Below are 130,721 nucleotides of genomic sequence, written 5' to 3'. Positions count from 1 at the left end.
AACTAAATTGAAGAAAGAGTTATTATTAAATTTATTATTTAAAGAGAGAAGATAGATAGGCATAGGCATAGGCATAGGCATGATGAACTGCTTCGCTCTGTGAAATTGGGAAATGGGGATCAGTGATGATCACATGAATGGCCGGCAACGGCACCGCCGTGTGGATGCGATGATGACAGGGCAGAGCAGAGCAGAGCCTGCCTTTATGATGCCCACCCAACAAAGACCTACTCCTCCTCCTCCTCCGCATTGAACTCTTAATAATAATAATTAAATAATAAGCCTTTGGCTGGAATGCAATGCAATATTGATACATATATGATCACCTTATTAATTTAACGGTGACATGTTTAATGAATCGCCGGTGACGTGATGCATGGTGTCATTCTCTCCTAACCATGTTCAAAAAAAATCAGTGTATTGTAAAAATTGGCCAAATCAAACCGAATCAAATCGAATCGATCGATTTTTTTTTTATGGTCGAAAATAGTTTGAATTCTATCCAAACCGTGCAGTTTGCGGTTTGGACAGTTGACGGTTCCGTTTTAAACCGAATTGTCCAAGAAAATAATAAAAAAAATTATAAAAAAATTATTATTATAAAAATCTAATAATTGGCAGTCCCATCCTATTTATTTTTTACACTATTTTGTCTTTATTTTTTGTTCCTATTTATTTACATGTAATTATCTTTATTTATCAATATTTGTATCTTTATTTATCATTTTTAAATATATTTTTTAGTGATTTTAAGTAGCATTTCAAACCGCGGTAAACTGCACCAAATCAGACCGCAGTCTAGTTTAGTTGAAAAACCGCACTAGCGATTTGGCGTGTTGAAAATGATTCAGACCGGCCAAACCACACCGCGAACACCCCTATTCTCTCCTACACTAGACTAGACTAGAGCCCTTGCTCTACTGAATCATCTGACGAGTGCAATTTTGTACAACTTCGTTTAATGGGACTAAATACTTACCCGTTTCTCTTCAATGAGAGAGAAAAAAAAGTTATTTTTGAAAGGTTCCGCTTCTTAAAATACTTATCCGTTTCTCTCTCTCTCTTATTCATTTTCTTTTGTTGCCTTTCTCTCATTGGCACTTTACTTTGCTATTACATCTTCGTTGTCTCGTCTCTTCGTTGTTGCATCCTCATTGATCGTCATTGCATCATCTCTCTCTGTAATAGTCGACGAGAATGCAACGATGATCGACATGCGAAAAACAATGAGGTGAAACGAGATGGCAAGAGGGTTGTTAGAGAAAAAAAGAAAAGAAGAGAGAGGACAAAAGATAAAGAGGATGGAGACTTCACAAAATCGACAAAAAGTTGGTGCACAAAATCACACTCCATCTACTACCTTTCCAGTACTACCAATTGTGACTCAGCCAGATGGTCGCTAGCTGTGGTGGATAAATATTTTTTTGAATTATATATACATATATATTATTAATTCTATTACACAAAATAATTTTTATTAGAAAGTGTGACGTGTTTGATTTGATTTTTGATATTATTATTCTAGATAGAACTATATAAATGTGGTAAAATACATATTTTAATTTTTAAACTTGCATATTTTTTATTTAGACATTTAATTTTATTATTATTTTAATTATATCTTAGAGCTATATAATTTCGAGTTAATTACACTCATGAACTTTTTGTTATTTCAATTACACTCCTAAACTATACTTAAATTCATTGCTGACAAAATACATATTTTTAATATCTATACTTGCACATTTTTTTTTTATTTAGAGACTCGAAACTTTTGTTATTTCAATTACATCTCTAAATTCATTATTCTCAACAAACTTGTTGAGGTGTGTAATTAACTTGAAATTACATAATTCATAGGTGTAACTGAAATAATAAAAAGTTTGAGTGTTTAAATAAAAAAATGTACAAGTACAAGAGCTAAAATATGTATTTAGTCGTTCATTGTTTTTAATAAATTTGTCGAAGTGTGTAATTGACTCGAAATTACATACTTAGAGATTTTAATTAAAATAATAAAAAGTTTAAGTATCTAAATAAAAAATATATAAATACAAAAATTAAAATATATATTTTGTCATATAAATGTTAATTTCTCAAGAAAGTATATATACAGGTTGGTATGCCCATATTCTCGATTATTAATTTGGCCAATTACTTATTTTTTAAATGTTGAGCAGTAACTTAATTGTGAGAAGTCCATTTGAAAATTAACCTTAACTAACCAATGAATGGAGATCACGAACAGAACAATATTACTGATCATATATATATATATATATATATATATAAACGAAACGATGCATGACCATGACCACCTGCCGCCGGTCTCATTGCCAAGGCCAAGTGAACTCCCAACCAAACCATTAACCGCAACAGATCGATGAACAGAACAGAAGAGCAGCAAGTCCACGCGGTGGTCTGTATGGCTGGCTGTTCTGTATATATATATATATATGGCTATGGCTGACAAATTGTTAGGAGAAGCTGTACCATGGCCCATGGGGCAGAGAAAGATGACGACGGTTAGGAGTAGATCTATCTATCTGGGTCAAGGGACGTGACAGAGAGAGAGAGAGAGAGAGAGAGTCGTCCATGTACTATTCATTAATGAGCACAGCTACGCGGTGTCAACCCAACCCAACCCTACCCTACACACTGGATTTGGGCTGACCAAGCATCCATAATTAGAAAGCTGAAAAACGTTGGAAATACGGAATTAATTGTCTCACCTCCTGCTCCTCGTCTCTTCCATCTCCTCATTCATTCATTGTCGCCTCCAACTTCCTTCGTCATCGTTGCCTCCATTACCATTATCGTCCGCTTCATCTCCGTCACAATTGTCGTCGCCTCTCGTTGCCTTCATCTCCACCTCCGTCTTTGCCTCCATTGTAGCTTACATCGCAACTGTTTCCTCCATCGCCTTGCCCTTCTCTATATCACACACACACACACATATATATATATTTATATATTTAATATTTTTATAAATTAAATATAAAGTATTATATTAATATATTTTTAAATAATTATATATAATTTATCAACATATAATATATCAGTTAAACATTAATTTATAATTTAGTTTTATTAAAAATTAATATTTTTATAAATTTATTTATATTATTTATTAATATGTCCATTTTAATCTTTTGTTAAGTTATGATAATTTATTAATTTTTTTAAATCAAATATATTACTATATAAATGATAATTTAAAATATATTTATTTAAACACATTTAAACGTTACATAATTTTTAAATTTTATATAATTTATAAGTAGAAAAGTGATAAGCTCTTAAAAAAAAAATAAAGTAAGCAGAACAGCCTCTTAATCATGATGGCTAAGAAGGTGATGTTAAATCATGATTTTGCTCAAAAAGGTAAGTGGTGTAAGCACAGTAACAACATTTAGGGTGGCTAAGGCTGAGTCCAACAGGTTGCTAAATTCATCCCTAAATCCAAATTTGAAGAACAAATCCCAATTCTAATAGCCTTTGCCATCGTCAAATTAATTTGCTAAATTTATAGTAAAATTCATTTGGCTTGTTGTCAAATATGACGATTGATTTCTTCAAGAATATCTGTCTCTCGTTCTCTTTTTTCATTGGCCATTAATGTTAGGAAATGACTACATCGCCAAAGAAGAGAGATACAAACGCGACGAAAGACAAATCAATTGCTAGATTTGATGATTGCGGCGACCAACGGAAAATGCAGCAACTCTATAATCGATTACGACGAGAACACATAGAACAAATAAATGATTTGTGATTTTTTTTAAAAAAAAATATTTATTATTTTGTGTACGTGTGTATCTAATTTATTATTTATAAAATTTATTAATAAATAAATAAAAAAGAGACACACAAACAAAAAAAAAAGAGATTGTTGCTGGTACAACTAAATAAGAAATAAATTATTTATATTATAAGGAGGAGCGATACAGGAAGGGGCTATTGGAGTCGGCCTAAGTCTGAATATATGCACAATTACTGGCCACTGCACCCACCCACCGACCCTCCCTCCATTCCCATCTATGAAGCCCTGACATTACAATTACTCCACGACCAATGTAAGGAAGTTAATACCCTCCTACTACTATTACTCCGCTAACAAAGAAAGAAAGAAAGAAAGAAAGAAAGAAGATAGCAACCATCTTACAGACAGAGAGAGAGAGAGAGAGAAAGAGATGGAGGGGATTGAGCACAGGACGGTGACAGTCAACGGCATCAACATGCACGTCGCGGAGAAAGGGCAAGGCCCCCTCCTGCTCTTCCTCCACGGCTTCCCGGAGATCTGGTACACCTGGCGCCACCAGATCCTGGCCTTCGCAGCCCTCGGCTACCGCGCAGTCGCCCCTGACCTCCGCGGCTACGGAGACTCCGACGCTCCGGCTTCCCCTTCCGCCTACACCTGCTTCCACGCCGTGGGCGACCTCGTGGCACTCATCGACTCCCTTGAAGCCAGCGAGGCGTTCGTCGTGGGACACGACTGGGGCGCCATGATCGGCTGGTACCTCTGCTTGTTCCGGCCGGACAAGGTGAAGGCCTTCGTCAGCCTCGCCGTGCCGTTCCGCCCGAGGCATCCCAAGATGAAGCCCGTCGAGACCATGCGAGCTTTCTTCGGAGATGAATACTACATGTGCAGATTTCAGGTATGTATATAATTCATTTTGGATTTCAAGTGCTTTATAGACCGACCGTGATGGTGCCCCATGCCATGCAAGCAGGAACCAGGAGAGATGGAAGCAGAGATTGCAAGATATGGCACTGCCGAAGTACTCAGGAAAATTCTAACTGATCGGAGGCCAGGCCCCCCTCGTCTCCCCAAAGATAACCCATTTGGCATCTCTGCTGACGCTGCGTTGCAGCTGCAGCCCCAGCTCCAGCTCCAGCTCCAGCTCCCCTCTTGGTTTCAGGACGAAGATCTTAAATACTACACCTCCAAATTTGACCAAAAGGGCTTCACCGGAGGGCTCAACTATTACCGTGTCTTGGATCTGTAATTCAATACGATCACACTTTTATATATATATATATATGGTAATTGTTATTAATGAAGATTTTGATTGTTTGGTGGGGGCAGAAACTGGGAGCTGACAGCGCCATGGACGGGCATGCAAGTGAAAGTGCCAGTGAAATTTATTGTGGGGGACCTAGACATGACTTACACCACGCCTGGGATCAAGGAGTACGTTCACAGTGGGGGGTTGAAGAGGGATGTGCCGCTGCTGGAGGACACGGTTGTCTTGGAAGGAGTCGGCCACTTCCTCAACCAGGAGAGACCTGACCAAGTCAACAAACTCGTTTATAGCTTTATCAATAAGTTCTGATTGATTTTTTGTTTCACCTCCTCTTGTCTTTGTACTTCCACCTAGTATCTTCACGTTAAGCAACTCAATCTATAATAATACATATATTGGATGTGTGTAGGGTTTGTTAAAGAGTGTACCCTGTTGTTAAGTATTGATTATTCCAGTAATTTATTATGCTGTTTACTAGGCATATCTGAGGTTTTCTATGTATGATTTTTGCACGTTCAAATGGGGTAAAACATAATTAAAGCACCATGACAGATTTTGTGATATTTACGGCTGTGCAAAGCTGAATCAATGCAGATGCCAACTAATTCAGTGATCAGGGCAAACATGAAAAAAGATTTGTTGTCCTCACCTATAAGGTGCTAGTGTTCGAACCCTGATTTTTGCAATTCCTAAATTTATCTCTTTTGCTAGTATTGTGAAGCATAGCAACGAAGATATCCGTGATGGACCATTATTTAAGAATAAAAATTAAAAAAAAACTGACAGACAGAGAGAATACGCTAGAGCCTAGACCAATTGCATTTAGAGTGCGTTTGATTAAAAGTTAAAAAGTGGGATGAAATTTCAATTCTATAGAATTCCAATTCCTTGATTTCAAGAAAAATCTTCACTTTTTGAACTAAAATAAAATTCAAATTCCATTAAAAATAAAACTTGTTTGATAAAATTTCATAAAATTTGGATAGAAAATGAATTTCGTCCTATTTTCCATCACTATCAAACGCCTTAGTGAAATTACATTTTCCAATGTTGTAAAAGTCCACCAATAGTGCAGCCACAAACAAAGGATTGGATCTATTTCTTGGGTCCAAACCCAAATGCTTCCAACAATTACGTAATCAAATAACAAAATTTCAAATTTCAAATTTCAAATTCCAAATGACAATAAGTGATCCTTATCCAAATATATTGGAAGAACGAAGTACAGAAGTAGAAGCTGCCCAGCAATCTCACAAGGTGTACCAAATGCATGGTTCATCAATCAGACATGAAGTGCTCCATGCTCAGCTAATCAAAATGGTAAATTTATCAACTTAAATTCAGTCTAGAAGAAGCCTGTCATTCTGAAATATACGGTTGATGTCATAACAATCTGAATTTAAGATAAGGAGAGGGAGGCCTAATAGAAACTTCTCACAGATACAAACCATTAGCAAATACAACCATCATCTATTCAAAAAGCCTAGGAAGCCGTAAAATGGCTGAATGACATCTCTTCACCGCAGCAGCACTAACCAGACTAAACCCTGCAACAAAACATGTGCACATTAGAGATCATGCTCGACAACACTTTCATATACAATATTTAGCACTCCCACAACCACCAAGAGTTGGCAGTAGTCCCAAAATATTACAGCATGACAAACATGCAAGCAATTACCTGAACGAAAAGAAAATACAAGTTATCCTCCATTTTGTCTGTTACAAAACTCACTTTAGTACATCAATGAAATGAAACTAGAACATTCTTCTCCCCTGCCCAATTCTCCTACCTCTTCTCTCTCTCACCATCTTACACTTTCTTCTTCTTCTTCTACACTCCCTTCTTCATTCCATGCCAGTTTGTCTCAGTGTTAAGCTGTTTCAGGGCTTAAAGTTATTGTGTAGAAAATGAACTCATCCCAATAGTCAAGGTTAGCAATATTTGGTTCTTAGCAAAAAGAAAAAAAAAAAAAAAAAGATTTCCTCTACGTCTCTTCAATTAGAGCATTTTGAATTTGGATTATATACACACCAAGAGAATGTTGCCATCTTGGAAATAACAATATGTTTCGAATGGCAGCAAAACTGGCTTTTTAGTACTCCCTAATAAATTATTTCACTACCAGCTTTAACAGATCAGGAGCTCAGAACCAGCAAAAAAATAAAAATCAAAATTCGGGAATGAGTTTAGGAACAACCTACAAGCCTGGGACAAAGGAGGCTCAGCTTTTAAGTCTGTCTTATGGGAGTTCAACAGCTTTGGAAAGATAATCAGATTCTGACAGCTTTGGAGATTTAAGATGGAATAGGAACACTCATGGAAAATGGAGATTTAACGTAAACATGGTTTAGAAGATGAATTTCGAGAGACCAAATACTACCAAGAATTTGGATTTATTGAAGGGGATCAGCTCAAATGGGAAAAACCAGCTGGGCCAAGGAATTGTCAGGTCCTCATATCTGACAAGGTCAATTCTCTGCTACTTGAGAGAATTGGGGCAGAACTTAGGGCAAAATGAGAGGAAGATTTGGAGAAAGAGAGGAAAACAGAAGTAGGCAAGAGAGAAAGGAAGATCGAAAGAGAAACAGAGAATTTCTGGAAAAATGCTTCAATAATCTTTCATTCAGCTGGATTAGGTTTTATACTAATCCAGGTGGTTATGTTTGGCGCCAATAAAGCTGCGAATACAAAGTACAACTTTGAACAGCTTGTTACAGTACAACTGCTGTAACTACCATGCCAAAAATACCAAGAAACCTATACAAACATTAGGTTCCTGATTCTCCACATGAGATTTTTTATGCTGGTCTAGATAGGTAATCTCAAGTTCTCAACTCTTTCCCCATGGAAGACTATTTCATAATGAAGGGCTCCTACTAAGATAGCGTCTTTCATTGGTCAACATCTCCAGATTTCATTCCCCCTTAGGTGACATGGGTATCTTCCAAGCTGCTGTTCCATGCATTGAAGAGCCATGGAATCTAATTCCAATTTCCTTCATTGTGATGTACTGTGTATTTTGTTTATTGTTTTGCCCCTGTAGCTGTGATATGGCATATCTAGAGATAAGAAATTTTATTGGTCAATAAACAAAATCCATTTTCTTGCGAGCAGCAGTGAGTGGTTGTTTCTTCATCAAACCACCTAAAAAAAATATTAGGAACCTTTGAAATTTAAAAATTAAAATAGCAACCATGCTAGTACCAAACATCTAGACCTAAAACCAAGTTGTAGCCGCTCTTCCTCCTAGTTGAATCAAAGAATAAGCTAGTAACCACAGATAAGAGTATTAAAGTGTATCATTACAAACATATAGAAGGAGCTGAAATTAGTGGTAACAGCAATCATCAGCAATGGCTTAATTAGCATATTCTTCATAAACCCAAGGAGGTCAATTGATTCATATCAAATCTCAAAAAGGCAACCATAAAAATCGAAAGGCAAACAATAAAGAAAGCTTATGACAATAGGTTCTACATGGACACTTGGATTGAACGGGAAAATAAGTTACATGTAATGCCCCAACCATTGTGCCACAATTACTTAATACTGGCCGCAACAAACTCAAAACAGAAAGCAAACCAAAAACAAATTGGGAAATATTACCTTTGACTATGAAAACTCAAAGTCAAATTCAATCAACTAAATGGCAAATTATTGCACAAAATAAATAGCATATCTTCATCAATTTAGTAAAATTAGGGCAAATAATATTTCATCTAGAGCATATATAATGTTTACAACCCAGGACACACATGGTCTGTTCAGTTCAGAATCGTTTCAGACCTAGAAACAAATCAATGTACATCCGTTTCATTAGTTTGGACCCAGAAACAAACACTACAGATAGTTTTTCTTTGCTGACTTCTTACATTTTGCATGGTCAATTTAATTCTAGTTATACTAGGGCCTTGATATACACTATTCTCATATTTTAATTTCGGACAAAAAGCTGACTCAAAATTTTCATATTACTTCTATTTCTTGTCAAATGAGTGGCCTTTCATCTAGAAATCCTACCAATTGTTGGCAATATATTCAAAAAACTCATTGTTATTACTCAAATAAGCATCTTGGTACCTTGCATATTTGTTCATAGGTCAAATAAGCAATTGTTGATGACTCAAATGATGGATATGCAAGCAAGATAACTTTTATGTTATTTTACATCTCCATGAATCTAAGAACTTTTTCCCACTCTATCTAAGAGTTATCGATATTTATCAAATCTCTTTATACGTAAAGACATCCTATTGGACCAAACAACAAAGATATTGTTAAGAAAAGAATCGTCGTTAGGTCGGTGGAATTACAGATTGGAAGCATAATTATCCAGGCAACAATGATAATGTCTTGTACTTGACTACTGACTCATTTTTTAAGGAATGCAAAAGAGAACTTAAGCATGCGACTGTAAGATGAAGATGGCCAAATAGATTCTGTAATCTGTGTGACTTAGCAATTCTTCACACCTCTAACCTTATCCATGATTCAATGAAGAGACAATATATGTTTCTTATACCGTTCATAACTTGTTTAGGAATAAGTTGAATAACCAATCCATTGGGCAGTTGGAATATCACCCAAAAAAATATGCAACAAATCTTGGTATTTGGATTTGGGTAGGTGTGATCAGGGCACATATTGACGTTTTTACTTGTGCTTCTTCATACTTGTCCAACATGCAGTAAATTGGGGTTTAAAAATATTTTTTGATGAAGGTGCAGGAAAGATTTTGGCTCATTTTCTCAATGAGCAAGGATACAAAATCAAATGTATTATGTTTCCTTCTCCCTCTATTCAATGTCTTGAAAGTTGAATTATGTATCTATAAACAGACTGATTGTTTTAGTGTTTGTTTAAAGATAAAGCTAATATTATTTAACATCTTGAGTTAGCCACAAGGAAAATAAACATAGTTTGCACTTCCCACAAAATATTATCAAAATCACATATACAGTTCATTCTACAATGATTTACAATAAATTATAAATAATAAACATTGACATGTACGAAAAAGGGCCACAAGACGGTAGCATAGTAAAGCAAAAGAGGTTTGTCGAAGCACATCTTTAGCGTGTTGATGTTTTGCCCGAGTTAAGTGTGCTGGAAGCTTAGAAGAAATCAGAGGAGTCAATAATGATGATCAAGTGGCAATTAGTGTGCAGAATGTTTCTGTAATTAACTAAATATACCAAGGGTAGTTTAGACTTCATAGAGTTGGTTATATCCCTACCTTGGTCCACCCCATAGTTTATAAATATGAGGGCAGGGGATCAATTGTCATCATCAATCATAAATCATTTCATTCTCTTGTTCGAGTGCAATGATAAAGAGAGAGGGCTGTGAAAAGAATAGTTCTTGGAGTCTTTTGAGAGAATTATACTCGGGTTGTAAGAGAGAGCAAGTGATTCATTGTACTAATTTCTTTCATTCTTAGTGGATTGTTCTCTCAGTAGAGTTGCTGGATCTAGTGCCATTTCCGTGACATGAACCAGGCCCTAGGGTAAAACCAACGTGCAAGACTTGTGGTTTGATCTTCCTTTCTCTATTTCAATTCTATCTTTCTTTTACTTCCTAATTTTGTGTATGTATTGTGGTTGATGCAGTGAGCATTTGAGTGAGTTATTGGATATCGACAGTGCTTCGATTTTAACAATTTGGTATTAGAGCCGGATCACTTAATCAAGAACCACCAAGAAACCTATAGAATATTTTGTTTGCCATGGCTTCTGCGGCCCCTGCTGCCTGATATGATATTAAAAAGTTTGATGGCATTAATGATTTTGGACTTTGGAGGATAAAGATGAAAGCCTTGATGGGAAACCTAGGGTTTAAAAAAGCCTTAGAACACCAAAAACCATTGCTTGAAACAGCTACTAACAACAACACAATATATCTAGCCTTTATCCCACTATATAGGGTCGGCTACATGAATTCTAGATTTCCATGTATTTCTATATTTTGTTATATCTTCATTTAGGTTCATACACTTCATATCAAACTTTAATGTCTTTCCCAAAGTCTTATCGTGTCTGCCTCTATCTTTTTTTTTTTTTTTTTTTACTAATTGTTCCATTTCATCAACTCTTCTCACATGAGCGTCTATTGGTCTTCTTCTCACATGACCAAACCATCTTAGTCTAGTCTTTCTCATCTTCTCCTCGATTGACACTACTCCTACCTTATTACGAATAACCTCATTTCTAATTTTATCTTTTCTTGTATGGCCGCACATCCATCTTAGCATGCTTATCTCCGCTACGCTCGTCTTTTACTCATACTGGTATTTGACTGTGACGCAACGTGTAGCGCGTGTGTGAAAAAACACACCAAAATAAACTCTTGAAAGAGCAAACTTCAATGGCCAAAGCTTGATTTTCAAAAAGACGCAAAAACAAGACTATTTTGCTAAGAAAACCCAAATAGGTTGCTGAAATTTGATTGATTAAAACTTGATTACAAACTCTAGATCCTATGCATATTTATAGTATTTGGCTAATCCAAATCCATCTAATATTTGGAAAACAAAATCCAACTAGAATCGTAATAGAAATAAATCCTAATCAAACATGAAATAGAATCCTAAATCAAGTAAAAACATGAAATAAAATCCTAAATCAAGTAGAATTTTAAAAACTTAAGAAATATTAAAATATTATTCCGACATGGTCGGGTCGGCTTTGGGCTGGGTCTTGATTGGTGACCGTATCATTCACCTTCACTTTAGAAGAATTCGTCCTCGAATTATGATCTGGGTATGACAACTCAACGTCTGGCAAATACAAAGAAAGATCAGCAACATTGAATGTTTTGGAAATACCCATATGATTTGGCAAATCCACAACATAAGTATTATCATTGATCTTCTTTGTAATCTTGTAAGGACCATATTTCTTTGGCTTGAGCTTGTTCTGTTGTCCTGTAGGAATCCGTTCCTTCTTCAAGAATATCATGACTTCATCTCCAACTGCAAATACCTTGTGCTTCCTATACTTGTCAGCTACTGCCTTGTACTTCTTATTCGCCTCATGCAACTTTTGCTTGACATCTTCCTGAACTGCTTGAACGTGTTCAGCTAAGTCACTAGCTACAACACTGAAACATGGTGCCTTTGGCAATTTTACCAAATCCAATGCATGATTAGGAACTTTCATGTATATGATAGAGAATGGTGATCTTCCTGTTGAGCTATGCACGACGTTGTTGTAGGCAAATTTCGCTTGAGCTATGACCAGGTCCCATTGTCTTGGCTTGTCTTTGCAAACAATGCGAATCAGATTTCCTAAGGTACGATTCACCACCTTTGTCTGTCCATCAATCTGGGGATGTGCTGTGCTACTGAAATTCAAAGATGAATCGAACATTCTCCACAAGGTAATTCAGAAGTGACTCAAAAACGTTGTATCACGATCCGAAGTAATAGTTTTAGGGACTCCATGTAGTCTAACAATCTAATTAAAAAACAGTTTAGTTGTAGCTACTGCATCTGTCGTCTTCTTGCATGGGAGAAAGTGCGCCATTTTGGAAAACCTGTCAACCACTACAAAACAGAATCCATACCTCGTTGGGTTTCGCGGTAGACCCAACACGAAGTCCATAGACAAATCTTCCCAAATAGCATTGGGAACAGACAATGGCATGTAGAGACCGACATTAGAAGAGTGCCCCTTAGCTGTTTGACATATATAACACCTCGCCACAATAATAGAAACATTTCTCTTTGCTCTTGGCCAATAATACCTTCCCATAACAGCTTCAATAGTCTTGTCTCTGCCAAGATGCCCTGCTAAGCCACCACTATGCAAATCCCGAATAATTTTCTCACGAAGAGATGTGCAAGGGATGCACAACTGAGTCATGTACATAGAAATCTCCTGATGGTTGCTGAGTAATGCATTGTTCCCACATATGTTTGAAATCCTTGTCTGTCGCATATAATTCTTTCAAGCACTCAAATCCAACAATCTCAACACTAAGGGTCTTGATCAAATTCACACGCCTACTCAAAGCATCCGCCACTCAATTATGCTGTCCCGACTTATGTACAATTTTATATGGAAATTTATTAATAAAAGCAGACCATCTAGCATGCATATCACTCCTCAATTGCCTTTGGCTACTCAAGTACTTAAGAGCTTGGTGATCCGTGTAAAGAACAAATTCTTTGGCAATCAAGTAATGTTCCCATGTCTTAAGAGCCCTCACTACTACATAAAACTCCTTATCATAAGTAGACCACTTTCTTCTGGCTTCATACAACTTCTCACTGAAAAATGCAATTGGTCTCCTCTTGGGACAACACATCACCTATACCCACTCCACTTGTATCACACTCAACCTCAAACAATTTGTCAAAGCTTAGCAAAACTAAGACAGGAGCAGTACATAATTTCTCTTTTATCAAGGTGAAACTTTGCTCTTGTTCTTCACCCCAATGGAACTTTCCTTTCTTTAAACACTCAGTAATTGGAGCCACAATACTACTAAAGTGTTTGATAAACCGCCTATAGAAAGTTGCTAACCCATAGAAACTTCGCACATCACTGACATTTTTAGGGGTTGGCCACTCTCTAATAGCTCGGACTTTTTCCTCATCTACCTTTACGCCCTCTTTGCTTATAACAAAGCCCAAGAACAACAAGCTCTCACTCATAAAAGTACACTTCTTCAAATTAGCATAAAGTTTGTTTTCCCTCAACACACTCAACACCTCCCGAATATGCCCATCATGCTCATTAATAGACTTACTGTATATCAAAATATCATCAAAATACACCACAACGAATTTACCAATGAAAGGGCGTAATACTTGGTTCATTAGTCTCATGAAAGTGCTTGGTGCATTGGTTAGTCCAAAGGGCATGACTAACCACTCAAACAACCCATCTCTCGTCTTGAAAGCTGTCTTCCACTCATTTCCAGGTCGAATTCTGATTTGATGATAACCACTTCTAAGATCAATTTTGATAAAAATCACAGCCCCATCAAGTTGATCAAGCATGTCGTCGAGCCTAGGAATTGAAAATTTATACTCAATAGTAATTTTGTTGATGGCTCTACTGTCAACACACATCCTCCAACTCCCATCTTTCTTTGGTGTCAATAATGCTGGCACTGCACATGGACTCATGCTAGTCTGAATGTACCCTTTTCTCAACAATTCCTCTACCTATCCACGCAAAATCTCATTCTCCCTAGGACTCATCCTGTAGTGTGGTAGGTTAGGCAAGCTAGCACCAGGAACCAAGTCAATGTGGTGTTGAATATCTCTCATAGGAGGTAGCTCATTAGGTAACACATCAGGAACCACATCATGAAATTCCTCCAACAATCCCTGCACCTCCACTGGAATTTAATTCACCTTCAGTGGCTCACTCACACTCTCTCCCTTGATAACCAATAAGTGAACCTCTCGAGTATCCTTACACTCTCTCACAAACTCAGTGTGTTTATGTGTAATGGTAAGAAAATTTCGCCCCTCCACTTTAGAAGCTTTGGTTTGATTCTTTTCCACTATGGGTAACAAAGTAGTTAACGCACACCTTCTTTCTCAAGCTGATATGTGTTCTTCCTACCCGAGTGCTTAGCATCCACATCAAATTGCCAAGGCCTCCCAAATAAAATATGGCAAGCATCCATATCAACAATATCACAATAGACTTCGTTGGAGTACTTACCAATAGAAAAAGGCACCCTGCAACGTTCATCCACATGTATGCCACCAACTTCTTTGATCCATCCAATCATGTAAGGGCTTGGATGTTTTTCAGGAGTTAACTGCATCTTTGCCACCACGTCTCTTCCTATGATGTTCTCCTGACTTCCAATATCAATAATCAACTCAAAGATTTTTCCTTTCACCGTACATCTCGTGCGAAAAAGCTTATGCCGTTGAGTAGTATCTTCATTCTTTTGAGATAGCATTAACTTCCTCACTACACAGGTATATTGCCCATGTCCATAATCTTCTTCGTCATCCTCCCCATCAGGCCCGCAATATACTTCCTCTTCAGCAACATCTTCCTCTTCCTTTTCTACAATGTTAACTGTTTTCCTCCTTGGACAATCACTAGATCGATGCCCAACCTCATTGCACTTGAAACATTTTAAAAGAATAGGCTTTGCATAAGAATTAGGGGATTTTGGAAGATTAGAAGTAGTAGCTCGAATGTTTCCCCCCGTTGTAGCCTTATTAGAGTTGACTGTATGGGGTGGATTGGAGGGTTGCGCTCCTTGAACCGACTTGCCTTTATCAAAAGCTGGTTGTTTATTTTCATTCCCACTATACCGACAATAGTTGTCATTACAAGATCTCTCACTCAACATTAACTCAGCCTTTAAAGCTAAGTTCCTTGCTTCTTGCACACTCAGAACCATCTGAACCCCAATTTTATCACGAATAGCAGGCTTCAATTCATTCAAGTAACGAGCTACTTGTTGATTGTCACTTTCTAACAATTGGTTTCTCTCCACCAATCGCAGAAACTCAGAGGTATATTCATTTACACTCTTCATTCCCTGTGCACATCTTTGATAAGCTTCAAACATATATTGTTCATAGTCGGGGGGCAAAAACCTACCTCTTAACAGTTGCTTCATTCATCTCCATGTCTGAACTGACAGTCGGCCTTCCCTCAATCTCGTTTCTCTTAATCACTCCCACCAAACAGATGCACCGCCTTTCAACCTGTAAGCCACTAACTTTACTTGTCGTTCATCTGGGATCTCCATGTATTTGAAAAAACGGTCAACCTTAGTGATCCAATCCAAGAACCCCTCAATATCAAGATCTCCACTAAAGGTAGGAATATCAACTTTTAGTTTATACTCATCGTTGCCCCAGTGGTTGTGCTGATACGCATTCCTCCTAACCCCTCTACCACTAGGATTAGCTATTGCTCGACCAAAATCATCCTCTTCATCGCTATCTTCAATCACTGGTCTTCTAGGATTAACAAGGACATGATTAATGGGTGGTCTCCCCGCTCCGGCTTGATTCACCCCATTATTCAGGTTCCTATCATCATCAACTCGTAGTAAGGTGCCCAATTGGTTGCTATGTTGCTCCAATCGCTGCTGGATAGTACGAGTTACTTCCCGTTGTTCTTCGATTTCTCTCCAAACTGCGGACAACCCCTGATCACCGTCACGAGGCTGGTTGCTACCGTTACCTTCAAGATTGGCCATCGGATTGGTTGATTAATCGCTCTAATACCACATGACGCAGCGTGTAGCGCGTGTGTGAAAAAACACACCAAAATAAACCCTTGAAAGAGCAAACTTCAATGGCCGAATCTTGACTTTCAAAAAGATGCAAAAACAAAACTGTTTTGCTAAGAAAACCCAAATAGGTTGCTGAAATTTGATTGATTAAAACTTGATTACAAACTCTAGATCCTAGGCATATTTATAGTATTTGGCTAATCCAAATCCATCTAATATTTGAAAAACAAAATCCAACTAGAATCCTAATAGAAATAAATCCTAATCAAACATAAAGTAGAATCCTATATCAAGTAGAAACATGAAATAAAATCCTAAATCAAGTAGAATTTTAAAAACTTAAGAAATAGTAAAATATTGTTCCGGCATGGTCGGGTCGACTTTGGGCCAAGTCTTGATTGGTGACCGCATCAGACTGTCCAACATTTTAAGCCATACAACAAAACTAGTCTTATAGTTGTCTTATAGAATTTTTCTTTCAGTTTTAATAGGATTTTACCATCACATAACACCCCCGATGCATTTCTCCATTTTAACCAACCAATTCTATGCGTGACATCCTCGTGAATTTCTCCATCTTTTTGAATCACTGATCCCAAATATCGAAAATGATTTTTTCTTTGTATGACTTAGTCTTCTAATTTTATTATAATATCCTCCACTCTTGCATTCTTACTAAATTTACATTCCATATATTCTGTTTTCCTTCTACTTAATTTAAATCCCTTAAATTCTAAATTGTTTCTCCACAACTCAAGCTTAGCATTCACTCCCTCTTTTGTTTCATCCACCAACACACACTATGTCATCTGCAAATAGCATACACCATAACACCTCTGTCTGAATGTGTTTAGTGAGTTTATCTATTACTAGAGCAAATAAGTATGGACTTAGTGTAGAACCTTGATGTAATTTCATTGTAATTTTAAACGGTTCAATATCTCCTCTGCATGTTCTGACCCGTGTCTCTGCACCGTAATACATGTCCTTAAGGGCATGTATATAGGCTATTTGAACTCTTTTCTTCTCTAAAACCCTCCATAATACTTCTCTAGGAACTCTATCACAAATTCTTTCTAGATCTATAAATACCATATGCAGGTCTTTCTGATGATCCCGATACTTTTCCATTAGACACCTCAATAGGTATATAGCTTCCATTGTTGACCTATCAGGCATTAAACCAAATTGATTTTCTGAAACGTCTGTTTTCTTTCTGAGCCTCTGCTCTATTACTCTCTCCCAGAGTTTCATAGTATGGCTCATTAACTTAATTCCTCTGTAATTTTCATAATTTTGAACATCTCCTTTGTTCTTGTATATAAGAACCAAAGTACTATTCTTCCACTCATCTGGCATCTGTTTTTATTTAAGGATCGGGTTAAATAATTTCGTTAGCTAGGAGATGTCCTCTTCTCCCATGCATTTCCATGTTTCTATTGGTATATTATCTAGTCCCACCGCCTTATGATTTTTCATCTTTTTTAATGCTTGTCTTATTTCTTTTGAACTTATTCGTTGATAAAATGTATAACTCACGTTCCCTTCAAAGTTACTAAGATGTCCAAACCTAACTCTTGTGTCCCCACCATCATTGAATAATTTTGTGAAATACTCCTTTCATCTCTCCTTAATCGCTCCCTCATTCACTAATAAATTTTGGTTTTCATCTTTTATGCATTTCACTTGGTTTAGATCCCTTATTTTTCTTTCTCTTGCTTTAGCTAATTTATATATATCCCTTTCTCCATCTTTTGTATCAAGTCGTTTATATAGATTCTCATATGCTTTTGACCTTGCTTCACTAACAGCTCTTTTTGCTGCCTTTTTCGCTTCTTTATAATTTTTTAGGTTTTCTTCATTGCTACACTGATATACAGCCTTATAGCAAGCTTTCTTATTTCTAATTTTCAATTGTACCTCTTGATTCCACCACCAAGACTCCTTAAGGTTAGGGAATGTACCATTTGTCTCTCCAAAGACTGCTTTTGCCGTGTTTCTCAGGGTAGTAGCAATTTCCCTCCACATTTGGTTTGCCTGAAACAGCTACTAACGAACAAAAATTAGAAGGGCAAGAAATATGTGAAAATGCCTTTAATACCCTAATCTTGAGTCTAGGGGACAAAATCCTAAGGGAAGTGTCCAAGATGGAAACTACTTAGGCATTGTGGTCTAACTTAGAAAGTTTATATATGACTAAGTCTCTCTCGAGTAGGTTATATTTGAAAGCTAAGTTCCTTACTTTCAAAATGCAAGAAGGGCAAAAGCTCCAAAACCATATTGATGATTTTAACAAATTATGCCTTGATTTGGAAAACCTAAATATATCATATGAAGAGGAGGATAAGGCCCTAATTCTGTTGCATTAATTACCTAAGTCATATGAGCATTTTGTGGACATTCTAAAGCATGGTAAGGACACCATATCCTTAGAGGATGTTATACGTGCTCTTAACTCTAAAAAGCTATAGCAAAAATTAGAGATGAAGAAATCTGCTGGGGATGCCCTTACAACTAGATATAGATCTGAAAAGAGAGAGCCTAAGGCAAAGGGGAAGGCTTGATAAAAGTTAAGAATTGGTAGGAAAAACTTTAGATGTTTTCACTACTATGAGGAAGGGCATAAAAAGAAAAATTGCCCCAAAGAAAAAGCAAGATTTTTCAGATAAAGGCAAACTAGAATTCTCAAGCTCTATATGAGTTTGACTATGATAGCTCAGATGCACTTGTGGTATCAAGTCATTTGGATAGAGAGGTGTAGGTATTAGATTTAAGTTGTTCTTTCCATGTGTCACCCCATATAGAATGGTTCTTGAGTTATAGAGACATTGGTGGGGGAAGGTTCTGTTAGGGAATAACCAAGAGTGTAACATAAAGGGAATTGAGGACATTAAGCTTAAGATATTTGATGGGTCAGTCAAGGACCCTGTCATCAGTAAGATATGTCTCAGACTTAAAAAGAGGAACCTGATTTCCTTAGGGGAGCTAGCTAAGAGTGCTATAGTTACAGTGGTCATGGTGATGTTCTCAAGGTAGCTAAGGGATCACTTGTATGTATGAAGGCAGTCCTGAAAAATGGGATATTTGTTATGATAGCTTCCACATTATGTGGGGATGTGGCTGAAGGTGAAAATAAGACCTATGAGTACACAAAGGTATGGCATTTTAGGATGGCTCATATGAGTGTCCAAGGGCTTAGAGAACTAGTTAGTAAAGGGATTTTAGGCTTCTGTAAGGTAACAAATTTAGACACATACGAATCATGTATCTATGGAAAATCTGCAAAGGTAAACTTTCCTAAGAAGGCACTCCATACCTCTAAAAACCCACTTGAATATGTCCATTCGAACTTATGGGACCCTAGTCAAACCCTAACTCATGGTGGAGCTAGGCATTTCCTTTCTATAATAGATGACTATAAAATGGTTTGAGTCTTTATTTTGAAATCCAAAGATAATACATTTGATGCATTTAAGACTTGGAAAACTATGATTGAAAATCAAAGGGGTATAAAATTGAAGGTCATTAGGACTGATAATGGTCTAGAATTTTGTAATAAGGAATTCACCTAATTATCTAAAGAGAGTGGCATTCTAAGACACCTTACTGCCCCCGATAATCCTAAGCAAAATGAGTTAGCTGAGCGCATGAACATGACCCTCCTAGAGAGGGTGAGATGTATGTTGTTTCATGCTAAGCTTCCAAAAGCATTTTGGGGAGAGACTGTCGCTACAACAACCTATGTGATAAACCGGTCACCTTCATCAGCCATAGGTTTTTAAGACACCTTATGAAATGTGGAATAATCATAAGTCAAACCTAGATCATCTTAGGGTGTTTGGGTGTACAGCTTATGCCCATATAAAACAAGGTAAATTAAAACCTAGGGCTAAGAAGTGTGTGTTTATTGGTTATCCATCAGAGGTTAAAGGGTATAAGTTGTGGAACTTAGAAGAAGAAATGCCTAGAACCATGGTAAGTAGAGATGTAATTTTTTATGAGAATTCATTTATTAATCAAGACAAGGAAAATAGGGATATGAAAAGGAAGGCAAAAGTTGTAAATTTTGAACAATAACAACAGGATGATGTTGTTGCATATGATATTCCCTTAGATCCTATTCAGGACTAGCCAAGTGCTGGTGAAGGATCCTCAAGCCGAAATAGCCTTGACAGATCTATAGATGTGAGGGATTCATCGAGTTATGATGAAGACTAGCACATGGATAGTGCTGGTTCATCAAGTACAATAGGAGATTTAATTGAAGAAACGTAAAATGTAGGCTGAGATAGGCAAAGAAGAGTTAGTGGGCCACCAATGAGATATGGTTTCTCTGATTTAGTGGCATACGCACTGCTAAGTGTGAATGAGATGGCTGGAGAAGAGCCTCAGTCCTATGAAGATGCTATAAACTCAAAGGAATCTCAGAAATGGCAGGTTGCCATGGAAGCTAAGATGGAATCCTTGAAAAAGAATGAGACTTGGGTGTTGGTAGATAGACTCTTGGGAAAAACAATAGTAGGTTGTAGGTGGTTATTTAAGGTGAAAAAAGGAGCTAGAGTTAGCCTTAAGCCTAGGTATAAAGCTAAGCTACTAGCAAAGGGTTTTACCGAAGTAGCAATGGTAGATTTCAACGAAGTGTTTTCTCCGATTGTGAGACACACTCTTATAAGAACCTTGCTAGCTATGACAGCCCATCTAGACCTTTGCCTAGAGCAAATGGATGTTACCACTGCATTCCTCCATGGCAAGTTAGAAGAAGAAATTCTAATGGATCAACCTAGAGGATTTGAAATTAGGGGAAAAGAGGACAAGGTTTACTTGTTGAAGAAATCCTTATATGGACTACAACAGTCTCCTAGGTAGTGGTACAAGAAATTTGACTCATTTATGCTAAGTCAAGGGTTTATAAGAAGCTCATTTGATTGTTACGTCTACCTTAGGCATGTTTCCTCTAAAGTAGCAATTTACCTCCTGTTATACGTAGATGACATGCTTATTGCAAGTCATTCACTAGCTGAAATCCAAAGTTTAAAACTGAAACTTAGGTCAGCCTTTGAGATGAAAGAATTAGGTGAAACTAAAAATATTTTAGGGATAGAAATTACTAGGGATAGACATAACCGAACCCTCCAGCTATCCCAGAAAGCCTATCTACAAAAAATCATAAAGAAATTTCATATGTTGGATGCAAAAGTGGTAAATGTACCCTTTGCACAACATTTCAAGTTATTGCATGCCCAATCTCCAACGGATGAAGAGAGCCTAAGAGATATGAAAAGAATTCCCTATTCTAATACTGTTGGCATCCTTATATATGCTATGATGTGTTCTAGGTCGGATTTAGCCCATGCCATGAGTGTGATAAGTAGATTCGTGGCTAATCCAGGGAATGAACATTGGACAACTGTAAAGTGGGTGTTCAGATACCTAAAGGGGTCAATTAATAAGGTCCTAGTCTATGGTGGAGCTAAGGAATCAGAAGAACCGAATATTATAGGCTATACAGATGCAGATTATGCATCAGACCTAGATAGGAAGTCTTCCACTGGCTATGTGTTTTAATTATGGAACTCAACAATTAGTTGGAAGACTAATCTTTAGCTGGTTGTGGCATTTTCAACCACCGAATCAGAGTATATAGCAGTGACCAAGGCTGTTAAAGAGCCATTGTGGTTGAAAGGTTTGGTCAGTGAGCTCCTAGGAAATAATGTGAAGGTTATTCTAAAGTGTGACAACCAAAATACTATACACTTAACTAAAAATCAAAGCCACCATGACAGAACTAAACATATTGACATTAGATAACATTTTATAAGAGAAATTCTTGAGAAGAAAGAAATTGATCTTATTAAAGTTGCAGGTAATGATAATGGAGCTGACATGTTCACTAAAGTTGTTCCCATGTCTAAACTGCATCATTATTTAAGGTTGTTACAGTTTTATGTTGTTTGATTGATTACTTTTTAGGTTTTCAGAGAGAGCAGAACAAAAATGATAAAGTTTCAGGTTTTACTTGAGGCAAAATGGTGGAAATTTGTTGATGTTTCGCCCAAGTTAAGTGTGTTGAAAGCTTAGAAGAAATCAGAGGAGTCAATGATGATGATCGAGTGGCAAATAATGTGCAGGATGTTTCTATAATTAACTAAATATACTAGGAGTAGTTTAGACTTTGTAGAGTCAGTTATATCTCTATCTTGGTCTGCCCCATAGTTTATAAATATGAGGGCAAGGGATCAGTTGTCATCATCAATCAGAAATCATTTCCTCTCTTGTTCGAGTGCAGTGATAAAGAGAGAGAGCTGTGAGAAGAATAGTTCTTGGAGTCTTTCGAGAGGATTGTACTTGGGTTAAGAGAGAGCGAGTTACTCATTGTACTGATTTCTTTCATTCTTAGTGGATTGTTCTCTCGGTGGAATTGCGGGATGTAGTGCCATTTTCGTGACATGAACCAGGGTAAAATCGGCGTGCAAGACTTCTGGTTTGATCTTCCTTTTTCTATTTCAATTATGTCTTTCTTTTACTTTCTGATTTTGTGTATGTATTGTGGTTGATTCGGTGAGCATTTGAGTGAGTTATTGGGTACTGGCAGTGCTTCGGTTTTAACATAGTGTATATTTAATCTATTAATAAATAAAAATAATATTTCCTTAAATAGCTTTTATTGAATTATGATTCTGTTCCTCATAGTCCTTGTCGATTTTCGACTAGAACAATTAAGCACTTACAGAATAGAACTAAGTCAAGATCACAAGCAACAGCGGAAATGGGAACTTGAAAAACATTTAAGGATATCTTTTTCAAGAATGTTTCTTTTTTGTTACTCAATTTTCAATGGGCATAAAAAATATTCATTCATTGAAAATAATTAACAACAGCCTGGTTAACCATATAACTCAGTAACAAAAACATAAACAACATAAAGCCTGAAGGTTGAGGTATTGTAGAAAGTTCTCGCATCTAACAAGTAGAATCACGATAAAGAATATGCATAAAATAGAGATCAAGTTCAAGCACACAAATTGAAAGACATTTTCAATATCTAATTCTTTTCCTTCTCGATAAAAACATATAAATGCTAAATTTCCTTTTAAAAGAAGATACAACATACCAGATCACTACTGCTGCTGATTCTGCTGCTGTTGTTGAGGGTTTGGCGGAGGCGGCATCCCTGGGCGAGGCGGGCCATAGACCGGAACAGCACCACCGGGCGGAGGCGGCATCCCGGGTCGAGGAGGCGGCGGGGCTGGCATTCCTGGCCGAGGTGGGGGCGGAGGTCCTCTCATCATCTGCGGAGGCGGACCCATGGGTCTCTGTCCAAACTGCGGCGGCGGAACCTGGAACTGAGGGGGCGGAGCCGACCCCGGCCTTGGAGCAAACTGCGGTGGCATTGGGGGCGGCGGACCGCGAGCCATCTGCTGCGGCGGCTGCCCCGGGTAACCCGGCATCTGCCCCGGCGGCCGAATCACTGGAGGAGAAGCGGCCGGGTAAGTCATCGGCGGGGCGGACACCTGGGGAACAGGGGGCCGGGAGATCTGGGGCTGCATCATGCCCGGCGCCGGGCCACCAACGCCGCGAACGGGGCCGGCTAGGCCGGGCTGCGCCTGCACCAGCGGCGCAGTGGGAATTCCACGACCAGCGGCGCGGCCAATTCCGGGACCAGCCAATGCGGCGGCGCCAGCAGCCTTGGCTCGGGACTCCTCGGGAGGAGGAGGCCCCTCGACCGTCATCGATATAACCTCCTCGCCCCTTAGAAGAACCAATCCCAGAGTTCTACGCTCTTCGCGTTCTTCGTTCTTCTTGCCCTTGGCGGGAGGCAACTTGCGGAACTCCTCGCAGTCGCCGAGGACGAGATTCATATGCCTATCGAAGGCCATGAACTTGCCGACCAGTTGCCTGCCGTCCTGGATCGTTACACGCATCCTATAGTTGATGAACTGAAGCATCTTCGAGCTCTTGGACATCGACATCTTGAACCTTTTGGAGTGCCAACTCCGACGAGGAAGCTTGAAAAGGCAGTAGACCGAAGAAGAAGAAGAAGAAGAAGAAGAAGAAATAGGGTTTTAAGCGAAACCAATTTTCCTAGGGTTTTGAGGAAATTCTGAAGCAGCGGGAAGAGGTGTCTATTACTATTTCCAGGGCAGCATTTGCTGTTACTACTTTACTTACAAGTACTAGCATACTAAAGCATTTATCAATTTTATATTATTATTATTTCCACTCCTCGGCTATTATTATTATTATTATTATTATTATTGTCAACCTAATAATAAAAATATTTATCCCAAGGCCAAGCCCAAATCCGTATACAGACCAAAGCCTAAAGCTATTGCTCTTACCCGTATACATAAAAGCATTGTTTTAAAAATCGGACCGGATCGATCGATTGGACCGAAAAAATCAGAAACCGATGGCCTATCTGGTCGAATTTGACATAAAAAATCAAATCTTCATCAACCCGGTCGAACCGGGAACCGGATTGACCCCGATTTTTTTCACCCTCACACTTATTTTTAAATTTTTAATTCTTAATTAATTTTTTAACAACATATATAACAATTATATATAAAATATTAGTTATATATTAGTTAATAATAGCATTTCTCACACTTATTTTTAAATTTTTAATTCTTAATTAATTTTTTAACAACATATATAACAATTATATATAAAATATTAGTTGTGTATTAGTAAATAATAACATTTCTCATAATAATATATAGAATATTAGTATTTCAAATATATATATTATTTAATTATAAAATATATATATGACATCATCCGGTCGGACCACTCCGATCTAACCGGTCGGACTAACTGACTCGTGACCCAATTAATAGATCGGTTCGCTCTCCGATCCGATTTTTAAAACATTGCATAAAAGGACTAAGCTACTTGTTGAGAAGCGTTTACCGAAAGTTTTATTTTATTTTTAATTTATTTTTTCATCTTTTATCTTTTCAAAAGCCCACCCATTTTCTCTCTCCCCCATTTTTGCTCTCTCACTCTCCCTCTCCCTTCTTTCACTGTCTCTCCCACACTCTCTCTCTCAAACTCACTACTGCAAAGAGCATCGGTCATTGCCCCTTTCGGCTTGCCCTGCCACCGCCGAAAGCACCTTCCGCCATCGCGCCCCCCATCACCGCGAGCACTTTTCATTGTCGCCCCTCCCTCCACCGTAGCCCCCCTAAACGGTCATGCCCCCCATCACGCGCGCACCGTCCACTGTCGCCCCCCCGGTCACGAGGACTGGCGTCCCCCCCGGTTTGCCACCTCTGCGAGCACAATCGTTTCGCCTCCCATCGCTGCGAGCATCTTCCGCCGTCGCCCCCCCTTCTCTATAGCTTAATCCCCATATGGATTGGTTGCAATACATGGCGCTACCATCTGCCAGTGGGTGTGGGCTGGTGCCATTCTTTGCTTTCTTCGGGTGATTTTGGCTTTTCGTTTCCTTTTTAAATTTCTCATCTCTTCCAAGTCACATAGCATCCATCCCTCCATCTCTCTCTCACGCGCGCGCGCGCCAAGCTTCGTCAAACATATTTAAAAACAGGGGAAGTGTGGGTTCATGTTGGCGTAGTGGTATGGGTTCCGACAGCAGGCCATCATATGCAACTACATTTCCCAAGTTCTCCCCATCTAGATGAGTGTCACCAGGTTCTTTGGCTTTGCTAATGGTGGAATCTATAATCATTTCCCAAGTTGTAAGTGGGCTTCTTTCTTCGTTTTCTTTTTCTTCTTTTTTTGTTGCTCTCAGTGCTTGAGTTAGTGATTGTGCTTTGCTTGTGCTTGTTTTACAAGTTTAGACTTGAAATTTGAGTTCTCACCGGGAGGGGGGGGGAGTTGAGATGGTTTTATGTTACCCAAGCTGTAAATGGATTTTTGTTGTGTTACTAGTCATGTTAATGACTTGTGCTTTGAATTATGCTTGCTGACTTGTGCTTGAAATGTTGTTTGCTTTAGGGGTTTATACTTGAAAGTTGATTTCTTTTTAGTTGGGTTATGATTTCCATCTTGAAATTTGGAATGGATTTTATGTTGTGGAAATTTGTATAATTTACTAGGTCATTTGAAGATGTGGCATTATTTGCTTGAGAAACTGTAGATGAACTGGAATTGATCTTATTATTTTTTGACTGTTACAGATATTTTATTTAATAAGTTGTGATCTTGGTTTGTATAGATGTTTGTTTACTGGACTTGAAACTTGTTCCAACTAAGTACCTATTGATTTGTTTTTAGTATTTGAGATCTGTCAAGTGAATTAAATATGTTATTGTTTCTCAATTTCTGAATGTAATATTTGAGTTTGGTTCGGGTTATAGTTTTTAAGATGGCTTATTTTCATAATCGTGTTAGAAATGGTGTTTTGTTGTTCTATGCAATTTCCTGTGATTTCTAGATTTATTTGAGAACATTTTTTGTTTTAGCTTATCAATCTTGACATTTGAATGCTTTCATACTAATGGGATTGCTTCTTCACAATTTGAATAAAGGCTCATATAGGAAGACCCTTTTAAGATGGGTTTATGTTTGTTCAACTTAATCATGAGTATTTTACTTGTCTTCTTAAATGGTTTAAGTTTTATCATTCTCTAAATCTAGCAGTGAATTGTGTCTTGATACCCTTGGCTTATTTTCAACTCACTTCCCTCCAACAAAATTATCACTTGGCTATAGATATTTCAAAGGGGAATGTTGACCTGAATTTTCTTTTTGTTTTTCCTTGATTGGTTTTAGTTATAGGATTCAATCTTCAGGCCTTTCATTGTAAGAGTGAGATGGATCCAGAACCAAGGAAGTGTAGAAGAACTAACGGGAAGAAGTGGAGATGCAACAGGGATCTTGTTCTCAATCAGAAATATTGTGAGAGGCACATGCATAGAGGGTGCTAGCGTTCAAAAAAGCATGTGACAGCTTCTGTCATTGCTTCACAACCTGGTACATCCATTGATGCCAGCAAAACCACATCTTACCCTCTTTCAATTTCAGGTCCTGTAGATTTTGAACTTCCTACCCTCTCTTCAAATCGGCACCAACAGTTCTGCTACCACATCTCCCACCACCAACTCTGTTAGTGATATCAAGAAAGCATATGTGATAGTATTGTTTGAGAGTTAGGATATTATCCTCCTGTAGCAGTAAGGTTGCTCCACAGCAACCTAAGTATTACTGTCGTTGCATATGTATTTGTACAAAATTTATGACTTTCTAGATGTCGAGGTATTATTGTATTTTTTTAATTTCGTGATGTTTAAGCTATTATTGAGATTGCAATTATTAAACCTACTTTCTTTTTCTTCATTTGTTGCTTGTTCCCCTTAATTACATTATTTTTAATATGGGAATTTCTTGGACCAATTGGGACTGCTTGTTCAAGACAACTAGATTTGTGCGAGTGTGTGCATTTTGTTCATCCAAATGAACTTTTTCTCCCATGTAGCCTCGCTTGATTGGTCAATTCAAACATATTATCAGCTGATTCATAAATTAACCTTTAGTAAATCTGTCTGCAAAATTTATAGCTAACAATGCTTCTGCTGAATTTATTTACACTATATAATAATATACAGGAAGGAGTGAAGCACAAACTAGAAGGCAAGGATAGTCAACTCATTACACATGATGTCTAAATGCAGAAACAAATTTTTCTAACTCAGCTTAATAGTATAATAAAACCTGTACAAATTTAACCACTCATATTAGTTGCCATCATAAATCATAATATATACTTACAATATGTGTGTTTTTGGCATTAGTTGCCAATAGAGCAATCATCATATAAAAAAGATAGAAATTTTCTGGCAATAGAACAAAATCCAATTCCAAAATGTAAGAAGATAAAATGGACATCAGCAAGCATTTAAATGCTCCAACCATCATTTACATGAATAAAAGTTTTACACAAGCAAGTTAAATATTGTTACAATAAAATTGAACCAATTTGCCAAAAGTCTCATAAATATGTTTTAAGAAATTAAATTCTTAATAAAAATTAGTATGATTACTGAGTACATAACTTCCAAAATCAAAAGTACAATAATAAAATTTTCAAGGTGACTAAAATGTTAGATCTTTCACTTCACACTTGGTTTAACGATGAGATTTATAAAACTCATGCTCTCGGCCGTCCTTGCATGTATTCATTAACATACTGTACTGCATTACCTGCATATAAGAAAAAAAAAATTTAATGAACAACCTCCGGGACAATCCGACTCTCATCTACTAATATTTCTTCATTGCATGTATCATGATTTTCTGTGCCTAGCAATTCGTCATGGATTTCGAAACATTCATCTTCAAAACTATGAACTACGTTTCCTGGATAGGATGATAAAAAAATTAAAAAACAATTCTGCAACTTGTTAAACAAAGTAAAAGAAATCAAAATCCTATTAATCCCACAAAACTGCTACATATTGCAAATCCAATAGTTTTATCCAAGTCAACTTTTTAACTTTCATCCATCTATTCTTGTTAATGTATCTTAAACCTTTGTTTATGTTCTTATTCTTATGTAGTGCATTTCCGTATTAATTTAATAAATCTTTTGCTAAAATTAATTTGCCATGAAAAGGGAAACTAAATCTCCCCAAAACACCAAAATCACAACTTAATGCATTCTGAAAGTAATCAAAATGATTCTGAAAGTAATGAAAATGATTCACAAATGAAATTACCAATGTTTGTCACATCCAGCTTGCTCAAATCCGGCTCCATCAACGCTTTTTGAGACATCTTTGACAATTCACACGGGATTACTTGCTCCAATACAAGGAAATTCTGATCCAAAAAACCTTAGTTGTGAATTTAAAAAAATTTACAACCTGCAAACATGTCCAATATATCAGTTGGCAACAAAGGTTCATTGTCAACAGCACACATATAAATACAGCAACAAAATCATTAGCAGAGAGTACAATTAAAAAAAAAAAAAAAGAGATCACTGGTACAGATACAAAGAGGGAAGAAGATCAAATACAACAATAACATCCAATAAACGAGTACATATCAAAATATATACACATACATTTGCACAAATAGATGCGTGGTACAGAAAGAAAAAAGACACTTGGAGAACGGAATCGCGATAAATGAAGTGCAATTGCATTAAGAACTTTCGCAGCTCCCAAGCAAAAGAAATGATTTGGCTGTCTTTACAAACCCTAGCTCCTTATTATGCGTGGTGCAAGCAGTGGTGGGTGGGGATAAATGGCAGTGGGGGGGGGGGGGGAGGGCAATTTACGGGTCGCGGTGGTTGGTCAGAGGGGCCAGCAGGTGGGGGAGACCGAAGGCGGTGTGAACGGCTAGGGGCTGGGGGGTGGGCACGACCGTCTAGGGGGGCGACGGTAGAGGGAGGGGCGACAACGAAAGGTGCTCACGGCGATGGGGGGCGCGACGGCGGAAGGTGCTCACGGTGGTGGCGGGGCAAGCTGGGAGGGGCGATGGCCGATGCTCTTTGCAGCAATGAATTTGAGAGGGAAAATGTGGGAGAGACAGTGAAATAGGGAGAGGGAGAGGGAGAAAATGGGCGGGCTTCTGAAAAGATAAAAGCTGAAAAAATAAATTAAAAATTTCGGTAAAATTTTCGGTAGACGCTTTTCTACTAGTAGGTTAATCCTAAAAATGTTATTTAGCCTGTAGCCCAAGGCCTAAGCCTCTGCTAGCCGCTTGTTTCGTCGCCAAACCACAGCCACTCACTCAATTTCACCACCTACTCAAATTCACCACCCACTCACTCAAATTCACCACTCAAATTCACCCATCTGCTCAAAATCTGTACACCTTCCAAATCCCAACCAAGCAAGCCTCCATCCATGGCCGCTAGCTTGAGCTTCATCGTTGGGATTATAGGTTAATTATCAAATTAGTTGTTAACTCTCTCGGATGAACCCTTAAACATTCAACAATGATGTTACTGAATATTTATATCTTCTGAATGCAGGCAATGTAATCTCTATTCTGGTTTTCCTATCTCCCATGTAAGTATGTATATGCGTGTAGATATAGGTTCTGAGAAGAGGTATTTATTAATTTATTAATTGAATTTTATTTGTGTGGTGAATTAAGAGGGACATTCCGGCGAGTGGTGAAGAAGAAATCGACCGAGAATTACAAAGGGCTTCCCTACATCGCCACCCTACTGAGCACAAGCCTGTGGTCTTTCTACGGGCTTCTGAAGCCAGATGGCTTTCTTGTCGTTACTGTCAACGCCGCCGGTACTGTCCTGCAGTTCATCTATGTCGCCCTCTTTCTCATCTATGCTCCAAAGAAGACAAAAGTAATTAACGCAAAATCTATGTGTGTGTATATATATATATATGTATATGTATGTATGATGATGATACGTAGATTGAATTGATCATTGATTACTGGGCGCAGGTTCAACATGTGAAGTTGGTGGCAGCGCTGGACATTGGGTTTCTGGGGGGAGTGATAGTGGTGGCTCTGCTAGCAATCCATGGAAGCCTCAGGCTTACATTTGTGGGGGTTGTGTGTTCAGCTTTCTCTCTAGGGATGTATGCTGCACCTCTATCAGCCATGGTAACTTGATTTTATTCTATATTGGCTTGTTTTCCTGTCATTGGAAACTCAAAACAAAAACCTTTGATTGATTAATTTTAACAGAAATTGAGGTTTAATTTATTATGGGTTTGACAGAGGATGGTGATAAAGAGCAAGAGCGTGGAGTTCATGCCGTTTTTCCTCTCGTTTTTCCTCTTCCTCAACGGAGGTGTTTGGTCCCTCTACTCTGTGCTGGTCAAGGACTATTACATCGCTGTGAGCTTAGCATTCTCCATCTCTCTTAACTTTCTTCATCACTTCTATTTGCAATGCAATAGTCAAATTCCTTGGGCAAAATTTCTACTGGGTTAGGTCAAGGCCCCGGTTGACAGACTTGGGTCTTATCAACTGGGCGTCCAACTTACATGAAAACAATTCATTTAGCTAGGCTCTTAAGTGAACAAAAGGGGGTTGTTCCAAAAAGATTAAAACCATAACATCCTAAAGCCTACCTAAATGAGTGTTTTTTTTATATTGGTACAAGAATTGGAGTGTTTGTTTATGGACCCATAATGAGTGATCAGGTACCAAATGTAATTGGGTTGGGACTGGGCACGGCCCAACTGGTGGTCTACACCATCTACAAGAACAAGTCAATCTTGAAGGAAGAACAAGAAGAAGGCTCGGCCCACCTTGTCAAAGCCGCCGACATTGAGATGCAAGGACTTGACGAAGACGAAGACGGCGGCATGAAGAAGAATGGAAACCGCAGCCTCAACAAGGGATGGAGCCTTCCGAAGCCGCCGCTTTCACAGCATTTCAGCGTCAACAAGTTCATCAAAGCACTCTCTTGGGGACCCTATGAGCTCCGTTCTGCTTCGGCCCTTGAGAGTGACGATGACAATGGCATCACCGCCAAACATCACCGTTGATTCCAAACCAATCCACCCCACCCAAGCCATCGCCATCTATTAAGAGGTTGTTTGGCATATCCTGTTTTTTTAAAGAGTTTGTAACCCTTTATACTTATATGTTGTGTTAACGTTAAAAATTTGATAGCAGTTAAATTAATAACATGTTTGGATAAATATGTTTTAAGTTATCATTTATATAGTTACATGTTTAGTTTGAAAAAATTGATAAACTATTATACTTTAACAAAAACATAAAAAAATGAATATATTACTGAATAATATAAATAAAAATATGAATTTTTTAAAAAAATAAATTATAAATTGATGTCTAATTAATAAAATTTTTATCATTAAATGTTGATAAATTATACATAATTATTAAAAAAATATATTAACATAATATACAATAAAATATATTATATATATACACGAAGGAAAAGATGAAGACGACAAAGATAGACACAAATGGAGGAGACTTATTTAAAGGAGGACACAAACGACAGTAATGGCGACGGGCTGGAGGTAACGATGCCAAAAGTTGGAGGTGAGGATGGGCTAGAGTTTAAATGGGAAAAAGGGTTGAAAATTTTAGAGGTTATAGAGAGTAAATTTGAAATTAACTTGGTCGATGAAATAAGCTCTTTGCACTTTATTTGAAAAAATTAAGGGTAGTTATTGAAATTGTTATTAAAATAATTTATAAATTTGGTAACATTTAAACTCTTAAATTTTTAAGAAACACATAACTAGATAAGGTATGTAACGTACAAGTTGAAAAAAAAGATTATAAGCAGTCATATAATCGCTAAGCCAAGCACCCTTAACATTTCTTACTCTTTCAAATATGAGACACCAAACATATATATAATTAATTAATTTTATTACTATTTTATATCGTTCTTAATTATTTAATCTTATCACGAGTGACAACTGCCTAGCGACTTGTTGAATGCCATCGTAATCATAGTTTCAAATCCAAAATAATGGGAAAGGCTAAAATCATATATATGCATCTAAATTTTTGTCGCTTTTTTTTTTTCATAGAATTTTAAACTTTTCATGCATTTAAATGTGTCCTTAAATTTAGAAAATATATATATATATATTTATGTTTCTAAATTTTTTATATTTTTTTCTTGTGCAACCTTAAATTTTTTGTAATTTCAAGTATGTCAATGAATTATGCAAAAGTACTCATTTAGATACTGATCAGCAAGTGATATACATGTATTTTGACGTGACAGTTTTTTGACGTCTCTTTTTTTTTTAGGGTCTTATTAGCTCCATTTCTCTATCTCCGTCAGCATCTCCTCAACTCTTTCTTTCTCTTTGATTGCATTTTCTCTATCTCTGACGTCTCTTGTGTCTCCTCCAATTGTCTCTTGCAAGAACTATTACCCTAAAAAAATTAAGGAAATGTTAGAGAGAAAGAGAGAGAGAGTTGATAAGACGTCGGAGATGAAGAAGAGCGGAGAAGACACCACTAAAAAGAAAGAGAGAAAGAAATGAAAATATATCAATGAGCTAATGAGATGCCAAAAATGTTGGTACGTCAATACACGTGCGTATCATTTTTCAGTTAAGTGTTTAAATGGATGATTTTGCATAATTCAGTTACATATTTAAAATCATGAAAAATTTAAAATTACACAAGAGAAAAACTTAAAAATTCAAGAACATGAATATGTTTTTTTTTGTCTAAGAAGAGACGAGTAGATTGTAATTTTTTTTTTTAAACTTAAGGGAACCATTTTGTTTTATATAATCATTACATTCCTTGAGCATATAACACATGGAAATTAAATATGTCACGCGAATGGCGCTGCCTATTTTATATTAGCAAACCTCCAAAACGTCTAAAAGCAAAATGTTGATTAAACAAAGTTTCCGCATGATTCACGTGAAAATTAACAACCGTTGATTTTGCCGACAGCATTACCTTTACACTATCGTAGATCATGTAGCATTGTACCATAGGATCCATTTGGTTAATTGAAATAGAAATTGACAATATGAGAATAAGAACGAAAATAATAATACTAATGGAATACTCATTTTAATTTATTGTCGTGTTTAGTATATTTATAATTTAGGTACACTAAAATGACTTTATAACAAAAATACCCCAGATTAATACAATAATGAATATATATCATTTTTTTTTTTTGAGTATTAAAATATTATTCTTTGTTTTGGATATTGACAACTCTGATACTCAAGTCCCTGAGGAAAAAAAGTTAGCAAATATAGAATAGGGTTCTATTAGCATGTGTATACCTTTTGAAGTTCATTCCTACTTATAAATGGCCCAAAGTGACATTCGGAGTGTTATTTGGCTGTTGGGTAAAGATTCTCGAATAGTTAGAGAGATTTTAGAGAGATTATTGATTAACTATGCTTGTTAAATAGATTCTTGATGGACCAAGTCCAAATGAGTAAATTGGGTTTACTCGACTCTTCCATGTTAACAATTGCTCCAAATTTAGATTGGGTGAAATTTGGACTAGGTTGGGTTGAATCTGAGAGACAATTGGCAATTTCAAGTAAAAACACATAGCGACTTTAGATTAGTTTTTCTAAGGATAAATTTAATATAAACTCATTAAACTTTAAAAGTATAATTATTTACTCACAAAACTTTAAATTGTTACTATTTGCTCATTGAGTTTTTCTCAATATCGACCATCCATCACTTATTATATCTTGCAAACGAAAAATGCTCACGTGACTAACGAAATTCGAAAAAAATTAACAAACACTCATTAAACTTTAAAAATGTAATTAGTTGTTCACTGAATTTTAAATTGTTACTACTTACTCACTAGACTTTGCTCAACGTCAACCATCCATTACCCATTACATTATCATCTAATATTGCAAACGAAAAATACCCACGTGGCTAACAAAGTTCTAAGTGACCCAATCAAATTCTTATTTTCACCCAACTCAACAGTATTCTTTCTCTCTCTCTCTCTCATCTTCCCTTGCTCCAACAGCTACGATTCAAACGAGAGCGGCATGGCATCGAAAGGTGAGGCGATGGCGAGGCACTAAGCAGCAAGGTGGCGACGGTGAGAGAGTTTTGTCTCTCTCTCTTCTCTATCTCATTTCCCTTGCTCCAACAACGACAGTTGGCGCACGAGAAGCGAGGCGATGAGGCACCAGGCAGCAAGGTCGCGAGGCAAGACAGTGGGCGAAAGGGTTGATGGCAACCGCCGCTATTGAAGTTGAGTCAGCCGAAAATAAGGATTTGATTGGGCTATTTTGAATTTTGTTAGCGACGTGGACGTTTTCCATTTATAAGATCAAACAGTGATGTAACAAGTGATACATGATTAACGTTAAGGAAAGTTCAGTGAGTAAGTAGTAACAATTCAAAGTTTAATGAGAAAATAGTTACATCTTTAAAGTTTAGTGAGTGTTTGTTAAATTTTTTCAAATTTCGTTAATCATATGGACATTTTTCATATACAAGATATAACGGGTGATGGATGGTTAACATTGAGCAAAGTTCAATGAGTAAATAATCATATTTTTAAAATTTAATAAATTTATATTAAATTTACCTATTTTTCTCAAAACACATGACAGATGGTGATTGACGAGTCTACAAGAATAATGGAGTAATTTATTTCTACTTAGGTTATTCCGTGACAATAAACAAGTGCAAAGAAAGGAGACAGCTCGATGAGGGCAAAACTCCAAGTCAACCAAGGCTTGGCCTCAATTCGCCCCCAACTCAACTTGAGCGATGCCTCAACTTGGCTCTAATTCGACTCTTATAGGGTTAATAAAGTAATTTAAGTTATTTCCTCTATCACTTGTCCCTCACATGGGTAATAAAGTCATTTGAGTACGGATTATCTCTGACATTAAGGGTAATCAAACGTGGAATCCAGCTGGTCGCCGGCCGGAAGGGAGAACAACCAGGCCACGTGACTCATCCCAATTAAATAGCTAAAGCGTAATCTCTGCACGCTCTCTGTCTTCTCTCTGCAATCTGGCTTTTCGGACACGGTAATTAATTAATTAAATATAATCCATTACTTAGAGATTAATTAAACATAATCCATACTCAGAATCAGGAAAAGCAACCTCTCCCTGTCCTTCCTGCTGTTTCCCTTTCTGTCAAGTTACTTTCCAGCGTGTTTACGAGTTACGACAATGTCAGAATCTAATTAAGTTAATTACATTCGGCACCCTTACGTAATGGTTAATTGCTAGAATCACTCTTATTTTTTAATTTTTTTGCAAAATTACAGTGAATGCCGTACCATTGAAAAGATATCATACAGTCTTTATTCCACTCTAAATTTTTAATCTCTTCCCCGTTACAAAAGAAAAAGCAAATCTTGATGATAAACAAGAACTAATAACCACTAAGTAAATATCGATAAGATCTGACAATGTACCTAGGGTTTATTAAAATAAAAAAAATATTAAGATTATTATTATCAAAAAATACTCAAAGAATTTCACCTTATTTAACTTTGAAAGATAAACACTATAATCTAACTTTTGGATCCTAATCTAAGAGAATTTGAAACCCACGATATCTTTATCTAGTTTGACAAATTTTTTGTCAGCCCTAGATAATCGAGTATAAGAGTATTAATTAGAGATAATTCTAAATATCTTGACTTACTTTATTTTTGTAGTATCTGAACTCTGCATTAATTTTGTATGGTCTAATAAATTCGTCTCTAATTCAAGGTAAGTGAGCTTGGGAATTTCGAAAATGACTCTGGGTATTTCAGTATACTTTCCCAATATAAAGGTAATATCCTCCTTAGGAAAATCAAGAATTTTTTTGCACTCACTTCTAAGGACATAGCCTGGTAGTCTTGATGACTCTTTTTGGAGCTGCTCTATCATGGTTTGAGTGTTATTTTGAGATTGAAATCGAGAGTCACTAGATTATCTGATTTACCTCATACACCATCTGTTGGGGCTCGATGGTGTGGGACGTCTATAAAGAAATGTAAATTCCAAGAAACTCCTTTGCACCCACTATATATTTATTTTGCTTTTTTATTATGCTGATTTAAGCATCCAAAGCCATATTAAGGAATTCAACTCTAATGTTTTTTATAGGTAATCGTATATTAAGGTAGAGTTAAAGGTGATCAATCTTAAATATTGTACTATCATTAATTATGAAGGTTATTGAAGAAAAAAAACAAGGGATATAAAGTGTGCGTGGGTGTGAGAGAGAAAGTATTTTGATATTTTTTAGAGTTCAAGGACAAATGCATCTTGACGTATTTTTTAAACCTAGCCATGTCTTGACTACAATCTCTAGAAAACAAGAGGGGAATCTTGTAATTAGGCCATACTCAAAGGGGTGTTGAGTGTATTTTGTTAGAAAAAGAAATTGTGTAAGTCAAGCTAGCATATTCTCAAACCTAATAAACAAATTTAGTGCCGTCATCCCATCCAAAGACTTTAAATCAAGTCTCGATCTGTCTCTCAGCAACTCTGCAACTAATCCAACTTTCTTTCTTCCCATCATGGAAACCCTAAGTTTCTGCGTTGGAATAACTGGTACTAGTCCATTCACTTGATAGGTTTCTTCACGTAGCAACTCATCAGTGCATGCAGAAGATAGGCTAAGCTAACACTTCGTCTTCTTGTTTCAGGCGACATCATCTCAGTATTGCTCTTTCTTTCCCCAGCGTAAGAGAATTAGAAGAATGATGAGCTCGCTAGCTAGCTAGAGATGCTCGATCAATTTGATCCCTGGAATTAATATGGATGAATGATGAGAAATTATTGAATTCATATATATGCGTGTGTACAGTAGTTGATGCAATTTTGTGGCTTGATTTGCAGAGGGACGTTCTGGCGGATAGTGAAGCAGCGATCAACGGAGGAGTTCGACAGCCTTCCATACATCTGCACGTTGCTCAGCTCATCGCTATGGACTTACTACGGGATTACGCGGCCGGGGAGCTATCTCGTCGCCGCCGTCAACGCTTTCGGAGTCGTCGTCGAGACCGTCTATGTATCGCTGTTTCTGCTGTTCGCTCCTCCAAAAATGAGGGTAATTATAATTAAGCTAAGCTAAGCTCATTATTCAATTTATCTCATCAGGATTATGCATGTTAATTTCGTTGACTGGAAAATGAAGATGATGATTAACTACTGCATGCAGGCTAGGACGGCGATTCTTGCTGGGATCTTGGACGTGGGGTTCCTACTGGCTGTGATTCTAGTAACTCATTTGGCAATGGAGGGGGATACGAGGATTGATGCGATTGGGCTCCTGGGTGCTGGCCTCAATGTTGTCATGTATGGTTCACCTCTTGCTGCCATGGTACGATCGATCAAGCTTCCCCCATACTAATAAATTTAACATTAATTATTTCATCTTTTCTTATCCTTTTTTTACATATAATATTCTCTTCCTATCAAGTTAATGATTATAGTGCTTGAGTGGGTCAGAAAAATTAACGTAATTAAGAGAGTTACATGTTGAGGTTTTACTCTTCATATAATTAGTTGAAGTCCTCGATCGACATTTGGCCAAGATTTCCGATCGAGATTAATTACTGGATAAAATCAAATAATTAATAGGCGGGTACGTAAAATGAAGTGCAGAAAAGGGTGGTGATGACAAGAAGCGTGGAGTACATTCCATTTCTGCTCTCATTCTTCGTGTTCTTGAATGGAGGGATTTGGACTTTGTATGCTGTGCTTGTACGAGACTGGTTTCTTGGAGTAAGTAGTTACTCAAATCTCAATCTCAATACATGTTTACACGTTAATTTATATAATAATAATAATACATGACATTGTAATACATTCATCATTATATATCATATTAAATGCACAAAATTAATTATGTCACGCCCGCACTCTACTCTACTCTACTGCTGCCCCATGTTGACTATATAATATATAATTAATTTGTTGCATACCTGACGATTTAATTATGTCACATCACTTATATAATGATAGGTTTTTACTTTATATGATATATAATCCATCGACATATATAACAAATAGATATGATGACATCATACATATCTATATGGTTTGCCGGTCTAAGTTGGTGGTTGATTTTTTAATTTTTAATTTTTCATTGTCTTTTTGCTTTTATTGGGCAATAGTTTTGATTCACATGATCTATAGCTATTTTTTTTTTTATAGATATTGTTATTGTGTCACTTTCAGTACATCTTAATTTGATGTGATTTAATTTTTTTATAAATCCATCCCTTAACTTTTATATTTTTTTATGATAAAATATTCAACTTTAATTAATTCCAATTATACATCTAAATCATCTAATATGGCATAAATTCACCTTTCAACTTTTATTTTTAATTTTTTATTATGACACCCTTAATTTTGTTCGACTCCAATTGCACCTATGAATCACTAGTCAATTTCATGTCATACGAACACTTGATCAACGTGACCCACAACGTGTGATGTACACTCGCTTGATATAAAGTAATTAGTTTTTAGTATTATTGATGTAAATTTTATTTATATTAAAAAAGTCAAAACGAAAAGAAAAGGTAAATCTACTTTATTTTTTTTTCTTTTCCTTTTTCTTAAAAAAAAATCTTTGTGTAACACCAAAATCTACTTACCAAACCCAGAATAATTGGCCAAATCTCCAACCTGATTTCCAATCCAATCACCGCAAGTTCATTCTCATCGTGATCTTCGTTGGAAGATGAAGTTGGAGCATAAGTAGTATTGTTTGGTTAGATTAGATTAGAAAATTTTGAACTTAAAACAAAAATAGTGTCAAAAGTTTGAATTATGTTATCATTAACATCGAAAATAGATCATACGATCGATTTAAATCTCGAGGTAATGCATCATATCTTATTAAAAGTGTGTGAATATTAATTACAATTCCAAAACAGTCTAAATGTTAGTTCATGGGTGCAATTGAAATTAAACAAGGTTGAATGTGTCACAGTAAAAAAAGGTAAAAGTTGAGGAGTGAATTTATGTCATATTAATTGGATCAGGGTGCAATTAGAATCAAGTAAAATTAAAAGTGCCACAATAAAAAAAAAGATATGAAAGTTAAAAGGATGAATTTATACATTTGACTATATCTTATACACGAAGACCACATGGGCCGCAGATAGTATTAATTAACTAATTAATTAATTGCATGGATTAATTAATGGGGGCCAGGCAAGGCCAGTAAAGTAAATTAAGTAGTTAATGCTTATATATATATATATGGATGAATGGTGCAATGATGGATATGTTGCTGTTAATTGATTAAAATTGGATTAGGTACCAAATGGAGCTGGGTTTATTCTTGGGATAGCTCAGCTGCTGCTCTACGCCGTGTACCAGGTCCAGGGATCATCATCATCATCATCATCAAAACCATACTCCCGCAGATCATCAAAGACCATTTCTTCATCATCATCATCTCATCATGATGATGATCACAATCATCATGCGCAGCCCCTCCTATCTTCTTCTTCCACAACAACTGATCCAATTCATATATATTAATGTTTGCCTGTATGGGCAGCTCAGCTGTGACCAGCTGGGGGCACAAAGTGCTTGAAGTTTGAAACATATATATTAATGCATGATGACAGGATTGATATATATATATATATATAAAATAAATACACTTAATATAAAAATAAAGTATACATGCGTTATCGATGCAGGGTCAGGGGTCCAACGCATGTTCGATCTCTGTGCCTGCTGGGTTTTTTCCTTTATTATTGGGAAGCATGCATACAACTCTTTAAATAAAACATTTAATTAAAAGTGTACTTGCATTCACAATTATAGATCAATAATCTCGCATGATCAATCAACACTCCATAATAAAGATTAGGGATAGGTTGGGGTAAAAAGTTAAAAAAGAAGAATAGGAGCTACTTAGTGGGAGGGACGGAGGGAGTGAGGGGAAGCAAGGAAAGGAAAGGAAAGGAGAGTTGACTAAGGCAAGGCGAGGCGTGGGGCCCAGAAATTAAAGGTTCCCTGCTTCTTCTTCACCTGCCAAACTCAACTATAATAAATTACATATATATTTTAATTAATTAATATTTTTATTGGTAGCTAATGTTAAATTAAACATAATTAGGTAAGAAATGAATGAATAGTATTAACATTTAACAGTCTCATTTAATTAATTAATAATTAAGCCAACATGGCATTGGCTTATGGGTATTAGTGCGACCCACCAGGGTAAGGTTGTACGGAAGAGAGTTATATTCGTTTCCTTGCTTTTCCTTCTCTTCGTCTCCATTCTCCTCCACCTCCTCCGTCTTCTCTGTCTGTGTGTCTGTCATCTCTCTCTCTCTCTATCTCTGTATCTTTCTCTTCTTCACTGTTTTCCCATTGCTTGTAATTTAAGGTTTCCTCTCTCTCTCTCTCTCTCTCTCTCTGTGCCTGTCTCTGCTGCTTTTTCAATTTCCAACAAGCTTAAGCAAGCCGGAGGGGGCACCTGGAAGGAAGGAATCCCACGGCGGGCAGAGCGGAGTCCCCCACTCTGACGAAAACGATAATGATGAGCTACACCTACCATCCATCACTTTCTTACGCAAACCCCTTTATTTATTTCTTTCCCTCTCTTTTTGACTATTTAGACTACTACTGCCAAATCAACTCTCTCTCTCTCTTACTCACATAGATAACAGTCCTCTCTCTCTCTCTCGTACGCAACCTTATCATCATCATATCATCATCATCATCAATCTATCTCTGCACTATTGCAATGTCCACCATCAATCAAAATTAAAATATACATATATATATATATGTACATGTGTGTGTCCCCTTAATTCTCTTCATGATATACGCACCCAGATGAGTCTGATTAGAGCACAGCCCCTGAAAAAAACATACGCGCATGCATCGTCAGCTTAATTAACCCCGGAGTTACAGTATTCTCATCCCCACAGGTCTTGAACCCATCAAAAATGGATAAGGAGCCCCATGAACAGTTCGGTTGGTCAAGGAGGGGGCACAAAATGTCTTTCGTGATGAATCTTAGATCAAGATCGAGGATTGAGTTTCGCAAACGACAATGTGAGGTACTTTTTTTCAAAATGAGGGAGACTCTTTATACGCGGTGAGCTCGAGTCTAGCCACTGTATCCGACTAGATCACTATGATTAACCCTCCACGTCCTGTTGAACTGAGTGTGGGAGGCACCTAGAGTGAACGATTTCACCTTTGGACCAAAAATGGATCAAGGATTTGGTGTTCACTCGTACGTACACTAGCTAGTACTACGTTCTGCAGCTTACGTAATGTACTACCCTTCACTGCCTAAACTGCAATTTCTGTTCATTTATCAAAGGCTTAATAAAGGGCTTTTTTTTCATCAGCGAGCGAGAGCTACACAGTACTGTATCTGTATATAACTTCTCTAAACAAGTACTCTCTGTACGTACGTACGCACGTCAAACATATGCATGCAATTCATATGTATCATTCTAATAATTACAAAAGTATTATTTAATTCAAAAATATTATTTATTTGACACTTAAATTACAATTGAATTATATTTAACTTGACCAGCATAGATTGATCGAGACCCATTTGACTATATTAACTAAAGAAAGGCCAAAGATCCTTTCTACATTATCAGACAACCTTATTAAGAGCCTGTTTAAAGGGCGAAAAAATAATAAAAATATTTTCTTCTAAATTGTAAATTTACTTTACTTGCCTCTTTCTTGTTCGTTTCCTCTCTCCTCTCTCTCTTTTCATGATTGCCTCTAATAAGTTTCGATCATCACTAGATCACCTCACCAATTATTGTTGCATCACTTTGTCACTTTCGCCTCTCTACTTAGTCAATCACAATTGAGAGGCAATGCGATAAGGCGATACAATGATGGTCTGCGAGGTGATGACAATCATCGAGGCTTGCTAGAGACAACTATGAAAGAAGATAAATAAGATAGAAGGCAATCAAAGAAGGGTTGGGGAACAAATTTACAATTTGAACGAGATATTGCTATCATTTTTAGCCCTTTAGTCAATCTATGTTATTGGATAGAATAGATTAATCCAAAGTCAAATTTCAATTGGGCCCTTAAAAAGGTACACGTACCTATGAAACTATAGCTATTTACATGTACTATGGGCAAATTGACTTTTTATGTGATATATTAATAATAGTATCCAATTATATAACATGAATAAAAATTATATATGTCATGCATATGTAAAGGAGTTCTTTTATTTTTATCAGTTCTTTCACTTCTTTTTAGGGGAAAGAAAAGTACAAAAAGAAAAGTATTTTTAATACCATCCTTTTGAGCCGCTTGTATATATGCAGAGGGGCAAATCGGGTGGAATCGTTTGGCTAGGCTGTAGCAAGGCTTTTATATCTTTCCTACTTGTGAAATGTTTATATAAGCTGGATATATCCATAATTGATTCCTAATGTTTGAATCCTAATATTAATCTGTTACCAGACCGTACGTGCCTACGAATGCATTTAATAAATTAAAGATTATCATTACAAAGTATTGCCTTTTGTGTTATTTAAGATTAATACTTTTATTAAACATGTAAGAGAAATATATTTCCTGCTTGATAAACCACGGATCCCGAAAGCTGCAATATGAAGATAATATGCAAATCTAACTAAAGCAATATATATTTACCTTACGATTCAGTTTCTATAATATCTCTGACTAGGTCGATCGTTTCTTTTAATTTTTACTAATTAACAAAAAACATGCAGAAGCAATTGTCACCATCACTATAGGTATATTAATATACCTTCATCTTTTCCTTCAGCTGACATTTTAACTGCTACAAAATGACTGGTAAATGCTTTGTTGATGCGTATTGATTTGATCCAAATGAATAGTGAGCTGTGCTTTCCATCTGTTGATTATTAAGAGAGGTCTTCTTCTAGTTAGATTGACGACAGTTGAATCTCTTGTTTTTCTGTAAATGACTACAGTTGAATCTTGGTCGTCATCTTGGAGATGCGAACTGCATTGTCATTCGAGATACACAAACCCTGCAAATTACAATGGGGGCTTGATATATATATGTAGTCCATGCAGAGAGAGAGAGAGAGAGAGAGATTTTGATAACTTTAAACATTTGATGGGGGCAAGTCCGAACTTCAGCTGTGGTTATATATATAGAGCATACCTTGGCCATTGCCATATTGTGTGAGGAGAGAGAGAGAGAGAGAGCGAGCCAAGCACAAGCTGGAGGGAGAAACCCATGTTGGAGAAGGGGAGCACGTGCAGAGAGGGAAGCTCATGAAGTGAGAGCGAGCTTGCACGTGCCCTGCTTCTCCAGCAAGGGCTACTCACCCAGTACCACACCTACGTACCGCCAAGCCAATGCCATGCTTCGTCTCTTTATCTATCTATCTATCTATCCATCTATGTACGTAATACAATGGCTCATGGCTGATGAGAAAACCAGCGTATTCTCTTGTGTGTATTTATAGACAGAGAAGAAAGGAAAGTGGCGTGGGAAGAGAGAGTTAAAGCCAGCGATGGCGATGGAGTCTTGGAGTGGGCATTCTTTAAAGACGACCCCATTAATTAATAATATTGAAGAAGATCTATCTATATAGCCAAGCAATCCAAGTCATGGATGTATGCATTCATTTGTTTCTTATCACTTTGCCGGACGGGCCTGATGATGTACATGTTTCAGACACATAATGCTAGATTTGACCTCCGCTCTTGACTACTTGCCCAAGTAATTTGTCATTCTCTTCTTCCCAAGTCCCAACTATACACACATATATATAAGTGTGATCAATATATGTCAAAGTCTCCTCATATATATATATATATGTGTGTGTGTGTGTGTATGGGCATACGGGATATTCCCAGTTCTTCGTACTTTATGAAAAACAAATATATAATATAATGCCATTGATAATCTTTCCCAAATCAAATCAATTAAAACGGGTTAATCCATGCACATAGATCTTAATATTATGCCAGCATGCATGCATAATAAATTTTTACGTGTTTATGTTTTAGGCATGAATTGTAAGTTACTAAATCTTACTTAGTGTAATTAAACCTGAATAATATTAATTATAGGTTCACAAGAACACAGAAAAAAATACATACATATATATATTGTATGTAGATGATAGATAAATGATAAGAAAGTGGTGAGATGACAGTCATCAATCATGAACCGGATGGTGCAGGGGAGGCCAGCCCCGCGATGAGGAGATTGCTTTTATAGGGCCAGAGAGAAGTGATCCATCAATGGCAGTAAGTAGCAGTGAAAGATTAGATGGTTAATATATCTCATGATCAGGGAAGAAGAAGAAGAAGAAGAAGAAGAAGAAGAAGAGGAAGAGGAAGAGGAAGAGGAGGATGAGAGTAGCTATAGGTAGAAGAAGTGGGAGTGGAGGTTGCGTGTTGGGCGGAAGCTGTTTTATTAAAGAAGGGAAGGGAAGGGAAGGGAAGGGGGGTAGAGTGGTGGCGGTGGCTTTGCTCTTTAAGGGTGGAGTGTGTTTGTTTGTTTTGGGGAGAACATCTCTTGCTGCTGCTGCTGCAGGCTGGGCGAGTCCCGAGGCTGATATATATCGTTAATAACATTTATGTAATTGAGATATCTAAATGTCCAAAAGCGTTACTTTTGTTTAGCAGAAGGAAGCTGCTGCTGCAGTAGAAGTAAAATTGAGAGAGATTGCTTGCTTGTTAGCTACTTCATCGCGGCCAGCTCAACCCCACCCCACCCCCCGTAACTCATGCTGCTGCAGCTTTTCATTACGACGTCACTCACTCTGACTACTATACTACATTATTCTGCTCCCACTTAACTCACACTTCTCCATCCCATCCCATATATATAATATATATATATATGTATGTATGTAACAAACAACCACACTACACGCTTCAACTACACTTCTTCAAATCTAGCAGCCACTTACCTACCTTCACTCTGTCTATTAAGTGCGTTAATTAATTTCGCTATTCCCTCTAAATTAATTAATAATCTCTATTGTCACTCACACCTCCTTTTATTCAGATGAGGTTGATAAGTCCATCTCAATAGAGTTGCCCATAAGAAAATCCGGGTTGGATCTCTCAATTTAGTTTCTATTCCTTTCAGTCTAATAGGATAATCGACGAACAATTTCAGGCAATGACGATCCACACAGTACGAGTGACACTTGTAGGCACTTCAACCCTCAAGTAAGTAAGAGTTCAAGATGACAGAGTTTTTGTAAGACTGAAAAGAACATACCTTGATTGGTGGCCAGATAGCTTATATAGGAGAGAAGGGGAGAGCCCCCTGTGTGTCGCCAGTCATCATGAGATGATAAAGAGCTGAGATTTTCTGTGCTAATGGGGATTGAGGAGGGTGGAGATATTCGGAGTTAATGAGGCCTAATACGGTCGCAAGGATCTCGGAGGGCGCTGATAAGATGAGGGTGCTATAGAGCTAGTGTTGGGTCGAGATCGGGCTTAGGGATTAGGTCCGATGCCAAGCTATAAGCCTATTATTTGGGCTGAGCCCAACAAAATCAGTACGATCCACAACCCTTCAAGTCGGATGTTGACAAGGGCGAGCATTCAAGCTCAGGATGCATGATCGAGGTGTTCATGTTTTGGCATGTTTTGAGGTTGGGCTGAGCTTAATAGTTCCGAGAGTTGTTTTTGACGTCCTAATAAGTAGTGCATGCGGTCCCTTCGAAGTTTCTGCTCCGAAAGATGGGACGTCGTGAAGCCATCCCACTACTTCCACTCTGATTGACGACGTTGGATCTCTATTCGTCGGATACATTGTGCAGTGTTGATTCATCTTCGAGGATGGGCCTGATCACTCACAACCATTGAGGGATATCGATATAAAGGTTTATTTTCTTGCTTCTCAATCTCACTGATTGCATTTGTACGCCATCTTCGAATTTCTACTTCCCTAAGAACCTTTTGCTCCTGTACTACTTTCATCTCCGATCGTTCTTCACGCATCTTCAATTGTGACTCCTATTCACTGATTTCCGAAGCTCAATGCTAGCGATACTAAATGTTGCTCCGATCCAATTGCATCTAAACAATTAGGCTTTTGTTCGAGCCTTCAAAGTGTTTTCTAGCTTCCTAGGCTAGGAGACGAGTACGAGGGTGTTCTTCTACTTTTTTAGTTGAAGATAGTCGGTAAAGGCAATTGGGTTTCCTTGAGTGACCTTTCGAGGAGGCGATTGCTGAATCCCATTGACAGCACTTACAAGGGTTTTAATGTTAACTTCTTCAAGGTAGCTTCTAGGGAGGATGAGCTTACCTTCTTCTTGGACAAGGGTGGTGCAGAAAAGCATCCCTTGTACAGGAGGAAGGAGCTGAGTTCCATTATGGGGCTGGAGTACCGGAGCTTAAGCACGAAGAACCAAGTGATGGTGGACTTGCTAGATTCTTGTCCGATGTTGGAGACATCAGCTTTTCTTAAGCACAATAACGACCAAAAAGGCTTGGTCGAGTTTATGGGTTAGCTTTTGTCTTATCCTTCATTTTTTGGTTACTATTTGATGTTAACTGTAACGCCCCGTTTTCCCACAACGAGCGTTAACTCGAGATTTCAGGAATATATATATATATATATATTTTCAACATCAAACACACAACATAAGTCTCTCGATACATATACCTTCATCATAATCGTTTCCCGTCAATCCTGATCGTACCTTCTTAGCATATCAAAATTTAATAATAAATAAACTAAGACAGGTATTAACAATCACATCAGCAGAAGCAAGATCGAAACCTCAATAATATATAACCGACAATTCCTTTACAATAACCAAATCGATGTTTCACATGAAAATATCAAAAAATTTTACATAACCTCTGAACATCGTAATCATAGACAAAACTTACGAAAACTAAACATAGCAGCTACATTACGATGACATTCTTTCCCTTGGCGCCACTGCTTTCACCTGGAACGTTTGAATATTCCAGAGACATAGTCCAAATTAGACGCTGAATCATCTAAGTGAGAGTTCAAAAATATTTTCATGCAGATATGTAAAATCATATATAAAATCGATAAATCCTTACATGCACCAGCCTAAGAGAATCCCACATCGCACTTAACCCTAACCGGGGAAAATGCAATCTCTCTAAAGGCGACACGACCACTTCAGCCCATTGGCAAAACAATCCTACTTAAGAGAGACAACCTCGACATATGAACCTGGGAATCACCCCATTGTCATTGTTAGGCTTTACGCTTCTACTCAAAAGCATTCCAAAACCCAACGCAACCCTAGCCCCAAGAGTGTCACATCAGCACTATCCTCGGAATCGACGTCACCTCGGCGTTAATGCTATTGCTCAAAGGAACCTGGGGTAGTGTCCACTCGCAGCCCCGCCACTTGAGCCAACAATCGGGGTGGTGTTCACTCCCAGCCCCGCCACTTGGGTCCCGTAGGGTGAAGTCCGTCTCAGCCCCGTCCCAAGTGGGTCACCTAGCATTAATCCTAGGTACGCATCCCGAGTGCTGTCACTCTGGGCTACGTCACAGGTTACCAACCCACGTCCCACATGGACGACACAAAACAACCCAATGTCGAAAATCATAACATGCATAGCTTAAAATCAACATTTCGATGTATGGAATTTACCGTACGAAATTTAATGCATGTGTAAATAACCGTATGGACAATCCATCACAATAAACCAAGCCATAGGGATGAACACTCACAGTAAACCATTCACATGTCACTTAAAGTCTTTTAGGGTAGAACCACTCACAAGTCAAACAAAGTTGGGGGCGAACACTCACCTTAGGCTAAATTTAACATTCCTCAAAATGCGTGCCCGATCGACCTCAATTCTCGTGCCAAGCGGTCTCTAGTTCAAATTCGAGCCTCAACGATACCCTAGACATCATGTGCATTCAAAGGGAAATTAATATCTATTTTCCCAATTTTCTCCTTATTTTTCTCTAATTTCTTTCTATTTTTCTCTCGATAATTTCAAGTAAATACCTCTTCAAGCATTTTTTCTAAATTTTTCTCCACAAAAATTCATAAAACAATATTTATAAGCTTTTTTAATTTTTTGGAAATTTTCCAGATTTTTCTCCTATTTTCTCAAATTTCCATAATTACCTTTCCTTGAGAAAATTTATTTCTCATTGATTTCCTTCGAATATACTTCAATAAAAATCACAAAAACTCATCAAATAAATTCCTTATACTTCTGGGAACTTTTTCAGAATTTTATAAAAATTCCTCCTATTTATTTTCTATTTACATTTCCTTTCAAAAATAAAAAATAATTATTTCCCCAAGAACTTTCCGAGATAAAAATTCATCAAATTAAACTATTCATCTTTCTTGAATTTCTGGATATTTTTACAGAATTTTAATTCCTTTAATTCTATTTTTTATTGAATTTTCTATATTTTAAGTATTTAAAAAAACACAAAAAATACCTTCGGTCATCTTCTCAGGCGACGGCGACCGGCGACCTTCTCCGATGGCTGATCTGAAGAGACCGTCTTGAAGCCCTCTTCAAGTCGATCACAATGGAACCCTCACATGGCCAAAAAACTTACCGGAAGCTGCCCGATTTGACGATTTACAGTCCGGCTCTGGCGAAGCTTTGCGTTTTCCGGCGACCCAAATTGACCTTCGATTTGAACTCCGATTGACACGAAACTTTCTAGATCAATTACCTATCGCCTTGCGACCAAAATCCCCTTATTAGATCGCTCAATCGATCACACTACAACCCGATTTCACCTTCACTCGATATATATATATATATATACATGCGGCCGAATGCAAAAACACCTCTACACCACTCCAAAAATTCTAAAACTCACCAGAAATGATCCTCTTCCCTCAAGGATCAAAAGCCCCTTATTGGTTTCCCTCGATTCGCTCTCAAACTTGAGCGATTTGATGATTCAAATTCGGCCGAAACCCTTGGCTATTTATAGCCAAAATTCGACCCCCACATGGCCAATTTCCGGCCAAAGCTTCTTCCCCACGCCTCCTAGACCACCCTAGGCCACTCCCTGATGGTCCTGAGCTATCAAATGGCCAGATTTTTTGGCCAAATCTATGGCCAAATCGGCCATGCTTGTACAACTTTCTGAAAATTGCATTTTAGCCCTTTGAAATTTCTCTTTTGCATTTTGGTCCTTATCGTCAAGCCCCTGATCTTTCTAACACCCTCAATAAGACCCTCAAGATTAGTACTCCTCATTTCTCCCTTGAAACTTTTAAAAAATTACCGTTTTGACCTCCCTCGGGCATTTTTAGAAAATTACACTTAGGCCCGATTGATTGATTTGACCTCAAATCCATTCGATCCTACCTGAAACCACGTAAGGGTGGTTCTACGCATCAAATACTAGTCCTTGACACTCTCCGTTGACTTTTTGGACATCGTTTATAACAATTCGGTAATACGATCTAATTGGCAGCTGTATTTTCGCTGTACCGAAAACTGTTCCCGATCTTATTTCTTTTATCACTAAAAATCATAATTTATTTTACTCGACGATACTATACCATTTTTCTTAATTATTTAGGGTCCGAGGTACTCCCTTTGACTAATTCGGTCGTCCAAAACTGTGCTAGTGTGCCTTATAGTCTTATTTTTCCCAAAATTCCATTTATGCCCTTTATCAAATATCATTTTTATTCTCAAATTATTCCCGGGTATTACATTAACTATGCTATCTGGTTGTTGTTTCAGGCTTAATGGCTCCAAAAATGTTAGTTGAGAAGGTTAGAAAATGCCTGGAAAAGAAAAAAATTGAGGCGACAAATACTAGCTCGACCTTGGCTAGTAGGACTGCCAATGAGGCCCTCGTCTCTAGGCCCACTAAGAAGGCCCTTACCAAGGTGGTCAGAAAGGGCCCTTGCCGCCAAACGACCTTGGCTCCCCCTTCTGAGTAGCTCTTTTTGTAAGGGCCCACTCCCGAATGTGCCCGCTAGCATAGGACATTCGAAAGGAGGTCATCACAAGGATAATATAGAACAATACCTCAAAATAAACACACACATTTATCTATTTTCACGCAGCAGAATATCAATAACTTTCGTTACAAACCAATGTTGATACATCTAGGCTCTTAGGCCATACAAACCGAATATGAGGCTCTAATGTAAAACAACAATTTAAAATCTCATCAATCTACCTCACCAAAACGCAACTAGGATCTCCGAGTTGAGTGCCTCTGTACACCACTACCCTTGGGTTGTAGTCCCACTGGACTCGCCCTTAATGACTGCTTTACCTTTACCTGGAATGGCATAAGAAGATCAAGTGAGCCACAAGGCTCATCAAGTTCTAGTACAAAGGAGCAGTATGAAGAAAAAGAAATCATGATGACACCGAGAGGAGTGTACAACGACTTCATAACAATATTCAATTATATAAGTCGGAAATCATATCTCATAGAATTATAAATTTCAATTTTTTGTTCATGTATAATCATACAAGTGCATACATCATAAGTATAAATCCCATAGGCTCATAAGCCACGATGCAAAATATGCGTTAATCATCATATCAGTAAATCAACACATAACGTATCGAGCACAACCTGCCGGCCTATGGCCACCTCGTCCCGCGTCAGGCGCTCCTAGGGTACCCTTTATTTCCGCGCAAAATAATAAGTGCGCTAAGAACATATATATGAGCATCATGTACATGTATGCATCATGTATGCATTTACCAGCAATGTAAAATTTAAATTCTCGTTCTCAATATACATTTAATACCATTGAAGAATGTTATGGCAAAAAAAATGTTATTTTTTCCACCATACAATCGCTCTAATACATTAAATAAATGTTTAATTAATATTAATAAAAATTTTCGGATGGGTACTGTAGCGGGGTACTATACAGATACGGTATGATACTGTAGCAAGATACTGTATGTATACTGTACGGATACGGTATTATACTATAGCGATATACTATATGGTATTGTATCGAGATACTGTATAGGTACTATATTGAGATACTGTATAGGTACTGTATGGTACTGTATTGAGATACTGTATAGGTATTGTATTGAGATACTGTATGGTACTGTAGCATCCGAATTTTCACACATTAACTTGATATTTTTCCACAATTTCATGGGACATTCGGGTATAGACATTAATTATCCAGACATCATTCGCATATAAGATATACCAATAAATACACTACAATGAGCAATGAAGGTGAACAAACTCCCATCATAATAGAGGTGAAAAATGTCATTCACAGAATAATATTGGGGTGAATCAAACCCCTTTTGAGACATCAAATAGACTCACAATATTTAGGAATTTTATACTATGTAGATAGAAAAAATTTAATAGAGATGCTACACATGGAAGGGGAGAAAAATAAAAGAAAGAAGAAGAAAGGATACTTGCCTGAGGATGAATAAATCAAGATGAAGCACCCGCACAGAAGCTTCAATTGCCACAGAAAATTTAACAGAATAGAAGCAGTAGAGAAGAAAAAGAATGCGTATCAGATGAGGAAGAAGAAGAAGAAGAAGAATAGAATAAGAAGAAGAAGAAGAAGTCGGGAGGGAGAAGAAGAAAATGAGATAAAGAGGAAGAAAAAGAAGGTGTAAAAAAAAGAAGTGAAAGAAGAAAGTAGGAGTAAAAGGAAAAAGAAGAAATAAAAGGAGGAGTGAAAGAAGAAAGGAGAAGTAAAAGAGGGAGTGAAAAACAATAAAGAAGAAGTGAAAGAAAAGGTGAAAGAAGAAAAAGAAAGGGGGGTTGGGAAGTAATGATGAGTAGATGGTGGGTGTTTATTTATTTATTTATTTATTTTTTTTTTTTGTATTGGGCTTAAGCCCAAATAAATGGCCCATCTTCTATTTCCTTAAAGGCCCAAGCCCAACTCTTAGCCCACTTGCCTTAAATAAATTGAAGCCCAACTCATTATCCCATCTATTTAATTTAAACCCATACATACAAGCCCATAGATCTATTTCAACATTAAGAATCAAATTTGCTCAACTTATATAATAACTAAAATAAGTTAATACATCATTCTAAAATTCTAAACCCAATAATGGGTCGTTACACTTTTCCTCTTCTACACCAGCTAACCCACCTTGGCATTAGTTGACTCTTTGATCTGAGAGGGGCAAGAGCCTTGGTCTTGGAAACTTTTGGGGGTAGCTCGAGAAGTTGGCGCATGACCCTTTGTCGGGTTCGAGATTGTTTAGCCAACTAGTCATATTTAATTTATTTTGGAGTTTTAATAATTAACAAAAGGACCAATTTTTAATTAGGTACAAATTGTTAACCCCTAATTTTATTTTCTAATATTTGTTATGGCTTTAATTCAAATAAAGTATGTATATTTATTCAAATCATTTTGCAAATATGTTTTAATGGAGAAAATTTATTTTCAACATTTTTGATAATTACTCGACTAAGTAGAGAGCATCTCTACATAAATGTTCTCACTCTTGCAGCATTAGTCGACTAGGCTGAGAAGGGTTTTTCATTAGTCAACTAAAGGTTCAACATTAGTTGACTATTCGAGTCTAACAGATAGAAAAATTTAATAGGAAAGCAGGTCGCCCTAAGGACTATATAAACACCTTAAGCATGGATTGATGGTTCACTAATTGTGTTCAAAGCATTCTAAGAGCCGTCAACTAAAGTTCTCAAAGTTTTTACTGTTTCTTTCAAGATCCGAATGGCTTGTGTGCCCTATTGCTCAACCAAGATTTGAAAAGCTTGTGGTCCATTACCTATAAGGGACCAACAAAGACCACCTTGGCAGAGGCCTTTTCGGCGACCTTAGAGATGAGGGCTTTCTCGACAGTCTTACTAGCTAAGGCCGAGCTAGTGTTTGTCACCTTAATTTTCTTCTTCTCTAGGTGTCTCCTAGCATCCTCGGTTGACATTTTTGGAGCCATACATTGAGCCTGAAACAACAAACAAATAGCGTGGTTAACAACAAATAGTAACCAAAAAAGGAAGAATAAGACAAAAGTCGACCCATGTACTCGGTTAAGCCCTCTTGATCATTGTTGTGCTTAAGGAAAGTCGACGTCTCCAACACCGGACAAGACTCTAACAAGTCCACCATTACCTAGTTTTTCAGGCTTAAGCTTCGGTACTCTAGCCTCATAATGGAACTCGACTCCTTCCTCTAATACAAGGAATGCTTTTCCGCACCACCTTCATCCAAGAAAAAAGAAAGATCATTTTCCCGAGGAACTACCTTGAAGAAGTTGGCTTTAAAACCCTTGTAAGAGCTGTCAAATGGCTTAAGCAATTGCCTCCTCGAAAGGCCACTTAGGGAAAGTCAACTACCTTTGTCGATCTCATTCGACTTAAAAAGTAGAAGAACACCCTCGTACTGGCCTCCTAGCCTAGGAAGTCGGAAAGCACTTCGAAGGCCCGAACAAAATCCCAACTGTTTAAATGTAGTTGGGTAGGAGCGACGTTTAGCATTGCCAGCACCAAGCTTTGGAAGTCGGTGAATTGGAGTCGCAACCGAAGACACGTGAAGAATGTCTTATACATATAGATCAACCTCTAATTCACATCCGAGGCCAGGTTCATGTAGACTCACTCTTCCTCCTTACATGGGTGGAACATGAACAGACTTTCATTCTCGATAGCCAACAAAAACACCTACATTCTCAGCTCGACGATGCCCCTGGTAGAGTCATATATTATGGTGAACTTAGCCACCTCCTTACTCAACAATTATACATGGCACCCAAGCCTGAGGGAAGACCGAAAGACGGCCCTGGTTAGTTAGCCTTAGCCTCCTTGACACCACTCATGTTGGTCATAATAGCTTTCCTAGCCATGTACGTAGTACCTACAATGTCCTCAAATGACTAGGGAAAATAGAATTGCCAGAAGTCGACACCCCATGCGTATTCTAAACTACGCTCCGAGTACCCCGATCTATACTTTCAATCAGCCTCCTAAGCCCAGCTAGCAAGGCCCGACGACTAGCCCCCTACAAAGGCGTAGGATTCCTCGTTGGAAGCTCCTCTATGACAATCAAGGAATCGCTACCCTTCTCAGATTTGTTTCTCGATCTCTCCTTAACGCTCAATAACCAGTAAACAACAACAATAAATGAAGTACAAAAAAAAAAATAGAAAATACTAGATCTTGGAGACTACTTGAGAAATCGAGGGAAGTCTCGAGACAGAAATCGACGAACGATTAGAAATGAAAGTAATATAAGAGTAAGAGGTTCTTAGGAAAGTAGAAATCCGAAGATGGCCTACAAATGCGATGAGTGAGATAGAGAAGCGGGAAACGATACCTTTATACTGATATTGCTCAACGACCATGATTCCGGCCTATTTCTGAAGAACTATCAACATCGCATGATACATTCGACAGACATAGATCAAGCGTCGTCAATCGCCTACAGAGATCGCCCCACCTGTCACGTCACCTGACACACATTTAATACTATGAGTGGAAGCAGTGGGACGCCTCCCTATTTGCTCACGACATCCTATCTTCCAGAGCATGCACTTTTAATTGGAGGACCTCATGCGTTACTTGTCAGGACGTTGAAAATAACTCTTAGAACTGTTAAGCTCGGCTCGAGCTCAAAAGACGCCAAAACATGAGCACCGCCTCGACCGTGCATCTTGAGCTCTGATGCGTCTCCTTGTGAACATTCGACCTGAGGGGTTGTGGACCATACTAATTTCGTTGGGCTCGACCCAAATAATAGGCCCATAGCTCGGTACCAGACCTGATCCCTAGGCCCGATTTCAGCCCAACATCAGTTCTGTAGCACCATCATCTCATCATCGCCCTCTGAGATCCTCACGATTGTAACATGTCTCATCAACTCTGAATATCTCGACCCTCGATCCCCATCAACATTGGAATCTCAGCTCTGTAATACCTGAGAATTTCTAAAGGAGTCAGGGATAATTTGTTTTGGGGTGAAAATGGAATTTTTAGAAGTGTTGGGGTTATAGTGTAATTTATCAGAGTTATGAGTGATCGAATCAATTACAAGGAATATCTCGATCCCCATCAACACCAGAATCTTAGCTCTGTAATATTTGGGAATTTCTAAAGGAGTCAGGGATAATTTATCTTGGGGTAAAAATAGAATTTTTAGAAGTTTTAGGGTTATAATGTAATTTCTCAGAGTTATGAGTGATCAAATCAACTGCAAGGAATATCTTGGAACTTAGATACGTTCAAAAAAGAAAATGGGATAGACAAGCATCTCGAGACAAGATTTATGGATCGGAACAGAGACAATTTTCGGTACAGCTATGATTCGGGTTCAAAAGGGACTTTCGAAAAGTTAATGGAACCCTAAGAGGATTCAATTTTTTTATAAGGTACAACCCTAAAGTAGTTTCGAGATGAAACAAACAAATTCGCGATAAAAAATGTGATCTTGCATATATTCGGGTCTAAGTGTAATTTATAAAACTTAGCTGAAAGTGGTAAAATGAAACTTGGGGGATAAAATGTGAAAAAGAAAATTCAAGGGTTCGCTATGGAATTTTTAGAAACGCAAAGGGTTGCATGGAAAAGCCCAAATGTAATTTTGATGTTTGAAGAGGTTAAAGTGTAATTTTTCAAAAATAGCCATAGCCAACCACCGCCCACCACTACCACCACGGGCCAGCCACCTACAACCATAAGGGAGGGTCCCCATAAGGCCTAGCATAGGCTATAGGGCATGGGGAGTCAATTGGGACAAAGAACGATCTTGATCGGATGTGATTGAAAGCGGTATGACGAGGTGACGTGAGGTCTCCAAAAAATTCGGGATGGGGTGTCCCGAGAAAATCACGACGAGTTAATGTGATCTAAGGTCATATTAGAGCATTAAAGGCTCGAATTTGACAAGGAATAGCTTGTCTTGGCTCAAAATCAAGTATAAATAGGAAGTCAATGGCCGAGGGTTTTCATCGATTTCAAAGCTCAAAATTCGTAGCTTTAGAGGTTGAATCGAGGGATAAGATTAAGGGGCTTTTGTTCCTTAGATTTTTTGGAGAATTTCCTGAGGTTTTGTATAGGTTTGATAAGGTTTTGAGCTTGATTAGAAAATCGGGAGGATCATCGAAGTCGGACTGAAATTGGTCGATTTGGGCCACTTCCAGCTATTGTTTCGGGCATCCAAGGGTGCGAACAAGATCGACTTGAAAAGAGTTTCAAGGGTGTAGGATCAAATAAGTGATTGGAGTATTGCCAGTGACTAAAAAAATGTTGAAGTTGATCGAAAAGCTATGTGCATGCACTACACGCGTGGTAGGCCACGCGTAGGCGCGTGTGATATAGGTATTTTTTGGAATTTTTTAAATATTTTTAAAAAAATATTTCATAAATTATGATGGAGAAAAATTTGGGAAAATGCTTGAGAAATTATTTATTTTGAAATTTATTGAGAAAAAATAAGGAAAAAATAAGAAAAAATTATAAAAAATAGATACTGATATGTCTCTAAATGAACATGATGTCTAGGGATCATTGAAGCTTAAAAGTGAGAATTAGTATGATTATTGAGTCTTGGCACGAAAATCGAGGTTGAACACGAGATTCGAGATACTCTGAGTTTTGTTCAAGATGAGTGGTTTTCCTCGAAAACTTATACTTGATGTGTTGCCTATGTTACTAATCATAAAGGATGTTAAATCATATGTAATTTATGAAGATTTTGTCATATCTGTGCATGTTATGTTGCATCGATAGTTGTGATATTTCACATGGCATGAAATTGTTGGCATATTGATACTTGTGAACGAGATGGGGTGTCGCTTTGATAGTAAAGCCGTAATTCCCCAAAGATATTGCCAAAATAACGTATAGGAGTATCCCGTGCCTCATGTGTTTACTAGGATGATTGCCTAGGGTTCTGTGCCGGACTGATTTTTCAGGAAAGTTACACTAGGGTATCTATTTATACTTGTTCATGCATCATTTATTCATGAAAGTTGATTTAACCTTCTCTTAGAAGATTCATCTTCTAATGTTGGACTTTTGTCCCTATAATATTCCATATTCCAAGCGATACGAGCGGTCAGAAAAGCAAAGGGGTGGCTGAAGCTTGAGCATGTTAAAAGGGTGTGTGATAGGTCCTATGCCAAGGCTAGGACTAGTTATCCAGTTAGTTTATGTAATTTTTCATTAACAATTATTATAATGTTATGATACGATTTTGGATGGACCTATTTATAAGTTGCAATTATGAGATTCTGTGAAGTCCTGTTTCTGCTTTCGTTTATGGTTAAATTTACCACTCATTAATTTGTTTTTTTTTTTTTTATGGGAGTGTGAATTTTGTATGTATATTGAGGATTTTTAGTATATCATAGAGATGTTAATATAAATGTGTGTGAGGAAAAATAAAATCTTAGCATATTAACATGCCCTAAAGAGGCGGGGTGTTACAAGCTCTCTATCCTCCCACGACAGCCAGTGACACGTAAGGGTTTCTCATTTCTCTTCTATATAAGTAAGTTGATCACCGATTAAGATATGTTCTTTTTAGTTTTATAGAAATTCTACCATCTTGAACTCTTATTTATTTGAGCATTGAAGTGCTTGCAAGTGCCACCCGAGTCATGCGAATCGTTGTTACTACAAGCTTTCTTAAATTTTCTATCAAATCATCTTTTGGGCTGGAAGGAACAGTTTTATCCCTCAAGTTAGTAAAGTGCAGTCGTAAGTCACATGTAATGAACAAGATGAGATCGTTGGATTTATTTTTACACGTACATTTTGTTGTATTTTTTTGTTCAAATTTTATAATAATAGACATAGACATATAATTTCTTAATTATTTTTTTATTTGTAATGGATTGGGCCATTCTGACCTAACTTGAACTTGCAATCGGGCTTTATGATAGTTGAAGTCGATCACCGTTAAGTTATTCTAATGTGAGTGTGCGTAGTAGTTTTTTTTTTTCTGATTTTGTGCTTGTCCAAAACCTATTAAGGATTTCTAAGTAGATTGAGCTTTAACCTTGTTTCTGGAACTAGGATTTGAGTAGCCTTGTCAAGCAAAGAAGGAAAAAGGTACGAATGTTAATTAATAACTCCATTCTCACCTTAACTTTAGTCTTATGTTTCAAATGTTGCATAAAGTTACGAATTTAACACGTCAAAAAAAGGTTATAATCTAAGTCTTCATTAATCCAGTGACTTGTGGATGGCCCAATGTTCTGCCTTTGAATATGTGCAATAAGTCATCAGTGTTGGACGCCCCAAATGATGTGTCAATTACCGAGTTCAATGTGTGTGTTAGTATTGGTGTTCAATCTACACCTATTTGGAGTACCCATCTGGCATGTTTTGTGCAATCCTTAGAAGACATTACCTGGGTTGCGATAATATATTGATGGGTCTAAACAAAAAGGAAACCATTCTAGCAGGAAGCTTAATAAATCAGACCAAGAAAACCATATGCTACACAAAACTGTCCCACCAGCAAGCTTCACATAGCCAATAGCCAGGAAAGTGGCAAGCAAGATTCCTGCAGCCGTTAAGTACCATTTACTCCATTCAACTAATCCATTGGCCAGTGGCGAACACAATATTGGAGAACATGGATCAGACTCCATGAAATGGGGCTATTTTGGATAGCTTTGAAATCCCAAAAATTGAATGAAATGACCATAAAAGGTCGATACACTATCGAAGAGAGGGCCGGACTACAAAAGTAGCTAGTCTCATGACTGGGATACTCTTAGGCCATAAACAAGGATTTGAGGCAGATAAACAAGTTTATACCTACTTGAATCATACAATCACTAGAAGCCTCCATTGCTATCATTGAAATTGGTGGGCACTGAGAAGAAAGGCTAGATCTGCTGTGAACTGGGTTTGGGGTTGATCTTAACCGTAGCTTAGTGGCTTAAACAACCCAGTTCTTTGATTATTTCCTAACACTTCAATTTTAAATTATAACATTTCTTATCCAGTAGCGCTAGGAACAGAAACAAACACCATTGTCATGTCCAATTAATTTTTCACCCTTGCCTAAATTAATTAATTGCTGACGCAGTGCACCATTTTTCCTTTGGATGTTAATCAAAAACCTTGCGTTCCCTTGGTTTGTTGCCACATAAAGATGACTTTACTGTGCTACGCTTTTAGAGAATGGACTGTGATCTGTAAACATGATTCAGCAGCATCTTTAAAACCAACATGGACTACCGTGTTTAGTGCTCCCATCCTCCGCGTGTGTGCATATATACAAGTGGACAGTAGAGCACGCATGTTCTCTGAATTGTCGAAATGACATGCAATCATAAATTGAAGGAAATATTGTTGCCATGTCCTGAATGCTGGATAGGAGGAGGCAGGATGAATCTTAATCCGTGGAGTTCAATGAAGGCTTAAAACTAGATGTGCATGCATTCCTGATTGCATAAATCTTTCCCCAAAGCAATCATATTGAGTCTCTTCATCCTAGTCTTGTATCTCAACTTTGTTCATTTTTTCCCCCTTCCTCAATTCATGAATTTGTCTTTTCATACAGATCATCACGATCGTGACATCACTATCAACAACTTGATCGATGGGAAAGCAAATTTAGTTGATATGCTGTCCCCCAGTTGCTCCGACCTTATGTTGGAGTTGGAGAACTGCATTTTTTGTTCTTCTCTCACGATGCAGGGGGCGTTAACTTCTTAACTTCAGCTACTGAATTTCATACTCGTATGTTTGATTTGTATCGATACTGTATTCGCAAAACAGAAATGGTCATTCCTCCGCCTGTTAGACCAGAAAGAATCACAAAGTTTCTTAAACCATGTGTCTTGAAGATGCACTTCACAAACAAGTTTGTAACACCCCAAGCAATCCACACACCGACTGCTACAGTAGCCTCCGCTGCAGGTTCACAGGAGAAGGCACTGAAGTCGAGCTTAAAATCTACTAGGGACGTGGGGCAGTTAGCAACTGCGGCCTTGGTGAGCGGTGGGGGCGACTGCCTGCTGCTGAAGGATATCCCTGCTGTTTCTGTTTTCTTAAAGAGAGATCAGAGGTACGTACCATGGTAAGGTTAAGGTTAAGGCTGTGATTGATTGGCCGAGAGATTCAGATATATCAAGCTGGTGTAGTCAAAAGCATTAATCAAAACTAGACTAACAGCAATGTACGTAGCATTTGCATATTAAGGAAGTTGTATCAACTGATGTGGAGTTGTTAGCATTGAAGGGTGTGGTGGATGCTATGCTGAAACATGCACGAGAAGCCATAGCACCCACCCACTCAAAGGAGAGACAGCACAGCAGAGTTTGACAATGCAAGCACAAACGCTGAACTAACTGGCCAAGGAAAGAAGGGTTCTGGTTCAGCTCTCCCCTTCCTCAACAACAAAGGATTGATTGTTTATCACCAACTTATGTTGTTTGTAGGCCCCACCCAGACAACATCTGGCCCATGCTTTAATTATTTCTTGGTGACAAATGGTGTGGGTGGGCCCTCCTCCCAACTTGGACAATATTACCACATGTCTTGGTTCTTGATTGTGAGTGATAAATGATGTGGGTGGGGTTGGTAATACTAATCCCAAGTCCTAACAAAATAATTTTATTCACTCTATATTCTGACTTTAATTATGCTTCCATCTCACGCATGCTAATCTTGAAAAGCCAAGTCAATTGAGGTAAGCTGGATTCATGGGGTGTTGCCAATCAGCATTGAAGAAGCAAAAAGTGAAAACTGCTAGGAAGCCAAGAAAGACTGAGTTGAGTGGTTGGTGGGTCCAAATTGTGGGCTTTGTGTATTAATCTGGGATAATTGATTTGGGAGGGGGCTCACATATCCATGATATAGTTTGGACAAAAGTAAAACAATCCTCTCAATTGTATTGACAGGAAGGCTAGGCCACTGTCAGAGGCATATAGAAGGGGACAAATTAAGAGAGGCACTTAAGAACAAGCAAAGATGAATTATTTTCTCTAAAGGTGGGCTTAATAAGATATTGGAGCCATATTTGGAAAGCATTATTCCAAAATTATGGAGGCCTTCGCCAATGAGTATGACCCCGCCCGCCCTTGTCTGTACTACACTAATACCCATAAACAAAACAAATTTAACATGGGGTGATAATATAAGGGGCTAAATTTTATTAATTTCTTTTAAAGTTCTATAATATTTTTTTATTAATATTAATTTTAAAATTAGTAAAAATATGAAAATATTCCTTTATTATTGTGATTATTATTATTTACTCCCATCCTGTAGGCTCCCAAAAGGGCAAAAGGGGGTTGGAATTGGAAAATTCGAGAGGGCAACCTTGTAATTTCTGACAACTTGAAGCCCAGCGAGATAACTTTTCGGATAAAGCAGGGGCAATTTGGACTTCCAATCGGACGGTGACTTGTCACGTGAGATGGACCCTCCCTCCCCCACCTAATGCCACGTGGCAGATCACACTAAAGTGATCTACGACTCCGCCATACCCTGTCACGTTCCGATCTTATCTTCACGTCGTTCTCGATCCATCGTCCACGTCAGCTCAGATCCCCCAGATCCGATCCAACGGCTCCAACGCAGAGACTTGTTCGACCTTTACGGCCCCTCTCCGCCATTAAATATCACTGCTCTTCCTCTCATTTGCATTCCTCGTGTTCTCGGTCTCAGGTTGACCCGCTCGAAGCTGTAATTGCTGCCGATTACGCCGGTAAACCTAACTGGCGCTATGAGCTTGCTTGACCAGCTGTGGGATGACACCGTCGCCGGTCCCCGGCCGGAAAACGGCCTGGGCAGACTCCGTAAACAACCGTCCTTCACTTTCCGCTCCAGCTCCGGCAAGGGTATGACTATCTTACGCCGGTTCCGCTGCGAACGCCTTTAATTCTAACGAATCGAACCGAATTCATGAATTAAAAAGGAATCACCAGATGAAATTTCACCATAACCGGATAAAATCAAAGCGAACGGCTGTTATATATAATCGTTGAAATATCGGGATCCAGTGTTGAGGGACGATAATTTTTAGCTTATTAACCGCTTGATTGGTTTTTATATGAGCAGAATCGGAGAGCGGAGGTTCCGAGGAGAGAGTGAGGGTTACGCGAAGCATCATGATAGTGAAACCACCGACTCCGAACGGTTCGCCTCCGGTTTCCCCCGCTGGTTCGACAACTCCGGTATCTCCTTTCGCTGGTAAGACTATTTTGCTTCCTTGGTTTGTGTCAAAATGGCAAGAGTACCCCTCCGACGAACATGAATCTGACGGGGATGGTAGTAGTAGTAGTAGTATTGCCAATTTTGATGGAGTGGGGGGGGAAGGATATTTTTGTCATATGAAAGAAACGGGGTGTCGTTTTCATTAGGGCGGATAATACAATGCAAAGTGGTTGAATGTTAGGTGTAGCCTCAATTATTTCGTTCATCCGTGGGTAGCATTGATAGCGACGTGCATATACAATAGCTAGCCTCACTTATTTGTCTGGATATTATGAAGATATGCGTATAGAATTATCTGCTTTCTTTTTGGTGATTAAACAACACTTATATAAAGGCTAGATATTTCCCGGTTTTGAAAATGAGATCCAGCTTTGATCTCTTGTATTGTTTTTGCATAAAACAAAACAAAAGGGGGGTTAGCAACTTTGCATTGCATGTAACAAATAGTGAACTTATTATACATTACAAAAGAACACAAGACTTTGTTTGTGTCATGTCATATATATATATATATGTGTGTATCCGAATATGTATGAGCCTTTGTTTGTGGAACATAAGGTCATGGATTGAAATTAATGACACTATGAGATTGAATTCATATAAGCTCACCTCACGTACAAAGAAAGGCATGATAAAGTTGCATGGGAAATTTGTACATTTTGAAAAGAATTGTTTTAGTGGGCATGAATTAATATTGCAAGCAACAATAATAAATAGAGCGTCGTACCCGTACGTTTATTTATAATTTCTCTGCATCTTGCTCAATGCCAAGTAGTGCAAGTTAGCCAAGTCTTTTTGTAAGTGCATGTGGAGTAGTCTTGAATTGTGAAGATATATAATGGGTGAAATTAATTAAACTTCGATTGTTATTGTAGGAGGAGGAAGAGAGGCCTATCGGTTTCGCAGAAGGTCTACATCGGACGTATACGAGAAAGCAAATGGGACTGGAACCAGGAGCCGCCCTCCTTCTTACGACGTGTGAGAACTGATCAGGGAGGGAGTCCATTAATGTTTCCCTCTGCAGGTTTTGTGGGGGTTGTTGAGAGTAGGGGGGAGGGAATGAGGTGAAGAGTAGTAGTGTGTGAATCGGGAGGTGCATGGGAGTATGTTTGTATGTATGTTGTATGTATGTTATCTATGTATGTATGGGGTTGTTTATGCAGAGTTTTGTACATAAAAATGTAATATGTAATGTGGGCTTTGTGCCATGACACTATGTGTGTGTGGGGTGCTCGCAAGGCCATGGCATGGATAGAGACTCAGCTTCTCTCTGCACGTGTATCAAGAGTTGTTTTCTCATTCCCCCTCTCTCTCTCTCTCTCTGCCATGCATTTTACTGTTTTTAAATAGGATCGCAAGTGGGCTGAGAGTGATTAATTTGTTTAAAATTCATTCGTTACAGATAAAATAAAATTGTGTTTAATTTTAAAATTTAATTTATAAACGAGACGAATATAAACTTAATAAATTTTAATTCATTTACTCGTGAATTGATTTAATTAGAAAATCGCAATTTGTAAAGGAGGTTTGATTATATATTTGTGAGCTATATTGTTTGGAGATTGCGATTTTTTTAATTAGGAAAAGAAATATTTTGTTGGGTAACAATTAAGAAGTGTGGTATTTGATTAATTTTTTTATAATCAAGTAAATTTTAAATATCTAATGGATTAATTAAATATATATTTATTTTATTTAAATATATGATAAAATAATAATATTTAAATAACTAAAGAATTCCTGATTAAATGGTACATTAATTGCGTAATTATAATATATAATAGAGTAATTAAAATAATAAATTTTTTTACTTATATTATTAATTAATTAAAAATAAATATTAATTGAGAAATTAAAAATTTTACTCAAATAATATTTCATACATCAAAATATCAAGGCTTTGTGTTTGAATATTTACTTGATAAGAATGTATTACTAATTAAGTAATTTTATATTTAATTAAGTATTTTAGTAGAATAAAAATTATCAAACTGAGCCTGACTTTCAGTATTTGAATTATTACTTAACTACATAAAAATTATAGTCGAGTAAAGTTATATTTTACTTGAGTACTAAAAAGATTTACTCAAATAATTGTATATTACACTTGAGTAATACCTAACTTACTTGACTAACGTTATATTAAATTTTAAAAAATTAATTATTATAAATAATATTAAATGCGCATTTCAAATATTTTATTTACAAATAAAATTTATAAACATTATAAAATTTATAATAATTTTATCTAAAATCAATAATAGTTCATAATAGTTATACCAAAAGTTAATAATAATTCATAATACTGATTAAAATTATTATTAATTTTAAATAACACTATTATGAATTTTGTAATTTTATATTAATATATATCTAGAAATAATGATATCATGAAAATATATTAATTATTTAAAAGATATAAAAAAAAATTATACGTATTTTGTGTAATATGCATAATACGAGCTTTTATATTTTATATATTATAAACTACAAAGTACCCCCCACATAAATAGTTAGTGTTCTAAAAATCCTAATTCATTCATTTATGATTCCAAATGGCTGCATATTGAAGAGCGAAGAAAAGAGACCCATAGCCTCTCGTCGAAGCCTCTCGTTGTTGTCTTTCACCGCTGAAGCTTGTTGCCACTATCTCATGTCACTAAAGTCTCTTACCGTTGGCTTCAATGAAAAAAGACCCTTAGTGAAAGCCTCTCAGGTACTTCAGAAAAGAAATGATCCACGATAAGAGATTGTTTGGTTTATTTTTTTTTTTCAACAATTTTTAAGCTGTTGAGTTTTATGTAAAGTTTAAAAATTTGGTAGAGTATATAAATTATCAGAACTTCATAAAAAATAAAAATAAAAATGTTATTGGATAATGCAAATAAAATTTATAAAAATATTAATTTTTAATATAAATAAAAATATATAAATTTAATATACATATATATAGTGAATGAAATCCCAATAGGGGCGACGACAGCAGTGGTGACAACAAATGAGGCATTAAAGGTGACAAATGATGGGTTGGGGCAATAGCAACGGACGATAGTAACAGTGACGACAACTGGATATGGGTGTGGTGATAGCAAGATCAATGAAGGTAGGGGGATGAAAAAGGATATAGGTTAAAAATGTGTGTTTTGTTTGAGGATAAATAAGTCATTTAATCGATCAACAAAAAAAGTTCTTACCAATGTTTTTGGAAAAGTTGGGGAGCTTTTTTCAAATGTTGGTAAATTAGCTTTTAGGTTACGTGGCGTTTAAGTTGCTGAGTGTTGTCAAACATTTAAAAAAATAAATTTCCCAACTTATAAACTAAATAAATTAATTATAAGTAATCAAACTGATAAGCCAAACGCTCTTTAAAGCCATTCATTGTCGCCTTCTTGGGGCTGCCCTCTCTGAAGCAAGTCGCTACAGGGGCTTTGCCTACCATTGTTACCTGTTGCTACTTCTTCCTTCTTTGCTGTCTCTCGTAGTCGTTGCACACTTTCTCCTTCTCAGATTATTTGATTTTTTTTAAACAAAAATTTGGGCTTGAGCTTGAGCCCAAGCCTAGGCTCGCCAAAAGCTTGTTGAGCCCGAGCTTGGCCTCACTTGGCTTTGGCAAGCTCAAGCCTGAGTTCAATGAAACTCGACTCGAGTCGATTTGATTGCAACCCCATTTATAAAAATAAAAGAGTGAAATTCTTAAATGTTAGTTGATTATATATAATTCTGAATTGTTATATATGGTTAGGGGATGGGATGGGATATTGGGATGTATGTTATGAAATTAGAACTTTGGGTATTTAATTAGAGGAGTAGAATTTGAGAGTTAATAATAAGTAAGAGAAGAGCCCATGTAACATATATATATATATATATTCATATAAATAAATTGAGGCTTAAGAATTCTAATTCTTTCCTCATTGTGCCTCTGCGGCAATCTCCAACTCCTAGAGCTAAGAGAGATTGAATATATATAATAGGTAATGTTAAGGATTTAAGAATCACAATTATAATTAGAATAAAAAAAAAATTAACTTCTTGGGTTGTTCTAAAATTAAAGGGGATTGAGTTTTGAAAGCAAGTCCATGGCCCAGGCCGAAGGCCCAGGCCCTTTGGAATTTGTCGATGGTATTATTAGCAGTCAAATCCGCAGTTTAGAAGTGAACATTGACATTGTTGTATGACTTGCTTACTGCTCCAACTCCGAGTCTACTCCACCCAGTCGTTCATTCGTTCGATCGATGAAAGAAGGATGAGATTGATGAATTACTGTTATGCCGTCTTCCTGTTGCTCAACCTTCTTGTTCCTCTTACTTCCGGTAACAATCCAATCCCTCTCTACCTCTCTCTCTAGGGTTTAATGCGCCTTTTTTTCTGTAATAATTTATCCACACAATTATGTCCCTTCTTTATGATTCTTCTCCTTCTTGTGCCTGGAGAAGGCAACATTGGGTTATGATTCAACATCCTTAACTTCAATTCTCCCAGATAGGGTTAACTTTCTTGGTTCATAACACGGTGGGGAAGATCCCAGTGAATCATGTATCCTAGGGGAAGATAATGAAGCCCTGTTTGATTTTGGAATGAACAAGTTGAAAATATATTAAGTTTTTGACTGGGAGCTCCTTTTATTGACGATTCGGTGGGTCTATGCCCTCTGGAATATATATGTTACTTTTTTTCCAATTTGTAAAACGCCTGTTGTCTATGTTAATACTGTGCTTTCAGCAGCTATTTTGAATTAAAGGATGGAAAATTTATTGAGCATATCTTTATGCAAAATAAGGTGTTTTTCTCTTTTAAAATTTGATTCTCTCTCTGTTCTCCTCATATAGTGGGATTAAGGTTTGATATGTTGTTTAATTGTTTGCTTCTTGATAGGGTTTGTTAACACCCTATGTAAATCTTCTCTTAGTGTATTGTTTGGCCAGCCTTCATTATTAAAATAGATTTGGTTCTTGTCTTTTAGTATGGTTTTGTTGAACCAATTGTCTTTTAGTAGGATTTTGTTTCTGGCTATACATCAATTTGTCTTTTAGTATTGAAGCTTTCCAGGCTTGTTTCATGAACTTGGCTTTGGCAGCTCTGACCTAAACCAAACTCTATTGTCCATACCTTCTCCTTTCAAATTGCATAAAGGCCGCGTGGCGTGGGATATCTAGTGTTTGGGTTTGGCTTGGTGACACCATCGTCAAGTTGTGAATACAGATAACTGTTAGTGTATAAGAATATCCTAACAATAGTAAACTTGTTTTCCTCATGATTTCAAGATCGAGGGCCTATTCTATGTATTCTAGACATGAATAGGATGTAGTTCAGCCTTTTCACTAAGTTTACAAGTGGCCACTAGTAATCACAAGATGGATGGTAGTCTGAGTATTTCTTTTAGTTACGAAGAATAAAAGAGAATGAGAGAGATGGAATGTAAAGAGATATGCTCAATTTGATGGGGTATGGTTGTGAGAAACAAAATAAGAATAATAAGAGAAGAATCTGAAGGCGAGGAATCTGAACAAGAGAAGAAGAAGAAATGAGGAGGAGAAATCCAATATTTTGTAGTTAACAATCTACCAACAGTCCAAAATTTGAATAATTTTTGCACTTGTGAGTATGAATAAATGTACTCCTTCAAACTAGGAATCAAAATTAGATTATGGAATTGTTAAATTGTTAACCACCATTTAATCTTTTAGATAGATGGTTAACTTTATTTTTTATATTGTCTTTTGTACTCTCGACATGCCCTCTCACCTGTGGCTAGGCTTCATTGTATAGCTGGCCCAAACACTTGCAATTATTTACTATTGAGTCAATGGTGAGGTTTAAACTCAAGACCTTTGGCTACACTAATACCATGTTAAATTGTTAACCACTATTTGATTTAACAGCTTAAACTGTTAGATAGGGGGTTAATTTATCTTTTATGTGTCATTTTTTCTCTGAACAGGAATAGAACCAAAAATATGTTGAATTCCCAATCAAACGTAAAGTGAAATTCCTAACTATTAAAAATTGTAAAATTTTTAAAACTGTTAATTTCATCATTTTCATGGGCTAAGTAACACTATTTTGGATAATAAAGGAGGTGATAATAATCGTTTTTCTTTAAATCAAATTGGAGTTAACGTGTTGATGACTCTTCCAATACATGAATATCTGCAAACTTCATCTTGTGAAGAAACAACACCCCCTCAAAAGCATCTTCAGATGGATTCTTAGCTGGCAGCAAAAAGTGGAAAAGAAGTGAAGGGTCCTCTACCCTGTTTCTATCAATAGGAAAACTTGGATATAAATCTGCTAGCACAATAGGAGCTCAGGGATGTACTTTGGCTATGGATCAAGAACTTGACAATCAGAAGTGGGTTAACTTTTATATCCAAAAGTAAGTCAAATGAATATACCTTAGATCCAACATCCAAGGTCATGCCAGATGAAATAGTTCACTACTTGGGCAAAAAGCATTGGAATAAAACTTTTAGGGTAATGACAAATGTTCACAGAAGCCAAAAGCATAATTCAAGTATTGAACTTCAGTTTCCAATGATGCATACATACAGAAAGTTCATATGGTGCAATACTTGAAGAAATGGCTCTCTTAGCATTGAGATGTGGATTATGAATCTGTGATTGTATAGAACAAGTGCATTAGAAGGGCAAAGATTTGGAAATAACTAATTAAAATCAAATAATAAATCTACATTAGGAACAACAAATCAACATAAATTAGATCGACATGGTTAAACATGACAGCTTCACGTGTTGTTTTCTCATATGACTTAAAAATGTGATTCAAGAGCAAGTAAATCCTATGGATGGGTAGTTTAGGGACAGCATACACAGTGCTCCCATTATCATCCATGGCCTTATAAACTGTAACCCAACATTCCTTTGATGTAGGGGAATGACTAATGAGCTATGAAGCATCTTTCATAGGTATGGTATGTAAATACGATGATTTTCTACAATCTCTTCACTTTCTTCTTTTGATTCTATCTCTTCTAATGTTCAACTGTCTGTACATCATCTTCTATGTCATACAACTAATAAACCTTAGTCAAAACAGGAACCCATGGATATCTTCTAATGTTCAACTGTCTGTACATCCATCTTTTATTGTTTGACAGAATTCTTTATCAAGGTGTTGTGCTTGGAAGTTGGAATGAAAGAACCCTTTTCAATGAGGTTTTCTTTCCTTTAAGACACTCATGACACTTACTTGATTCAGTTGATAAAACACCATATCTGCACTTTACTCTCTTCTTGCCATCAGAGCTGTTTGCCATGATACCCACCCATTCCTCTTTATTGTGTGATGCTAAGTCTTCATAAGATGATCTCCATGACATGTCAATCTGCAATTATGGAATGACTTTGACAACTTAGGTTGAGGCAGATACTAATGGGGATAAAGTGACTCCCTTCCTGGCCTTAGAAGATTGTTGATGCCTACCTTGGTTCCTAGAATGCATCCCTTTGCTAGCTTGAACAATCTGTCACTCACCTCACATGATGTTGTATTATATTGTACCGCATGTAGGGGATAATGATTGAACTATTGTTCTATACCCTTTTAGATTTTGATGTTGTTTATTTATTTATTTGTCATGGGTGGTTGTTGGTCTTGTAGAAACTTTTTCTGAAAGTAACTTGGCCAGACTATCAATTGAAATCAGGGACTATAATTTGGGTCTGTGGAGAGAGAAATGTGTGTTTTTCAAACCAACTGTCAGGTCACAATGGTGCATTGGCAAAAATAGGATTCAAATCTGTCTTTGTTAAAGTTATCTATTTTAAACTTCAGTTATTAATTTTTGGTGTTCTTGACATTTAAAGTTGTTTTGTTTTATGGAAATGACTGGTTTCTTTCTTGCATTTATTTTAGCATTTAATGGTTGATTGACATAGATTTTGATAAATAATCTCTATAAAATGATCTCTTCTTTGTGAATACTATTATTATTTGCTTGTACAAATAAAACTGTTGAGTATATGTGAATGCAGGAAAATCTGATGGAGTTTGTATCTCTCCGGGTGGTCGCTTCCCCCCATTTTCAAATGAAGGGAAACCTCCAAGAAGAGTAAACAGGGGCCCTAAGGATTTGACTCTTTGCCGTGTGTTCCGTAAAAAGACATGCTGTGATGTAGCCCAGACACATCCAGCTTTGTTATCCATCAGGAGGCTGGCTGTAACAGGGGAGGCAAGCCAAGAGTGCTTGCTATTGTGGGAATTGTTGGAATGTTCTATTTGTGATCCTCAAGTTGGTACACAGCCTGGACCTCCTCTCATATGTGCCTCTCTTTGTGATAGAGTGCATAAAGCTTGCTCTGATGCGTACTTCTCTGTGGATGCAAAGACACAGGTTTGTATGCATGACATCCAGGCTTTGGGATATACAGGCTTTATTTGGGTGGCTGGAATGAATGAATTGAAGAAAAGGAAAGGGGTCTGATTATCAGTAATAACTAATAAGATACAAATGCCAATACAAAGTGTTTGTGTTGTCATGAATCTTGTGGTAAAGTAATGTGATTGTAAATATTTTTGCCTTTCTCCTTTGTCAAGGAATGTGAGATTCCAACTTCTTTCTTTTTCTTTTCATGTTGTGCCTGCAGCCAAACTACAGAAAGGAGGATATGGAATAAGTTTCTGTTCCTCCTTTATTCCTCCCATCAAACATAGCTTTGGAGAATTCTTAGAAGACACTAAATGGTGTATGTGCAGAGTGGCATAAATGCCATTCTTTAAATTGATATCCTGTCATTTCAGAAGGGATCTGGTTGTCTCAAAATAAGGTTTCCCACATGCTATTGAGTGTTCTTTGAAGATCATGTAGATTATTGGTTGGTTACATTAATATTTTCACATAAATGCTTCTCAAATTCCATTTTTCTGATTAGATGTTATGTGACAGGTGCTAGCACCCTGTGGAGTAAATGACTTTGTTTGCGGTAGAGCTTCTGAATGGACCTCAAATGGCACAGAGCTCTGTAGGGCTGCAGGTTTTGCTGTTATGCCAGCCCCTGATGTGGAAGAAACATGCTATGGTGGGAAGACTAGTTTTGATTCTGTTGCCGATTCATGGCAAACTTCACAATCTGGGGTGTCAGAGAAGGCTGAGAGCTTTGGATGGTGGCAAGATTTCCAGCAATGGCTTAGGGCAATGCCATTCAGCGAGAAAGTTTGTTGGGCAGTAGGAGGAATGGTTCTTACTGCAGGGCTTATCTTTGCAAGGTTGGATTACTCTTTTTTGGTAATTATAGATACCTTATTTGGCGCACTGACCTTATCCCTAGCAATTTTCGGTTTATTAATTTTTATCACTTATTCTCCTATCAAATTTAATAAATGTCAAGTGAATGGAGCCTGAATTTTTTCTCTATATCCTGAACTCTACTGTTATGTTGTAGTCTGTCATGTTAATAAATTTTAAATTAAATAAAATATTGTTTCATATATTCATTTAGTAACTCTGCTGGAGAAACTTATATTATGTTTAAAGATAATTTTTATGGATAAAAAAAAAAAAGGATGTCATGTAGATGGTGTACAACAGCAAACCCAACTGTATCGTGTCCTTGTCCACTTAAACTATGCAACTACAATATTTCTTCTTTGCTTACTTCCCCACCGCCAAAAAAGATGAAAAGTAAAGAAAGAAAAAACAATTACTCATTAAATGCAGTTTTTTTATGCCATCCTAGTAGGGCGGAAGTCTAGTTGAATGTAATTAGTTGGTATTCCTGTTGCTGATTCTAGTAAATCTATCGGGTGTATGCAGTAAAAGGAAGAGCCGTAGTCAACGCCAAAAGCAAGCAGCTATTCGACGCACCGCTAGGAAACTGGAATCCAAAATAAACCAACAATCTCCTGTTGCTCAAGGAAATAGGAGAGGAAGTGGAAGATAAATGCCTTCCCCAAATTTGAGCAAATTGTTCTGAAAGTTGGTTCACAGGTCAGTTTTGCAAACCTATATTATACACTAAATTTTGGTTTTCTTCTACATAATCTGAAGTTTTAGAAGATTTAAAATTCACTACTGTTATTTCAAATCTTTTATGCGGTGTTTTTGTTTTTTTCTTTTCTTTGAATAGGTTCCTGGTTTGTCAATTTGGACAAACACAAATAGCAGCCTAGGGTTCAAAGTTGACAGAAGATGGGCTCAACCTCAAGAGTTTTAAAAAGTCTGCCTGCCGTGGATGAATTCAATCTCTCATCCACTTGTGACTTGGACAGGGGCATTGTAAACAACGGGTATGGCACGTTGTCTTCATTTTTCTGGAGGTGGCTGCTTTAGCCTTTGTGGTGGCTTCATCTTATTTTAGTTGTAAGAGTAGAAAGGTCTCTTAGAAAATCCATCCATGCTAACTCATCACCCTGGTACGCTAACCAGTATTCAACCTATAAATATGTTTGTTTTTTGCCTTTTTTTTTTCTGCTGCCCCTGCAGAAATTTGTGAACAGGAACTTGCCCACATGGACGTTCAGTTCCTACTTTTCTGTCCTCTAATCGTTGTAGTTGAGTCTGAAAGAATTGCTGCTTCTGTTGTATGCATGAATGCAATAAAGACGTTTGTTCATTAGTTTGTTTGAGAATAAATAAGCACATAAAATGAGTATAAATTATGATAACGTCAATGCTTATTCAGCAGCTTTGGCCAATCTTATTAGCTGGGTATGGAGACCCTCGCCCTCTCACTAAGGATGAATATTGAATTAACTTTCTCTTACGTTTCATAAGAAATCAAGTACTCGAGAATAGGAATGACAATGGAAAGGGAATGGGAATGGAGAGGGCTTGGATTGGGGGCTCCTCCCCCATCATCGCATACTCGTTCTCACCTCTATCGCCATCCTCGTTGGGTATTTTGTTGAAGTTCCTATCTAATATATTGTGGGCAGGACGGTTTAGGGCCCTGCCCCCACCCCTAAAACCCGTCCCCAACCGAGTTTTTGAAATTTACTTCTAATCTCGTGTCATTTTCGGAAAAGGGTTTTGCATTGCAGGTACCCTGAGGTGGGGGGTCAAAATTATCATCCTACTCAGGAAAAGGATGGATGCATTCCTCAGTTACTCCTGCAAACTTGACCTACGGTAATATCTCAGGATGGTAAAGTCATTTGCAATAATAGCTTTCTATTTCTGCTTTGACATCATGAAGGGTATCTGACTTTTATCGTAAATCTCGTCTAAGATGATGCCTATAGCTACGACTAATTCAAGTTGTTCTTCTCTTCTTCTTCTTTTTTGTTACAATTCTTCTAGAAATAGCTGATTAATTGTTATTATTACTATTTATTTTGTGCAAGTGGATGGCATTTTTCCCACCTCAAAAGAAATGGGGAAGAAAAAGGACTTCCAATTATAGAGTGAAGTTGTGGAATACAAAATGAAGAAAAAAAAAAGAAAAGAAAAGAAGAAAACCATCCTTAATTAGAATTTGAATCAAAATAACATAACAGATTGAGATGCCATCCCATTAAAATAAAGAACTAATCATCATGATGTTGGTTTATTTTCGAAGTTATCATTACAAATCTCCCTGAGAAACTGAGATATCATCTCAAAAACAGGTGGAACCATGTTTCATTAGTCATCACCTTTACAATATCTTCTTCCTCTTCTTCATGCAAGTCCTTGGAACATGAAGTCTCAAAGTTCCATATCTCCTTTTCTGTTTGCTGAGAAATAATCTAACATAAAAATACTTTCCAAGCATTTAAATGTGCTGCTAACCCAGCTCATCTTGGATGAAAAAGAGATTCAAACTTCAAAGCATCAAGCAGAACACAACAATACAAATAGAATCATCAAAGACTACGAAATCCTCATCCTCAGTCAGCATTTCCAAATCGGATTATATGCTGAATACCGGGTGCTGTGAGCAAAGGGACAATATCTAAAGCAACCAAAAGAGACCTCAGTTCCTGCACAGAAGGTGGCATTTGTTGCTGATTTACAGATCTTTTTTTGATATTCTCTACTCTAAGTCAAACTATCTGCAAGCTCCCAATCTCGTGACAAAGGATGGCTTATCCACAGAAGCTTATGTCATGGCAGAAACATTCATTACTAGCAAGACCTGAGCTTGCTATTCTCCCCTACTGACCAAAACACTTCCGACATCCACTCAGGCCTTTCCAATCTTTGGAGGCTGTTCAAGGTGGACATCCAAAACAAACAATGAGAGTCTAAAAATTGTACAGCGGATAAAAACAATCCGATCCCTTTTAGGAACATTAATAAATACCAAATCGATGAACAAATATAGATAATGTAAATGTGAATATAACTTTTACCTTCTTAAGGGGTGCCTTAGAACTGCCAGGTAATTGTTTGTAGTCAGGCTTTAATATCTCGAAGGAGCAAACGAGGTTTTTATCGACACTCAAGAGAGCACCTGCATTATCAAACTCCCCACCGTAGTTTGGGGCCGAAAATATTGTGACTAGCCTTCGTTTAGCAAAAAATTCGTATCCATCCTCCACCACCTGCATTCCAATTTGGAATAATCACAAAATAGTGCCTTGCCTTCTGAAACCAATAATGTAATATGTATGTACTGAAACCAATATTCTTGCTAATGTTTTGTAGTTGATAGAATCTGTAACATGATTATATCTAGTTCCGAAGATTTGAAACCTTTCCTTCAATTACAGAGACAAGTATTTGTAAAACCCGTATTTCTATATATATGTATCTCTTCTAAGACATGACTATTACCATCATACCTAGTCATTGTTTCAATACCTAGAAAGAATGAAGTAAGAAGCATTCACAAGGTCATAGCCATAGAAATGGCACTTGATCACACACTAAACAAGAAGTTGGGTTACCTGGTGACCCCGGCAAATGAGGTCTAGGTCATTCTTATCAAGAAACTCAGCCACCTTATCAGCTCCAAAAGTGCATGAAACACCCCGGTCACTCTCTTCCCACCCCTCAATCCGGGGGTCAGGATCAGACCAGAGCAGATCACATAGGAGACCACTATCTGGGATCTCAGTGGGCCTCTCAATTTCCCTTATCTGATCCAAATTCTGCAATTCCGGAGAAAGCCCGCCATGCATGCATAGTATCTTTTCATCAACGAGGGCAGCAACCGGCAAACAGTTAAAGCAGTCAGTGAATATCTTCCAAAGCCGAACATTGAATCTCCTTTTACATTCATCATAAAACCCATAGATACGGTTGATCTTTGCCTCCTCATGGTTTCCCCTTAGAAGGAAGACTTGATCGGGATATCTTATTTTGTAAGCCAGAAGCAAACATATCGTTTCCAAACTTTGCTTCCCTCTATCTACATAATCGCCAAGAAATAGATAATTTGCAGTAGGAGGATAGCCACCGTATTCAAAAAGTCTCAACATGTCTTGGTATTGCCCGTGTATATCACCTGTGTGACACTTGCAATATTAGATAGAGTACTAAGTAAGGGTGTATAGAAATAAAAACAACAACAACAACAACAAGAAGAAGCAGCCGCCTTAATCCCACCAGGTTGCACTGCGAGAAAACTACGCTAATCTTGCAGTTATTTGATCCTCTTAGAAAAAGCCTTAAAGTTTTGCCACCTTGGGAAGTCACTAATTACAAATCTTATCCCCGTGGGAAACGAACCTAACACTATCATTTCAAGAGTTAGCTCTACGCAGATTAATCAACAGACCACAGTACAGTTTGGTGTGGATATCAAACAGAGGCCCATAGATTATCGGCCAGGCCAAATAATAATTTGATGTAGTGCCTTGGGCGATGTTTCCCAACTTGATTTAAAACCATTATGCCCATTTGACCAACACAAAGAACACAGTATCCCCAGACGAGGCATATGAATTGGAATTTAGCCAAAGTCACCATATTGGACCAGAAACCAGCCTGAACAAGCAACCAAGCAATCACAAACTGCTGTAGTAATTCTCTCTCTCTGTGTTGTAATTTTGACAAATATCATCGAAAGGAACCAAAATGGTTGCAACCCACGTACGGGCAACGTGTGCAAATCAATTACCATCTTTGGAATATCAAGAACTCCTAAATGACCTGGGAGAGAATCCTGAGAAAGACACTCAGGAATAATTTCACCTTGAGCTTCAAGGAATGGCCAAAAAGTTACTCTTTCACAGCAACATAAACACAAACACAAGTAATTTGAAATTATCTAGAAATGGTCAGAACACGAGCAAAAATTCCGCAGCATAGACAAAACAAAATGCCAAAGAAAAGACCTTATTGAATCCAATCCAAACCTATAATAAAAGAACATGATAAATCCAACAAACCCAGATTCAGGGAGATCCATATAAAGCCAAACAAAATGCATAGCTAAAGAAAGAGAACACAGTTTCGCATAAATACACATAAGAGAGAGAAAGAGAGAAGAAACTGACCACAGATCCGGATGGGTGCATGGAGGGCAAGAAGATTGGGCTGAGAGAGGAAGATTTGACGAGCGTTGACGCAGAGCTGACGGATCTCACCCTCCGAAAGCTGCACCTGTTTTCCTCCTTTCCCCTCCAAAAGCCTCCTGATTATGTCGTCCAACACACCCTTATCCATCATACCTTCCATAGTCATCATATTCATTCCTTCCCCAGAAGATCAAATCCAAAATTAAAACCCACAAACCACTTCCTTCCTTCCTGTAAATATATATATATATATAGAGAGAGAGAGAGAGAGAGAGAGAGGGGGGGGGGGGGGGGGGGGAGAGGAACAAAACAGCTGCGGAATATCAAGATTTGGGTATCTGGGATTGTTTGGTTTTGTTGATCGGGAAGAGAAAAAAAAAAAAAAACAGAAAAAAATCAAGAACAGAAAGGATTCGATCTTATGTATGGAGAGGAGGAGGATGAAGAAGATGAATGATGATATTTGGAGTATGTCATTGTCCGTGCCACCCAAATGATGCGTGCGCTGCTCGTCTGGATGATTGATTGATTTGATTTGATTTGATTTTGTTTATGTTTATGTTTCTTTCTTCCTCTCTATCTAAAAAATCAGCTGTCTCTCTCTCTCTCTCGTGCCAACTGCCAGGAAGATTCAGTGCGGTTGAATCCTTCAAAAAAGGGCAATTCGGACCCTTGACTCTCCATCCAAATCCAAAATCCAAATCCAAATCCATTCAGGTCCGGCAGGCCCACCCAAATTATACTATGCTCTGGTCCTCTGGATTTCTGTACACGTTGGCACCCCTGGCCGTAGGAGTCATGCTCACGGCGCATGCATTTAATTCCATTCTAATTCTAATGCCATTTTCCTTACCCTTTGGGTTAACTTTATTTACACATTTATTATTATAATTTAATCTTCATGATTTAACTCAAACTTCACACACTTTTGGTTAATTGCAAATCTTAACTTTCCAAGTTATTTGTATTTTTTAAGATCAATCAATAGTCTAATTTAACAAAAGATTTTTTATTTTTCAACAACCCAAGCGCTAAGTGAAATTTATTTCACTTTAGACTATCAGGTCTAACAACCAAGTCTTGAGAGAGAGAGAGAGAGAGAGAGAGAGATGACATCCATAAGGTTGACTTGACTCTCTCTCATCTTTGCATTGCAATTTGCTACCCTTCTCCTTATTATATGAAGACTAAATTCCCTGGGCCCAATGTAGCTTCTTTTTCTTCTTTTTATGAGGCCTCAATAATGCCCAAAACAAAAATGGGTCAAAAGCCCAAAATAGGAGGCAGCCCACTACGGCCCATTTTGCGTTGCTGATGTAGCTGTCGCCCCGTCGTCTCGTCTCTCTACTCTCAGAAGCTTTGCTTGCACAGCACAACACACGAACAAACTGCCCTCTCTCTCAGTCGATCTCTCCTCATTCTTTCTATTCTCTCTCTCTCTCTCTCTCTCTCTCTCTCTAAAGCTTTATCTTTCTCTCTCCAGCACTGACATCACATCGCATCAATGGCGTCCGCTATGGTAGAGGACAGTAGCTTCGAAGAAGACCAGCTTGCATCGTTGTCGACCGAGGACATCGTTAGGGCTTCCAGACTTCTCGATAATGAAATTCGAATCCTTAAGGTCAGTCAGATCTTTGCTATACTCCGCCTGCACTCACAACTCCGATTTTCGGTTGTCTAATTTTGTTATTGTTTTTGTTCTTGTGAAGGAAGAATTGCAGAGAACGAATCTTGAGCTGGACTCATTCAAGGAAAAGATAAAAGAGAATCAAGAGAAGATCAAACTCAACAAGCAACTTCCCTATTTGGTCGGAAACATTGTGGAGGTAATTGGCGTTATTTATTTTTTAAATTATTAGCCTTTGTGCGGTTTCGTAAGAAAAATTAAGGAAAATCCATTTAACTGATAAGGAAAAGGTAATCAGTATCTGCCTTCGTTGCAAGCAACAGAGGTTTCGCATGTTGAATCCATTTCTGTTTTAGTGATCCAATACCTGAGATCCAAGACATTGCTTACAACTTGTCCGCTAGATTCTTTTAATAGTTAGAAGGTGCATTTTGAAATAAATTCATGTCATGGTTTTTATTTTCAGGCATCCTTTTGTTCTTTTTTCCCTTTATCAGATATTCTTATCCTTTTTCCATTTAGTTATCTTTAACGCACCATGTATGCTTCTCAAGAAAACCCTAATTAGTTTGGTTTAATTCTGGTGCTATATATGTTTCACGTACATCTTTGGTTTGCGTACCAGGTTGTGATTCCATGCATTTTACCTTGTGTTCCGCATTGAGTCTGATATCTGGACGCATAGATGAACTATCCCTTCTACAGTTTTAGAGAGTTATACAAACACATAGGTAATTTAGCACTGTTGAGCACTCATTTGAAGTTTTTTGCTCTTAGATTTTGGAAATGAACCCGGAGGATGAGGCTGAGGAAGATGGTGCCAACATTGATCTCGACTCTCAAAGAAAGGGTAAATGTGTTGTATTAAAGACATCTACACGTCAGGTAAAATAACACTTAATTTCATATTAAATTTGACATATAAATCTTTATTCTATCCCTTTTTTGGGCTTCCTTTTGAACTGTCTGCCTTGCCTCTTATTCCTGTCCCCCTCTATGATAAGTCCCGTCCATTTTTCTCCCCTTCCAAAACGTTCCCCCCACAGGGTGGGCTTGGGTTGGTGGTGATTTAGAAACTTCCTTTCTTAATATGGGATTGCATCACTAATCATTTCTTCTACAATGTCCTATAAGAGCAGTGAGTGGTCTTAGACATTGCGTTGCAGGCATTGCATGATAAGGAGATTAAGTAGCCTTGGTTACTTTATGCTATCTGGGTTAATTTGCTTTTGATGAGGGAAGGATGATTATAGAGAGAGAAGTTTTGAGTTCAAATGGCTTGAGGTTTAATTTTTTATCAGGACAGTTTTTTCCTTTTAATATTCTTTTCTCTGTATGGGAATTGGTAGGATGATTTTCTTCTTAATATGTTTTCTATATAAGAGGCAGCTCTTTGGAAGATTTTACCCAAAAAAACTTGATGAAGAGGAAGAAGGTTAATTCAGTGTTATTAAAGGCCCAAGGCGCATTAAGGCGCACAAGGGTCTTCTTGGAGCCTGAGGCGCAAGGCGAGGCGCGAGTCTGGTGGAACTAGGCGCAAGTTAATAAAATAAAATAAAATAAAATAAAAATATATGTCCCAATTGAAGAAAAATATATAAAATAGGTCATAACTTCTAATAATATTTTAACAAACATATTATAAAAAAAATATAAAATTCAACATATGCTAACTATGATATTTCCATGCTGGATCTTTTCTTCTACTGGCAGAACTACTATCAGGATTATGATCAATAGTGTTGGATGACATTTTAAATTTTTTATTCTTGCAAGATTCACAACATGTCAACAACAATACCACTCTAAAGACCATCTTAAGAAAAACAAAGAGATAATACTCAAACTTAAACAAGTACCAATCATCATGCAAAGTTCTAAACAAACACATAAACACTACAAGTCCACAATCAAGAAAATGTTTTCATTTTGAAAAATACTATTTTTCTAAGTCTGGAAGATTAGCGCATAAGGAGACATATAAGAAGATGTTTTCATTTTGAAAAATTATCTTCCGGTATTTTGATAGCTAATATTCATTGTTGTTAAAATGATTTTTAATGAATTTTTCAAGAAATAATAAGTATGTATTTTGGGGGTGATAAAATCGTTAAATTCCAAATTTATACTAAAACCAAAATTCTATTTTCTTATTATTATGGATTTTGATTTTTTAGATATTTTTATTGAATCCAAATGGGGGATACTTTTTTATTTACATTTATGTATTAAAGTGACATTTACTTAAATTAAAGAAATGTAAATATGTTGTAATGTATACATGTTGGAACCGAGAAGAGGGGAGGCTGGAACCAAGAATGGCAGCTGGTTTTGGTGGGCAGTGGGCTGCTTGATAGCTAATTTCATGAGGTGTGCCTAGGTGCCTTTAACATCTATGAGCGCAAGATTGCGCCTGAGGGCCTGGGTGCGCCCAGGCGTGCTTGGGCAAATCTCGCCCGCTTGGTTTGTTTCTAGGCGCCAGGCTTGCGTCTGGTATCAAGGCGCACCTTTAATAACACTTGGTTAATTGATCTATTATTACAAGGATCATAGTTGCTAAATAAAGACATAAACCAAAACATGATTCTCCCCCCCCCCCTCGGCGGCCCACACTTTTTTTAATGTGGTGAATCAAATCAAAACATGAATTGTAAGATATGATAAAATCTTGAATCTTGCTCCAAAACTTTCTTTGTTTAAATGGTGAATCACAAGCACAGTGGCGTTTCTTTCCAAGTAAAGAAAACAATATACATGCACATGAAAACTAAAGTAATGCAAAACTTTTTGTCATATGTTCCAGTGCATAAGGCACTTGCCTCCATATTCTATACACGGATTGAACTTGTGCCATAGTAAGTAGTCATTTATTACATGTGTCTATGTGCATTTATCCACTTGAAAGAAGAATAGTAAATAAAGAAAAACATAATTATGAATTATATAATAAAGCATTCGAGGTCCATCATGCCAGAAGCTAAAGAATCCAAACATAGAAAACAGTATGAACTTAACATAATATGGATGATAAGTTATAATACTATAACAGGTTCTACACTTTTGAATTATTTAATGTAATCTATCATTTTTGTTAACAATGGGCCTATGTTCTACACAAAACATGGCTCCCATGTAAGGTTATTAGCTTTATTCCGCCCCTTGTGGCACATAAATCATTCTCGTCAAAGTACTTAATACATAACCAAATCCAAAATTAAACAATAATAGCTCCAATTATACATGTTCAATTACTCTTTAACTGGCCTCAAAGGGCTCAAATTCCCAAAGCGCCAAACTTTTAAAGCCTTTCAAGACTTTGAGAGACCATGTTCAGGGAACAAATACATAAATGAACAAACAGAATGAGCTTTCAAATGATGACCATGTTACAACCCTAGGGTTTGGCTAGAATTTAGGAAGTAAATTGGTAAGAATTAGAGGAAGAAAGAGCAGAAAAGGAGGGAAAGAGAGAAGAGAACAGAAAGAATGGTGGGAGAAGAGAGAAAACCGAGGGAAAGCTAGGAGAATTGAGAAAGGGAAAATGGAATTCAATTGTTATTCAAATCATGCTTTTCTCTAACTATGCTAGCCTCTTTATAGGCTTACAATTGAAGGAAATAACAGAAATACAATCAACTAACTACTGTAACAGCCTTGCTAACTGTTTATACAAGAGTTAGTTATTCTCGCCTAGCCTCTAGACTTCTACAATTAGGTCTACAACTTATACACCATGGATTTCCCCCTAATTACAATCATATCCTCAGGGTCATGACAATCCCCACCCCTTCAAACAATTCTTGTCCCCAAGAATTGACAGCTGTTAACTTGTTCTTCATCCAATACCGGTCTTAACAATCTGATTTCTTCTTCGCCTTTTCTTGTGCTTATCTCGTTTTTTTTTTTTTTTTTTTTGCCTTTCCACGTCTTTTTCTCCAATGTCACATCTCCCAAACCAGATGGCAGTAACCTCCTCTTCCACAATATCAAAACTCCCGAACCAAATGGCTGCAACCTGTTCTTCCTTCATCATCTGAATCTGGTCCACACCAGGTGAAATGATAGCCATATTGTCATACAGCTCGGGATCAAAATACCTCAAAACGGCAAGGTTAGTTTCTTCAGCTGCAATTTCCTTGACCTGTGGCTCCTCAACAGTAATAGTACTATTACTTGCTGCAACACCAAATCCAACCTTTGAAGCTCCTTCCTCATCTTCAGTAGGGACCTCCTCAAGTGGAGAGATTTTTACTTGCTGATTGTTGGAGTACACCACAGGCTCACTTTCAGCAGATTTTTCCTCAAGTGGAACCTCAATCTCTTCTTCAGCAATTGCCTTTCCTTTCTTGTCATTCTGAATTGGCTAATTCAATTTAGATTTTTCCTCATTCTTTGCAGCTACCATTCCCATTTTTAAGACCTCATCAGCCTCATACTTCTCATCAGCTGCATGAACTCCATCTTCCTCTTCCACTGCTACTTCATCAGCTTCTTGCACTACTTGATTAGCAGCCTTAGAAGTTCCTTCGATCTGTTGGCTGCTCTTGGGATAACCTTTAGGCAGCAGCCCATGCTTTTGGTATATGACTTCCAGTGCCAACTCTTGCAACCTAGCCTTCTCAGTTGCTTGCTGTACTGTGGCCGGAGACATCATTCTCACCATAGGCCTCAGCGTATCATTAAGGCCGTTAATGAATCTTGATAAAAAATAAGACTCAGTCAAAATTGGATGGAAATTAAGCACAAGTGATTTCAATTTCTCAAACCTGACAAGGTATTCCATAACTGAGCCCTCTTGTTTCAGCTTGTTAAGCTCCTCTTTATAGCTCTCATCTCCGATATGATTGGAGGAAGCAGAGTATTCCCTAGAAAAGCATTCTATTGGAATACTAACCTAAAATTTATGTGAAAATAGAATAAAAAAGTCGTCCAATTTTCTACTGAGGTCCTTGATTCCTTACCTTGTTGCAACACATAGTCCTTCAGCCATCTCCTATATTCAATTCCTTGAAAATTTACTGCTGTAATAACCACTTGCTCAACTTCTAAGGATCTCTTCGGAAATTTATTCCGATACTAAAATTCAGCAACCCAAGCCAATACAATTGTTACTTCCAATTCAGCAACCTTAATCCACTTCAGACCTTGCCCTAGCAATAGCCTAGACCTGAATCAGCTTTTTAGCTGTAGCTGAATGTCCTCCAAATCAATCTCCTTGATCTGATCGAGTTTGTTCGGCCTTCAAGTTAGCCTACTATCAGCTTCCAACTCACCCAAAACCTCTGCCTTAGTTACGATAGAGTATCTAAGGATTGTCGCCTTCCAAATTTCAGCTTCTTAACAGTTTGATTGGCTCTCGTTGCAACTTCTTGTGAATTGCCGACTCTCCTTTCCCAAGTCATCGAAGTTCCATCCGAAATCAGCTCATAGTAGTTGCCTAGGAGAATCACCCACCTCACGGTAGTCGTCTTAGTCACACAGTCGAGGATTCCTCCTGCTTCGCCTTGGCAATTCAAATATGAGCCAAAATTCACAGCAGCAAGACTTCTTCACTTCTCGCCTGAGTCAAGTTAGAATTCGCCTAGGACTCACCTCTCGCTCAACTTTCAAATCTAAGTTGAGGATCACAATCAAAATCAAGGCAATTGAGAATCACCGCTTGCGGAATTCTCCTCTAAACCGTTTCCGATGGTGCCTGCCTTCACAACTCGATCACATGCAGTGACCTAGATTTGCTTTGGATAATAGCCGAAGTCACATGCAGTGGCTGCGCCTTCCTTCTCGCCTTGCTCAAGGCTATGATGCTTCCTATTCTCCCGAATCAACACCTCTGATCTGCAATTGAATTGCCGATTATTGGACTTGCTTGCAACTGATCGCTATCTACTCGTGGTCCAGCAGATTCAATGATCGCCCAGGCTAGTGCCTTCTTCTCCAGCCAATCACCGTTCACTGTCTCACTTCTGAAGCAACTTCCGTTGCGTAACTCTTCTTCCTATCGAGTTTGAGTTTCTCACTAAAATCAATTGCATATGGCCGCGCATGCAAATATGATCCTCTCGTTCTGTATCAGATTCGTTGCGAATTCCAGTTCGCTTGGATTCTTATGGTAATTGCTTGTAATCTCCCCAAGCCTGCGTCCACTTTCGACCACGTCACCCTGAACTACCTTTAGATCCTCTCAAAATCATTGTCGAAACTCACCTGGCCGCTTTGACTCCAATTCCGAGCCCGAAGTGCTTTGCTCTGATTAATTTTCCAGTCACCAGAATTGCATCCAAGACTGTTGGAAATTAATCCGCCACTAAGCATCGGAAATCACTGCTTCAAATACCCAAACCTACTGCCTCGATCAATTCCGCAATCTATCGTCTGAATTTGCTGCTGAATCGCCTTGGTCAATTGCTACAACTTCCGATTCACAGCCGAGAATCGTCGGCTCTGATACCAAATGTTACGACCCTAGGGTTTGGCTAGGATTTAGGAAGTAAATTGGTAAGAATTAGAGGAAGAAAGAGCAGAAAAGGAGGGAAAGAGAGAAGAGAACAGAAAGAATGGTGGGAGAAGAGAGAAAATCGAGGGAAAGCTAGGAGAATTGAGAGAGGGAAAATGGAATTCAATTGTTATTCAAATCATGCCTTTCTCTAACTGTGCTAGCCTCTTTATAGGCTTACAATTGAAAGAAATAACAGAAAATACAACCAACTAACTAGTATAACAGCCTTGCTAACTGTTTATACAAGAGTTAGTTATTCTCGCCTAGCCTCTAAACTTCTACAATTAGGTCTACAACTTATACATCATGGATTTCCCCCCAATTACAATCATATCCTCAGGGTCATGACAAGACCATTGGGGAAAATAGCTTGTGAATCAATTCGTTCGGTTGATTCATTGATTCGTGCAATGAATTTTTGTATTCACCCACCAAGGCCTTTGGTGGATTCACCCAATCAATTTGGATGAATTAGTGCTCTCTCAATTAATGAGATCTCAATAACACGAAAGATTTGAACAAATATAGTAAGTAAGCTTGTGCATCACGTCTTCATCGTATTTGAAATTCTGGGATTTTGATGAGATCAAGAAGACATATTCTATGGCTGGTTGAGGTGGAGGTACATTAAGAAGAGGAGGAGAAGTTGCCAGAAGCTTCATCATGTTTGATGATTGGTTTGAACTTGGGGGGAAATTTTGAGGATATTCTTTTGATATATTTTTGTGTTTCTTTGTACTTGGTCTCAAAATGGGGAAAGGGATTACTTGATTCACTTTGGATTTGCAGGAAACATGGATGTACAGTTATCTAGGGTATGTCTAATTCATAGGTTACTGCTCCTTGTCTCCTTCATTATAGATGCACTTATCAACAAAAAAACATCATTTTTTGAGCACTGATTATGCTAGTGGTATACTGAGTCATTCAGAGTGCCTCTTCATCTTCTTCTTCTTCTTCTTCTTCCCAAGGGTACTTTAATAATAAGCCTGGTTACTGTAGCTTTTAATTCCCAGTTGATTTTTAATTCCATTTAAGCTTGTTAGATCCTTCTCTTAGTTTGTTATTGTAGTTTTAACACATCTTGACTTCAGACTATCTTCCTGCCTGTGGTTGGTCTTGTGGATCCTGACAAGTTGAAGCCTGGAGATCTGGTTGGGGTCAACAAGGATAGTTACCTGATATTGGATACATTGCCCTCTGAGTATGATTCTCGAGTCAAGGCCATGGAAGTTGATGAAAAACCAACTGAAGACTACAATGACATTGGAGGGCTTGAAAAGCAGGCAATTCCCTAGTGTTACAGTGTTGCTTACAGTCAATTTTCAATTTGGCTGATGTTTGGTAACTGTGTGGCTTCTCACATGGACTTCTTTACAATTAACAGATCCAAGAACTAGTCGAAGCTATTGTTTTGCCCATGACACATAAAGAGCGGTTTCAGAAATTAGGGATTCGCCCCCCCAAAGGAGTTCTTTTATATGGACCTCCTGGAACTGGGAAAACTCTCATGGCTCGTGCATGTGCTGCTCAAACTAATGCTACTTTCTTGAAGTTAGCAGGCCCCCAACTTGTCCAGGTGGATGCTTTATAAATCTTTTCTCTATTTGATGTTTATACATTTTGACACGTGAATATGTCCTACCAGAATGATTTTCACCATGAAGAAGCCACCTACACCTTGGAGTTGTGGCTTCTTCCAGTCTTATCAAGCCAGAAATGAGAATTAGTTAGTGCCTATATGCATGCAATTGATGTATTATAGAGATAATATTTCTTGTTACTTCTAAATGCACTAAAGTTGAATTTTTTTAATACTACTTAAGGCTGTTGTACATAGATTCCATTTCCACTAATTTATTAAGGCATGTGTCTTTTTAGTTAAGGTGCTACAGCTTTGCTAGGGTCCCAGCTAATAGTGATGGTCAACTAATTTTTTGAATTTACTACTTAAGACACGGTTTCCAGTTAGCATATGGGACAGGATGATTGACACTCTGAATCTGGGGATGTTTCTTACAAAGAAGAAGGTTCTTTGAGAGATTTATTAGTTACATATATTGTTTGGTTTGTTTCAAAAGTTAATGAATTAAGATTTGTTTTCCATGGACTCATGTGACTAATATCCACTCTTCCATGCTTAGGGATTGGAGTTATTACATTCAGCTGGTTGTTGTTGCCTTCATTTGCTTTGGAAGTTAATGAATTAAGTGTTGTTTTTTCATGGGCCTCTTATATGGTCAATATTTTTAAGGTGGGCAACTTTGAGTTATTTTCTTTAGGTAGCTGATAGCCAGGGAAAACTGTCAGATTATGTAACATGGATTCTGGATAGAATAATTAGTGAGGTAGAATCCATGTAACAGGCCCCAATTTGTGGGATTAAGGTGTGGCGGTGCTGGTTGCTGGTTGTTGTTTGAGTCTTTGCCTTGGCTGTGCTATCTTTATTGTTAAAGTTAGATGTATAATTCATTACTGTTTTTTCTTAAAGGTTAAGTAAGCTAGTTTCAGAAAATTTAAGGTTTCCATAAAAAATTTAGTTGTATAATGTGGCCACCATGTACGTAACTGGGCACTAATTTATTATGCTTTATTGAAGTAAACAATGTCACAATTGACCAGGTATAAAAAATTCTTATGTGCCTAGATGTTCATTGGCGATGGAGCAAAACTTGTCCGTGATGCTTTTCAACTTGCAAAAGAGAAATCTCCTTGTATCATCTTCATAGATGAAATTGATGCTATTGGTACTAAGCGGTTTGACAGGTATGCAATATATTTGTTGCATATGCAGCCAACTCAATTGCTGTTTGTGTTGGCCATTTGTTTGAATCTTGGTACTGTGGTTTTGGTTGCATTTTAATTTAGTTTATTTTGTAAACAGTTTCACTTAACTAAGTTTTCTTATGATCTCATCTCAGTGAAGTCAGTGGGGACAGGGAAGTTCAACGAACAATGTTGGAGTTACTCAATCAGCTTGATGGCTTTAGCAGTGATGAGCGGATAAAGGTTTATATGACTTGCCCTCAATTCATGTTGGTTCCAGTTTAATGGTCATTTTAGGACAGCTATTGACACTGAATTCTGTACCCTGCTGCCCTGGAGAGTTACATGCCATTTTCTATGGATGCGCAGATTTAATTCCAATGGATTGTTTCTACAAGTTTAAGTTTTGGTGCCTACAAGCAGAAGTCGTCTGCTCCTGCTTACTTTTTTGATTTCATGATGTTGTCTGTAATTCAATATGTTCTCTGTAAACTGTAGGCAATGGCAGCAATCAAAGCAGCTGATATTATAGACCCTGCACTATCCTTAATTTTTCTCTTTTGCCATGTTTTCTGTAGTTAAACATTGTCTGTCTTTTTGGGTGCTTTTGCAAACTTTAGGTTATAGCAGCAACCAACAGAGCTGATATTTTAGACCCTGCACTCATGCGATCTGGGCGATTGGATCGTAAAATTGAGTTTCCACATCCCACAGAAGAAGCTAGAGCTCGAATCTTGCAGGTGCTCTTGCTATCAGCAATCTTTCTCTTCTGAACCTTAATGTTCCATTGTCTTGTCTCACTAGGGGGTAATTTTTGCTGAATCATTTGCTTTGCAACTTCAGATCCATTCCAGGAAGATGAATGTTCATCCTGATGTCAATTTTGAAGAGCTGGCTCGGTCTACTGATGATTTCAATGGAGCACAACTAAAAGCTGTCTGTGTTGAGGCCGGCATGTTAGCCCTTCGGCGTGATGCTACTGAGGTCTCTCTCTCTCTCCAAAGAGCATGAATCAGTAGAAATTATCTGTTCATCTGATAATGCTTGAAAGTGTCACAGGAATTAGCGGTCATGCATTATATGCTTTCATCTTGAAATTATCATATAAACAATCTTGGGGTAGCAGCGGGATACAAAAGATGGGAGCACCAAAGTTAGTTTGTAATGTCATGCTACCAATTAGATTCTTGCTAATGATTTGGCGATAGTTAGAATGTTAAGAAATCTGCTTGTGCGAATGTGTATTGGTAGAAAAATCAATGATCTCGAGCCTTTATCCCGTGTTTTTTATTATTGCCTTAAAACCATTCAAATTGACTTGAAAACCGAATGGAAGTACACGAGCTTCTTGCATATGGAACAGTTTGATGAGATCATCGACAACTTATCAAAGCAATGGCTTACTTCACCTTTTCCAGGTAAACCATGAAGACTTCAATGAAGGCATCATCCAAGTTCAGGCTAAGAAGAAGGCAAGCTTAAATTACTACGCATAGGTGGAGAAGATATTGTATGAGCGTCGAAGCTAAAAACTACTTCAAAAGGTGCAAGTTGCTGCGCGAGTTCATCATGGAAAAGGAAGCAAGGTGAACTTCCAAGTTGAATGAGGATTTGAAAGCCTTTCTTTCAAGTGACTACAGACTGAAACTTAGGCTTCTGTTTTGTCTGTTTTTATTGATATTAGTACTGTAACCCCCCTATGATGTTCACCAAATGAAGGTGTTTTTGTGAGAGATCTTGTTTCTCTACTTGGTATCGTAACTACATGTACATCGGATTAAGGAAGTAAGGAACCATTGGGTTGGCTGTATTGACTGACTGTTATAGAGCACCCCTTGATGCTATGTCTATGATAAAGCCTGCGGCTTATCATAATGTGATTCTAAACTTAATCGGTTGTTGAAGGCTAGCGATAACAGAAGTAATCGGTTGGTTAAAAGTCATAATAATAGCGCATTTCATTACGTACTAATTAGATTTTTATCAAAAACACCACTCTAAATGTATAGTTTATTAGGAGAGTCCCCCCACGGATTATAACTACTAATCACTCTCAAGATACATATGCTGCTCTGCTCAAAATACTACTTAACTCTCATTAGCAGTTGTGATGACAAAAACCCTAAAATTATAACACTATAAAACTAAAGTCAAGCAGATCCCCCCAACAACAAACACCTTCTTTTGGAGCTAACTGGATCAATCGAACAACAACTGCATTCCTTTAGCACTTCACCTCCTTCAATCCATGAGCCAAATACAAAAAGGTTGGATCTGTGGCGCCCTCTTTGTAATATGCAAAGACTATGGTGCTATCGTCGTGCATGCTCTCCCCCACAAAGCTGCAACGCCCCACAATTAGTTAGCGCAAATCTCACAAGTCACACTACTACTAGTGGTAGATAAAAAGTCCATTCTTCAAGAAATTGAACCATAAATCTATATATAGTAGTTACAAGATGAAAAGGGTAGATGCACGTACAACTGTAGGTCACTGAGCTTTGAGAGAAGAAACTTGGTCGCTCCTTCGATGTGCTTCTTAAACAACTCCTGCTTCTCCGGTTCCAGTTTAGGTGTCAACGACTTGATGTACTTCTTCACATATCCCACAAACTGCTTCTTGTCAAATGGGGGTTGCTCCTGCTTACAAGTAATTAATTGTAATTAGTTTCAGATATCAGTATTAGCTTTGCTAGAAGAACATGAAACAAAAACCCATCAGACAGTTGATGTAGAAAAAGATTAAAATAGAGGCAGGCTGCGTATAAGCAATAGCTACCTGAAGCCTGAAAGTATCTACAATATCAACCACCTTAACAGCTTGATCATCAACGCCTTCATCTTCTCCACCCTCTGCCGAGGGATTAGCCCCAATATCTACATCTATTGCTCCGTTAACCACCCACTGAAATCAAATTTCCAAAAAACACATAATAAATGGCACTTTAATCTAGGCCGTCAAACATATATAACATCAAGCCTTTAATATCCCATTACACAACTAATAAACTATAAAACGAGTAGTTAATTACGTACCTTCCCCTCCACTTCCCACAAGATCCCATTCTCGATCTCTTTGTATGGGAATGAATCGGAGAGAAGCTCGTCACCTGAAATTCATCAACGTTCTCACTCATCTTTAACTGGGATCCGAATAACTTAAATCACAACACAGCCATGCATGCAATAAAATATATCTAAAACAGAACAAACAGGTAGTTGCAGGCAGAGACATCTGAGAACAGATCCAGAAAGCCCATGAAATTCAAGTTGACAAAACACCATCGGAGACAAGAATTCTAGCTAGCTAATACTCGGAAGAGAAGAGTGTTACTAATTAATTACCGGTGAGAAGATCCTGGTACACCAACATGATTGCCGAGAATGGTGTTTCTCTCTCTAGAAGTTGCTTGAAGAGAGAGAGAGAGAGAGAGAAAGAGCAGAGAACGGTATGATTATTTATAGTTATATAGGAGGAAGGAGGGATCGAGAAGGCTTCCGAAAGGAAAGGTGGGGTGGGGTGGGGGCCATGACGACTCTGAGGCGGCGAGGAGTTGTAGAGCGAGTGTTTACCGGGTTTGGGTTTGTGTGATCATCACTGTCCGTTCAATACCACAAGCAACTCAGTAGCCTAATGCGTTTCCTTCCTCAAGTAGAAGAATCTGAATCACTCACACTTAACTTCACTTATTATGGGATTTTGACTTCAACGCTCTCAGCTGCCTTGTTGATTAACTGCACCAAAACTTGCACCATGATCTGAATGATCAGGTGGGACCCGACCCGGCCGCCGCACAGGATGCCCACCCTTTCAGGGGAAAAGGATAAGCAATTTGTGAGAATATCGTCTCAAGTTAGTAGAATATGCTTCCTCATTATTTGAATTTGAGCAAATACAATGTATCTAAATCTAAGTAAAAGTTTTTGGGTGTTATTTGTCATGTTTCGGATAATTATTTTAATCAGTTTCAAAAAAGTTTAAATTAGTCATCATTAGAGATGTTGCTCAATAATCACGAAAGATAATCTTATCGAGAATCTCATTCGTCTTTTAAGTTTATTAATTAGTTTAGTTTCTGTTGTGTTATTATTGAATATTAATTTGATTACCAAAATTTATTTCAAAAGACATAAACCCTATTCTTACAATAGTCTAAAGCATGGTATGCCATATATATACTCATTCTTAATATAAATACTACAATTTTAAAACTATAATTTTATCCATTCAAAGATCACTATTTTATTAATTAATTAATAGGTTATCATTCTTTTGATATCATAAAAATAAGTAAGATTTATTAAAAAATATGTTTGAAAAACAAGAAAAGACTTAATTATATTATAGATAAATTTATCTAGACTACTTCTTATCTAACTTAGACATTAGAATAATTTTCTCCACATATATTAAGATAGTCTTTACTATTCTCTTTTGTAGGGTCTTATTACTCGATTCCACCCTTGAGCTAACTTATGATTCGAACTAATTATTGTGTTCTTTAATAAACATATTGATGATGGGTTTTTTTTATCATCAATTGTTAGAATTTGTCTAGAGTATTGATGGCAGTGATAGTAGTGTTTTGTACAGATTATTATGCGGTTTTAGATGGTAGAGATAAGCAGTGGCCTCACTTGCAATTAGAAATTAAGTTAGGGGTAAACTGATAATATCCATACTAATTTTATAATAGCATATGAATTATCGTCCTAATATTCTATAAATAAGAAATGGGGGTTAGGTATCAGTAATGCATGATGCTATTGTTTCACAAGAAAACTTTGAGAGAGAAAAAATTGTGGTTTTAAAATAGCTTTTTATAATCTTGAGAGAAGACTTGTAATTGTGGGGTGCAATCGGTGTACTGATTATTGTTTTTTGAATCAAAGAAGACTACTCTTGGAGAGTTCTTAGGTTGGATGTATGGTTGTCTTAAGGAGCAATCCAAACAAAGATAATCCGCTTGTCCCATGTAGTTTGCTTTACTTTCTGTTTTGTTTATCATTTCAATTTCATTCTTTAATTTGTTCTTTCAATTTCGTTCGTGGGTGTATGCGATTGAGAGTGTCATAATTTCCATCTAAGAAATCTGATCTAGTGACCCTAGGTATAACAAATTGGTATTAGAGTAGGGCAAGGCTTTGATGGATGAAGAATGAAATGGATCATACTCAAGACAATGGTGGAGAATTGTTAGAGTTTGTCTAGAGTATTAATGGTAGTGATAATAGTGTTTTACACAAGTTATTATGCAGTTTTAGAGGGTAAAGATAGGCAATGGCCTCACTTGCAGTTTGAAATTAAGTTGGGGAGTAAATCGGTAATATCTATACCAATTTTGTAATAGTTTACGAATTATAGCCCTAATATTCTATAAATGGGAAATGGGGGCTAAGCATCATTAACTCATGATGCTACTGTTTCACTAAAAAGCTTTGAGATAGAAAAGACTATGATTTTAGAATAGTTTTTGTAATCTTGAGAGAATGCTTGTAATTGTGGGGTGCAACTGACTATACTGGATCATTGTTCTTTGAATCAAAGAAGACTGCTCTTGGAGGGTTCTTAGGCTGGATGTAAGGTTGTTTTAAAAGGAAATTCAAACCATGATAATTCGCTCGTCTCATGTGATTTGTTTTACTTTTTGTTCTATTTATCATTTCAATTTCATTCTTTAATTTTCGTTTAAACTTGGATATCTTAGGGGTGGTGGCGAATCTATCTGTTTGGCTGAAATTATCTTCATGGCTTTTGGGCCATGTATGTCTATGGATTCAGTTATTTCTGCCTGTGAATCCATTGAGTTCTTTGGAAATAGAATATATGAGGGTTAAGTTTTCTAACCTATTATTTAATCTAGACTAAATTTAAGGGACACATGCCATCTTTCATTTACTTGACATAAGAGCACGTGATAAAAAGAAATGCATGCGTTGCCTTGTAGAGATAAATTAGTAATTTTACTTTTGTTGGTACCCAGTAAACTTATTTATTTTTTCACTAACTAGTGTTAAACCCGTGCAATATTAGTAAGAGTTTAATTTAAAAATAAAAAATTAAACTCATTATTTTAAATAATTCTAACATAATTGATAATTATAATTTTTTCTTTTAATATTTAATCTTTTATCAAAATTTAAGTTTAATTAATTATTTACTATTCAATATGCTAATGGAAACCACTTTTAATTCAATGTCATGTCATTCAATGTGTTAAAGAATAATTAATACATTAAGTAGGTCACTTGGCAAAATACTTATAAATTTATTTATTTGTTATATTATATTTATTTATAAATAAATATTATAAAATTTATAATATATCCACTTAAAGACGTTCGTTATTTTTTATTTATTATATTATAAATATAAATTAAAACTCTTAAATGTGACTAAGAATAAGTTTTTCAATAATAACAAAAATTTAAAAATATGAATTTTGATTTCTTCCATAGTCTTAAAAATGTGATACCTTAAATATTAATTAGCATTGAAAAACCCAAGCATTTGACAACCTTAAATATTTTTTTATGAATTTATTAAGATATCACATTTTCAAGACTATAATATAATTATTAAAATAAAATTAATAATTAATTAATCACTACCTTTGATTTAATGCAAGTTTTTGAGAATTTTTTTTTACCATTGATTGACATTTGACAAAATACTTTACATGACTATCCTACTTTAATATTATATATATATATAGAATAAAAATATATAAAGATAAGATTTTAAATAAATGGATAATTTTTTATGACTTAATTAATAGTTCAAGTTGTCTATTAATATTTCTTAGAAAACCCATGTAAATTTAATACAAATTTTAGAGGCAAAAAACAATTTGACAGATTTTTAGAGGGAAAAAAATTTATAAACTATTTTACTTTAATATAATATATTATATATTATTATATTATATAAAGATAATATTTTATTTAATAGATAATTTTCTGTGACTTAATTAATATTTTAAGTGTCTATTGATATTCCTCATAAATAGTATTTATTTTTTATTGATTGACGGATTAATTAAATATTTAATATTCTCATAATAATGTTTTGAAAAATCCATGATTAGCATTGAAAAATTCATGTATTTAAAATTCATTATTAATTTTACAGTAATTAGTACTTATTATTTCAAAACAATTGAAAATTTTAAATTACTAATGCAAAATACTAAATGCAAATTATTAATGCAATAAGTACCAAATGCAAATTATTAATGCAAGTTTTGGGAGAATTTTTTTTTTTTCGAATTATCCTACTTTTATATATATAAAGATGTTAAGCAATTGAGATAAGAATCTAGTTGAGTATCATAAATGACAATTATACAAGTTAATTGCACACCTCGGCACAGTTGATTACACGTGCAGTAAAATACTCAAATTACGTCTCACGTGTGTGTAAATCGACCACCATCTTCGCCATAGCTTCTTCTTTTATTGGTCGACAATAAAGTAGGTGTAGGCCGTTAGGAGGCGACATATAAAGGCATCGATGGTAGGCAGAGGCGAAGTTGAAGGGGTAGGTGCAGGCAAAGACGGTAGGTGTAGGTCATTGTTGATCGCTGAAAGCGACCTTTGCCTTCGCCTGTCGTTGGGGGCCTACATTTGTCTCATCATCGGCCACTAAAAGAAGAAGTTGTGGTAGAGATGGTAGTCGGTTTGCACGCACATAAAGGGTAATTTGAATATTTTAGTATATGTGCAATGATCAACTTTGACGAGATATGCAACTGAGTCGAAATTGTATAGTTTAGAAATATAATTGAAATAACAAAAAATTTAAGTGTTTAAACGGAAAAAAAATATATAAATACATGGTCTAATATATGTATTTAGCCACGATATTTGTTATTGCTTGCATGCTCAGAATTTTCAAGTTGTTATGGAATTTATTAGTTGATAGATAATTCATAGCATTGGCCATTAGCAAGGATTGATGAAAATTATATAAATTATGTATAAAAAACAAAATGTTGCAACAAAGGGAGACTATGGAATGGAGACTATGGAATGGAATCTTAGGATGATTGTCCTTGTGCAGCCTTCATCGCTTGTGCCCTTGATTCGGACAAATGAGATAAATTGCAAGCGTGAGATTTTGTCTCACTGCGCAGGGCGATGATCGAACTCACGACCTACTGGTGCGAACCCGACATATTGCTTGTCCGACTGTTCGACTTATACCCTGGGGGCCTATGGAATGGAATCTTTAAATGATATATAGTTACTGAAAGGTCCAAATTGTAATCGACTCTCCTAAATCTAGCGTCCAATGGAATGGAAAAAGGAAAGCAAGAGGGAGAAAAGAAGAGGTCCAGCTTCTTCATTGCACAAGCACATAATGGACACTCTCTCCCTCAATTCTTTCTCCCCCAACACCAGAAAAAGCCCTAAGTGCAGATACTTGAACATTGACTTTCCATTCTTTACCAATTCAATTCGACACAAAGAATTGAAAAAATAAATACAAAAAAAGTACTCAAGCAAACAAACTGTAGATGCTTGAGATTTTGGAGATCTGAGTCGAAATGTCAAAATAGGCCCTCAAATTGTAGTGTATATTTAAATTTTATTTTTTCATAATAAAGTATCAAAAATAAATAAATAATCATATCATATCAAATAATACTCAGCCAAACAATTCCTAACTAAATGCAGTAGTCAAATAACAATTAGCAAAAAGTCAATTGTTAAACCCTGAAGTCCTAATTCCTAAACTCATTATAGGTGTTAAATTAGCCAAAACAAAATAAAAATACACATTAAATAGAAAATGGGATGGAGGTGATTTATAGAAAATTTTTAGTTTTTCAAATCTTTAAATTAACAAGAAAAATTTAAAAAAAAAAAACTCATCTTTAATAGTTTTTCAAATTCAATTTTGGAAAAATTGCCTTTTCTAAATTTAATCTCAATTTTTTAATTGAGAAACTTTTGAATTTGAATAAATTTTCTAATATTTTGAGTAATTTTCTAAAAGTTGCACTAAATTTGCAAGGGACGGACATGCAAATTTAGATAACTTGGGAACATAAAACCCTAACTTAAGAATGATTGGATATCACCAACAAAAATAGAGTCACTAGTGTTGAATTTGCTAATACGAGAGAGAACTATATGCTCGCATGCATACGTCTAAATTCTCAAAATATAATTAGGGCGACCCTAATGCTAGGCCAATTCCCACATGCATCCACATAATGTGATTTATTTTTCAAGGGCAAAATCTATGAGTTCCTTCCTGTAATCATTTGATTTGCCTCTCCTTATATTGTCTAATATTTTATACTATGCATTTTTCTTTGACAATAATTTATTTTTCACCTTTTAAATCTTATAACTTGATTATGGGCTTTCTTTTATATCATTCTTCCTTTAATTTGAAGGACCATAATTCTACGTTGAGCGATTGAGTATTCTTCTTGTTATAATTTTACAATCCTTATAGCACTCATTAGAAATCGTCCATCTCAATGAAAAGCATTTTGAAACAAGTGACACACATGGTCCTAACACCTCCCTTTCCACGTTCTACAAATTCAAAAAAAAACTCAGTCAAAAATAATCATAAAGCCAAAACTGTACTTATTACTTCTTCATAAAACCCCCCAATTATTAGTGATACTATTTTCCCATCCTCCCGCTTCTTACAATTTGAGGTTGGTTGCCAATCTAATTCTGCTTGGCATGTGTCTACATCATAGGAATTAGAACTTTTTCTACTTCAATAATATTACAGGCATTGCTTTGACATCTAAAAAGGATAACGATGACATTACAATTCAATAGGTATAAAAGATTAAAGTCTATTTTAATAAGAGAACTTACATTACATAATGCTGTTGCTGTTTTTGTAAATGACTACGATGCCCTTGAATAAATGCCTAAAAAGTTAGAACATAAATGAGTTTCCATGAGGATTCATTTTTGTTAAAAGTTCAATATTAATCTTTGCACAACTGTTTGTTTTGTTAAGTAGTTTTGATTAACTTATCTCTTTTGACAATATTGACCATTGGAGGAAAACTATTCCGGTGCTTGCACGTTCCCATAGGGTATTTTCAATTGATTTTATTGGTTATGGTTATTCAGACAAACCAAATCCTCGGGAGCATGAATAGCCATTTTACACATTTGAGACCTGGGCCACACAGGTAAATGAATTCTATATTGCCACATCAATATAGAATTAAAACTTCCCATATTCTCATTTTGTTTGTTTTTGAGTTGATTTCTATTATAAACCAATCTTCTTTTCTCAATTAGATGCCTCATTCAATTGCTTTGATGCTTTCTTTTCCCTACCTTTATTCTTTAATTTCCTTGAATTTGACTACGTACATTGAACATGATGTGCCTAAAAGATGAAATATGTAGGGCTTGTTGGTCTTCAGGCTGCGGTGATCGATGGAGCCTGAAACCTGCATGGGCATTATGCTTCTAAACATGTCTCTTCATATGCTTCATACCAACAAGCAACCTTGGTACGGAAGACCTCTGATAAGATTATTCCAGACTTTGTTCAGGTAAAATTGAATGTAATTCTCTCTTTACACAATCTAGAGTATTAATCTTGTGAATTTGGGTTTAAATTCATGCACTTCTTGTCAAGAATATTGCACTGAGCAATCTTTTTATAAATTTATTGCTAGACCAGACTCAATCTCGAGTATTTTTTCTCAAGTATTCTTGTATGATATTAAGAATGTATGATCAATGCTATTATGCAGTAATGTTTATGGTGTCAAGGGCTACATATATAAGCAAAGAAGTGTAAAAAGAATGTTAAGCATGGACATGGAAGTTATGAACAAGGATATCCCTATGGACAGCAGGGAAATTGCAACCATTGCCTTCACCAGAAATTAAAAATTTAAAATCTAAATAAAACCTATATCCTAACCGTAAACCTAAATCGTAAATTAATATTTAATTCTGTCCAATTCTCATAAACTTGTCACTGCTTAGCAGAGGCTAAAATGCAAGAATAAAGGAGTAACAGAAGACCCTTGTTCTCTTCTCCAAGTTACCTAGGGAAAGCCAGACAACAAGGGCTGGATTTGCTGATGAATAATGAGAATAAATTCTGAATAAAAACATACATTCTGTAATGTCTTTAGAGTCAATTATACTGTTGGGGAATTTATATTTCATATAGAAAGATAAGCAAAATTCAAATAAACACAAAATGGGAACCATGATCTACCTTCATAACAGCCACAATATCAGCCTTGACAGGATGTGAATTTACGATACCTTTACTCACAAACCAGGGCACTTATCCAATCTGGTTATTATCTTGTTGAACTGCTTCTAACACACTGCATTTCAGTGTTATCACGACACTTCCCAGGTAACATATGAATGAGTTCAGGCTATACTTCTTCCAGGACTCGAGCCTGGCGCTGCAGATGTGTTTCTAGAGTTTATATGCTATTCAGGAGGTCCGCTTCCGGAGGAGCTATTACCTCTACTCAAGGTCATAGTCTTAAGTTAATCCATATACTGTTTTGTGATATTGTTTCTGGGATATATACTGATGGTCTCAACCACCCAAATTTTGTGTTTCTCCTCCTTTGCAGTGCCGTGGGAGCCCATTGAGCTTGGAAGAACTTTTGGCAAATTTGATTCTGTAGCAGATTTTATTGTCCTCCCTAATAATGTTGGCCATTGCTTTCAGGTCTCTCTCTCTCTCTCTCTCACACACACAGCACACAGTGCCCGGGTAAGGATCGCCATCTGTATTTTGCCTTCTAAGGGAACTAGGAATAGCAAATCTTTTCATGTCATTTTTTGTACCCTTGATTATGGGCAAATTCAAATGCAAACATGGTTGCAGTGAAACATCACATATGCATAGAAGCTTACCACATTTTTAATGTACCCTTAATTGTGGTCAAATTCAAACGTAAACATTGTTATGGTGAAAGATCGCGTGTGCATAACAAAAGTTTACCCTCATGTTAAGTGGAAAGAAATTATTCATCTAAGTGTTTGCGCTTGCAGTTCTACAAATATTTTGGTGAATGATGATTTCTGAATTCTAACTGTATCATTTGTTGACTTGTGTGGAGGATGAGGCACCTCATCTCGTCAACCAACTAACTGAATCCTTCGTGGCTCACCTTGCTAAAACTCAAGCTAGTCTTTCTCCAAAGATTATATATTCACTGTGTCCAGGTTAGATTTTAACTTTTTCTTGGTGCATTGAAGATATGTTGGATTTCCTTGGCATCTATTGCCAATCAATCTATTCTTTTCTCTATAGCAAGCAACCCGACCAGTAAACACAGTGTGGTTTTTGTCCCATCTGATAATTGCAAGCCTTAGAAAGCCGCACTGGACAGTCATGTTATTATTTACATGATCCCCACTACTTGTTTTCTTCCTCACATAATTACGTATAACATTGCTTCAAAATGGATATACATGCAGGAAGGAGATTAAGAGTAAAGAAAAAATGCCATTTTTTGGGGGGGAGGGGGGTTGAATGTGACTGATATGTATTGATATGTCTTGCTCCTTTGGCTGATTTGTGCTACTTGAACTTGGAAAAAATCTAAAATTAAAATGTATACAAATCTAAAATTCGTAATATGTATACAAAATTCATTGATTTATATACTAAACCTAAAATTAAGGACGGACGTCATCCCCGTCTCACAGGTCATCTGTCCAAATATAAAATAGAAAAGAGGAGATAGTGTTGGGTCCGTGATGGACAGGTGTATCACTCCTTTCAACCACGTGGATTGGCCTCCTTGAAGACCGACCACCTCCTTCAGCTATAAGCCCTCTCTCTCCCTTCCTCGTTACAGAAGAACCCAAGTACAGTTTCGCACAGAGCCAACTTCCAAAGTTCAGTTTCACCAAAAGCCATTCCAAATTTATATATAGCTGTGCCTGAGCTGCAGGATCGCATCATGGGTTCAGCCACCTTCCTAGAGATCTTACTGGCGATCCTCCTTCCACCAGTTGGTGTCTTCCTTCGCTATGGCATAGGGGTACTTTCTCCCTCACCCTCCCCAATAATACATCTATCTAGATTCCTATCAATGAAAAATGATCATGTCACTGTAAAAAAAACGTTTACATCAAAATTTGATATGATAAATAGTTTTGGGCCAAATTGTTTTTGATATTTGCTCATTTATGAGCTAAATTTATTTCGTGTATATAAGAATTATGCATATGATTTTTATTTATCTGTCATTAATAATTCTAAAGTTTTTGTTGCAGGTGGAATTCTGGATTGACTTGTTGCTGACTATATTGGGTTACATTCCAGGGATTCTATATGCGATTTATGTGTTAGTGATATAGTTTAAAAGATTAATTTACTAAAATGTACCACCACCTTCTTTATTTGTGGTTTTAAGTCACTACTGGCTTATTTCCTAGAATCACTCAAGAGTTCAAATTTCTGTAATATCAATTTGGCTTTGTTTTTTTGTAACTATATGTAACAATCTGGTCCATGTGTGGAATTATAGGCTTTGTTTTGCTGGTGATTATGGAATGGTGAAAATAAAATTGTGAAGTAGTTTAAAAGTTTTATTAAATTGTTTGTTAATTTTTTTAGAATACATTTGAGAACACATGTGTCATTTTTTTTTATCTAGAGCAAGATAAATTTATCTAAAAAGGTAGAAATAAATTTCTCTAAATTTTTTTAATAAAAAGATAATTGATTTCTTTTTTTAAAGGTTGTTAGATAAATTTAACAAATATAATATAAAATATTTTTATTTAAAATAATTTATATATTTTATTTTTTTTAGCTTATTTCTTATTTCTAAATATTGTTTTATGAGAGGGTGCAATTTTGGAGTAGTCTTATAAAAGAGAAATCTATGTCTAATTATAGTTTGACGATTCACATTAGATGTTTTGTAACGAGCCTTTATAAGAAATAATATTTATTTTGTAAAATTTATTTTTAATATTTTTACAAAGTAAATTAACAAAATATTTTAAAGTTAATTAACGTCACATATTTAGAGTTTTTCTTTCTATTCTTTTATTTTGTTAGTTTATTATTAGAGAAAACTTATCCACCTTATTCAGCTCAACTTTTATATACTCTTAATTTATGTTAACTTAATTTAAGTAATAATATTATTGACAAAGAGAAATATTGTAAAAAAAAATAAATTACAAGAATTTCTAAAATTATCAACTACAACAAATTTTAACTAAACTACGAGGCCAAATGCAATTTATGAAAAATAGTGATATTTTGCCTGAGAAATCAGTTGAGAGAGTTATCGAAGAGTGTTAAAACAACCGAAATACATTCGTCTAAATTGCAAATTTTCAAAATCTGTTATTGCCTTACTCGTTGTTTTCTTCTTCTCTCTTTCTTTTTCATGGTTGTTAATACAACCACCTACTGTTGTTGCGCCTTGCTGCCATCACTTTGTCGATCGCATGCTGAGATGAGGCAGCGAGGTCACGGTGACAAGACGAAGACAACTGTAGTTGGTGGTTGCATCGATAGTCATGGAAAAAAGAGAGAAAAAAGCAGCGGGTAAGATAGTAATAGAATTTACAAATTTATAATTTAAACCAGAGTATTTTAGTCTTTTTAATACCATTTGATAACCCCGATCAGTGCAAACTAGATTAATTCATTTATGTATCTCAAATAAGGACCGCGTTATTCGTACAAAAAAAGTTCACAGAACCCCTTTACAGATGCGATATATCGCGAGATTTTGACATCAAAAAATCACGATATATCGCGATTTGTTCATCCCTTTCTCTTTCTCTCCTCGCCCGCCTCACCCTGGCCTGTAACCTCGTCGCCGTCTTGTTTCTCTATTGCAATTGCAACCTCATCGTCTCCTTTCGCTGCCTCTCCTCGCCGCCTTGTCTCTACGCCTTGCCTCCTCACTGCTGCAACCTCAGTAACTGACGACCACTCAAATCGACCAAGGTGTAGAGGATGGTGCCAATCGACAAACGGTGAGGGCAAGGGCGAGGGGTAAATGTGAGGCGAGAAAGAGACAGAAGAGATGAGAGCTAAGGCGAGAAAGAGACAAAGAAGAGAGAGTATGTGTATTAGATTTAACAAATCAAGGATAATTTGATTATTTCATGATTATCTAAAACTACCTGTCGAGTCTTTCTTTACAAATAATTTTATCCCTCAAATAATCCAAACCGAGACCAAAGTGCAATTTATCCTAAATATTATCAATCCAGAGCCATCATTTCTCTTTCCTTTCCCGGTAATTTTTGTATAACCGTCACCGCCCCGGCCCCGACCAGTCTAGGGCTTCGGAGATCCTTTCCACTCTATCTGCAATGGCGGCCTGTCACACAGAAGAAGAAGAGTCGGAATACGGGGTCCTATTGTACTACAAGTACACGGCTGTTCCGGATCTCGACAATCTCTTATCCTTCTACGACTCCAACTGCCGCTCTCTTGCCCTCCTTGGCCGCGTTCGCCTCTCTCCTTCCGGCGTTAACGTCACCGTAATCCACTCATCCAAACATCCTCATTCCTCTTCATATACTCTATATACGTACGTAATTACATATCCACATGAACGCACAATGTTGATATTTTTGGGTTCTTTCTTGTCTTAGGTTGGCGGTAAGCTATCATCGCTGGAGAGGCACATAGCCGCTGTCAGCTCGAATGGGTTGTTCGAGGGTACTGACTTCAAGCTCGCGTCTTGTCATCAGCCGTCCAATAACAGGGTTGCCAGGGAATGTGGATTCACTTCTTTGTCAATCCGAATCGTCAAGGTTAACAATTTGTTCATGTGTCTGAGTTGATTAAGTGGGAAATTCAACCATTTCCTTGTTTTTTATTCTTTAATTGCTTTTAATCCCTGTTGGCCTGGAAGTGTGAAACTTGCCTTTGTGGAAGAGAAAAAGGAAAGAAAGGAATTGGTGGAGAAATAGTTACTTCCACTTCTTTAATCCATAAGGCAATCCCTCTCGACGTTCCGTCCTTTTTCCCTTACTTTTTCTTTCCTTCTCCCCTCCACCTTGATACCTACGGCGCCCCCGGGGGCGGGGGCGGCGGTGTTGGGGTAGGAATTTTTGACATTTTCCTCTCCACCTTGCATTCAATCCCTAATCTCACACATCCTGCCTCCTCCTCCCCCCCCTGAAAAAATATGTGTACATATATACATATTTTTGCAATATTGTAGATCTGAGAACGTGGAACCATGCATTTGCCTTCTAGGGGAGCTTTGACTTCATAACATTTATAATCAGCCAACTATTCGTGTGATGGTATTTTATGGTTATATCTTCTGATATCACAATCCTTCTGCTATTTAAATGGACCTCTATTTTTGGGACATTTGAGTATTAAAAAAAAAATCCTATTAGTTTCTTGATTGTCAGTATATAGAAGTCCACTAGATTTTGTTAGGTTGTCTCCCTGTTGTATTGATAATCTAGCTTTCATCTTGTGTTCAGGAATTGGTTACCTTCAGTTGTCATCCTTTTCTGAAATCTCCAGAAGTTTCCAATGCTGGGAGGCATCTTTTGGCATCTGAGTTCCACTCTGTTCTTCAGCATGCTGGTATGTTACTCTGTGCCCTTTAAAGCTCTATCTACCTGTTAGACATTCAAATATTTGGTTAGTGCTCATACATGTAAGATAGAAAGGAGCTTTTTCCTGTTTTGCATTTTACTGTTCTAACTCTGTATTTCATTATCTTTCCTTTGGAACATTTAGTTGTTACTGTTATCGTACTGAATATGTTTCCAGGAAAAAATCTAGAGAAAGAGAGACCAGGAGACCATAAAAGCTTTGTTCTTTTGGATGCAAGGAATTTATATGAGACTAGGATTGGAAAATTCTGTGCACCAAATGTTGAAATTTTGGATCCCAAAATTCGGCAGTATAGTGATCTCCACTCCTGGATAGATAAAAACTCTGAGCAATTGCGTGGCAAATCTGTCCTCATGTGAGTATTTATTTAAGTGAAGTTATTTTGTATTTAAAGAAGCCCAGCAAATATGCAGATGCATGAAACTACCTTCAGCTTTTGCAAAATTATATGCGTCTTTTATTTACTCTTGAGATTATTTGTGTTTTTTAAATGCCTAGTGGGTTGGACACTAGTGAGAATGTGTTTTGTTTGTGGTGAACACGACATGGCCACAACAAAGGAAGCTTTGAAATGCAACAAATTTGCCTGGTATTCTTCTAATATTTTTAGTATTGGGCATTTAGTTATACAAATGCTAAAAACCTAAAATGTCAATTTGTTTGGAAATATGGCTGTTTTAAAATAGATGTTAGGACTTCTTATTCACGCTTTTCTTTTGACATATAAAATAGGAGAAATGATATTTTTACTATTTAATATAGTAGAATATAAATAATGTGTCTGACATAAACATTGAAGAAAATATTGTTACTTTTATGCATATAAACATATGTGCGATATATTAAGGGTAGACAGTATATATTTCAACTGAAAACTTCCTGAAAGGTTATACATTATCATTCAAAGGCCTCTAAAATTAATGGGAAAAATTATTATAGCTCAAACCCAGTTGATCATGTTTATTAAACAAGAAAGATGCTTGCTCTTGATCCTATGTGATGATTCTTCATAATGTCCAAATTATTTACCACAATCCAAGCCCTTTTCTTCCTATTAGAGGTTTACACGTTATGGGAATGGCTGTATAATGCTAAATTGACCAATAAGAGACCACATCTCTCCATCAACCTGCCTAGAAGATGGCCAACTAGCTCGCCATGTGTTTTGCATGAGCAAGTCATGCTTATATGGATTTGCCTTCTCTGAATCAAATTATCATTTGTTAAAATCATGCCAAGCATGATGTCTATGCTATAAATCAATCTTAGAATGAGACAAGAGTTGCCCATAGTCCTTTTCAAGGATAGAAATCTCTCCTAGATCCTTCAATGCTGTTTCACTTAAAGAGTTGTGATGTGGCTGGCATCCATTGGATTAGTATTGATAGCCCCAAGAGAGAAAGACAGAACATCAGACTCTCTGCAGCTTTATATACACATTAACTTCTCAAGTTAACAAGTGAAGGAAATATTCAAAACTACTTGTAAGGAGTTACTTTGCAAGCATCTTAAATATCTTGTTTCTGCACCACAAATGATTCCAGAAGCTCATACTTTCCCTTGCCCTACCTTTAAACATTAAAGCTTATTGATGATTCTCCCAAGGTAGACTGACCTTGCCTCCACCAGGTTGAATATGAGTTTTCGAAACCTCCAATCCTCCAATGTAAACCAATCTTCCCAGGATCTCCCATACTCCTATCACATTCCTTTTCCTTAGCTCCTCCACTCACAAGTATATCTTCAAATCCATTTGTTTGATTTTCAATGAAAGATCTTTAAGTCCCAAATCCTGAGCCACCATGCTCTAATAGGGAACATTCAGTATCCAAGCTGCCAAATGATACTTGAATTTGTCCCTCAACTGTCTCCATAAAAGATCTTTTATTGTCCTTTTGAACCTCCAATAAAACTAAATGGTAAACAGACATAAAATTGTTGTGGGGGCCAGACAACTCACTGTTAATTGAAGTCCATGGACAAATACTGTCTCTTCTACCCCATTAGCCATATTTGGAATCTCTCACTAACAACATCCCTCCCATGAATTTGCTAGAAGCATGTAGAAGTTATTACAAGTTCCAATCAATCCATGGGTTTCCTTTTCTGTATGTAAAATTCTTGTTAAACGGATGCTATTGGACTACTCCTTATTAACACACCTTATTGAGAAATATAATTGAAAATTTCCCTTAATTTTTCACACCAAGTGTTCTGTGTAGACCTCTGTTCTTGATGCACTCTACTTAGTTGCTCTTTTACCTTAAATCATTGTTTCACGTTTATTGGATGGACCACTTCCTGATGGGTTTAGTTGAAGAGCTTGCTAATTTGAGATGTATGCTTCATATTGATAACTGCTTGTTTATTCCACCTTTTTTGCACTATCTTACAGGTATTGTACTGGCGGAATTAGATGTGAGATGGCATCAGCGTATATTAGATCTCAAGGTGATGGTTTTGAGAATGTCTTTCAGGTAGAGCTCCTGATCATGCTTTTTCGGTCCTACTTGTAACTTGTGGACATTTTTTCCGAAGATCTATAAGTCATGGAGTTGTACTGCAGGGTAATTTTTTGTGTTAAAGAGTTTGAATACATATTTTTTATTTGATATGTCTTACCTTTCTTGTTCATCTTACTTATTTAGTCCTTTGGAGATATATAGGGCAGTCTGTTGCTTTCACATTTGTTTATTCTCTAGTCTTAAAATGGGTTTGCACTTTGCACATATGCATGTTGGTGTGGGAGTGTTTATATCTACCCATGTTGTTATGTTTGGCACATGACTTCTTGACTGACTTGGTATGCTGCATAAGAAACCTTGACACAAAACAAACAGTACTGGATTTGGTCACTTTTAAGGTTATTCACATGGAATCATGTTTTTATTCCTTGTAGCTGCCTGAAACACCCGGGGGTGGGGAATAAAATCTTAGCCATTAGCATTCCCTTCTCTCTATGTACCTTTACAATGTGAGTTAGACGTGATAGCTGAAAAGCCTATTTCATCTAAATCATGAAGCTATTCGTGTCTTGTCCTGTTGACATTATGGCTGATGGAAGAGGGTATTGTATCCAAATTTAAAAATGTTGTCTTAAAGGGTTCATAGAGTTGTTGAGTGGTTACCTTTAACAGTGAAAGCCATTGTAACTGTTAATATCATATGATAAGACTCCTGGTTTCCCATATCATTTGGACATCAGTTTTTAGAAAGTAAACATACCATTGGACCATTGGTTACATCGTTCTAAAGCTGTAGAATTAAGAATCAAGACAAACCATCACAACCATCAGTACCACAAGGTGGATAAAAGAGGAGCAACTTACGCTGACACTTTGATTTCGTTTTATCTAGTCATGGAATAAGAAGGGTGCTTACAAACCCTTAGAGAAAAAAGAGATATCCTTTGATTGGAGACTGCCACCAAGACCATTCAGCATACCAACTAAGAAAACAGATCAATGTGTAGATAAAAAAAAAAAAAAAAAAGTTTTGATGAAGCTCCCTTGGCTTTCTTGATGATATTTCCTGATGATGTTAGCTTTCCTGCAGTTATTTGGTGGGATTCAGCGTTATTTGGAACAATTTCCAGATGGTGGATTTTTCACTGGAAAGAACTTTGTTTTTGACCACAGGTATGGTCCATAAGCACATTCTTTACAAACACAAGCATTTTCCTTTGATGTCAGGGATGATTGTTGAGGTTTTCAATTTTCATTAATCATGAAATTAACAAATTCCCTGGGGCCAACCAATCAGATAATTTTCCTTGGTTTCAGGGAGAAGCTTAGATTAGATGTTAAGTATATGGGCCTTTCTAAAGAGAAGGCAATGGATAGAAATGAATGGAAAATCTAGAATTCAGATAGCCAACCCCACATAATGAGATAAAGGCTTGATATGTTGTTTATGATTATTATAATTTATAAGGCTTTCACCCATCACTACCGTCAAAATGTTCTTTCTAGCAAAAATCCCTCTGGCTAGTGGCTGCCCTATCAGTGCCAGTGAAGTCAACTGCCCATATTTATAATCATAATTATAGTTGTAGTACTATTAATAATGTAAGAGTATTAATAAAGTATCTTCATTACTAAACAAATAAATAAAATAGTTAAATGTCTTTTAGTGAACTTGTCTATTACTTAACAAAACCATTTTGCAAATTTTCTTACATCAACTAGAACACCAAACTATTTTGATTTGGATCATGTTCAATAAATTGATTACCTATCAGTTTGAAAGTGTTACAACCCTCAGGTAGAACTCATCCCCAAAAGCTAGCTATTGAGGGGAGGGTACCCAAGAGGTTATAAACCCCACACCAAGAGTCCATATTTCCTGATGTGGGACAAGTCTCATACTTTGCAATGAACCATAATATACCACCACGCTCCGTAGCCCTAATGCTCATGTCGACAGGTTGGAGCCATGGGGCTAGCTCTGATACCACTATTATAACCCTCGGGTAGAACTCACTCCCAAAAGCTAGCTGTTGAAGGTGTCTAAGAGGTTATAAACCCTACACTAAGAGCCCATACTTCTCAATATGGAATAAGTCTCATACCTTACAATGAACCATAACATACCACCACACCGTCATTTGGTATCAGAGCAAGGTCCTGGCCAACGAGTGATAAGAGCGATTAGACATGGCCAATGGCACCCGAATGAAGCATATGGAGACACAGCTGCAGCAAATGATGGTGTCGATATCGGAAATGTAGAACAAGGTGGAATCGATAGAAGGAAGGTTGGAATCAACGATAGATTGGAAGTTGGAGACAATGACAAAGAGGTTGTGCACGGATTTATGCATAGACATGCGTGAACAGATTAGAGAAGAGATGTAGGGGCAAGGGAATTTGTTGCAGGACCAATTTTAAAAATTCATGCTTATGTTCACTAGCCAAAATCAGGTAAGAATTTTTCCTGATTTTCCCCCTAGAGATAGGGTGGAGCTGATCCTACCAGGTCATGGAAACAGCCACCGTGCTGTTGAATCATCAGAATTGGAGGGAGATCCACTGGTGGGTGAAGAGAATTCGATGGATAGGAGGCTGGAAATTCAAATTCCTCCGCAACAAAGCTGGTTTTCTAGTACCAAAGATGGAATTACTGACGTTTTAGGGATAAAAGCCTCGTTGGTGGATACAAAGATGTGAGAAGCTATTTAGTATCCACCAGATTCCGAAAGATCATAAAGTGACATTGGCTTCTGCTTACCTCAATGATGTGGGGGGCGTGTGGTTCTAGGGATGGTCCAAGGTAAGGGAGAATTATACGTGGGATGACTTCACTAAGGGATTGTGTGGAAGGTTTGGTGAAAGGGGAATGATGGATATTGTGGAGGAGTTCAATAGACTAAAGCAAGATGGTACAGTGCAAGGATACTAGCTGTGATTTGAAGAATTGAAATCCCTCATGTTAAGTAGGAACCCCTTCATGACAAAAGAATATTTTGTATCTAGCTTTGTGGGAGGGTTGAATGATGAGATCAGATCAGCGGTTAAGATGTTCAAACCGCATAATGTACAAGAAGCAGCTGAGGGAGCCTCTTTACAGGAATTGACTGTAGAGGCCCTAATGAAGAAGTAGAGGAGTCAGAACATGGGAAGTAGTTCAGGATTAGTACTGTTTGGAGGGAGAATGTAGAGTAAGGAGCATTTTAAGGGAGGAATAGGCACGAGATATTTGACAACTACACCTCCTAACTCGAGTTTACAACAGAGGGATGAGCTCATTGAGCAGAGGAGAGCTGCTGGGCTATGTTTTAGGTGTGGGGATAGATATTTCCCCGGGCATCAGTGTAAGAAACAATTACTTCTACTAGAAGGGGAGGAAGAGGAAGAAATGGTTGTGATTAAAGACGAGGAGGATGAAGGCAATAGTGCTATTTCCTTGCATGCAATCAAGGGAATGGCTAGAAGTAAGATTATTAAAGTGGAAGGGAAGGTACAAAACAGTACCCTCATGGTCCTAATAGATAGTGGGAGTATCTACAGTTTTATTAATGAGGGAACAACTAAGAGGATGAAGTGGTCACTAGCCAGCACACAACCCCTGTCAGTAACGGTAGCAAATGGGAGTAAGGTCATAAGCAAATCCGCTTGTTTAAGATTCTGCTGGGAAATGGAAGGAGAAGATTACCAGGCTGATTTAAGATTACTTAAGCTGGGGGGATGCCATATTGTTCTCAAAGTTGATTGGATGAAGGGAGTGAGTCCAATCAGTTTTGACTTCAACAAGATGGAGGTGACTCTAGAGAAAGATAGAAGGAGGGTGGTGTTGCAAGGAAACATGGAAGTGGGAACATGCAAATTGATCAAGGGGAAGAAATTGCAACATCTGTTCAAGAAGAAGATGTCCCAAGTAGCACAACTGTTCTCAATTGAGGCCACTAAGCAATTAGAGATTGGGAATGAAGGAGAACCTAAACCCGAGAGTTAATCATCTACAACCAATTGGCAGGTACACTAATTGGCCCTACTTGATGTACTTTTAGTTGAATACCAAGATCTTTTTGTAGACCCTATATTACCCCCTCTCTTAAACTCAAATCCGAGATTGAAAAATTTGTTAAGGAGATGTTAAACTAAATTTATAATCCAACCCAGTCACAACCTGTCCAATTGGTCAAGAAAAAAATGGGACATGACGTTTCTGTATTGACTATAGACAACTCAATGCCGTTACCATTAAAGAAAAATTCCCTATTCCAATCATTGAAGACCTATAAGATGAACTCAAACACGCATCTGTATTTTCAAAACTGGACCTAAGATTAGGATACCATCAAATTAGGATGGATCCAAATGACATACCCAAAACAGCCTTCAAGACACACCATGACCATTTTGAATTTATTGTCATGCCTTTCAGCCTAACCAACGCACCAGCCATATTCCAAGCCCTCACGAACCAAATTTTTGAACCATACCTCAGAAAATTTGTGTTGGTTTTCTTTGATGACATCCTAGTTTATAGCCCCTCCTTTGATCAACACGTAGATCATCTTAGGGCTACATTTGAGATCTTGAGATTCAACCAATTGTATATCAAGCAGTCAAAGTGTGCTTTTGCACAAAAACAGGTGGAATATCTAGGGCATATAATTTTAGGGGCTAGAGTGGGCACAGATCCCAAGAAAATTGAGGCTATTGTGGCATGGCCTAAACCTACCAGCATTAGGGCATTAAGAGGGTTCTTGGGGCTCATCGGGTATTACAAAAGATTTGTAAGAAATTATGGGAAGATCAGCAAGCCATTAAATGAATTGTTGAAGAAAGATGGCTTTAAGTGGAACCCTAGGGCTAAGGAGGCCTTTGAGCAAATGAAGAAAGCACTAAGTGAAGTACTAGTGCTCGAATTACTAGATTTCAACAAGCCATTTGTGTTGGAAACTGATGCTAGCAACCATGGCATAGGGGTAGTCCTTCCTCAGCCAACCTTTAGCCCCTAGATACCAAGGACACAGTATTTACGAGAAGGAGTTGATGGCAGTCCTTATGGCTATAGAGAAATGGCGACACTATTTAGGAGGAAGATTCATTATTAAAACAGATTATGAAAGTTTAAAGTTCCTATTACAGCAGAGACTGCATACCCAGTTGTAGAAAAAAAACATGACAAAATTCATGGGATTGGATTATATGATCCAATTCAGGAAGAGGAAGGAGAATATAGCAACAAATGCTTTGTCTCGCTGCCAAGAGGAAGGAATGAATGCTACCATTTCAGCAATGGTCCCAGATTGGCTCTAAGAAGTTCCAGACAACTATCAACAAGGAGAATGGACCAAGGGATTGTTGGAACAACTGAGCTTGGATGCTAATAGTAGGCTAGATTACTCATTTAATAATGGAGTGATAAGGTATAAGGGCAAGCTGGTGATAGGAGAAAGTGAGGCATTGAAAAACAGGATACTATAAACATTACAAGAGTCTCCTATAGGAGGTTATTCGGGTGTTCAAAACACTTGCCATAAGGTGCAATATGTATTCTTTTGGCCTCAGCTTAAAAAATATGTGTGGGACTATGTATTGAGGTGTGATGTGCGTAGGAGATGCAAACATGAAACAGTGGCTCATCCTAGTCTTCTACAATCCTTAACCATTCCAGACCAGGCATGGACAAACATAACTATAGATTTTATAGAAGGACTTTCGAGATTAGAAGGGGAGGATTGCATAATGGTAGTGGTTGACCGTTTCTCAAAGTTCAGTCATTTCATAGGCCTATCTCACCCATTCACAACACAAGAAGTGGCGAGAATATTCATAGACAATGTGGCGAAGATGCATGGGATTCCTCAGTCTATAGTTTCAGACAGAGACAAGATACTTACCAGTTTGTTTTGGAAGGAATTGATGAAATTTGTAGGCACCAAACTACTAATGTCTATTGCATACCTCCCGGAGACAAATGGCCAATCAGAAAGGGTGAACCAGTGTCTAGAATCCTACAACTGGCCGTTGCTCAATAGGAAAGGGTGAACCAGTGTCTAGAACCAATGTCTAGATTCCTCAGTCTATAGTTTTTTACAGCCAAGAGGGTGGCATAAGCGGCTGGCCGTTGCTCAATGGTGGTACAATTCGAGCTTCCACAACTCAATCAAAATGACTCCTTTTGAGGCTCTCTATGGCTATAAGCCAAGGTTGTTACCGGCCATTGGGAGACATTCTATAGTGGAGGTAGTTGAAGCATATTTGCAGCAAAGACAAGATACAATCAAGGTGGTCAAGTTGGAGCTGGCTAGAGCACAAAATAGGATGAAACAATTGGCTGACAATAAGAGAAGTGAAAGAATATTTTCAGTGGGGGAGGATGTCTATTTGAAGCTTGGCCAACAACACCTTAAGTCACTGAGCCACCAGCCCATATCCAAATTGAGTCCCAAATACTATAGGCCATTCACTATATTGGAGAAGATAGGTGCAATAGCCTACAGGTTGCAATTGCCCGAAGGAACATATATTCATTTTGTGTTCCACGTTTCCCTCCTCAAAAAGGCCATCGGAGCGCAGAGATCATCCCCTACACTACCACCTATAGAGAGAGCAGAAGCAGAAGAAGCAGTCCCTACCGCTATCTTGGACAAGAGGGTGATCCACAGACATGGAGTTCCTCTCACCCAGGTCTTAGTCAAGTTGTCCACACTACACGAAGACAATAATACATGGGAGTACTTGCTAGATCTTCTCCAGCAATTTCCCAACTCAGCCAGCATGCTACACATTTCTTGAGGACAAGAAATGCCTTAAGGGGAGGGGATTGTCACGTTAGTAGGCTGTTGTTATGCTGCTTGTGCCTTAGTTAGGCTTGTTGTTATGCACAGGGGTGCATGTAGGAGGCTGCTAACTGGACGAATGTTCCAGCACACCTTAGTTAGGCTTGTTGTTATGCACATGGGTGCATGTGGGAGCCTGCTAACTGGAGGAATGTTCCAGTACACCTTAGTTAGGCTTGTTGTTATGCGCATGGGTGCATGTGGGAGGCTGTTAGGCCTCATTTCTCTCATTTCTCTCTTGCTCCCTCTGTTTTCCCTCTCCTTGTTCTGTCTATAATTCTTCCCCCAATTTCTTGCTGCAATATCCTTCCCCAGTCTGATTCCTCCTCTGATTTCCCTTAATTTCCTATAAAAAAATCTAGGTAAAACCCTAGGTACATGATAGAAAGCCACAGAAATTTTATATCATTGTTGTAAACAAGTTAGTGTTATAATTCAATTTTTTATTTATCTTGCGTAATAAATATATTTATTTTAATATATCAATATCTTGACAACACAACACTAAACCTTAACCTCATTAGGTTAGGTTGATTACATATATTCTAGTTCATCAATTATCTGTGTCCGTGACTATATTTTATGTCATGCCTAAGCATTTCTCACCAAATTTTCTTTTGTTTTTTTCTACCTCTTTTGTTATAATATTCTTTTATTCCATTCATACTCTCTCACTTGTACATCATTGATCTTTCCCTTCACATGTTCAAGTCCATTTTAATCCTGTTTTGTGCATTTTTTTCTCCAGCAAACATCACTCTAACCATATCACAAATAAGATCTTTTTTTAATTGTGTCTTTTCTTGTATATTTTGCATATTGTTATCCCTAGGGTTCACTGGTTTAGGATTCTTTAAAAGAAAATTAAGCCTCTCACAATCTTTACCCAGTCACGAATTGAAAGCTTAAGACAGAATACAAGTAATCGAAAGAAACAAAAGAAACAGAATAGAAAGAAGAAAGCAAACCACACACAGTAGAGGCAGATCTTTTATCCTGGTTCGGATTATCCAATATGGATAGCCCTACATCCAACACCCGAGAGCAGTCTTCTATTATCCAAAAAATGATCAGTACAAGCAATACCTTCTTACCCGAGTACATAGTACAATTCTCTCCTAAGATTACAAAGAACTACCAAATTTCTAGCCTTTCCTCTCACAGAATAAATGCACTCAATAATCAGAATGTTTCACACCCTCAAACGACTACCCCTGCCCTCTATTTATAATAGGGGCGGACACTCCAATACAACCAATTGGATTTAGATAATTCTGGTTTAAGCCCCCCAACTTAAACTTAATTACAATTGAGCCACTGCCTATATAATTAGCCACTTGAGACACTTGACTGCTTCCACTTGGATATGAGACTTAACTCTAGGCAAACCGATTCACAATTCTCCACCATTTGTCTTGAGTAAAGTCTATCCTCCAAGACTGATCATGCTCTCCTTGGGATCTGCTTCAAGTACCTGATCACTTATACAAACAAACATTAAGAAGATCCAAACAATGCTGAAATTTAGATATAGGAACGGCTTTGGTGAAAATATCAGCTGCATTATTTTCTCCAGTAACTTTAGTTAGGTTTATTTCCTCTTTCTCAAGGATTTCCCTAATGAAATGATACCTAACATCTATATGTTTGGTTCTTTCATGGTGGGATTGATTCTTATCCAAATGAATAGCACTTTGGCTATCACACATCAACTTAACCTTGACATCTTCTCCTAGGAATTCACTAATAGTCCCTTTTAACCAAAGACCCTCCTTAATTGCTTCCATTACCGCAATATACTCAGCCTTGGTGGTGGAAAGAGCCGCCACCACTTAACAACATTCCAGTGAGTCTTACTCGGATTGGCCATGGACCTACTAAAAACACGCATAGCATGGGCTAAATCCAGCCTTGTATAGACCATGCTGTACATGAGGCTACCAACTGCATTGGAGTACAGAATCTTACTCATTTCTCTTATGTTTATTTCATCTTTTGGGGACTGCTCATGGGATAACTTAAAGTGTCGTGCAAAGGGAACTGAGACTTCCTTTGCATCACTCATATTGAACCCCTTAATCAGCCTACTTAGGTAAGACTTTTGAGATAATAACAGCTGCCTTTGCTGTCTATTTCTCCTGATTTCTATGCCCAATATCTTCTTAGCTTCTCCTAATTCTTTCATTTTAAAGATTGATCTTAATCTCAGCTTTAAATTCTGGATTTGTGTGGTTGATTGACTAGCAATCAGCATATCATCTACATATAGGAGAAGATATATAGATATATTGCTTGGCATATGCTTGAAATATACACAACTGTCATAGGCACTCCTCTTAAATGCTTGGGCTAACATAAAAGAGTCAAACTTCTTGTACCATTGCCTAGGGGACTGTTTTAAACCATAGAGAGATTTCTTGAGCAAGCACATTTGCTCTCTTTTCCCCTTAACCTCAAATCCCTTAGGCTGTTCTATTAGAATGTTTTCCTCTAAGTCTCCATGTAGAAAAGCCGTGGTAACATCCATTTGTTCTAAAATTAAGTCTAGGTGTGCCGTTATGGCTAGAAGGATCCCAATAGAGGTGTGCCTCACCACCGATGAGAATACCTCATTAAAATCTACACCGGGCACTTGGGTAAAGCCTCTAGCGACTAGCCTAGCTTTATACATAGGCTTATTTTCTTTCCCAGCACCTTCCTTAATCTTGAATAACTACTTACAGCCAACCACCCTCTTCCCTAAGGGTTTATCTACTAGGGTCCAAGCCTTATTTTTCATAAGGGAGTCCATCTCAGATTTGATGGCTTCCTGCCATTTCTGAGAGTCCTTAGAGTGCACTGCTTCTTTATAGGAAAGTGGTTCTTCACTTGCTTTAGCAGTTGCACTTGACAGTGCATATGAAACCAAATCAGAGAAGTCATATGACTCATATCTCATAGGAGGTCTAGAGACTCTCCTTTGTCTATCCCTAGCAACATTATATCTCTGGATATCAGGTGGATTTTCTAGGCTAGAGGATTCATCATACTCCTCTTGCTGACCTGAGGAGGATTCATCATAATCCTCTTGCTGACTTGAATCTTGATCGAGGGAATTATCTAGGTCCTTTTCATTGATTTCATCTTGTAGTTCTATGTCAACTGCCTTTAATTTTCCAGCTTTTGATTTTCCTCAAAATCTTTAATAGTAGACCCTTCATCAAATGTAACATCTCTACTAACCAATGTTTAGGCATATCTGGATCCAGGCTCCAGAATTTATACCCCTTACATTCGGATATCTTATAAACAAACACTTTTTTGCCCTTGGATCTAATTTTCCTTACTTGATATGAGCATAGGCTATACATCCAAACACCCTCAAATGGTCTAGATTAGGCTTGTGACCGGTCCACATCTCATAGAGAGTTTTAAAACCTATGGCAGCTGATAGGGTAACTGCTTCTGCCCAAGAGGATTTTGATAATCTAGCATGAATTATCATGCATCTAACCCTTTCTAATAGGATTCTATTCATTCTTTCGGCTAGACCATTCTGTTTGGGATTCCCTGGGGCTAAAAGGTGTCTTAGGATACCATTTTTGTTACACATCTGGGTGAATTCTTTGTTGCAAAATTCTAATCCATTATCGGTTCTAATGATTTTGATTCTGCTATCTTTATGATTTTCTATCATAGTTTTTCAGGTTTTAAAGGCCTCAAAAGTATGATCTCTTGATTTTAATACATAAACCCAAACCATTCTAGAATAATCATCTATTATTGACAGAAAATACCTAGCTCCACCATGGGATAAGGTCTGAGTAGGGCCCCATAAATCTGAATGTATGTATTCTAAAGGAGCCTTAGTGGAATGGATAGCCTTCTTAGGGAATTTCACTTTTACAGCCTTCCCAAAAATGCATGATTCACATTGATCTAAAGCTGTAACACTTCCAGCACCTAAAATCCCTTGTCTAGATAGTTCCTTAAGTCCTTGCTCGTTGATATGAGCCATCCTATAGTGCCATAACCTAGTATGTTCATAGGATTTCTTCTCTCCTACTGCTGCCTCTCCACACAATGTGGAAGCTTGCAGCACATATATGCCATTCTGAAGAACTGCCTTAATGCATATAAGAGAGCCTCTAGTTACCTTAAGGACTCCACCAACTCTTCTATAGGAGTAGCCATTCTTATCTAACTCACCAAGAGATATAAGGTTTCTTTTTAAATCTGGAACATACCTTACAGCAGATAATGTTCTTGTAGTTCCATCTTGCATTTTGATTTTGATATCTCCAATTCCCATAATTTTACATTCTTGGTTGTTACCTAACAACACCTTACCACCACTAAGATTCCTAAAATTTAGAAACCAATCCCTATGTGGTGTCATATGGAAGGAACAACCAGAATCTAATACCCACACATGCCTATTTTCGGTATTAGATATTACCAGTGCGTCTGCACTGTCATAATCAAACTCACATATGAAAGTTGAGATTTCAGCATTTCCTTTGTCTTGAAATTCCCTCTTTTTCTTAGGACAATTACGTTTAATGTGTCCCTCTTCATGGCAGTAGTAACATTTGATTGTTTTCCTACTGTTTTCAGACTTTGACCTGGATCTGCCCCTTATTCTAGGGTCCCTCTTTTCTGGTCTTGATCTAACAGCAAGAACATCACCAACATAATTCTTGCCTTCCACCTTGTGTTGTAATTCTTTGGAGTTTAGGGCTTCTATCATGTCATCTAGGGTAAAAGTGTCCCTTCCATGTTTTAAAATATCAACAAAGGTCTCATAGGATTTAGGCAAGGAATGTAGAAGTCCCAAGGCTTTATCCTCGTCGTTGTACTTAACTTCTATATTTTCAAGATCAAGACACAATTTGTTAAAATCATCTATATGTTCTTGCAGTTTCTATCCTTCTCTCATTTTGAATGTAAAAAATTTAGCTTTCAAATATAATCTGCTAGACAATGATTTAGTCATATGGAGACTCTCTAACTTAAGCCAAAGCTCCGCTGCAGTCTTCATCTTTGAGACTTTTCGCAACACCTTGTTGCCTAAGCTTAGAATTAATGTATTGAAAGCCCTTTTACATAATTCTTGCTTCTTTTCAGTACAGTAAGTTTTGGGCATATTTTTCTTCCCTTCTAATGCCTCTTCCAGTCCTAAATTCCCTAACAAAGCCCGCATTTTCAACCTCCATAACCCAAAGTCATTTGATCTATCAAACTTCTCTATATCAAACCTAGTGGCAGAGGAATTCGATGCCATTTTAAAGACTGGGATTCCTACAGAGGTTTCTTGAACTTTCTTGGTTTAGAAACCGGGCTTTGATACCAAGTTGTTATCCCTAGGGTTCACTGGTTTAGGATTCTTTGAAAGAAAATTAAGCCTCTCACAATCTTTACCCACTCACGGATTGAAAGCTTAAGATAGAATACAAGTAATTGAAAAAAACAAAAGAAACAGAATACAAAGAAGAAAGCAAACCACACATAGTGGGCAGGTCTTTCATCCTGGTTCGGATTATCCAATATGGATAACCCTACATCCAGCCTTGAAACACCCGAGAGCAGTCTTCTATTATCTAAAAAATGATCAGTACAAGCAATCCCTTCTTATCCAAGTACACAATACAATTCTCTCCCAAGATTACAAAGAACTACCAAATTTCTAGCATTTCCTCTCAAAGAATAAATGCACTCGATAATCAGAATGTTTCGCACTCTCAAACGACTACCCCTGCCCTCTATTTATAATAGGGGCGGACACCTCAATACAACCAATTGGATTTAGATAATTCCGGTTTAAACCCCTTAACTTAAACTTAATTACAGTTGAGCCACCGCCTATATAATTAGCTGCGATAGACACTTGACTGCTTCCACTTGGATATGAGACTTAACTCTAGGAAAACCGATTCACACATATGTTGTCCTTAATTATTCAAATATTTTGTACTATGTAGAAAGCTGATTTTATAACATATAATAAAACTTCTTTTCAATTTTAAAGGGACTTTATATAAAATAAAATGCTAGAAGCACTTCTTCACTTTAGCCATCTTATTTTGATTTTGTGAGTAAAATTCTTAATATTTTTTCCTTTTTGAGCAATTGATCTGAGATATTTGAACTGAGCTTTTTTTGAATAACTTTATTTCAAGTCTCACCACAACATCATCCACACCTATTTTACTAAATTAACATTTCATATATTCAATTTTTGACCTACTTGACTTGAGCTTTTGAATTAAGGTATCACTTTATAACTTGAGCTTAATATTCATGTTTTATATTGCTTAACATTCACATTTTACATTTTCTTATTTTCCAAAACAATATTATTTGCAAATAACAGTCCAATGCACCTCTTGTTGGAGGTGCTAGTGAGTTCATTCATAACTGGAGGAAAGAGATAAGGTCTCTCACCCCCCCCAACATTTTCCATGGGTTGTGAGACCAGCCATTAACCCTAAGCCAACACTCAAAGTTCATGAAGCCGAAACATTCATCCAATTTATTATCAAAGAAAATTAACAATATTCATAACTAAAATAATTGAAAGTAACTGAAAGTTAATCCATCCAAAACTGAGTCAAAAATAAAAGATTTCATATGTATATAGTAAAACAAATTTCAGTTTTAGATATTTTACAATATTTCCCATGCAACAAGTATCCCCCCAAAAAATCACATCATATCACATGGTGTAGCTATCACTTTTCACGATGCAATAAGCATCATTTAATCTAGGGAACTGTAATATTCAATAATTAACTCAAACCCCAATAATTATCTCAATGGACAATATAGCCCTAGATGCAATCAATGTACATGGGAATCCAATAATTTCCCTGGGATCTACCCCAAGTACCCGCTAGAGCATGACTAGAATATATTAGACCATCTCCTTCCACTGAGAAACTAAGATTCCCATGGCATCGTATAGATAACTGAATTTCAGTTGTTAGAGTAAACCATGGACTTCCTCAATGGTTCCAAAATGGTTTATATTCACATGTTAACACTATTAGCAAACTTTTCAAAACAATTTTTACAGGTCCCCATTCTCTCAATTTGTTTTCAGATCAACAGTTCTTTCATATCAACTAACATAACATATCAGGTTAAACCAACTTTTCAATCAAGCATGGGCATAATTTCTGCACATATACTATTGCAAAAATAACCGCTCACTTAACCCCTTTGTATAGAAAATCCACAAATATCCAGTGACTATGCTTCTCATTGATCCTCATAGCCCAAAGTTTAATGATTTAGTCTTCCTCTAAGCTTGTATTTATAACCTCTTAGGATTTATCCAGATCCCTTTTGGTTTCAATTTCCATTTTTGTTTCTAATTCCCCATTTAATCATAATCCCTCTTCAACAAGGAATTGATTTGTTTCCAATTCTTTAATAAATCCTAATCCTTCTCAAATTCTCTTCCAGTAATATATATATATATGTATCTCATTCTAATTTATCCCAATTTATCCAAGACTTCATTTCTGAAATCAAGTTTATCCTTAATTCAAACTTCAAGCCCCATCAAAATCCCTCCACAATTATGATAATCCCTCTCTTCTCAATCTCCGTTTAGAATCTGAACTCAATTCCCAATTTCTTCTAAATTACGATTAAATTATCTAATCTACAATGATTTTATAAATCCTATATCCTCTTGAATTCTCTCTTTCTAAAAATTCGGGTGTTCCAATCTCAGTGTAAATACCTAAAGTAATCCAATTGTAATTGGAAATGCATGAGTATCCCTTTCACAAATTCTAACCCACATTATGTTCTGGATAAATATCTTTAATAACCTGTATATGAGCAACTCATACTCTGTTTTATTTAAAATCCTTCATAAAATTTTTTCACAAACTTTGGTTAGTGTGTTTCTTATTTAAATCTATACACACTCTATGTAAATCATTGCATTTATCTTTAGACATTTTCATCAATGCCTCATTAAGTAGATATATGATATTTATTTATATATCCATAAATGATTCTTTTTCCATTTTGTATTTATATTACAAAATTTATATTTTTGGTTGAGAGAAAAACACTAAAATGCTCTTCCCCTCTATATTCTCTGGTAGTGAACCACTATTTGCCAGATGGGTTGCCTAATGGCTGAACCTAGAAAAACTCAGATTTGATTGGCCCACCCAGATCATTCCTTTAGTTTTTAGGTTCGCCGACTAAGAGGGTTTCTCTTGTTTCATCAATCCAAGGAGGAACCAGAACATGGTAATGGCCAATGGGAGGATGAATTTTCCAATGGTGACGAGGTGGTTGGAAGTGTTTTCATTGCAAAAGGTGTTTGGTAGGTGAGAAGAGTTATGCCAAAAGTTGGAAGTAGAAGAGAAGAAGAAATATGTCAATGGAGTATTTTTGTCTTCTCCTATTTTTTGGTTCTTTTGTTGTTTCAATGTAAGTATAATGCACACAACTTGTATAGGCTGATTTTGCTAGGGGCCAAGACTGTAACGTCTGGGCTAGCATGGCCCACTTTACACCTTTGCATGTCTATGGTCTGGTCCTCTGCTACAGTGTTGGGCCATGCTATGCTTGTGCCAGTAGGTCAGCCACCTACCTCACTCTCCTCCCTTATGGATAATAATTTTCAAATACTTGTTGGCCCTCTTTTTAAAGATAACTAATCTGTTTTCGGAAATAGAGATAGTAGAGCCAAGTATTTATTGCGACACTTTGGCATGCTGTGACTCATTAAAGTAGTTCTGTTTACTGCAATTAAGAAATGAGCATGGCTGTTATTTATGTCTTTCCCCAAAATCAGAGTACTAGTTTTTGTGCTGTGCAGACGGGCCGCCAAAAAAGTAGCTGTAATGCTGAGTTTTTTGTTGATTCACAATAAGGTTGCAGGGTTTTTGTTTCTCTATATTACTAGAGAAGCTGTGAAGATGCCTAAATTATCTTGTTTCTGATTCTCTATTTCTAATGGGGCTGCAGGGTTTCAGTTGGAAGTTCAGACACAAAAGTTCTAGGCACCTGCCTTTTCTGTAATTCTCAATTTGATGATTATTCTTCACGGAGTCGATGTACTTTCTGTAGAATGCTTGTTTTAGTCTGCTATAGTTGCCAGGTATTCACTAATAATATAACGTTAATGCACACATTAGTTGACCATTTGATCTTGTATAATGTTAGCTTCCTGGTTTGTCTTCCCAACAAAATTATATCATTGCCCTTTTTGTTTGGGTAATACTAATCATATATTTATTACAAAAAATGTAACCAATAAAAAATATTGAGATCTAAAAACTAGGTGTAATAAATTCTCCTTGTTTGAAAACAAGGTGTAATAAATGCTCCTTTTTGTTTAATTCATAGGAGAGGGGTGGCCAGTGCTTAGCACACGCAAGTAAAAAATACATATAAGATTTTCAGATGCAGGCTCACCTTCAAGGGGTGACACTCGGTAATTGTAGTTTAGTTTTTAGTTTTTAGGAAAAATTTAAATAAAGATGAGAATTGGTGCAATGGTAAAGTTGATGTGTTCTATTGTGACTTGGAGGTTATAGATTCAAGTCAAGAAATAGCTCTTTGGTTGTGTATTTTTTTGAACAAGATATATAAAAGCATTCGGGGAAATAGAAAAAACCAACTTTGAACACCAAATCTGATGTTTACTTAAATATATTTAATTTATATGAAATATCAATTATCTGGTATACAAGTTCATTGGTTTTCAACTATTGATTTATCAAAATTATTGTTGACATGAGTAATTGAAGCTTGCTATATTCGCAGCGAAGATCCACTTGTTAGTGCTAATGGCAAGACCCATTTGTCACCATTTCGGCTAGTTATATTTTATTTTTATTTTTGCAAAATCATATTAATTAGTTATTTACATATTAGTGACAGTTGTGTAGTGTTTAGGAGCAGTTACTCTAGTGGAGGAAGTGGAAACGACTTTGTTAAAGTAGTGGAATAGCCTCTGTATAAGGCTGTACTACTCTTGTACGTTTTTTAGGTTTTGATTAATTGAAAAATTAATTCTCTCTCTGAAATTCTCTCGGATCTCTCTATTTTTCCCTACTCCCTGTCTAAATTCTCCTCTCTCTCTCTCTCTCTCTCAGTTCCCAGTTCTCCCTCTTAGTCAATCTAATTCTTCCCCTTTTTCCTCTCTATTTCTCCCTTTCTTTCAATTCTCTCCTCAAAAGGAATTACAATTAGGCTTGGGTTCCTGACAAATTAGTATCAGAGTAGTCTAGTTCTTGGCTAAATCTAGGTGTTTCTGATTAGATTTTGAAGGCAAGCAATACAAGGCAGTTTCTGGAAGCAGTTTCAGAGGGAGTTACCAATTATTGGAAGCAATTCCAGTTGCTATTCAGGTTGAAGTTATAAGAAATTGACTTAGGAAATGGCAGAGGGAACTCGCATGAAGTAGATAGAGCCAAGGTTGGAGGCTATGGAGATGGGTTTGCTGCAGACTCAGGAAGAGTTGGGTCATTGCCGGGAGGTGAACATAGCCACCAATGCTGCCATAAGAGAGGCTATGTAATTGCTGGAGAAGGAAGTAGCTAACTTGGGTCATCGGATTGATGGGCTCTTGAAGATGTTTTCCAAGATACCTCAGGCCAACCTGCTAGAAGATTTCCCTCCAAGAGTTGTGTCAGAATCGATCTTAACATAAGCAACACACACCCCTCCCCAGGTGGTGGATTAGGAGGCGTGAGAGGTTTTTCCAATAATGTCAAGTGGTTGAAAGTCAAAGGATAAACCTTGCAAGATCTTTCTTCAATGACATGGCTAATGCATGGTTCCAAGAGTGGAACAAAGTGAGAGATGAGAGAAATTGGACAGACTTTGTGAAGGACTTTTGTATAAGGTTTGGCAAGAAACCCATGACAGACACAATCGAGGAGTTCAATAAGTTTAAGCAAGAAGGGTCAATGATAGACTACCAAGCCAGTTTTGAAGAATTGAGGTCTCTAATGATGAATGCACATCTTGTCTTAACTGAAGATTATTTTATTTCTAATTTCATTAACAGACTTAATGATGAATTGAGGGCAGTGGTTAAGATGATGCAGCCTACGACTGTCAAGTAGGCTACTGAGAATGCAAGATTACAAGGATTGGCCTTGGAAGCAATCTTTAAAAGGCACCACATCCCAGCGGGAATTCAACCTTCAACAGGTCAATAGTTGAACGGAAATTTGGGGATTGCAACATCAGAATGGAATCCTAGGGTTAATACTTCAGCAAAATCCCTGGCCATGGACTAGAGAAGGCAGCTAGGGTTGTGCTACAGGTGTGGAGAGAAATTCTATCCAGGCCACCAGTGCAAAAGGCAATTGTTGTCCATGGAAGGATTGGAGAAAGGTGAAGAGGCGGCAAAGATGATGTAGGGGTGGGATGAAGGACCAATCGCTGAGATTTCTCGAGGACAAGAAATCTTTAAGGGGGAGGGAATGTCACGATTTAGGCTAGTTATATTTTATTTTTATTTTTGCAAAATTGTATTAGTTAGTTATTTACATATTAGTGACAATTGTGTAGTGTTTAGGAATAGTCACTCTAGTGAAGGAAGTGGAAATTGATTTGTTAAAGTAGTGGAATAACCTCTAGTGGAGGCTATACCACTCTTGTACGTATTTTAAGTTTTGATTAATTGAAAAGTTAATTCTCTCTCTCTGACCTCTCTTTGTCTCTCTATTTCTCCCTACTCCCCTTTTTCCTCTCTATTTCTCCCTCTCTTTCAATTCTCTCATCAAAGGAATTACAGTCAGGCTCGGGTTCCTGACACCATTCATGTGCCTGCAATGGATACCAATATCGGTGTCCATATATGATTCTACCTGTTCATCTGGCCAAGTCTTGCTACTAATGATGAATGAGTTGGAGCTAAGTTATCAACTCTCTAACATTACAGTGTAGTGTTGTCAAAAGGGAACACTATTTATATAAAGGTAGTCAAAGGCAAGTGCCTTGCTCACATGGGTGCTTTGGCGCCATGGAAGTGCCTCATCTACCTCTAGGCGAGACAGCTTCAATCAGGCAAGGGAAAGATGAGGTGACAAGTGCTGAAGGCACTTGGCTAGGTGTAAAAAAGGGGAAAAGAATAATTGGCACTAAAAATCAAGAGGCATGCCAAAGGCACTTACAAGCCAAAAATAAAGATGAAAACAGAATCAAAATGGGAAAGAAAGGAGAAATGTTACCATTGAGTCATTGCTATTATTCATGCAATCACCATAAGCTGCTTTTTTATTTTCTTCTTTTCACAGTTTCTTCCCTCTTCTTTCTTCTTTTGTACCTTGAGAGGTCACTGTGACATAGATCATAGGGAGGTGAGTTGAGGAAGAGTCGTTGGACGTTGACCAGATCTCTCATGCATTGAGGGGTTCCAATAACGGACATCACTCACTGATGAATCTGTAGCACATGACGGCATCGGTTAACCTTTCCATTGCTGCTATTTTCCAACAGGCTCTCTAGTGGTAGACGGTCCCTCTGATGTGACCATCCCTCGCTCTTTTTCTTCCTCTGTTCTGGTGTCCGTGGCTTAGTGACATGGCCAACACTCAATATCTATGTTTCTTCTCTTTGGAATTCTAGGCCTTTTCTTTCTTTGAGCTTGTAAATAGGTTATTGATGGTTGTTATTATACAATTAGTTTAGTTTCTGTTCATTCTTTATTTGCTTTATAATTTTATTACATTTAAAAAAAAAAATTAGTTGTGTTTCTTGTTGCCATTTGCCACAACAAATGACTTCTAAATCTTTTCATTAAGTAGAAGTGGGGTAAAAACAAAAAAGATCCAGCTAGGAAATATATTTTTTAGTACGATGTCAAAGATATTTGTTTGAACATTATCCATTTTTTGCAATACCCCAAGGTTATTTTTTTGAACATTATTTAAAGAATTCCAACTTGAGGTTATTTTAGAAGTCTTATATATATATATATATATATATTATGTAGTTATCTTTTTCATGTCAAATATGTTTAGTAATTTTTTGTCAATTTAGTTCCCTGCTTCACTCAGGCAATCACATTTTTTGGGCACCCAGCACCCCAAACAATATAATGTCACAGCACCTTGAGGGTGCTTTTCACGGAGAAAAGAACAAATCTTAAAGAATTGAATTGTATTGGATTATAAAATAATAAGATAATTATGCTTATCTTATTTCATAGGATTTATCTAGTAAGATAATCAAATAGATACAATATTCAATAAGACAATTCCATATCTTTTTTTTTTTTCTGCAGAGGAAAGGTTTGCAATACGTTTGTGAGCTGTGCCAAAAGAATGGTAAAATTGTTGGCCCATTACCACTAATTGAAGAGGATGGATCAAAAGAATTGTCCGTACCAGTTGCACCCAAGGTTATTCCCACCTCAGGTCACTCCGCATTATCACCTTTGCTCCCTTGGAGACATGGTAAGGTCTGTAATATTGCCCCATTTTGAGTGATTGTTTTATAATCAGCTTCTCCTGCATTTGTTTATCAATTATCATGTAATATGTTCTTGACATAATTTTCTCATTGTACGCACTTGATCACCAAAGCCTACTTACTTTGTAGAACTGCATCCGAAATTTTGACATTAAACAACAATGCTGCAGGTACCAGGCCTTTAAGAAAACTCAGGCTTTTGTGCTTGCATGGTTTCCGGCAGAATGCCTCTGGTTTTAAAGGGCGAACAGCATCATTAGCCAAGAAACTCAAAGACATTGCTGAGCTTGTTTTTGTCAATGCACCTCATGAGTTACCATTCATTTATCAACCATTTGGTGGATCATCTTCAGTGGCAGAAAGTCATCCCCTGCCATCAAAGAGCTGCAACAAGAAGTTCGCATGGTTTATTGCCCCTAATTCAAGTGGGAAGAGCAATGCTGACTGGACAATGGCAGATGGTCCATTTGATCCTCAGCAGTACCTGCAGCAGACTGAGGGGTTTGATGCAGCATTAGAATATTTGAAGAATGTATTTTCACAAGCAGGTCCATTTGATGGGATATTAGGATTTTCACAAGGAGCTGCAATGGCAGCTTTGATCTGTGCACATCAAAAATTGCTGAAGGGTCAAATAGATTTCAGATTTGTTATTTTGTGCTCTGGATTTGCTCTTAAATTAGCAGATCATGAGGAAGGAATCATCCGCTGCCCTTCTCTTCATATTTTTGGCAGTGATCGAGGTAATGACAAGCAGATAAATAACCTAGCCAGCAGAGAGCTTGCGTCTTTGTTTCATGATGGTTGTTCAGTAGTTATTGAACATGAGTTTGGTCATATAATTCCCACGCGATCTCCGTATATTGATGAGATCAAAGAGTTTCTTCATCAGTTTCTTTGAGTTGGACTTTCCAGGTGTTTTGATGAGTTGCATGAGCCCTTGTCACTGCATTAATAAGTATGGTGAATTCGGCTTGCAGCGGTTCACTAATCCAAACTTGGTGCCCTGCTCTCTTCAATGTTAGCTTTGTTATTCTGGCGAGTTGTGTGTGTTTATTGGGGGTGTGCTTTGCAAGTGTCAAATATTGACATGCAATTGCCTCCTTGGGATGGCTAGTGTAGGATTTTGAAAGATTCAGTCGTAATATCGAATACTGCCAAAATGTGCCTTGTAGCTGAATACAATTAGCTTCTGAATTCTAATAGATGTTTGTACTTGTGTTCTACTTGTTAATTGGATATTTGTAGCTTTTGATTTCTACATTTTTCAAAATTTCATGCTTCCATGTTGAGACTTTTTTCTTTGAAACCTGCCATGGCGAGTCTGTTTTTTCTTTGAAACTTGCCATTGCACTCTCTCTCTCTCTCTCTCTCTCTCTCTCGCTCGCATAAAATGAAGGTCGCCCGCATGGGCAGCCCAGTTGGTCAAGAAGGGGGGCATAAAGTGCCTTTCGTGGTGAATCTTGGACCAAGATCAAGGATCGAGTCTCGCAAGCGGCAATGTGGGGTACCTCTCTCCAAATTGGGGGGGCTCCTTGTGCACGGTGAGGTCGGGTCTAGCCACTGCGTCTGGCTGGGTCACCACGATTAACCTCCTCCCACGTCCTGTCAGGCCAGGTGTGGGGGACGCCCAAGGTGAGCGATTTCACCTTTTAGACCAAAATGAAGATTGATCTTTTCTTCATTTTTATTTGGGATATGTGTGCCTCTGTTTGCTATAAAATTGACGGCGCCCCCGGGGGGAGGGTGTTGAAGAATTATTTTTTTTTAAAAAACGGGGAAAAGAATTGGCACAAATCCTTATAATTTTTTTGAAAATATTGCATTTTATAAGGTAAATTAACATGTTCATAGGCACCTTATAATTTAGGACTAAAAAAAATTAACATGTTAATCGTGCGTGTATTTCTAACATTTAGATAACAAACAATATATCAGAGTCAATATTGTCAAACGCAAGTGGTCCAGGAAACAATTTCAAAAGGTTTTAACAGAAATAATGGGGTAGGTCTTGTCTGTCAATTAGGATGCCAATTTTGTCCAAGAAAACATCTTTGGATCCAAGGACAAAATAGAAATTTGATAAATGCCAAGAAGAAAAAGAAAATAGATTAAGAATGAATTTTGGGTGGGGGGAATGAATAGATGTAGCATTACTGATGACATGAAATGATTAGAAGGGGCGTGTTTTTCATATAAAAAGGAAAAGACAAAGCAATAAACAAATTGTTGAAGAACTTGTCTTTGAGAAAGTGAATGTCATGGTTGAGTTGCGATGAACAATGAGGGTCCAAATGTCAAAAGAGTTCTGAACAGTAACTAGTATGTATGTATGACAAGAAACTATTTATAAAAATTTCAATGCAAGGCTATATAGAAAAAGTCTACATGGTGCAATGTCTTGACAGAGGACATCTCTCGACATACATGTTAAACCACGAATACCAAAAACTTGAAATGTAAACCGCAATGAACAGATATTACTTTCTCAATATGCACAGTTATTGGTCAAGAACAAAAAAAATATATAATATAGATGATCTTGTAAAATATGTAAGCACTTAATCGTTGCTTGATTTTGGATGAACAATTTAATGATGCCCTAGTTTTAATATTAGAGGATTATGCTTAATTTGCTTGTTCACTTGTTATAGCAGCATCTACTACACTGTTGTACCATTTAGGCTCTTTCCAAACATCGTTTAATATACACGAGCTCATGACATTGAACCATGTAGGTTAAAATGTGGTGGTTATATATCTTTTTTCAGTTCATGCAGTGTTAAATTACGAGCAAAATATGCTACGAGGGGCTTGATGTGCTTTTATTAACACAAGCATACAACTAAGCTATGCGAACCCATAGGGATCTATCAAAGCGAAATCGCTTGCTAATGACCAACAAAGAAATGTTTTTACTCAAGGACAACAGTTTGCAAAGTTCCCAAGGCTCAGTCTGCAAAAAATAATAGGTTTGTTTGTTTTCCTAATCAACTTTTTTTAGAAGAATCAGTAATAAAGTAATGCACTACGAGTCTAGAACAAGTGTGAAAGTGTGGAGCAGCCTGAGTTTCAAGGGAAGGATGCACCGAGACATAGATGAAATTAAAAGAAAAGATTTTCTTCTAGATGCCTTTAAAAGAAAAAAAAATAGAAAGATATTTATCTAGAATTTAACAAGGAAGTCTTGTTTTTGCATTAGTTCTCTTCTTAACTTTTTGTCTTCTCCCAAATTTTTCTTCTCAAGGAAGGAAACTCCTTCCAATTTCTTCTCGCTGTCATTAAAATTCACCATTCAAATCATATTTACGTTGC

The 130,721-nt window shown here is 37.2% G+C and overlaps 12 protein-coding genes, 1 long non-coding RNA gene and 1 pseudogene across 15 annotated transcripts; 10 read left to right on the top strand and 4 right to left on the bottom strand.

The window, feature by feature from the left end:
* Positions 1-4,109: 4,109 nt before the first annotated feature.
* LOC127802378 (uncharacterized) lies at positions 4,110-5,508 on the top strand. The gene is made up of 3 exons (XM_052338141.1): positions 4,110-4,658; positions 4,734-5,005; positions 5,090-5,508. The coding sequence occupies exons 1-3, from the start codon at positions 4,194-4,196 to the stop codon at positions 5,334-5,336; spliced, it is 984 nt and encodes a 327-aa protein (XP_052194101.1). The 5' UTR covers positions 4,110-4,193; the 3' UTR covers positions 5,337-5,508.
* A 699-nt stretch (positions 5,509-6,207) lies between these two features.
* Positions 6,208-24,410, bottom strand: LOC127802377 (uncharacterized). The gene is made up of 2 exons (XM_052338140.1): positions 23,369-24,410; positions 6,208-6,574 (listed from the first exon to the last, which is right to left on the bottom strand). Exon 1 carries the CDS (start codon positions 24,225-24,227, stop codon positions 23,376-23,378), a length of 852 nt encoding a protein of 283 aa, XP_052194100.1. The 5' UTR covers positions 24,228-24,410; the 3' UTR covers positions 6,208-6,574; positions 23,369-23,375.
* A 3,700-nt stretch (positions 24,411-28,110) lies between these two features.
* On the bottom strand, positions 28,111-29,779 carry LOC127802376 (uncharacterized). The gene is made up of 3 exons (XR_008023271.1): positions 29,333-29,779; positions 28,941-29,087; positions 28,111-28,425 (listed from the first exon to the last, which is right to left on the bottom strand). It is a non-coding gene; the product is annotated as an uncharacterized LOC127802376 (long non-coding RNA).
* Positions 29,780-29,924: 145 nt separating this feature from the next.
* Positions 29,925-31,847, top strand: LOC127802375 (bidirectional sugar transporter SWEET16-like). The gene is made up of 6 exons (XM_052338139.1): positions 29,925-30,114; positions 30,206-30,242; positions 30,331-30,541; positions 30,643-30,804; positions 30,922-31,041; positions 31,350-31,847. The coding sequence occupies exons 1-6, from the start codon at positions 30,078-30,080 to the stop codon at positions 31,695-31,697; spliced, it is 915 nt and encodes a 304-aa protein (XP_052194099.1). The 5' UTR covers positions 29,925-30,077; the 3' UTR covers positions 31,698-31,847.
* A 5,299-nt stretch (positions 31,848-37,146) lies between these two features.
* Positions 37,147-40,214, top strand: LOC127802374 (bidirectional sugar transporter SWEET17-like). The gene is made up of 5 exons (XM_052338138.1): positions 37,147-37,223; positions 37,319-37,355; positions 37,512-37,722; positions 37,834-37,995; positions 39,948-40,214. The coding sequence occupies exons 1-5, from the start codon at positions 37,190-37,192 to the stop codon at positions 40,173-40,175; spliced, it is 672 nt and encodes a 223-aa protein (XP_052194098.1). The 5' UTR covers positions 37,147-37,189; the 3' UTR covers positions 40,176-40,214.
* Positions 40,215-59,819: 19,605 nt separating this feature from the next.
* LOC127802373 (uncharacterized) lies at positions 59,820-61,218 on the top strand. Its single transcript, XM_052338137.1, has one exon. It carries the CDS (start codon positions 60,300-60,302, stop codon positions 60,639-60,641), a length of 342 nt encoding a protein of 113 aa, XP_052194097.1. The 5' UTR covers positions 59,820-60,299; the 3' UTR covers positions 60,642-61,218.
* A 985-nt stretch (positions 61,219-62,203) lies between these two features.
* On the top strand, positions 62,204-64,077 carry LOC127802372 (dormancy-associated protein homolog 3-like). The gene is made up of 3 exons (XM_052338136.1): positions 62,204-62,402; positions 62,623-62,754; positions 63,654-64,077. The coding sequence occupies exons 1-3, from the start codon at positions 62,288-62,290 to the stop codon at positions 63,758-63,760; spliced, it is 354 nt and encodes a 117-aa protein (XP_052194096.1). The 5' UTR covers positions 62,204-62,287; the 3' UTR covers positions 63,761-64,077.
* A 2,847-nt stretch (positions 64,078-66,924) lies between these two features.
* LOC127802367 (uncharacterized) lies at positions 66,925-73,402 on the top strand. The gene is made up of 5 exons (XM_052338130.1): positions 66,925-67,091; positions 70,774-71,132; positions 71,685-72,004; positions 72,552-72,725; positions 72,865-73,402. The coding sequence occupies exons 1-4, from the start codon at positions 66,953-66,955 to the stop codon at positions 72,676-72,678; spliced, it is 945 nt and encodes a 314-aa protein (XP_052194090.1). The 5' UTR covers positions 66,925-66,952; the 3' UTR covers positions 72,679-72,725; positions 72,865-73,402.
* Positions 73,403-74,200: 798 nt separating this feature from the next.
* On the bottom strand, positions 74,201-77,795 carry LOC127802366 (serine/threonine-protein phosphatase PP1 isozyme 9). The gene is made up of 4 exons (XM_052338129.1): positions 77,162-77,795; positions 75,608-76,167; positions 75,071-75,262; positions 74,201-74,925 (listed from the first exon to the last, which is right to left on the bottom strand). Exons 1-4 carry the CDS (start codon positions 77,355-77,357, stop codon positions 74,902-74,904), a joined length of 972 nt encoding a protein of 323 aa, XP_052194089.1. The 5' UTR covers positions 77,358-77,795; the 3' UTR covers positions 74,201-74,901.
* A 640-nt stretch (positions 77,796-78,435) lies between these two features.
* LOC127802365 (26S proteasome regulatory subunit 6A homolog) lies at positions 78,436-89,881 on the top strand. 3 transcript variants are annotated; one of them, XM_052338126.1, is made up of 11 exons: positions 78,436-78,585; positions 78,666-78,803; positions 78,892-79,008; positions 79,587-79,694; positions 86,400-86,591; positions 86,693-86,884; positions 87,953-88,071; positions 88,227-88,314; positions 88,692-88,811; positions 88,915-89,055; positions 89,490-89,881. In XM_052338126.1, exons 2-11 carry the CDS (start codon positions 78,687-78,689, stop codon positions 89,565-89,567), a joined length of 1,272 nt encoding a protein of 423 aa, XP_052194086.1. In that variant the 5' UTR covers positions 78,436-78,585; positions 78,666-78,686; the 3' UTR covers positions 89,568-89,881. The 3 variants fall into 3 exon arrangements, with proteins under 3 accessions (XP_052194086.1, XP_052194088.1, XP_052194085.1); XM_052338128.1 differs by having other exon boundaries at positions 78,526-78,803; positions 89,503-89,881; XM_052338125.1 differs by having other exon boundaries at positions 78,528-78,803.
* Positions 89,882-90,004: 123 nt separating this feature from the next.
* Positions 90,005-91,580, bottom strand: LOC127802371 (translationally-controlled tumor protein homolog). Its single transcript, XM_052338134.1, has 5 exons — positions 91,417-91,580; positions 91,108-91,181; positions 90,851-90,976; positions 90,554-90,711; positions 90,005-90,413 (listed from the first exon to the last, which is right to left on the bottom strand). Exons 1-5 carry the CDS (start codon positions 91,442-91,444, stop codon positions 90,296-90,298), a joined length of 504 nt encoding a protein of 167 aa, XP_052194094.1. The 5' UTR covers positions 91,445-91,580; the 3' UTR covers positions 90,005-90,295.
* A 6,876-nt stretch (positions 91,581-98,456) lies between these two features.
* LOC127801457 (uncharacterized) lies at positions 98,457-100,422 on the top strand (annotated as a pseudogene).
* A 398-nt stretch (positions 100,423-100,820) lies between these two features.
* LOC127802364 (salt stress-induced hydrophobic peptide ESI3) lies at positions 100,821-101,485 on the top strand. Its single transcript, XM_052338124.1, has 2 exons — positions 100,821-101,096; positions 101,332-101,485. The coding sequence occupies exons 1-2, from the start codon at positions 101,016-101,018 to the stop codon at positions 101,413-101,415; spliced, it is 165 nt and encodes a 54-aa protein (XP_052194084.1). The 5' UTR covers positions 100,821-101,015; the 3' UTR covers positions 101,416-101,485.
* Positions 101,486-103,290: 1,805 nt separating this feature from the next.
* On the top strand, positions 103,291-128,640 carry LOC127802363 (rhodanese-like domain-containing protein 6). Its single transcript, XM_052338123.1, has 9 exons — positions 103,291-103,572; positions 103,687-103,848; positions 104,536-104,641; positions 104,831-105,029; positions 107,070-107,151; positions 108,230-108,312; positions 122,943-123,075; positions 127,219-127,390; positions 127,577-128,640. The coding sequence occupies exons 1-9, from the start codon at positions 103,402-103,404 to the stop codon at positions 128,305-128,307; spliced, it is 1,839 nt and encodes a 612-aa protein (XP_052194083.1). The 5' UTR covers positions 103,291-103,401; the 3' UTR covers positions 128,308-128,640.
* The last annotated feature ends 2,081 nt before the right edge of the window (positions 128,641-130,721 follow it).

This window comes from Diospyros lotus, chromosome 5, assembly GCF_014633365.1.
Source record: "Diospyros lotus cultivar Yz01 chromosome 5, ASM1463336v1, whole genome shotgun sequence".
In the NCBI taxonomy this organism is placed as follows: Eukaryota; Viridiplantae; Streptophyta; class Magnoliopsida; order Ericales; family Ebenaceae; genus Diospyros; species Diospyros lotus.
Note: the sequence above shows the minus strand (reverse complement) of the source record. Positions and strands in the feature narration are given on the sequence as shown.

What these genes read in the sequence shown, in the direction of transcription:
- LOC127802374 (XM_052338138.1), top strand. Translation starts at nt 37,190, where the DNA reads ATGGAAACCCTAAGTTTCTGCGTTGGAATAACTG. An exon ending in TTTCTGCGTTGGAATAACTG is followed by an intron (nt 37,224 to 37,318) that starts GTACTAGTCCAT and finishes TTCTTGTTTCAG; the next exon opens with GCGACATCATCTCAGTATTG. An exon ending in GTTCACCTCTTGCTGCCATG is followed by an intron (nt 37,996 to 39,947) that starts GTACGATCGATC and finishes AAATTGGATTAG; the next exon opens with GTACCAAATGGAGCTGGGTT.
- LOC127802371 (XM_052338134.1), bottom strand. Translation starts at nt 91,444, where the DNA reads ATGTTGGTGTACCAGGATCTTCTCACCG. An exon ending in GTACCAGGATCTTCTCACCG is followed by an intron (nt 91,182 to 91,416) that starts GTAATTAATTAG and finishes GATGAATTTCAG; the next exon opens with GTGACGAGCTTCTCTCCGAT. An exon ending in AAGCTCAGTGACCTACAGTT is followed by an intron (nt 90,414 to 90,553) that starts GTACGTGCATCT and finishes GGGGCGTTGCAG; the next exon opens with CTTTGTGGGGGAGAGCATGC.
- LOC127802365 (XM_052338126.1), top strand. Translation starts at nt 78,687, where the DNA reads ATGGCGTCCGCTATGGTAGAGGACAGTAGCTTCGAAGAAGACCAGCTT. An exon ending in TGGTCGGAAACATTGTGGAG is followed by an intron (nt 79,009 to 79,586) that starts GTAATTGGCGTT and finishes TTTTGCTCTTAG; the next exon opens with ATTTTGGAAATGAACCCGGA. An exon ending in CTAGAGCTCGAATCTTGCAG is followed by an intron (nt 88,812 to 88,914) that starts GTGCTCTTGCTA and finishes TTGCAACTTCAG; the next exon opens with ATCCATTCCAGGAAGATGAA.
- LOC127802375 (XM_052338139.1), top strand. Translation starts at nt 30,078, where the DNA reads ATGGCCGCTAGCTTGAGCTTCATCGTTGGGATTATAG. An exon ending in CTGGTTTTCCTATCTCCCAT is followed by an intron (nt 30,243 to 30,330) that starts GTAAGTATGTAT and finishes TGGTGAATTAAG; the next exon opens with AGGGACATTCCGGCGAGTGG. An exon ending in CTGCACCTCTATCAGCCATG is followed by an intron (nt 30,805 to 30,921) that starts GTAACTTGATTT and finishes TGGGTTTGACAG; the next exon opens with AGGATGGTGATAAAGAGCAA.
- LOC127802377 (XM_052338140.1), bottom strand. Translation starts at nt 24,227, where the DNA reads ATGTCGATGTCCAAGAGCTCGAAGATGCTTCAGTTCATCAACTATAGG.
- LOC127802364 (XM_052338124.1), top strand. Translation starts at nt 101,016, where the DNA reads ATGGGTTCAGCCACCTTCCTAGAGATCTTACTGGCGATCCTCCTTCCA. An exon ending in TCCTTCGCTATGGCATAGGG is followed by an intron (nt 101,097 to 101,331) that starts GTACTTTCTCCC and finishes TTTTTGTTGCAG; the next exon opens with GTGGAATTCTGGATTGACTT.
- LOC127802363 (XM_052338123.1), top strand. Translation starts at nt 103,402, where the DNA reads ATGGCGGCCTGTCACACAGAAGAAGAAGAGTCGGAATACGGGGTCCTA. An exon ending in CTTCCGGCGTTAACGTCACC is followed by an intron (nt 103,573 to 103,686) that starts GTAATCCACTCA and finishes TTCTTGTCTTAG; the next exon opens with GTTGGCGGTAAGCTATCATC. An exon ending in GTTTTGAGAATGTCTTTCAG is followed by an intron (nt 107,152 to 108,229) that starts GTAGAGCTCCTG and finishes GCTTTCCTGCAG; the next exon opens with TTATTTGGTGGGATTCAGCG.
- LOC127802378 (XM_052338141.1), top strand. Translation starts at nt 4,194, where the DNA reads ATGGAGGGGATTGAGCACAGGACGGTGACAGTCAACGGCATCAACATG. An exon ending in ACTACATGTGCAGATTTCAG is followed by an intron (nt 4,659 to 4,733) that starts GTATGTATATAA and finishes CCATGCAAGCAG; the next exon opens with GAACCAGGAGAGATGGAAGC. An exon ending in TATTACCGTGTCTTGGATCT is followed by an intron (nt 5,006 to 5,089) that starts GTAATTCAATAC and finishes TGGTGGGGGCAG; the next exon opens with AAACTGGGAGCTGACAGCGC.
- LOC127802373 (XM_052338137.1), top strand. Translation starts at nt 60,300, where the DNA reads ATGTTTGATTTGTATCGATACTGTATTCGCAAAACAGAAATGGTCATT.
- LOC127802367 (XM_052338130.1), top strand. Translation starts at nt 66,953, where the DNA reads ATGACTTGCTTACTGCTCCAACTCCGAGTCTACTCCACCCAGTCGTTC. An exon ending in TCTTGTTCCTCTTACTTCCG is followed by an intron (nt 67,092 to 70,773) that starts GTAACAATCCAA and finishes ATGTGAATGCAG; the next exon opens with GAAAATCTGATGGAGTTTGT. An exon ending in GCAGGGCTTATCTTTGCAAG is followed by an intron (nt 72,005 to 72,551) that starts GTTGGATTACTC and finishes GGGTGTATGCAG; the next exon opens with TAAAAGGAAGAGCCGTAGTC.
- LOC127802366 (XM_052338129.1), bottom strand. Translation starts at nt 77,357, where the DNA reads ATGAATATGATGACTATGGAAGGTATGATGGATAAGGGTGTGTTGGAC. An exon ending in TCATTTGCCGGGGTCACCAG is followed by an intron (nt 75,263 to 75,607) that starts GTAACCCAACTT and finishes ATTGGAATGCAG; the next exon opens with GTGGTGGAGGATGGATACGA. An exon ending in CTAAGGCACCCCTTAAGAAG is followed by an intron (nt 74,926 to 75,070) that starts GTAAAAGTTATA and finishes CACCTTGAACAG; the next exon opens with CCTCCAAAGATTGGAAAGGC.
- LOC127802372 (XM_052338136.1), top strand. Translation starts at nt 62,288, where the DNA reads ATGAGCTTGCTTGACCAGCTGTGGGATGACACCGTCGCCGGTCCCCGG. An exon ending in CCGCTCCAGCTCCGGCAAGG is followed by an intron (nt 62,403 to 62,622) that starts GTATGACTATCT and finishes TTATATGAGCAG; the next exon opens with AATCGGAGAGCGGAGGTTCC. An exon ending in TCCGGTATCTCCTTTCGCTG is followed by an intron (nt 62,755 to 63,653) that starts GTAAGACTATTT and finishes TTGTTATTGTAG; the next exon opens with GAGGAGGAAGAGAGGCCTAT.